At 41.5% G+C, this 144,179-nt stretch overlaps 3 protein-coding genes and 2 long non-coding RNA genes across 9 annotated transcripts; 3 read left to right on the top strand and 2 right to left on the bottom strand.

Moving 5' to 3' along the window:
- The first annotated feature begins 59,252 nt into the window (after nt 1–59,252).
- On the top strand, nt 59,253–64,068 carry LOC111768787 (uncharacterized). 2 transcript variants are annotated; one of them, XR_011428605.1, is made up of 3 exons: nt 59,253–59,384; nt 60,774–60,984; nt 63,953–64,068. It is a non-coding gene; the product is annotated as an uncharacterized lncRNA (long non-coding RNA). The 2 variants fall into 2 exon arrangements; XR_011428606.1 differs by lacking the exon at nt 63,953–64,068 and adding an exon at nt 62,317–63,350.
- Nucleotides 64,069–77,362: 13,294 nt separating this feature from the next.
- Nucleotides 77,363–89,185, bottom strand: MAIP1 (matrix AAA peptidase interacting protein 1). Of its 3 annotated transcripts, none has more exons than XR_011428603.1 (5): nt 88,712–89,140; nt 83,092–83,163; nt 82,568–82,694; nt 81,748–81,849; nt 77,363–79,797 (listed from the first exon to the last, which is right to left on the bottom strand). XR_011428603.1 is itself a non-coding variant. In XM_023622310.2 (5 exons), exons 1-5 carry the CDS (start codon nt 89,138–89,140, stop codon nt 79,719–79,721), a joined length of 855 nt encoding a protein of 284 aa, XP_023478078.2. In that variant the 5' UTR covers nt 89,141–89,185; the 3' UTR covers nt 77,363–79,718. The 3 variants fall into 3 exon arrangements, 1 of the variants encoding a protein (XP_023478078.2); XR_011428604.1 differs by lacking the exon at nt 81,748–81,849 and adding an exon at nt 81,568–81,710; XM_023622310.2 differs by having other exon boundaries at nt 81,748–81,895; nt 88,712–89,185.
- A 232-nt stretch (nt 89,186–89,417) lies between these two features.
- Nucleotides 89,418–111,410, top strand: TYW5 (tRNA-yW synthesizing protein 5). Of its 2 annotated transcripts, XM_001502779.6 has the most exons (8): nt 89,418–89,551; nt 94,825–94,979; nt 99,216–99,285; nt 101,626–101,670; nt 102,502–102,639; nt 104,407–104,494; nt 104,884–105,000; nt 109,415–111,410. In XM_001502779.6, exons 1-8 carry the CDS (start codon nt 89,474–89,476, stop codon nt 109,669–109,671), a joined length of 948 nt encoding a protein of 315 aa, XP_001502829.1. In that variant the 5' UTR covers nt 89,418–89,473; the 3' UTR covers nt 109,672–111,410. The 2 variants fall into 2 exon arrangements, with proteins under 2 accessions (XP_001502829.1, XP_014588087.1); XM_014732601.3 differs by lacking the exon at nt 102,502–102,639.
- Nucleotides 111,411–113,846: 2,436 nt separating this feature from the next.
- C18H2orf69 (chromosome 18 C2orf69 homolog) lies at nt 113,847–127,376 on the bottom strand. The gene is made up of 2 exons (XM_023622307.2): nt 126,872–127,376; nt 113,847–117,088 (listed from the first exon to the last, which is right to left on the bottom strand). The coding sequence occupies exons 1-2, from the start codon at nt 127,202–127,204 to the stop codon at nt 116,261–116,263; spliced, it is 1,161 nt and encodes a 386-aa protein (XP_023478075.1). The 5' UTR covers nt 127,205–127,376; the 3' UTR covers nt 113,847–116,260.
- Nucleotides 127,377–127,486: 110 nt separating this feature from the next.
- Nucleotides 127,487–139,914, top strand: LOC111768786 (uncharacterized). Its single transcript, XR_002801331.2, has 4 exons — nt 127,487–127,662; nt 128,961–129,028; nt 139,199–139,353; nt 139,706–139,914. It is a non-coding gene; the product is annotated as an uncharacterized lncRNA (long non-coding RNA).
- Nucleotides 139,915–144,179: the final 4,265 nt, after the last annotated feature.

Raw genomic sequence — 144,179 nt, 5'->3', positions numbered from 1 at the left:
AAATGTCCATTCTACCTAAAGCAATCTACAGATTCAACGCCATCCCAATCAGAATCCCAATGACATTCTTTACAGAATTAGAACAAAGAATCCTAAAATTCATATGGGGCAACAAAAGACCCTGAATCTCTAAAGCAATCCTGAGAAAAAAGAACAAAACAGGAGGCATCACAATCCCTGACTTCAAAACATATTACAAAGCTACAGTAATCAAAACAGCATGGTACTGGTACAAAAACAGGTGCACAGATCAATGGAACAGAATTGAAAGCCCAGAAATAAAACCACACATCTATGGACAGCTTATCTTTGACAAAGGAGCTGAGGGCATACAATGGAGAAAAGAAAGTCTTTTCAACAAATGGTGCTGGGAAAACTGGAAAGCCACATGTAAAAGAATGAAAATTGACCATTCTTTTTCACCATTCACCAAAATAAACTCAAAATGGATCAGAGACGTAAAGGTGAGACCTGAAACCATAAGGCTTCTGGAAGAAAACGTAGGCAGTACACTCTTTGACATCAGTATTAAAAGGATCTTTTCGGACACCATGCCTTCTCAGAGAAGGGAAACAATAGAAAGAATAAACAAATGGGACTTCATCAGATTAAAGAACTTCTTCAAGGCAAATGAAAACAGGGTTGAAACAAAAAAACAACCCACTAACTGGGAAAAAATATTTGCAAGTCATATATCTGACAAAGGCTTAATATCCATAATATATAAAGAACTCTTGCAGCTCAACAACAAAACATCAAACAACCTAATCAAAAAATGGGCTGGAGACATGAACAGACATTTCCCCAAAGAAGATATACTGATGGCCAATAGGCACATGAAAAGATGCTCATCATCGCTGATCATCAGGGAAATGCAAACCAAAACTACACTAAGATATCACTTTACACCCATTAGAATGACAAAAATATGTAAAACTAATAGTAACAAATGTTGGAGAGGTTGTGGAGAAAAAGGAACCCTCATACACTACTGGTGGGAATGCAAACTGGTGCAGCCACTATGGAAAACAGTATGGAGATTCCTCAAAAAATTAAAAATAGAACTACCATACGATCCAGCCATCCCACTACTGGGTATTTATCCAAAGAGCTTGAAGTCAGCAATCCCAAAAGTCCTATGCACCCCAATGTTCATTGCAGCATTATTTACAATAGCCAAGACATGGAAGCAACCTAAGTGCCCAGCAACAGACGAATGGATAAAGAAGATGTGGTACATATATACAATGGAATACTACTCAGCTGTAAAACAGAACAAAATCATTCCATTTGCAATAACATGGATGGACCTTGAGGGAATTATGTTAAGTGAAATAAGCCAGCGAGAGAAGGATAATCTGTGTATGACTCCACTCATATGAGGAATTTAAGAATATGGACTAAGAACAGTTTAGTGGATACCAGGGGAAAGGTGGGGTGGGGGGTGGGCACAAAGGGTGAAGTGGTGCACCTACAACACAAATGACAAACATTAATGTACAACTGAAATTTCACAAGATTGTAACCTATCATTAACTCAATAAAAAACAAACAAAAAAGTCTTTAAACTGGTATTCAGGAAGGGTAGTAATTTTTTAAGGTGTTTGAAGGTAGAAAAAAAGAAACGCCACTGGTTGAAGAGCTACTCAGAGCTAGTGAAGTTTTTTTTTTAATTATATTTTTCAAAAAGAAGAAAGAGGGGCCGGCCCTGTTGCTCAGTGGTTAGGTTCGCGTGCTCAGCTTCAGTGGCCCAGGGTTTTGCCAGTTCGAATCCTGGGCACTGACATGGCACCACTCATCAAGCCATGCTGAGGTGGCGTCCCACACGCTTCAACTAGAAGGACCCACAACTAAAAATACACAACTATGTACCGGGGGGCTTTGGGAGAAAAAGGAAAAATCTTTAAAAAAATAAAAATAAAAATAAAAAAAGAAGAAAGAGAGGGCTGGCCTGGTGGCATAGTGGTTAAATTCACCCACGCTACTTCAACAGCCCAGGGTTTGTAGGTTCTGATCCCAGGTGCAGACCTACAACTACTCATCAAGCCACACTGTGGTGGCATCCCAACTAAGAAAATAGAGGAGGATTGGCACAGATATTAGCTCAGTGACAATCTTCCTCAAGCAAAAAGAAGAAGATTGGCAACAGATTTTTATCTCAGGGCCAATCTCCCTCAAGATAAAAAAAAGAAAGAAAGAAACTGAGAAGAAAAAAGAACATCAAAGAAATAAAAGCTGAGAAGGAGATAAAGATGAAAACAAGTAAAAGATGACGAGGAGAATAAAAATGAGGGAAGGTCACAATAAAAAGTGGAAAGGATCCAGCTTGTCACCCTTCCTTCCCAGTTGCCTTTGAGGACATGAGTTCTTAGCCTGCTGTCCTTGTCTGAAGCCTGTGTTGTTGGGGAGACTGTTCGCCAGCACAGAATCAAATGCTGTTCAATTCTTCGTCATTTGATCTTGAAGTCATAGTGAGAAGAGGGCACGACATGGACATTCAGAGGCTCACCCGGAGCAGCAGACGTGGTAATGATCCCTGACTCAACTGTAGGAAACAGAGGATTCTCCGTGCCGCTCGCTTGAATTAATAAAGCGGCAGAGCAGTGGGACAACCCAACAATCCTTTGGTCAACTCAGAAGAACCGCTAAGAGAGATTCGTATGGGGATGATTGCCTTTACCGGGTAGCTCTGCTTTACCAGATCTGGGGATGAGGTTCCCACAGAGGTGGACCTGTTTGCTTATGATGGTGAAGTGTCGTTCTAATAATCCGACGGTTTGACAGACATTTATGTTGGCCTGTCCTGTTCATCCGTGATCATAATAAAGAAAATAAGCAATCGTCCTTAGCACATTACAGTTAATGTCTCAAGTTTAGCCAAATAACTGTCATTCAGTCATTCATTCTTTCAGCAAATATTTATTAAATGCCTGCCATGTGCCAGCTGCTGTTCTAGGAAGTAGGGATTTAGTCACCAACACGACAAAGTCCCTGACTATGAAGTATTTGCTACACAGAAAACCCATGGGAAGATCGCCTTTTCAGTGTGACACAGAACAAATTGATTTACTCTCATATTCGCTCACAAAGTCTTTTCACTTCTCACAGAGTGTTTAAAACTCCCAAATAGGGAAGAAAAGTGGGTGAAGAGAAATGATCCTGGGTAGTGCTCAAAAAAACAGCCCAAAAGCCAAAAACATGATCCTACTGGCCAACTGTAGCCAGGAGCACCGATTCCTTCCAGGCAAGACCTTACGGCTTTCAGCTTGGGTGGTTCCCTAACGGATCAAAATTTCAAAGGACACAGAAGACCATTTAATTGGATTATACCTAAAGCTGTTCCAGCTTTAATTCTCTGGCTCTTTGACATCCTAGTGACTAGCCCAGATTTGTATTTATAAAAAACAGAGATGAGAAAAATTCCTTCCTAATAGAAACAAAAGAACAGAATATCCTACCTCACCCATTGCCTTAAAAAAGGGGGAGCAAGTGCCAGGAAACAGAAACCACCTCCAATGTCCTGTTGGCCAAGTTCAAATGCAACAGGAAAGCTCAGGGAACCAGTCCCTCCATGCCCTCTGATGCCACCTCCCTGGCCGTGGTTTCAAACGGCCTGTGGCCAAGAGCTAACACTGCTCCCCCAACTGCAGGACAACACAAATGGTTAAGCACTGACAGAATTTGAAATAAAAGTACTAAAAACCCTGACTCTGGGTTGCAACCACTAATCTTACTGCACCTTCAGAGTTTGAGGACGCCTGCTACTGACACCAGCAACCCACCAGCAGGAAACTACAAACTCGTATGGATGGTACTAGAGGAGATGCAGACTGGATAAAATAAGAAGTAAGCAATACTCTTAAAACCTGATGGATAGGGGCTGGCCCGGTGGCCGAGTGGTTAAGTTCGCGCGCTCCGCTGCAGGCGGCCCAGTGCTTCGTTGGTTCGAATCCTGGGCGTGGACATGGCACTGCTCATCAGACCACGCTGAGGCGGCGTCCCACATGCCACAACTAGAAGGACCCACAACGAAGAATATACAACTATGTACCGGGGCGCTTTGGGGAGAAAAAGGAAAAAAAAATAAAATCTTTAAAAAAAAAAAAAAACCTGATGGATAATACCTTTACATAGACATGTGTTCACCCCCAAGCTAATTAACATTCAGACGAAGCTGTCACTGTAATATCAGTTCAAGAGACAGCGATGTTCATAAATAGAAAACTATGTAAGTAAGAGTTTAAGCAAACAGCTTTTCCTGACATCTAGGAAAAATCTTAAAACTTATTTCTGTATTGACTTTTACCATCTGGAAAGATATTCTGTAACTAATAAAGCAGTTTTCCAAATGATTTTCTAATAAGGTCAAGTCAGGGCTTAAAACAGACCGTCTGCTAGAAGGTTGGAGAGAAGTCCTAGGAGTTAATTCACTCTTAGCTGAGATTCCTGTTCATTCCAGATGGTTTGTATTCATACAGCTTCCGTAGCTAATTCTCATTTGCAGCATTTTTTTAACTTGACTTTATACTTATTATCAGGAGGCCCGAAGTTGATTTATTTCCTATTAAATTGATTCTGTGAGGTCGCACTATGTTAGATTTTAAAATACAGTAGAACTGCCATTGAAGTGTGACATGGCAGCTGGTGACTGTGTGCTCTATGATAGAGAGAGGGGCAAGCTATGCTCTGCCATGCTTACAGGGACAAGACGACTGACTCTGCCACATCAGAGGATGCTTTGTCACAGTTGTTCTGTTTGGCATATTTTCAGCTCTACAAACACATCTCCCATTGTACAACAAATCTTTATATTTGGCATGTCATGTTTACAATAGACATCCATGTTTATTATTTATAAACACGAATGCATGTTCACATTTCTTTAATTTGCTTTTACTATAGTTTTAATAGGATGAGCACTTAAATACATTACTGTGTACTCAAGAAAACTTTCCCCAAATCCAAAGCCCTGCAAAAATGTCTGTGTCCTAAGAAATCACAGTTTCTGCTTCCTTCACGCAGTGATTAATGGCACAGGCTCTGATTCACTCAGACGTTTTAATTCTGCTGCTAATTAACCCTTCTAAATCTCAGATTCATTAGCTGTAAAACAGGGATAATCATAGTCTGACTATCGAGTTGTTATAACAATTAAATAAGATAGTGCACAGAAACTGCCTTGGATGATGCCTTGGAAAAAGAAGGGCTCAGCATATGTTAGGTGTTATTATTACCATATTTCATCAAATCTAATATGTCAGTGCTTGTGAGATGCACCATGATGGGGTATACCACTATGAAAGAAAAAACCAACCACTGCCAGTTCAACTATACAACTATGATGTAATGCTTTTGCTTTTTCATTAGCTAGAAGTTTTATTTTACATTTATCAAGACAGTCTTTTCAGATGGAGATAAATGTTTTATTACACAGCACCCTTATGCATGTGTAAAAAGGAAGATACGAGCAAAAAAAATTGGTTAAGATATTTCTAAACTTCTTCACGTTCTGAGTCTGACTCCCTGAGTTGCTTTTTGACTCATAATTGCAGATGGCTGTGTTTTTTCCAACAGCATCCTCCGGGCATCAAAGTGCTGGAGATGCTGAATCATCTTTTAAGCCACTGACTCTCTTTCCACAAGTTTTCGTGCTGGCGCTTCCTGGATCTTACAAGTGACGAGAAGAGAGGTTTTCTTTCAACCATCAGCCAGGATGGATAGTCCTTTCTCAAATGACAGTTGAATCATTTGTTGACTGAAACAGCAAGGAATTGACTTTGTGTTGTCATACCATCAGGAATAATCTAGTTGACGGGTGCAGAGCAATGACACCAAATATTGGTAAATTAGAATTGGTTAAATACAGAACTTTCCCTATGACATTTTCCCTTCACTCATATGAGTAAAACGTGTCAATATCTACAGTCAAAATGAAAGTGAAAGTTAGGCACTTTCCTACAGAATGTAAGTATTGATTCTAATGGTATCCATGAAGACCCAATATTTGTGATTTACTCACGTACCGAACATTTATGGAGAGTCTATTCCGTGGACACACATTGGGTGAGGTATCAGGAATTCAAAGAGACTAAGTCTTAGTCACTAAGATAAGGGATGGCTGCAGCCTTTGGTCAGGGAGGAAAAAGAACCTGTGAGAGCTCTGAGTGCAGGCACTGGGGGTCCCAAGAGAGGCATGCACAGCCGTTCTGGGGGCACAGAGGAGACTTTGATGGGTTCTGCTTGGACCTGAGATGAGAAATACAAGTGAGTCTCCAGGCCAGCAAGGGAGGAAAGGACATTGCAGGCAAAGGTGGGTTCCTCAAAAGAAAGGCTGTACTTTCTGATTTTTTTCAATTTTATTTTATACATCATTTCTGTGTTCCTTGCACTGATAGGTTGAAATCAGCCACTTTTCTATTTTCTTCTGAGAATTGCCTATTTTCAACTTTTGTTTATTCTCTTCTTGTGTTATGTTCACTTATTGACTTGTAGAAACTGTTTATGTATTATGGGCATGAACCCATTATAAATTATTTATTTTGCAAACATATTCTTCCATTCTGTCACTTGTCTTTTAATTTTGTTAATAGCAATTTTTTATATTCCAACAGTTTTAAATATTTCCCCAGTCAAATGTGTCAGTATTTTTCTTTACGGTTTCTGGGTCTTAGATTTGCTTGTGAAGGCCTTCCCTACCCTAAAATATATTTTAGCATTTCTCGTATATTTTCTTATTAAGGTTTTTTTTTTAAAGATTGGCACCTGAGCTGACATCTGCTGCCAATCTTCTTTTTATTTCTTCTTCTCCTTCTCCCCAAAGGCCCTCAGTACATAGTTGTATATCCTACTTGTGGGTCCCTCTGGTTGTGCTACGTGGGACGCTGCCTCAGTATGGCCTGATGAGTGGTGCCACATCCGCGCCCAGGATTCGAACCGATGAAACCCCAGGCTGCCCAAGCAGAGCACGTGAGCTTAACCACTCGGCCACGGGGCTGGCCCCCCATTAAGGGGTTTTTAATATTACACTCTAAAGCTAAAATTTATTTTTGTGTATTGCATGAGGTTGCTATGACTTTTTCTCCCCAAATGCTTATTGAATTTAAACCTACCCTTGGGTTTTCTGTTAGCTCTCACCAGATTGTTATCAACTTAACAAAATTAAAAGCAGGCAACTTTCAATAATCCATGCCAATCACAAAGAAAAGGAGTGTCACAAATGAAATAAAACCACTCTTTTAGTTTCAAGCGTCAGAAATTTCCATCAAAATGACTTTGGTAAAACAAGACATCTTTTGGCCCTTCTAAAGAGAGACGTCCTCAGGAAGGGGTGCATCTGGGGATTTGAAAGTCGTAAAGACCACGTCTGCCACTTGTTTCTGCTTCGCTCTTTGTGTTGTTTTTTTCCTCCAACTACAGATAGATTTTTCCCATGTGGTAGGAAAAATGGGTGCAGAGCATTCCAGACACACATTCTCCCAGTTCAACAACTAGAGAGGGAAACGTGTTCCCCATCAGATCTAATAAAAAACAAATTTCAGTATAGGAGTCTAATCGTACTATCCTTTAGCCACTGGTTATTTCTTTCTCGGCTAATGACCCTTTCCCAGGCCCGGCCCTGTGGCCAGGAGGAATGAGTTCTATGACTGAGCAGGCCTGGGTCATGTTCCCAGCCCAGCTGCCAAAGCGGCAGGACCTGACAGCAGAAGAAAGAGGGTCATCATAGACATAACTGCCAGGAGCATCACTAACAGACAACCAGGCCCTCCAATTTGTGATCTGCTACCATCAAAAGCCATAAAAGCAATACAAGCATTTACATTTCCCTACTGACTACATTAGATTTTTAGACATCCAATCTGTCCTTCTCATTTTTTATCTTAGGCTCATATTAAAATTAATTTCCATAACCTCAATACACAATAAGTGGTTTTTGCCATTTGATCTAAGACAAGTTGTTTTTCACCTAGTTTAGGATTTTTCATCTGTAATATGAAGCCTTTGATTTTATGATGTAGAGAAGTGGTAAGAAGATAATCCAAAAGCAGAGAGAAAGGACTCCGGGATTCTATTTTGGCCACAGATGATTCCTAAGTCTACACGTGCATAAAAAGAGGTGAACTCTCTCGCGGCATCATACACTGCTCTCCTGTACACCCTTCTCTATTTTGCACGTGGTATTTAAGGAAAAGATAAAGCCTGGAACCAGAATCCTCTCTAGATGAGTCAAGAGCTCTTTCAGGAACAAGTAATAGAAATCAAATTCAAATTAGGTTAATGAGGTAAACAGGGATTTCCCAGTTCCTCTAACTGGAATGTGGAGCTCACAGCACTGGAGGAAAAGTACAGGAAGCAGGGTCTCAGAACCTGTAACTGGGGCCTCAAAGCTGCCAGTGTTCTGTGTTCCTTCTGTTGACTACTTCTCTCCACTTCTCCCTCTTTTTTTTTTTTTTTTGATCTTATTATTTTGAAACAGGAGGCATGGCTGCCAGAAACCCCAGGTTAGCAACCATTGCCAACGAGCATATTTCCCCCCTAAGAATGACTCTGGCTCTAGTTGGGTTCTGTGTACATGACTTGGGTCACCCTGTGTTGGAATGAGAGGTGGGCACATGTTTACTCCTGTGGCCAGGGAGATGGCATCTATCAACTGAAAAGTGGGGTGGACGTGGCGTAGGACATAAAAGAGCGCCCCGTGTCCATCTCAGCAGCCCCGGTGGGAGAGCTTCCCCAACAGGCAGAGTTAATCACCACAGCAGTTCACTCTGCTGTCTCCTCCAGAACCTGCCTGCACGTCTTTTGCAATTTTGCTCACGCCAGTAGGCAGACTCACGAGCAGACAGACAACAGCTGTCGTCACAGGAATTTGGCTCAGCATGAAGGGTAGAAGGCATTCTCTGTATTTTTTAATTCTCCTTGAGAAATTCTTTCCTAGCTTTTCTTAAAGCTCTGCCTCTTCATAAGCATCTTGGTGGTTGTGAGCTGTGTGTTGCATCCAAGTCACAGAATCACAGAGCTGGAGGGAGGCCTGGAGGTTCTGGCCGATCCTGTCATGTGATTTGTAGCTTTGGTGTAGGGGGGTGACCTGCCTACGAAGTTCCTGCATGGCCGTTTCTGGATGAGGACTCTTTCCCAACTATAAGTGTTTCTGGAGCATAAGGAGAGAGGCAGGGGAGAAAGGAGGTGAGGATGGGAAGCACAAAGGAGCTTGACCAGTGAGGGCCAGGCAAGGCCTTCTGTAGATAAGTGACACGGGCAGGCTGCGTTGTAGACAAACACAGTTTAGAAACGGTGAGGGGCAGGCCCGGGGGCAGTGGCCTGATGGGAAGCAGCTGTATTGGTCCGTCTGAAGGATGCTGAGGGGTTTGGTTGGCAGTGGAGGCAGAGCCAGAAGGAATGGAGGGTAAAGGAGACCCACTTACACGGTCCAGAGTGACAAAGCGGCAGGAATTGGTGGCTGACATTTTCCACGTTTAACTTCACTCCTGCTTTTCACTTTAACCAGTGACGTATCACCAATTCTCCCACTGTCAAGAACCTGTAACCGCACACACATGGATTTTTTTAAAGGCCATATTCAAATATTTTCTGAAGATATTGCACAATTAGTAAGTTCATCGTGTGCTTACCATTTTAACAATGTTTTTAGGGGCCAGCCCGGTAGCGCAGCAGTTAAGTGCGCATGTTCCGCTTTGGTGGCCCAGGGTTCGCTGGTTCAGATCCTGGTTTCGGACATGGCACCGCTTGTCAAGCCATGCTGTGGCAGGCATCCCACATATAAAGTAGAGGAAGATGGGCATGGATGTTAGCTCAGGGCCAGTCTTCCTCAGCAAAAAGAGGAGGATTGGCAGCAGTTAGCTCAGGGCTAAACTTCCTCAAAAACATAAATAAATAAAATAATGTTTTTAAGTGAAATTTTAAGTGAAAGTACTTCTCATACATCTATCCTCTTAACATTGATTTTTACTGTAGGAATTATGTGCACAAGGATGATGCTACCATGGTGTCGGTTCAACTGATTTTTGGAAAATATGCATGATCTAAATTCATTATCTTAGTTTACATGATTCCCATTTTGACCTTAGCTCCAACGTCGTGAGGTGGGGGAAGTGTCAGATCAAGCATGAGCTGACCTGTTCCAGACTTACCTCTCACTTCTGCAGGTCAGCTGGACAATCACGGACACGCACAGAACCTCCAATTCTCCATCTATGAAATGAGGGCGCTGGGGCCGAGTGATCTCTCAGGAGCCTCCCGAATCTAGTAACACCAGATTCGGTGGCCGGGGAAATGATAATGGAGACCAGGAAAGGATGGTGACGTTTTGTTGGCCATGACCTGTTGTTAGGTAAGCAGCAATCTTGGATGTGGGTGAAGAACACAAGCTTGGGAATCCAGCAGACCTGGGTTCGAATCCCGGTCCTGACACTTCACATCTTCCCCCCTAAATGTCAATCTTTGCATTCGTGAGACATAAATAGAAATGCCTGCTTTGTAGCATTATTGTGAAGGATGTATGAGAAGAAGTGTGGGGAGCACTCAACATTTATTTATTCAAAATGTATTGGGCTAAGCACCCAGTAAATCCCCAGTGCATGGGGCCAGCATTGCTCTTCATTACATGCTGCGTCATAAACTGGGGCAACACAGCGGGGAGAAGTTATTCCAATTATTCATTCGTTTGTACATTCATTCAATTATTCATTCAAAAAATACTACGTCTGCCCAAGAAATATTTGCATGGGCATGCAAATAGGCTTGGCCTCTGGCCACAGACTTCCATCCAGTAGTTTTTATATCCTCTCTTTCTAGCTTTCCCCAGCATGCTGCAATTGCAGACTGAGGAACATTTTGGAATGGTTATCATGATGAAATCTTTGAAAGTAACAGGCTCCTGATTTTAATTAATCTTGGCCCCTAACTTTTTCATGGAAAGAACAGTCAGTGAACTCACACTGCAGCATCTATTTCCAGAGCTGATGGTTTAGTCATTTGCGTGTGAAACAGCCAGAGGCAGGCTGGGTTACTGTCCTACAGAACATCTGCACAGTGTTTATCATTCTGGCACTGGAGAACTATGTAAATATGTGCAGACCCGTGACAACGTCAGGATTCTGTTTCCAAATGTGCCATCGATGAGTAACGGCCCGAAGAGCAGCAATCATCTAGACAACAATCTGGGTGGAGAGTGAGGATGGGAATTACAATGTTTTTCCAAGTGCTCTGGGGGTAAAAATCGGTTCCTACCATTGCAAAACAATGACGTCTTCAGAAGCACAATAATGTGTAGGATGGCTTTAGAATCAGACAACTCGCTTTTGTTTTGGATGCACAGATTCAAGTCTGGCTGAGGATAATCACTGGCAGAAGCAGCTTTCTTGATTGAGTCAGTCCCATGAAAGAACACGTGTCTCTGTTAGAGAGAACGCCTTCTCCTAATTCCCACCTTAGAAGCAGAGGCCAAGGTCCCCTCAGCTGAGCTCATGGTTCTCTCACCCAGGGCTCAGTGTCCCCACATCAACCACTGGTAATTTGACATAAATTCAACTTGTGCTGTCTCTGTCAGCACCCCACTGGTCCTGTCTCTTTTCAAATCACTCAATCTTTTGTCTTCAAATGGTATCTTAGAGACGTGCAAAGGCACTAAGGCGATTATTTTTGACTGTTTCCTGGAACTCAAGAAATGCCTTCACAGAAGGTTGAAACCATGCCTGGTCATTTAGTCTGACTTGACTTAAAAAGGCATCAAATACAAATAGATTCTGGGAAATAAATCAACTTTAGGCCTTTTACTGCTGAAGGCTTAAAATAATTCCCAAAAAGGCTAATTATGTCTTTCTTTGCTCAGTAGTTGGGCTTAATCATAAGCACCAAACATATGGCAGAGATTGGTCTGCATAACCCATCATAGCCTTCTGCTCAGCAGCAGGGGTACTGGTCTTAAAGGAAATCATACACATTAATAGTCGTAGTATCTATTATTGCTGGAAACTCTAAATGCTAACCTGGCTTCTAAAAATTTCTTTCAACTCACCGGTAATCAAAGAAGCATAATATAAAATAACATCAACAATCTAGTTTTCATATGTTAGATTAATAGAGATTTTCAAATGATGATAGTAATGAGGAGGATTTGATGAAATAAGCACTTTCATACCTTATGGTGAGAGTATAAATTGGACAGCAATTTGGCAAGAGGTACAAGGGCCATAAAAATATTCATGTATTTTTTTCCCATCATTTCATTCCCAGACATCTGTCTTAAGGAAATAGTATAAACCATGGACAAAGACTTAAATATAAGAACGTTCATTGCAACACTATTTATAATAGCCAAATGAACAATGAAAGAATTATGAAACAAATTATGTATATCTACCACATTCTATCAGATGTTATGCAGTCGTTAAAAATCATGTTGACAAAATGATGTTCAAGGGCAAAGGGGAGTGAAAAGAGGCTGCAGAACGATGGCTACACCACGATTCTACTATGTAAAATAATACATCCAACACATATTGGAGATGAAAAGATGTTATTTTTAAAACTTCAGCAGTTTCTGAATTTCAGGATAGAAGCTGAAATGTGTGTTAGTTTGGTTTTAGGTGGCAGAGGGAAGTGCCTAGGCCATTGTCCTCAGGGAATCTCTGAACCAGTGGAATAATCCAAATCCAATTGCAGAAAAATTCAGTTCCTCATTACCAAAGACCACCTCATTGTGGGCAGTGGGATCCTCTACAGAGCTCCTCCATGCCTTCAAATAACAAGCATTTATGGAGCCCCCACTGTGTGCCAAAGCACGGTGCTAGGTGAAGGGGAGATGCCTTAAGCAACAGAGACACAGTTTCTGCCTTCATGGAGCTTGCAGTCTGATTGGTCATCATCATTATGCTGTCTACTGATATCTTTTTCTTGGTAGCAGCAATAAGTCAGGGTTTTGAGAACGAGACATCCAGTGGGATATGTAGGCCAATGGACACTTGACACAGCATGGCAGATGCTCAGTTGTAAGTTTCCTTTCCTGCACTTGAATTCCCTTCTGTGGTCCTCAGGACATTTAAAATCTGTGAAATGACTGCCTTGTGGGAGCTGGGTTGGGGGAATAAGAAGAGCGCTGGTCCCCATACTTTGCAGCAAAGCAGCATAAGTGAGCAGCAGAAGCCTAGGGAAGCACAAACAAGAGATGCTGAGAGAGAAGCACAGAGTGGCTGCCAGTCCAGAGCCAGAGGCGAGAAGAGCAGCCAGGAGGGTTGGTGGAACATGCCATCTTTCCTGTGCAGGAATATTGGAGAAGTGCTGGCTCTCCTTTATTCACGTTGAGTGGAGCTCAAGTGATTATTCTTTTAATGTTAAAAGAAAGGCTGGAAAATATATGAAGCTTCTCTAGAACACATAAGTGAGAGATATACAATTCTGGAAAGAGATATACCAAATATGCCTAGGGTAAGTGGGTTTATGGGTTTATTCATTTTTTTCTTCAACCTGCCTATATTATTGTTACCTGCATGAAATGTCATCTTCAAGACCCGTCCCCTTATCACACTCGTATCATTAGTGCATATTCCTACTACTCTTTATCTTCCTTCTTCATCTTTCCCATCGTTTTTCTTTTTCCTCCTTCTCTCCTTTGCCTGCCCACTGATCACAAGCCTTGTCGGCCAGCCACATGTACAGGCAGCCTCTTTTTGCCATGACCTAGATTTGGTGTTGAAATAGCAATGCTCATCATGCACTGTTTTAAGCATTTCACACGTATTGATTCTTTTAATCTACACAGCAGCCCTGCTGGGTCGTAATACCACTATCCCTATTTCACAGACGAGGACTCTGACGTGCAGAGACATCAACCCATCTGCCCAGTCACACCAGTGAATCTCAGGGCTGAGATCTGAACCTGGGCGCTTGGGCTCAGAGCACACACACACGTAGCCACTTTGCTAGACACTTTAAGGGCAGCAGTTACAATTCTTACCGCAAGACTGCTTATCTTTTTTTTTTTTTTGAGGAAGATTAGCTCTGAGCTAACTTCTGCCAGTCCTCCTCTTTTTGCTGAGGAAGCCTGGCCCTGAGCTAACATCCATGCCCATCTTCCTCTACTTTATATGTGGGACACCTGCCACAGCATGGCATGCCAAGCGATGCCATGTCCACACCCGAGATCTGAACCGGCGAACCCCAGGCCACCAAGAAGGGGAATGTGCGAACTTAACCGCTGCGCCACTGGGCCAGCCCAAGACTGCTTAGCTTTTATATGAAACCGAGGGTGCAGTCCCTAGGGTCCTGAGCCCAAGGACCTCATAAGTGGTGTGACACAGATCCTAGCGTAGTGCTGGAGAGTACTCACTACACCGTCATGCCACACCCTCACCAATAGAAAGGCAGGCCGTGGACGCCACTACTTAGCCATGTCATCTTGGGTAAGTGACTTAAGTTCCCTGCCCTTAGTTTCTCAATCTATAAAATAGAGTAGTAATACCCACCTCACTAGACAACATTTATATACCCTTAGTATGATGCCTAGCACATACTTAGTTCTCAATAACAGTAGCTATTTTTCCCCATCCATCATCAGCAACCTTCGTATGTTAGAGGACTCATTTGTCCTTATGTAGCTTACATTCTAGGGGTCAGCAAACTACAGTTGATAGGTTAAATCCGGCCCACGACCTGTTTGTGTAAATAAAGTTTTATTGGAACACAGACATGCACATTTATTTACATATTGTCTATAGCTGCTTTTGTGTTACAATAACCGACTTGACTAGTTGCAACAGAAACTGTATAGCCTCAAAAGCCTGAAATATTTATTCTTTGGCCCTTTACTGAAAAAGCTTGCCAACTCCCACTTTAGACAGACTTACCAGATGGGGTAATAAAACAACTCTACACAATCAGTATATTTGTGTCAGATACCTCTGTTGTTTTCTTTATTATATGGAAAGCTAAAGTAAGGTTTATTGTCTAGGCAAATAACATAAAAAACACATAACATAGAAACAAGTAAATTGTAATCTTAAAAAATCCCAAATATGCAACGTCGTTTGGCAAGACTTGAAATAGTTGACAAATTCCCCACATCGTTTGTCCTTTCAAGTGTCATTTCAACTTGATGCTGAAGGCTTCTCTCCTGGGCACTGATAGCCTTATCAGGGAGGTGATGATATATGTTCCAGCCCCTTTGTTCATAGTTTGGGTATCATCTGCCTTGCCCTGAGATGAATCAAAATGAAACATTACAGGAGCGAGAATGGTGGAGGCTACAGCTTCCCGAATAAAACAGCAGCCTAGTGATCTATAGAATGTCTCCAAAGGATATTAAATTAATCAGCCGAGGATTATTGTGTGTTTGCCTGAACATCTGTGGGCTCTTTCTTCAGGGTGTTTGGATGCAGTTTCTATGACGAGGTCATAGCAGGGAAAGCAGCGTTCCTGTCATACAGATGGCATGTGGACAGAGACTCCAGATGGGCAACAGGGACTCGGCACTCAGAAGCCCAGTGGCTTCTCTGGGAATATGAATACACGTGGGCCAGAGGGAGGGACGCTGTGCTCTGTACCTTGTTTAGAGAAGGTTTAAGTTGGTAGGAACGGAAAATCTGTTTTTCCTATTGTGCTCTTTCAGAATCAAATGGCAGCCAAAAATCCCAGAAGAAAAAAAGAGAGAGAGACTTCTCTTTAGAAGGATAATTGAGGAGGAGAGGGGCAGATCAAAAACGTATGGCAATTGTACATCGTTACCAAGAAAGTGAAGGATTCCTCCCAAATTGAAAGTCACATTAAGTGAGAAAGATCACAGATCCTAGCTAACCAAGGACTCAGGAGCGCAGTTTGGAGGCAAAGAAATGACTGTAGAGAAGTGGAAACAATTTAGTTTAATGTAAAAAGCTGTCTTGTCTCCAGCATCCATCAAATTAATTGTGACGAAAATTACTTTTCAAGGAGGGCACTTAACTAGAAAGGCATAGTATCCGGGTTTGGTGAGACAATGTTGCACAAAGTCAAGACAGAGAACGCTGTTGCTGGAGGTGGAGGAAGAGCGGGGACTGTGGACCTAGACGGACCTCAGTTTGCAGCCCAGATCAGCCATTCACCCTCGTAGAAGCTCAGAGAACTACGTCACCCCTCAGAACCTCCCTCCGCCTCTCTCTCTGCCATCAGCCACGCCTTACAATCTTTACCATAGAGGAGATGGCGAGCCTCAATCGCGACCTCACACTATTTGTGTCTCCCTTCAGCTCGGGCTTATCTACACCTACCCCTTTTCTCACCTTCTTTCTTCCAGAGAGGAGTGCCCTCCTCCTGTTCCCTCTAAGGCCACCTGGGTCCCTGCCCTTCTTCCCTCCATCTCCTCTGGAACCCCAGGCTCTGTGTCTCCTGGCTGATCCTCTCTACCTAGCCCCTATTAACATGAGCAAATAGTACCTGCCTCTCCCCTAAGACTCCTTGACCTTCCACTTACCTCCTAATTCTGGAGAGGTTTGGGGGCCATTGGCTTCCCCTTTCCCCTTCTTTGGATATTGTTTTAATTTCAATAATCTATTCTTTTAAATATGTTCCCTGGGTTTCTCATTTTATTCTCATATTCGTAGTATAGAGTCTTAAAAATGAGGCAGGGATGTGTTCAAAGCCCAATTCCCCTGCTTACTGGCTGTGTGAATGTTAACACTTTACGTATCATTCATCTGTTAGTTTCCTTGTCTGTAAATTTGAGATAATTGTACTTATTTTGATTTTAGTACTAATGAGAAAACATAGGCAAAGGAATAGATATAACTCACTCAATATATTGAATCAGAAAAAAAGAGAAAAAAGAAAACTACTTCTGGCATATATATTTGTATAGGAAGATACTTTTTGGAGATTATGTTTATAAAATACATATAAATCTTCACCCTTTGTTGATATGATTTGACTTTTTCCTGGTGAATCTCTTCTCTCCCTTCTCTTTCTCTTGCAACTCCCTCTCCTTGAATAATGGCACATTACAAAGAAAATGGGTCCTCCGCCAGAGTAGGGAAGGGCGTGTGGGCTGGGCATATTAGAATTATCTGGGCTCCCATACTCATTCACAATCCCATTACCAGAAATCCTAATTTAGTAGATCCAGAATAGGGCCTGAGGAATTTGTATTTTGAAAAGATTCTCCAGGTGATTTGCATATTTACCCCTTCCCCCCTAACGTGCCTCCCAATGGAAATCACTGCTTTGAACTTAGGTGGGGGACCCAAGTCAGGCCTGGAGTCATTCACAGACACCTAGAGTCACAGCTGCACACTGTTTCAGCTGTGTTAGCCATGTGCCTTCCTGGGAACTAGATGCATCTATGACAACCTGTCTCTATCAGGCACCTTTTATTCTTTTTTTCTAAGGAGTCAAGACAACTGTTTTTGGCTGGGCCAAGTATGGAAATTGGAAGCCTTTGGGAGATTCTTTTCTGATTTCTATGCCAATTAAGTATTTTCATGAAGTATTTTCCTACTCTAAGGCAATTAGACACATGCAATGCACGATTGCATGTTCTGACTCTCAAATCCCAACCAAACCTCCACCAAGTATTTCTAGGAGTTCTTGGAGACGACCCACTAGCGACTTCTGCTGATTTCATTCTCTCTTCTGGCTCCATCCTGCCTCCCCAGGGAGCTGCCATGTTCGTCAGACTCTCCCGAACCTGTAGGATCTGCCAAGGCTTCCTCACGACTCTGCTGTTTCCTCCTCTCTTCTGGATGCCACTGCCGCGGCTGGACGCGACCACCCCTTTGGCCGGATCACCCATCCAACAGGCTCTCCTCCTCCCCCAGCAAATCACAGGCTTCCAGTGTCGATGCAAGTGGCCTTGACCCCAGGCTGCTGTCGCTAAGGAGGGGAAAAATATCTCTTTCTCCTTCCAGTGTGAGACTCTCTTCGAGGAATGTCAGCAATGTGACTTGATTAATCAGCACAAAAGATATTAGACACAATATTTCAGTGGTGAGATTAGTGGTATTCAAGATAAATGCTCAGCTATATTTTGATAAAGATACTTGAAATAGTTTCTTAGCTGTTTTTGTAGTGTGGATTGAAGATTAGGGAATTTCAAATGCTAACCAACACTTGGATGTAGGTTAAAATTAATTTACACACATACATCACATTGTTTATACTGAACTGTTTCGGAATAAAATCCCACACAGGCCATACTGCAGACTCAGACACATTTCTAGGGGAGCTCTGGGTCGGGAGACAAGACGAAGAGATAAACACTCTGCTATACTCGGAATTGCCCTTCTCATCCAGATTTAAGAATTAGTAACCTTCTAATTCAAAGCATTAAGCCTGATTCCTTTTTCTAGAATAAGTCCGTTTTGTCTCATAAATTTTCTCAGACTCATTTAAATAGACTCCGGGTGGCCCATCCAACGTTTCCCCAAATACGCCCAAGCTAGGCGTTCCACCCCGCGTTCCATGTAGCTCTGGAAATTTCGCCACCACGCTAGCATGTGTGTATTCTTTCCTTTTCTTTTCTTTTTTTTTTTTCCTGTCAGATTTATTTCCTCTCAAGAATTGGGCTGGCTCCTTCTTTCTCTCTCAGGGGTTGTTTATCACATTTGGGGTCAGTGACACCCCTGTTTTACTTTGCTGTTAGAAGTGGGGAGGGACCAGTCGCTCACTCCTCCTCATTTGTGAGTTCCAACCAATTTATAAATAGACTCAAGAAGTCAAATGAGGAACACAGTACAGTAGTGGCAAAGTTGGTCTGCGACTCTCGACCTCTTGCTCCGATTTCAACTTACCCACCAGTGAGACGAAAAAGCTGGAGAAATGCAGAGCGTCCCAGGAGCTGAAGGTCTAAGGCAGCGACAGAGGATCAGCTCTGTCTGGAGTCAGGCAAACCCAAGAGAGGAAGAAAAGCCAGCCAAGTATTACTGCGAGTCATCGGCACGTTAGAGCCATCCAGGAGAGACCCAGCGGACACGAGACTCTCCCCATTGTCCTGCTTCAGAGTGTAGCGATGCAGACAAGGGGATAGAAGGAGACAGCCACCTCCCTATGAGCTCCTGGTCAAATACTTCGACCTCCAGGACACATTCATGGCTTCCCTTTCCCCCAAACTCACTTTTCAAGAAGACATAAGGGGTCTTCTGTGATAAAGGAATAGAAACTTCCAAAGGAGGAGCAAAATAGAGTTAAACTCTCTCTGTTTTGGGTCTCTCCAGCTTTCTTTCCTCCTGGGCAACTGAAAAGTAAGATGAGGTGGGGGGCTCCTGCTTGGGAAATGCTTCTCCCATGTCAAGGCTGAGTGGACGACGAGGTGGGGCCAGGGAGAAATGGGGCCCAGAGCTAGCTGTCGGGCCTGTTTATCTAATCCTTAAGTGAATGGGGCAAACAGAGTCCATAAATAGCCCACATGTCTGCCTACTCCGCCAGCATTAGGAGTCAGAGAGGTTTGGACCTAAAGACCTACGGGGATATTAAGAAGTCAGCATCTGCCAGTAATAACTCTTAGGCATTTGTGCCTTCAGAGCTGAGTGGAGCACCCTCACTGCCATTCAGATAGCTGGGAGCCCTGTCATCTCTTTACGTTCCTTGGAGACCAGCATTTTACCACCTAAGCCTTTTCCAGAGGACCTGCTAGTGTTTCCAAATATAACCCGCATTAGCGTTAACCCCAAGCTCATTATCATGGGATGCTGATTTGTTCTTTAGCCAAGACCGTGTGCCATTTCCATCCCTGCACACTCACGTAACAGCACTGAGGTCTGGACATATGCTTGACTGCTTCTAATACAAATACTAGTCACTATTTTGGAAGCCTGACAGTTGCTCATCAAATTCTTTTCTAATGGCCTAAAGTTACAGCCTTAGAAAGAACTTATTAAAGAATGATTACCTCATTTGAATCTTTAATACTCTTCCACCTCTTTTTATAGATACCAACATGCAACTCCCTCATAGAATTGCCATCATATGATTATGTTCATTAAGGCCGGCAGCTGTCCTGTACCATCGAGGCCCAGAACATTCAAGTACAACCTTTCTGAATATCTCACTTGAATGATCTGATTTATTTTATATCTCCCCAAAAGATTATGCCCAAGTTATGAAGTGTTACCCTATTCCTTATATTGCATTCTACGTTTCCTCCACTTATCTCATACAAGTCTGCACGAATTTTCATCCGGATGTGTGAAATTCTGACTATCAGTCACTTCTTTTGATAAGTGGGAGTAGAAGGAAAAGGGAAGAACCAACTGCTGATTATAAATTGAGTCCCATTTAATAAGATCCATATTCTGGCTTGATAAACCTCCTGCTAAGTCTCAATTAACAGCAAAATGGTTTTGAGGTTTATTTTCAGGTGACAAGTTAACTTTCCAAAATCAGATTAGAAATTAGTTGAGTTCTTCAATTTTTGTCTTTCACTTTTGCTTATTTGAATTTTTAACTTTTCTCAAGAGAAAATGAATTACTTGTATAACTTAATAAAACTGTTGTAAAGAAGTTAGTAATATGGTAAACACTTCAGATTAGCTTGAAGATGTTAGCCCCATGGGAGGACTGTCCAGATGGAATTGCTGCCCAGCACTGCATCTGAATACGGCCTGTTTTTGATGGTTCTGTAGGTCATTAAGGTGAGGTCTGCTGGGTTAATGTGGCAGTGTGAACTCACTTTTGAAAACTCACTCTGTTCCAAACATGTAGCAATGATGGATAAAATACAGAAATACAGAAAGAGTGCGAAGAAATTCAATTGACCTAAAAGGTGGGATTAATATCTTACTGGGCCAGTCATGGAAGAAAGATTTTTTTTTTACTGTCTATATTTTAAAAAAATTAATGTTTTCTATTTTGAGACAGTTGTAGATTCCCACGAAGTTGTAAGAAATAATATAGAGAGATCCTATGTACGCTTTACCCAGTTTCCCCCAATGACAACACCTTGTCTAACTATAGTGCAATATCACAACCAGGTAATTGACATTGATACAATCCACCAGTCTTATTCATATTTCACAGGTTCCACACCCACTTATTTGCATGTGTATTTAAGTCTACGCAATTTTATATTGCACGTATAGCTTCATGTAATCACCTCCACTGTGCAGATACAGAAGAGATCCATCACCACAAGGATCCCTTGTCCTGCCGTATTATGACCACAGCCCCCATCCTCTTTCCCCATCTCTATTCCCTGGTAACCACTAATCTGTTCTTCATCTCTCAAATTTTATCATTTCAAGACTGTCATATCATGTCAAGAATCATGCAGTATGTGACCTTCTCGGATTGGCTTTTTAAACTCTGCATAATTCACTTGAGATCCATCCAAATCGAAACACATATCAATTCCTTTTCATTGCTGAGTGGTGTTACACGGCATGGATGTACCACAGTCTATTCATCCATTCATCCATTAAAGGATATTTGGGTTGTTTTTAGGGTGTGGCTATTACAAATAAAGCTACTATAAATATTTGTGTACATATCTGTGTGTGAATGTTAAATTTTCATTTCTCTGGGATAAATGCCTGGAATTTTTTTCCATCTCCACATACAAAACATAATGGAATGAAATTATGTCTCTCATACAGTTCTCACAACTAATGTGTGAGTCTGGCTTGAACGATTGTACTTGTGTTAGAGATGGAGAACCCGGAATTATCAAAATGATTCCCCAGAGTCACTCTGAATGTAACCCTGCAGCAGGAATTCTTTCTCAGTCAAGGCCTTGTTTATTCTTTAAGGCAGCCCTTTCAGTAGGGAAGTTTTCTCCATTCCTTGAAACATGATATCATCTGCTACCTCTGAGATTTTTCATCTTCGTGTAAGCGCTTATGTCTAAAATAGCCGAATTCTGCACACATTTAGATGTCTGTGATTTTGAAATTGATCCTTTATCCCTATTCTCTTAACGAAGAGAGCAGTCCAGCGACCGCAGACAAGCAGGAATGCATCAGCGCCAACTGGGAGGCTCAGGAAGTCTGCAAAGGGCTCAGCCAAAGCCAGGCAGCAGGCAGAAATGCTTCCTCCCAGTAAGCCGGAAAACAGCTGTCCCCGAACAGTGTTGCTCCAAAGGAGGAACGGCTTACACTTTTTTGTTTAACTCAGGAGATCAAGGGCCGGCCAAATGAAAGGCCAAGTCACTCACAAAGGGCGAGTTTAGCATCCCTGACCTCCCGCTGGCTGGCTATGGCTTGAAAAAGCAAACCTGGAAATCAAGAACCACCAAACCCTAAGCTTCATTATATCTTCCTTCGACTGTTTCGCTTTATTCAAATGGGCCACTCACTGAATATATTTTTGTCAATGTTTACCCGTGTCAGAGGAGATGAAAAGACTTAATGACTTAAACCTATGGTCAGCAAAACCTAAAAAACAAAAATTATTCTAAATCCATCAATGCCAAAATGTGCATTTCAGAAGATTGGGAGGCAGCTTAATTTAACAATATGCTAAACAGGTGAAATATTTTATCTTAGAATTAAGCTCATCAGCAGTGAAACATGCAGCTTCTTCACTCTGCTAGAAAAGACAAGAAATGCTCTGGCTCCGTTGTGAGAGCCATGAATTCAGCCTAGGTGGTCAGGGACCCAAATGACCTGCGTATGCCACTTTGCATAACTAATTCAGATTAAATGGATCCTCCACCTTTTCTGGATACTGGATTGGCCTTACACACGAATGGAATTGATTATTGCCAATGAGATGGGACTTCACATAAGCTGTAAAAACAATAAGGATGATAACAACTAACATATATTAAGTGCCAGCATGAGACTAAATGCTTCACAGGAATTGTTTCCCTGAATGTTCATGATAATTCTGTGAGGTAGGTATTATTATCCTTATTTTGTACGTAAGGAAATTGAGGCTTAGAGAAGATAAGTAACTTGCCTAAGACCCCATAGCTATTAAGTGATAGACCCAGGATTCGAATCTGGACATTTCTAACTGCAGAGTGCAACTTCTGAACAATATACCCGGCTCTTTACTCATAAATTTTACCACTAGAAAGCCATTTCTTTGGCATAAGACACAGTCCCTTATTAAATGCCAATCTCCTTTAAAGGGAATTACATGTTAAGGTGTTATGGGGTTATCAATCACCGACTCCAGTGTCAATGAATTCTTCAAATCCTTTATAACTGGATAGACAGGGCGGAAGTGTTTCAAGAAGACAAACAGGAATGGGTGTGGGAAGTCTAAAGGAGGGCAATGAGGTTGGAGAGACTCTGGGACTTTATAAGAAGGCCATAAGCAGTGTCCCTCTGACTTCTGATAGGCCTGCCTGAAGACACAGACGTATAGCAAACTCATGTTTATCTTTCTAGCTGTAAAAGGCTCACACCCACACAGGACTGGCCCTACTCACTGCCCGTTCTTTTACGCTGTAATTAACTTCATTGATACTTCTAGGAGACAGCAGTGCACATCCCCTAAAACCCCCTACAAAGCTTTCATCGACTTCTTTGTGTCTTACGCTCCATATAGATGCAGTCTTCTTGGCTCTGTTACATCCGGTAAACTTTGATGAGTAAGAAACCCATTTACAAACTAAAGGGATGGATAGGAGTGGAAATTAATGTGAGCGGAGGATCCGTTATGCACTAGGCACTGCGCCAGGGGTTGACATACATGACCTCATTAAATAGTCACAGCAACCCACCCAGGATGGGATGTTATCTCTGTTTTACACAAGAGGAAACCAACATCCAAAGCCTATCCGTGGTCTCGCAGCTTAATAAGAGACCAAACTAGGATGGAAGCTCAAATCTTCCAGACTCCAACCTCCATTTTTGAGCCACTACAAGATAAAGTAAATGAACTAAAGTAAATAGAAATGAACCCCTTATTAAAATCAAAATAATATTAAAAGGGGAGCAGAAAGGGAGATGATACCTTGTATGCATCTTGGTGGTCAGGACATAAAAGAAGATGGGATTGGCCTTGAGGGAGGGAAACTAGTAAAAGTGATGGGAAAGAACAATCCGTCAACCAAATGCCTTGATAGTCACTCATTTGGTGTGGTTGTAAACAGCACATGCCAAGTGTGATCAACAGAAAGATGACCTGGATTTTGAATCCTCAAATCTTTACCTGAGAGGTGGACATGCACAGTTAACATTCTAAATAAAGGTGCATTTCTTACTACAAGGCTGGTTTCAGGTCTGAAAGCCCAATGTGCTCTCCTGGTAGGTGGGATGGGCCATGGTGAGCCCTGGTTCCCATTTGGCCTTCTAAGAGCAGCCAGGCAGGAGACAGTCCTTGGCCTTCTCGTTGCCCCGTTACCAACCAGGCATTCCCAGCTCTCTACTAAGAGTGAGAGCTTTTAGCTTTTGTATCTCCCATTGCTCCAATCCTTAACACTATTTCCTAAACAAAGGAAAGGCTTCATAAGGAAGTGCCTTTGGCCATAGTGTGTCCTTGTCTCATTCTCACGTGCATTTCTCTTGGCCTGAGGGAGAAAGCTTTGAATTCTTCCACAGGTAGGTGTTTAATCACCCCCCATTCACCCCATTGGTGAAGAAAGGATTCCTGCCCTAGGGTTACGGAGATGACCGAACCCATGACACCCAACACTGCACAGATGAGACTGACAGCAGCTTATTAGTCATATATTCTCATAGCCTGGGAGAGGAGGCCACCACCCACCACACATGGCCACATGGGGGTTGCACTCGGACACAGAGTGAACAATCAGGGGGGCTGTGGGAGACAGGCATTGTAGCATCAAAAGGGTGAGGTCGCCCTTTATTTTCATGGGAGGATATGACTAGCTTATTTGAACAATTCCATGGACTGACAGGAAACTGAACCTGTCCCTCAGGAATAAGCAGGCACTGTGCCTGGTCCCCAGGATAACAGTGATTAGTAGGCTAAAAGACCTTATCCATGGGAGCAGAGTAGGGAGGAGAACCTGTGGTTAGGCCATTCAAGGCCCTCTCAACTCTCCTTAGATGTCAAGGCACACATCATATTGGGCCTTACTTTTAGTCCTTATACCACAGTAGGACGTCATTAATGGAACAAACAAAAATAGAGAAGGAACAATACAGTTTGTATTTGTGTATGTCCTCCTTCAGTCTGCGTGCTCCAGAAATAGAGAAACATGCCCCCTTCCCTTTCATTCCCCTTCCTGAAGCCTGGGAAAACAGGCTGTCCTTTTTGACAGACCACCAAATAACTGGACACTTAGTGTTATTGACTAAGGAAGACAATTTTTATTTGAGTAGATGTTGCCCTCCAAATTTTTTATTAATTTATCAAATATTTATAGAAACTCTAACTACGGACCATTTGTATAGCAACTGTGTCAAGCAGAGCTAGAGTTCTTTGGTTGCAGGCAATAGACACTGACTCTGGTTGACTTCAGCCAAAAAGGGATTTATTGGGCTGGATTTGAGTAGCTTAGGAAACTAAAAAAAAGAACTTAAAGAACCCGGACTCAGATAGGACAATAATCAGGGCAGCTCTGGGGATCGTGGTAGCAGAAACGAATGAATGCTCTATTAAGGGAAGCACAGCGGAAGGAATTAGCTCTAATCCTTCACTCACTGGCTTAACCTTCAAATCCCAGGATGAGTCTGACTGGCTCAACCTGAGTCTTGGCCAGGGGAAGGGAGGCACATTGATTGAAAATCCCACAACAGAGGAGGTATGTTTTCTCAAAAGAAAATCAAATGACTGTTTACCCAAAGAAAGGGAAAGGGATTCTGGGCAGGTAAAAACAAAAACAAAACAAAAACAGGTATTCATTTCTAGAGATATTTCATTACCTTGTATGAATTAGAAAATCAATGATTATTAAACAAAATAGGTATGGAGGATCAGAATTGGCCACCCCAAAATGTGTCTCTTTAGAGTTATGCACCCCTATGTTCATTGCAGCATTATTCACTATAGCCAAGAAGTGGAAGCAACCCAAGTGCCCATCAACTGGTGATTGGATAAAGACGATGTGGTATATATATACAATGGAATACTACTCAGCCATAAAAAAGGACAAACTCATCCCATTCACAACAACATGGATGGACCTTAAGGGTATGATGTTAAGTGAAATAAGCTGGACAGAGAAAGGCAAACATTGTATGATTTCACTCATATGTGGAAGATAAACTAACACACGGACAAAGAGAACAGTTTAGCAGTTACCAGAGGGGAAGGGGGTTGAGGGATGGGCACCAGGGGTGAAGGGGCACATTCATATGGTGACTGACAAATAATAATGTACAACTTAGATTTCACAATGTTATAAACTATTATGACCTCAATAAAATTTTTTAAAAATGTATCTCTCTAGCTTATTTTTAAGAAAAAAAGACTGAAAAAAATTGAACTTCCCGCTAACTGCCTAAAAGAATTTGAGATAAAAGGCCTGTGCCAGGAAGGAGCTCTCACCATAGATACTTCTAGGTGTGGTAGACGAAGGCATCTAGCAAGGGCCACTTTATCAAAAGATCTCTTTCAGGTCCCATTTCATGGTCCCCACAGATGGCCCAGCAAACACTTGTTTATCAAACATTTACTTTTTCATCCATGTAAATTTCCTCCCTCCTCTTTGAAATCCCAAAACACTGCCTCCAATATCCTCCCTTGTCTTTGGCTGAAGATAGTATTTAAGGTGGTGGCTTTGGCCATTTTGGCAAGTTACTCAGTTTTCCTGGGTTTCTCCAACGTATACATGTTATTAAACTTTGTTTGATTTTCTCCTGTTATTCTGCTTCATGTCAATTTAATTCTGAGACCAGCCAGAAGGATCTAGAGGGTAGAGGAATTGTCTTCCTCCCCTACACAGGTAAATCCTATTTTAACCCACTCATTTGGTTGTGCTTTCTACTATGTCTTTATCTATTTGTGTACCTATTTTCTTACTTCACTAAAATGAATCATTTTCAAATCCTCAATATGTGGTTGTAGGGTAGTTTTGTTATGGATTTAATCCTCAAACAGGACAATCTGCCTTTAATCCTTACCTCTTTCCCCACCACAGAATGGGTGTCTTTTCCTTTCTTCACAAAGAAGTAGGGGTATGAGTGCATCAGTGGAAACTCAATATGTTGAGTGATTCAAAAGCTATTTAATGAAAGCATATTATGTGCATGCTGCAGTGTAGGCAGTAAAAAGATAGATGCACCCAACAAAAGCTATAAGTGCCTACACCTGAAGAGTTCATAATGAACATGTGCACACACTGTTAAGTGAAAGTTCAAATGACAAATATGTAAGCCAGGTGTCAGCGGAAACTCCACATTCCTTTCCCTCCCAAACTTTCCTGAAGAATCTCAGAGGCTTCCACACTAAATGTCACTTTTGAATCTTAGTATCTGCTACCCCTGGAATGTTATTTTCACTTTTATTTCTGTACCACAATTGCTGCCTTTGCTCTGTGCCAAACCAGCAATACTCCCACTTAACAAACAAACAAACAAAAGGCATATTTGAGTATAGCAATCTTAACCTTTGGAGAAAAGAAGGGGGCTCACGTCACGGAAGAGCTAACAGTTAAAAAAGTACTCGATTTCTACATTTCTAAAAGTCCTTTGGCTACTTCCAACCATTCTGGCCCCGGCATCCCACTGTGTTTCAGCTCTCTCCTTCTCTCCTTCCTTGCCAGTAATTTGTCAAGCAAAGCAATTCAGCTCTCCTTAATTCAGCCCCAGACCTCCCTTGGCACATCCGAAGACTGTCTAGCTGTTAGACCATGGGTCTTCTACTTCCTCACTGGTCTCTACAAGGGAACCAGATCACTATAAATATTTTCTCCCAGGGATCTTAATCTTGCCACTCAACCTGGAGAGTTGAGAGTAGGGGAGGAAATGGCTATAGTTAACTTGAACTTTAAATAACATTTTCCTCTCTGCTACAACTGCTCTGTGCAGGCCTATGATGGAGGGAAGACTGTTGGCCCTAAGTGGTAAGGAAGAGTATTTTGGGAAGGACTATGGTGACTATGACTTAAAAATGTAGGGATGAAGTTTAAACTGAAAACTTCAGATTGAACTTTTCTAACTGAATGCATATATTCATCTTTCTTTCTTTTCCAAATCTCATCAAAATGCTGTAAGTAATATGAAAAGAAGAACAAACCCATTACAGTACTGAAAAACCAAGAGGGTGCCTTTATGCAAGTAAAGAATTTCTGGAAGGTATAAAGCAAACGGAAAATCTCCCCAAGGCTGAAGAATCTGCAACTCCACATAGCTGAAAAGAGGAGCTCTATCCCTCAGAAAAAAAGGAAAAAGGGAAAAAGGAATTTTCAAAAGGAAAGAAGGAAAGAAGAAAGCTGTCTAGAAGAATCTTGGAATCCTAAGATCAAGGACAGTAGAAATTAAAAGAAGGAGCTGGCTGTGGGGTAGTAGGCTGGGTGAAAAATTAAAGGCCTGCAGAATAGCTGCACCAATCCCCTGTTCTCAGTTTGGCTGACTCTGTTGTTTGCTCACAGGAAACAGTCTTCCGTTGGCCAAATAAATGGAAAATCTGATAAAGAGTATTGCAGTTGGTTGTTGGGAGCAGAAAAGCAGGGAGCTCCTTTGGTAATATATGATCACTATGAGATCCCCAATGAAAAAAAACAAGACATTTGTGCATCTTTCCCTTTCTTTCTCTTATCAATTGCCAAATGAAAGGTTGTTATACTCAGAACCTGTCACTGCCAGAGAAGCAGAGATTTTCACTTGAACTGAGGAAATGCACTCCAGCTACCAATCCAAGGTAACATAGACCATTAATAAGTAGGAACATACAACCAAAAATCACCAATCATTTGAAGAAAATGAATAGCATGAAAGAGAGGGAGCAAACTCAAAAGGCGAAAGAACTAATTCCCGAAGAAAGAGAGTTAATAGAAGAAACAAAAGAAAGTCAGGAACACGTCACATCCAAAAGAAAGAAGAACCTATCAGAATCCTTAGAAATTAAAACTATGATCTCCAAAATAAATAAAAATGGCCCAAATAGAATTTACATAGCAGAAGATAAACTTAGTACATTAAAATATCTGGCCAAGGAAATCTCCCAGGGTGCAGTAAAAATAATGAGATGAAGACACGTAAAATTAAGAGACAGAAAAGACAGATATAGGAGATCCAACATTCTTCTAATTGCAGTTCTAGAAAGCTTTGAAAACCAAGAAAAAAATCAAATAAGTAATTATGAAAGCATATGAAAAAATGCTCAACATCACTAATGATTAAAAAAATGTAAATCAAAACCACGAGATACCACTTCATATCCATTAGGATGGCCATTATCAAAAAAAGAAAAAGAAAGAAAGAAAATAACGAGTGTTGGCAAGGATGTGAAGAAATTGGAGCCCTTGTGCATTGCTAATGTGAATGTAAAATGGTGCAGCTGCTGCGAAAAACAGTGCGGCAGTTCCTCAAAAAATTAAACATAAAATTATCATACGATCCAGGAATTCCACTTCTAGGCATATACGCAAAGGAATTAAATGCAGGGACTCAAACAGACATTTGTACACTGATATTCATAGCATTATTCACAATAGCCAAAAGGTGGAAACAACCCAAATGTACTTTGACTGATGAATGGATAAGCAAAATGTGATATATCCATACAATGGAATGTGACTCAGCCTTAAAAAGGAATAAAATTCTGATATATGCTACAACTTGGATAAACCTTGACAACATTATGCTTAAGTGAAATAAGCCAGACACACAAGGACAAATATTATATGATTCCACTTATATGACGTACTTAGAGTAGTCAAATTTATAGAGACAAGAAGTAGACTAGCGGTTACCAGGGACTGGGGGTCGGGTGGAATGAGGAGTTACTGTTTAATGGTTACAGGATTTCATTTTGGGATAATGAAAACGTTCTAGAGATGGATGGTAGTGATGCTCACACCACAATGTGAATGTACTTAATGCCACTGGATTGTACAAGTAAAAATGGTTAAAATTATAAATTTTATGCTATGAATATTTTACCACAGTAAAAAAATTTTAAAACAAAAGACAACATTGTGTATTGCTTTTGTATTTGAAAAAATAAATTAGACTTTTTTAAAAAGAAAAAATTGCGCAAAATTTCACTGAGCTGAAGAGTCTTCAGATTGAAAGAACTCACTGAGTGCGGAGCAGGAACAATTTTTAAAGAAAGAAACCTAGACACATCATGATGAATTTCTGAACTCAAAGTTTAAAGAGAGAATCCCAAAAACCACAAGAGAGAAAAAAGCAGATTCCTACCAGAGAGTAGGAATCCTATTAACATCTTATCTACAGTACAAGATGCTAGAAAACGATGGAATGATGCCTTCAAAGTTCTGAAGGGAATTATTTTGAGCCTGGAATTCTTTCTTCAGCTAAACTGTCATTCCCACGCGTGTGGAGGGAGGCCACGTTTGGACATGCAGGCTCTCGGTTTACCAGTTATGAATCCTTCCCAGAACAATTATTGGAAGACTTCATAGGGCAAACTGAAAAACTGACTGAAAAAATGAAATTCAAGGAACAAATAAATACTAAGAGAAGTTTTAATTAAAGTTAAATAATCTTTGATAGTATGGCTACAAAACAAACTATAATGTTTAGGAAAAGATAAGCATAATATAAAATAATCCATAATAATTAGAATTTAAAATTCACAGTAATTTCAACAAAACCTGGGAAAGAGAGAGGAATAGAGAGGTTAAGTGAAAAGATTTGCCTTGTTTTGAGGACAGTGAGAGTTTAGATACAGATTAAATATCAATTTTGAGAGAAAATACAAGTTTAAATATGGTTATTAAAAACCTAAGAATACTGAGACAACAAACAATAAGATTTAGAACTTTCAAATACTATAGGGAACCGAAGAAAATCTTATCAGCAAAATTGAAAAATAGGACCCAAAACAACACAAACAAAAAACAAGCAAAAACAAACAAAGTCTCACAAATAAAAAATACAACACGAGAAGGCGGGAGTAGGATTGATTGATTGATGGATGGATTGATTGACGGAGCAAACGCAGGCAGTGCTTGCCTCACCCTGGGGACTGTGCTCAGCGCTTTCCAAGTGTTAAGTGGTTTAATACACATGCCGTTATCTCAATAACGGTGAATGGGTTAAATTCCTCCTTCAGAAGAGATTCTTATGTCTTAAGTTGTGTTAAAGTAAGGGGAGAGAGAGAGACAAAGTGAAAACAAGAGGAGAAAGAACACCTTAAAACAAAATCATTTAAATTTTTGAAAACAAAGATCTAGGAAAATTGAACTGAAACAAAACAAAACAAGCAAAAAAAGCAGTGATAGCAATATTATTGTTGAACAAACTCAAATCCAAGTTGAAAAGTATTAAATGGAAAGAAAGAATGATAAGAGCTATAAACTACAAAAAGCTTTAAGAGTACTAACTTATGAGCCTCATAATGATGTCGAAACATAATAATCCAAAACGATTAGGAATATCAGATGTGAATTGATGTGAAAAGGGCCGGGGAGGAATTTGGGATAAAAAGGAATTACCCAAACAGTGGGCACAACTGGGCAATAGTGAGGCCTCCTTGACTAAACCCAGGGGTCTGTGGAGAAGGAGGCTAAGGAAGAAATAAGATTAGGAAGATGTAGCAGGTTGAACACCAGGTAAAGAAGTCTAAATTTTACCTGCCAGGAAAGGCGATGAGGAGCAGAAGAGAGCAGTGAGGAGACGTGGTCTTCAGGAAGGTTACCCAGGCAGCCGTGTGCAGGACTGGCTGGAGGAGAAAGGCAGCATTGGCAAGAGAGGCCAAAGGGCATGCTTGCTATTAGGAAATCGCCATACATTTTCACATTAGCCTCACGTTCTTAGACTGTCACAAAGAAGTGCTTGGAAATTGAACTCAATAATGTACATGAAAGCACTCTGAAAATTGAGGTGCTATAAATATATAATATTAATATTAATTATTCTCATTTATTCTATAGTATTATATTTAAATACTTAGAATCTCTAAATTATGATCAATGTAAATTTATATCCATAATTCTTCTCCTGTAGGTAATTGGAAGCTTTGAAGAACTTGATCAAAGTGAATTATTTCACCAAGAATCCAAGAAAAAGCCAGAGGATGAGCAATTACAGAGCCTGTCCAACTATACCTGCTCTCCTCTCCTGCCTTCCTTTGCATGATACCCTACTGTACAGGAGGCAGAGAGCTAAGATAAGGCAACTTTGGAAAGGGCCTACTAACTGGGAGGACATTTTCTCCTGTGGGAGCAGATTTCTTTTTAGGATATTAAATCAGCTTTATAAATTTAAGAAAATTTTTGATACCCTTATTTTTAAGGAAATATAGTTCTTGACTCCGAAGTAGGATGTGCACAGAAGCAGGCAGGGAAGGGTTTTGCTGGTTTCAGGAACTCTTGTCAGAGGTGCAGTCCCGGCAACCCGTTGCATCAGAGGAGAGGAGCCCAGACGGAGCTAAGCCCAACAGTAGACCATTCAAAAACACACCACCCTTTAGTTTGAGAACACAATCAATTACTTCCTTTTCCTGGAGCTAGGTCTTCCTAATTACATATTCCCTAGGTTAACGTTCAAAGTCATTTGCTATCCCTGATCACACGCTAATTTGTAAAGGCAGGAATGGCCCAGCTACGCTGGTTGGCAGTGGGACAGCAGCCTGGGATCAGCCATTTGCCACAGATAATTACAAATGGCTAAGTCACAGCCAGATAACTGAAAATTCTTAAACATTTCTTGTTAGGAAACAACTGTAAAATTTCCATGATATCTGTGATTCACTGTATGCGTGCATGTGTGTGTGTGTGTGTGTGTGTGTGTATGTAAGGGAGAGAGAGCAAGACATTAAGAAGAATTTTATGATAATTTTGTGGTAATCCTTTAGCATTAAAAGGGAATTACTAACAGCTTGCTTTTAGGAATTAAAGTAACGCTCTTTAGCCACTTTCTAACTTTGAAAATGTGAAGCTTTTTATTTTTAAAGGAAAAAGTTCAGTGATAATCTTTAAGTAAATTATTTCTATGTCACATACCCCAAAAAGAACATATATGTTAAATATGAGGCATCATTTCTCAACTGGTTTCATCAAGAATTATCACTTTCAGAGTTTTTATCAAAGCCTCACACATTAGCACTGGCAATGAAAATAAACAAAATTAATTATCTTTCTGGCTTCAAGCACCATGTGAAGTACTGAGGGCACTTATTAAGATAGATATAATTACTATTGAAGAATATGAGCTAGTAGTTATATATTTTTCCAAAACATCTATAAAATATAATAATTTAGGAGGAATTATAATCAAGGTGTATATACAACAACATTTTCTTGACAAGTGGAAATAGGCGGGTAGTCTATTCTTTGGTGACTCTGTTCCAAGTTACAAGGCTAAAGATAAAATAGTTACTGATATTTGGTAATAGTAAGTGAGAAATTAAATAAATACCAGCTTGTCAGAAGCTTATATTGGAGACGATCATCACTCTACCCACTTCGCATTTTCTTGCTGCCCACTCCCCCTTCTTAGAGAGCATGTCTGGCCAGGACTGGAAGAGGCCCTAAAACAATGTGTCCTTGCCTATCGGACAGTGTGAGCTGATTGGACCAAGGCTGAAATCTCACCAAAGCTGAAACCATCACATCCCCTCTCCTGGTTTTGGATGTGCAGACTAGAACGCTGTTTGTAATCAGAAATGGGAGCTGCTGTTTTTGGGACACTCATAATGGGATATTTTCCAAAGACAAAAGCATGAAGCAGGTGCAGCAGAGACAGGGGCATGGGCCCAGAGGGACAGGGAGAGAAAGAAAGAATTTTACTGATCACTTTCTGGTTCTGTAAAATTTGGCTATACTTGCTAATTTTGGGCACCTTGAGATGCTTCTGTATCCTTACAATATTTAATCTTTAATTAGCTCAACTTAAGTGGCTTTCCCCTTGCAATCGTGCATAAGAAACTGTTCAACCACGATGTTAATTTCCAAGATTTCTAAAGATGGCTATAACGTTTTCCTGCCAGAATTTCAGAGACAAGCAGGTAAAGCTGACATCAGAAATGTGGGGGCCTCACTTTGGGTTTGGATCTCCGGTCAGTTTAGGGCAGCAGTGGGTGAGCATTATTTTCACATGACCCATAGCCACCTTACCCTACTTAAAAGTATGACCACAACACTAAGGAGACAGAAGTGGTCAAGAGTTTTTACATTATTTTCCTTAAGTGGTGGTAATACCAAGTGTGGGGATAACGTGGAGCAGCCGGATCTTTCATGCACAGGTGACGGAATTGTTAAATGATACAATCACTTTGGAAAACTATTTGACAGTTTTCTATAAAGTTCACAATACACCTAACTCCTGATCCAGGAATTCCACGCCTAGATATTTACCCCAAAGAAATGAAAACATATGTCTGCAAAAAGATTAAACAAGAATATTCATTACAGTATCATTTATTATAGCATAAAATTAGAAACAACCAAATTGTCCATCAACAAAAAGAGGGATAAGCCAGTTACAGCAGATTCACACAATGGAATGCTACTTCACAATAAAAAGGAAGAAACTACTGACACATGCAACAACATGAATGAATCTCTAACAGACTTGGTCAAGAGCAAGAAGCGAGATGCCTAAACTACAGACTGTGTGTTCAGTAACAGGCAAAATGAATGTATGGAGCCATGAATCAGAGCGGTGGTTATCTGAGGGCAGAGGGAGTAGACTTTGAAGTGAAGGTTCTAGGGTAGAATTTTCTAAGGAGATGGTAATGTTCTATAACTTGATTGGGACATTGATTAACAGGTGGATACATTTGTCGAAATTCATCAAACTGTACACTTGGGATCTGCACACTTTACCGTGAGGGGAAAGGAAAGATATCATTTGACAAAAAAAAATGTAAGAGGGTAAAACCTGTTAGTAAGATAGAGTGAGTAAAACAGGAGAACAGAGGTGGGGTACATCGGGAGGAAAGGCGCTTGTTGAGCTCCAAGGTTCCTGACAGGCACGCTTCCTTCCAAGGTCCTGATAATAGATACTTACCGTGAAACTCAAGCACATGTGAAAATTCAGAACATTGTCATGTGTATTGACAGTAACAGTTTTGAGGGCAAAACAGGCAGTAAAGCGTTGTGCTACACTTGGGAGTACAGTTCCCGAAATGCAGGTTCCGTCTCCAGCTCGGCCACTATTGATGAGACCCCAGATGAGTTAGTTCACCTCCCAGCTGTGAGTGGCGATGGTGAGAGGAGCACTCACTCAGTGGGACCTCTATGAAGATGGAAGGACTCACACACAAAGCTCTTGAAAAGGGCTCTGTATACGGGAAGTGCTTGATAAATGATGGAATCTTATGGTTCTTTCTCAGAAAAGCAAAAAGAGCTCGCAAGTGGATCCTCATGCATGGACTCCCTCTTGTGAAAGTTTTAACTTTCAAGTAGAAAAAGATGTACAGACCTTTGAAAAATTGAATCTGCCTGTATTTCTCTGAAAGTGCCATTGACACTTTTGTGGGGATCTAGCAGCGATGGTTTCTATTCAGAGCAGAGGCAGTTCTGAACTCGGTACTGTGAACTCCAGGAAAGGGTGCACGGTGTTGGTACCCAAGTTGGGTGGTAAAGGAGCTATTCTTGCCACGCCAGTGGTTGGACAGTGAACATCCCGTTAACTGAGTCTGTTGCTGTGTCTGCTTCCTCTCTCCAAATTACGTAAACCATAACTAGCCAGAATACTAGTGCAATATTGAACCGTGCATTTGCTCTTATTGGTTCATCCTTCATTTGATCAAAGGCTGTGAACAGCTTCATTGAGCTTCAGATTTCACAACAGTATTCATGAATTAGACCTCAAAATGACTACATTACTACAAACTAGATTAACTTCGCCAGCTTGTATTACTGGCAATTGTCTGTCTTTGTTCTGAGATGAATATACTATCCTAAAAATCTGATAAAGCCCTCTTGAAAAAAATTTGATGAATTCCCTGGTAGAGTACAGGAATCCAGCGCCATTACTTACAGAAATGGATGCAGCCGTATAATGTATCTTATTGAATCAGAAATATTTCCCAGTTGATTATTGGATGCATAAATCCAATCAGAGTTATCACCTATCGAACCGAAAACATTAAACTTACAAAGCCAAATGGATCACCTGGCAAATCATAAATACTGCCACGGCATCTCCGCAGCGCTGCTCTGTTGTGAGGCCTTGGGAGAAACGTTAACTCTTTCAGGGACCAGCAGCAGGGCGGCCCGTGTTCTCCTAGAGATGACTCCATAGAATCAGGTTTAAGAAGTCAAAGCGCCCCTCGAATCTGAAAAGGCACGCTTCTAAGCAACACATGACAAAGAGTCTCCTTCAGTCTCCGCATCCTTTCTCCCCTGGAGCCAGTGACCTCAGAGCTATAGACAAAGCAGCTTTTCTGCGGCATTTAAAACAAACAACAGTGCAGGAAGGTGACCCAATGCGATCTCGGCTGTTCTCACTGTTCGTAAGAATGTGAAGTTGAACTCTCATTAATATGCTGTTCCTTTTCCCTCCCGAGACAAAGTTGAATTTGGGGTTACCAGGAGAAAGCAGGGCCATCGCAGGGTGAGGTAAAGCGGGTTTTTAAATTTTAATTTTAGAGTGGCTTGTCGAATTTAGAGCGGCTCTGGTATTCCCCTCCTCTCTATGCCCCATTGTTGTTCTCTGTCCTGTATGTACATTTAGACATCAAGTAACCAAACATATTATGTATTTCTAGACACTTCTGCCTTCAAATATGTTATGCTATTTTCCCTGTGAACATACTCATACCAGGCAGACCATGTTTCCCACTTTATAATTCGGAAACCAAGGTCACCAGTACGCTCGTGATGAAAACACTGCCCAGAGTTGCACAGACTGTCTGTCTTCCATCCTCTGTCATTACACGTGGCAGACATTTTGCCACATTGGTATTCTCTGCCAGAGTCTATATGTTAGTTAACATTCTTTTGGTTGCAAGTGAAAGAAACAGTTCCTGGCTCAGTAAAAAAGGTAATTTATTGAAAGGATGCTGAGGCAGCTCCCGAAATCTGAGATTGAAGAAAACAGCCAAGCCTGATGGCTGAAACCGTGGCAGCAGGAACCTGTGGACCTTCTCTCCAGAGCACTGCCATTGACATGAGTCAGCTCCGAGTGACTTCATCTCTGTAAGTCTCTGTTCAAAATCCTGAAATGGAGATTCTCAAGAGAATCCGATTTGCTTAGCTTAGGTCAAGCGTCCACTGCTGTATCAGTCGGCTATGGCCATGGGGGAAGGCTACTTGATGAGACATGGCTGCTCTGGGTCCCTCCATCTCTGTCTGGGCTAGTTTCCCTACAGGAAAGGGAAAATGGCCATGAACTGGAAGGTGTTGCTAAGAGGTAGTTGAAGCACGGGTACCCCTCCTTGTCCATTGCTTTGAATAGAACTGTGCCTGCTAAGCAAGTCTTCAACACTTTGCCATGATACTTCCAACAATGGCTGGGAGGATTGTCTCTTCCTCCAAAAAGAATGGCACATTCTTCAGCCCAAATATTTCCATGGCTTTAAAGGCATCCCTTGGCACATCTGACATGGTGTAGAGAGTGCAAAGCTGGCAACAGATTATAAGACACCTACCAAGTGTGACAGACCAAGGGTTGAAAAAGAAAACTTTTATAGCCAAGTAAGATACATCCACCTCCCAAAAGACATAATTTAGGATAGAAGAAAGAAGGGCTCTTTTAAAATGCCAGCCAGTTAGTTTATGGACTCTATCAGTGCTGCCGGGATGGAAAAGGAAGGTGTCAAAAAAAGTAAAATTTACTGATTTACTATCTACAAAAGATTAACGGCTTTGCCAGGCCTCGGCAAGTCTAGAAGCAGAGCAGAGTGAAGTGTTCCTGTTGGGCTCACACTGATGAAAAGGGGTTGGGCGAGCAGATTGATCAACTTCTTTCTTTTGTGGGGAAAAAATTGCCATCCATCACAATCAAATCTGGTCAGTCTAGGGAAGTGTTTGGGAATCCACATTGTTTAAATTTCGTTTACACAAACCGAAACAAATAAATGATTCTGAGACTAAAAAATAACCAAATTTCCACTTCTTGTCTGAATTAGGGATATCACAGACCATCAGTCTCCCCTGAGGATTTATTCAAGTTCCCCTTTTTGGAGTAGGGCACACCAAAAAGCCCAGACAGAGGCTGTGACATGCTAACCTTAGCATCAGTACAGTTGATGTGGCCAAAATGTGGATGAAACCCAGGAACCAGGACATCAGCCAGGACTGGAGGCAGCCAGTGTCAGAGCCAGAGTTACCTTGTGCAGCCATCAGGTTGGCTCACCCTGTCTCTGAACACTGTCGAAGCAAGTGCCTGGCTGGAGTCTCAGTTCTTCCTGGCCCCTCTGGAGGCAAGAGCTGCACCAGCCCTCACAGCCGAGCCTGAGTCGGAGGAGGAGGATGAGGAACTGAGTGCAGGACAGCTGCTTCCAGACATCTGGAGCCCAAGGCCACTGACTGAAATAACCCAAGGACGTCAGAAAGACATGGCTAAATCCTGGGACACGCTGAAATAAAAATTAATACGGAAATATCTTTCTAAATGGATAAAAAAGAAAATCACATTCTTGACCAGTCTGCTAAGAAAACCTGTCAGAGTCTCTCTTAGCTCCTAAGCATTTCCAGTGTTAAACCTTGAAGCATTTCTCTTTACCCATGACCCCGGGTATGAGTTGACAGAATGAGCAGCCGCTCTCATCGTGGAACTGTGCCCCGTAGGCCTCGGAGAGAAAGTCTATCCTGATGAGTTTGTGGTAGGTGGTTCTTCGAAACCCCAGCAGACCCAAGGTCTCCTTTTAGAGCGAGTATTTTCCAACACCTTCTTGCCTATGTGAGATTAAAATCACAGATAATGTATCTCACCTTCACACATAATTTTTTAAAAATCAATATGCCATAGCTGTAATTTTACGAAGAAATAAAAGGAAAGCAATTTATATTAAAATAATATGTATTTCCATATATAGAAGCTCAGACATGACTGCATTAGAAGATGGAATGAGAAAGTCAGATGTCTGCACCTATATGCAGAATTACTATAACTGTGACGGCCAAAGATGCCAACTGATATGGATGCCATCTTGGCAACTCAAGTGCTCTAGCGGGGCTGCTGTCAGCAGCACCGTTTTCTGAAGTGACTGTCGACTCTTGTTAAGTTCCCAACAAAGCAAAGAATAATCTCCCCTCCATTTGCATGGTAGTTACACTCATGGAAAATTCAGTATATATTTAAACTGTACTCGAAATAGTCCGTGTTTATATAAAAACAGAGTTAGGCTCTAGGCTTAGATAATTACAAACAGATTTTTCACCTACACTGATGTCTTCTGGAACATTTAAAAGTCCTGTAGATCATGCCTCGATTCCTCGTGATACGAGACTGTCTTGGATATTGCAGAATGTACAGGATCCTTGACACCTAGCTAATGAGCGAATTACACCCCTCAAACATTGTGACAATTGAAAATTCTCCATATTTCCAAATGGCTGTAAGGGAAGGCATCCTGAGAGACATGATGTTAGGGCATCTGAGTACGAAATAGCATTTAAATATAAAGGATCAATTAATGAGTCCTTTTGCGGTATCTCATACTTTTAGCGAGTACAAGTTTCAAGCAAACAAGACTGGAATCTGGGGGCAGGGAGAGAAGAGACAACTTGCAAGTCCCTCGAATAGTTTAAGTTGAGAGCAAATAAGAATGTCATGAAAATTAGAACTTGGTCTAGAGAACTAATCACTATATTATTGAAAACCAAAATCAGGTACCAGCCCATACAGGCCAAACCTGCCAGGTTTTAATCAAAAGGGTTCACCCATTTTAGGTGCCTCATCCACCTGAGAAATCACTAACATGGCATCGGATCCTAATCTGTCTTGTGCTTCCAATCTTCTGGAAAGCTGTGTGTCTGCAGGTTAAACGTTTTGTATGAACCATCTGTGACTTTTGTATAATCTAAGTGTTAAGCCCTTTGAGGGCAGGATCTTTTCCACTGTGTCTTGAGTTTCTTCGCAGGAACTGGTACAAGACTATGGATTGGTGAATACTTCCAGAGAGCAAAGGAGGACAAGGGACAGAAAGGACTGCTCCCAGGGAACAAAACTGGGCCCTAAGCAAGAACATTTGCTGCCTCCAGAGAAGGGGGACCTGGCAGCACATGCGCAGCTGGATTTCAGAATTGCTATGGGCCAGCGACTGCCCTCTGCCTCCCATTCTTCCCCTTTATAAATGAGTGTTTGACGTATCCTTTCCCTGTGTCACTCTTGACGTAGGATCTGTGTGCAGGAGGGAGGGGATGGAGACAACTCGTGTTTTTAGTTCACGAGCTTCCAGATCAAGAGGAGCTATGCTGGAGGAGTAAAATCTGAAGCACCTCATCTGTGGTTAGACCTGATTTCGAGAACAAAATCCTGCACTTCAAGTCTGATGCTATAATGACATGAGACTTTTAGGGGCCTGTGAAGACTGTAGTAGATTTGCAAAATAGGGTCACTATTTCTTCAAATTTCCTCCCACTAACACTTGGTCTTGTGACCTGCTTTTGCCAATGGGACGTTAGCAAATGTGATGCAAAGAGAAGCTTGAAATGTGCTTGCATCCTGGGGTTTGGAATCGTTGTTTGGAAACAATGAAACAAGCTTGAACTAGCTTCCTAAAGGATGAGAGGATGTGGAAACGGGCTGTGGCCTTCCAGCCCATCCACAAGCCTGCTGCAACCACGTGAGTGAGCCTGGGTAAGACCAGCAGGACAGCCCCGTGAGTCCAGCCCACATGGCCAACTTACAGAATCATGAGCTATCAGTGATTGCTGTTTTAATCCACTGAGTTTTGGGGGTGGTTTGTTACACAGCGCAGATTAACCAGTACAGTAACTCTACAGCACCTGGTAGTGGGAACCTTAATGCCGCGAACAGCCAGTGTGAAGCTCCCTGGTCAGTACTGCATAAGTCTTCATTACCTGGCTCACCAGAGACATCACAGATACCACATTATCAAAAGGAACACTGGCCGCTCTGATTACTGACTTGTATATAACCAACTTTCACACATAAAGTTTTCAATCTTACTAAGTTATCAGATCCTGAAACCATCTGAGAAAAAGAAACTTTTAGGTAGTTTCTCTAACTTTAGTTTTACCTTTGGCTTATGAAACCTTGTGCAGTAGATCAGCTGTGCTCCCTGAAAGCTCTGGGATTTTATCAAATTACATGTTGTTGGTTGACCCCTATGCATTTCTCCCATTATCCCAGCCTTTCTGTTTCTGAATTAAATTGGGACTCTGCGGAGTGGAAAGGGTACTAAACTGGGGGTTAAAAGGCCTGGCCCCCGTCCAGACTCTTCCTTCCATTTCCTGCGAGATCCTGACTGTTTCAACCTCACCAAGCCTGGGTTTTCCCACCTGTGGATGGGAACGATGAAACCGGCCCTGCGCACCCGGCAGGTGTGAATGAGGCGTGAACAGGTGCCGCTTTTGAAGGGGCTTGAAAACTACAAGATAGTCCACACGTGTCAGCATTGTTAGGGGTTGTCTGGCCCACAGAGGCCTCACTTTTAAGTGTTTTCTCTTTTCTCTCATGATGATATTTCACCTGCACATAGCAGATGTTAGTGCAGGAGTCACCGCAGCGCTCACCAGAGAGAAGGGGAAGTGACCTGAAACGCCTCCAATGCCGCCGATGCCTTGGTGCTAGGAAGACGGGCCGGGGCCCTCCCAGGGGCTGGTCTCCACGTCTGCTCGGAACTTCCCTCTCGCCGCTGCGGAAGCTTTCTCCAGCCTGTGTTGCGTTTATTCTTTACCTGAGATCCTTAGACCATTGCTATGCCTGCAGGATGCACTTCTACCAAAAGGGTTTCCACACTCCTTTTGTCAGCACCTCCTAACATTTGTGAGCCAGCCCTGGTGGGCGCTCTTACCGCCTCGGCCCAGGGTCGTGTCCTGGTCAGGAAACCACACCACCCATCTGTCGGGTGTCATACTGTGGTGGCTGCATGTTTGCTGTGATGCTGAAAGCTCTGCCACCAGGATTTCGGATACCAGCAGGGTCCCCCATGGTGGACAGGTTTCAGCAGAGCTTCCAGACTAGACAGACCAGGAAGAAGGACTTGGCCACCCACTTCTGAAAAAAATGGCCCTGAAAACCCAGTGACTAGCAGGGAGCACTTCAGATAGAGCACTGGGAGGGGAGAGGATGGCGCAGAAAGCCCAGGCAGGTTCCGCTCTGCTGGGCACGGGGCGCTGGGATTGGAATCCACTCAGGGCGCTAACAACCAGAACAACATGTGTGGGACCTGGGGCAAGAGGACAAATGGAAATGCACATGCCCTATGTGTGAATATTTTTTTAAAGTATCAAGGAAGCTAATAAAGTAGTTAAGTAAAATATATGACATCCTCGGACTTGACAAACACGCCTTCACACTGACCTTGATGGCTAGTTTCACACTTTAGAAATCCTCAGACTTCTCAGAGTTCCTTCCCAGGATACGTGGCCCCTGGTCCAGCCTTTCTCTTCCATCCTGGACTATCAGGGGCCTCAGATCACATGCGTGGACACCTCAGTCCCCATGCCTGAGCTCCATCCACACTCGCATGAATGTCAGTCCTTTTGGCTGCTGGTGGGATGGCTGAGCCCCCCAGGTGAGCGCGATCCACGCAGAAGGGCAGACCAGGGGAGAGAAATGGGCTTGGGGCCATTAGGGCAGGAACTTCCAGGGGCCCAGACACCAGGAGTGTGGTCTGGAAGGGGAGGCATGGCCTCCGTTGGCCATTCTCTCAAGCCTGCGGACTCCTCAACCCTTACTCCTGGAATCACTGAGGCCTTGACCTCTCAGCTGCACCACCTCCCTCCCTCCAATGGCAACAGCAAGCCATGGCTGAGCAGAGGTTGCGCTGGCAACCAGGGGTGACTTTAAAAGGTGTTTTAAGATGAGCATGGCGTGAGTACCAAGCCATCACCCGACCATTCTCCTGGGAAAACAGACGTAGACTGTGAGTGACTGCCCCGGCCCCAGCTCTGCCTGGAAGTGGCCGTGCTCTCTCTCTGTTCTTCCTTGGCATTCCCTTCTCCCTGCTACACTGGCAAAGTCCATGCAACTGATGTTCTGCCTCAGTCAACCTACTGGCAATGGAACGCTTCCCTGACCCCCGTGTCCTTGACCAAGGCCCCACCACCCTTCCAAGTTCTTCCCAGCTCCTTTTCCCCGGGGCTGGAGGCCTCAGGAATAAAGTGACCTGGATGCATAGGGCCACTTCTGTCTGGCTGTGGTGAAACCTGTGGCCTGTATCCCCCATTCCCCTCCCCACCCACCAGCCAGGGTCATCTGGGGTCATTCTTCCCCTTCACATCCCGGGTACCAGACAGCTGTCGAGCCAGCTACCGTGAGACAGACAAGATGCAAACACAACAGAGCAACAGAAGCCGTGGAAGCAAGGCTTCGGGTTAAGGTAGGTCCTGTCCGTCTGGCCTCTACCCTCCCTGTCTCCAGCCTTGACGGTCCCTGGGGCCAGCCTTTGTGACAGGAGCTCCTTCCCATCCCACCGCCCAGCCCAGAAGTTCTGGACGCAGCATCTCCGGCTCCACATTCCTTCCGCCCTGGGCGTCTCAACCGGCTGCTCTCCGGTTCCCTGCTTCCAGCAGAAGCTGTCCTGCCCCCGTTTGACCTGTGCACTAGCAGGGCTTGCTCTTGGTCACCGGTCGGAGCATCTGACTGGTCAGGCCCCACCCCCAGCTCAGCTGGTATCCCTGACTCCCTCCCTGGGGCAGCAGGCCCTTGTGTCCCAGGCAGTGTCACAGGGCGCACCTGGGCCCCCAGGTGGAAGTACGAATGAGGTCCGTGTCTAAATGTTTTAAAGTCATACATTAAGCCAACCAACTGTTAAATAAAACATGTTCTATTGTCCTACCTTGACAAATACACCTTTATTGTGTCCTTGAAGCCCAGGTTGAAAATTTAATGTATTGGACTCCTCAGAGTTTTATGCCAGAACACGGAAGCAAGCCCCAAATCTTGCCCCAAACCGCCACACAACCTGCTTTTCTCTCTGACCTGGCTTTGCTCCAGAAGGGCAAGGGTCTTGCAAGGACATGTGTGGACATCCCAGCTCTCATGCCCAAATTCCGTCCACACTCCCTCAGCCAGCTTCCCTTTGCCCACCCCATCCTCGGCACGACCAACTCAGGCAGGATGCCTGCACAGGCCCTGGAGGCAGGCCCGGGGCTGCCTGGACAGGGAGTTCTGGGGTTCTGGATACCTCGGTGGACGTTGTCTAAAAAGGGGGATGTGGGCTTTCAGTGGGGACGTCGCCCTGACCCATGGACGTCTTGCCCCGTGGGGCCTGGCACAGCTGGGGAAGGGGGGAACGAGGCCCCCCAGAGCTGCTCTCTCCCAGGTCTAAGGGTCATTCAGAGAGAGAGAATCAAGCAGTTTGGTTTTAGATGTGTCACGTTTGGGGAGCTGGTGAGAAACCCACGTGGAGATATCCTGCAGGCTTTTAAAAATGTGGATGCAAAGTTTGATCAAAAAGCCACAAAGAGTAGGAACTTGAACATCACTGAGCTAAAGAAATAAAATGAAATGGGATTTCCCACACTAGACGACAGGTGGCGGAAAGTCATTAAAGGTAGCAGAGCTTCGCAGGGCCGCTGACATCACTGCTGCTAACAGTGCCAAGGCGGTTGCTGCTCCCACTTTGGTAAGGCTGTTTTAGTGAGATATGTGGCTTTCCAGGGGCAATAGGGGCATCTGAAGGTACCCTAAGAGATTAGGTCTGACTACAAGTGCCAGAAAATATCAATGGCTCATATAGTGGCAGTCCAGGCTGCCATCTTACTGCCACAAACTTTAGGGACTCAAGCTCCTTCTATCTGTCATTCTGAAAAATAGTTTCCACCTCATGGCTCAAGATAGTTGCTCAAGCTCCAGTCATCACATCCACATTCCAGACAGCAGGAAAGAAGAAGAAGAAAGTATATACTTCTCCCTTTAAGGATAGTTCTCAGAAGTTATACAGGGTAGTTCTACTTTCATCTCATTGTCCAAAACTTAGACACATGGCCACATCCAAATGCAAGCGGCTGGGAAATGTAGAATTTATTTCTGTCAATCAGGTTCCACTCCCCACCAACTAAAAATTATGGATTCCATTACTAAAGAAGAAGTAGATAATGGAAACTTAGGAACAATTAGCCGACTCTGCCACAGGTTGGAAGAGAAGAGATAACAGAACATGTTGCCTTAGCAACAGCTTCTCTTTGCTTCTGATACACTGGAAAGCGGCACCTGTACATCCTGTGCTTCGCTGTTTAGGAGGGTGTGCAGAAGGCTCCCCAGCTCCCCAGCCCCATTTCTTTTCAAGTAAAGCCTGTAGCAGCGGGATGCTACCTAGACACGGGGTGAGAGTCACGTCTTAATTTGTCCTTGCACTGCTCATCAAAGGCTATTTCTCTCTTTGAATGAGCTGTGGCGGTAGCCGTTATTATGCCCAGAAAGGCTGTGAAGTTTCCACGGATCAGCAGTTTTGGTAGTTGACTCTGCCTGATCAGATGTAGAGCAAATCATAAACTATTCACCATGTAAACACGGAGGATGTGCTCTGCATGGGAACTCGCCGAGGTTCCGTTTGGCTGAATGGGGCCTGGGAGGGCTTTAATGCAGACCTCGGGGGGCGAGGGAGGGGGGTCCAAATCCTATCAACCCAGCCTGGCAGAGTTGGGAGGGGGAGGGTGTTGAGGAGAGGGAAAGGGGGACAAAGAAAGAGCACGGGATCTGTTTTCCGTAAATGAGTCTCTCCATGAGAGTCTGACCTCCTCCCTCCTGATCAGCCCGGAGAAGTCAAAGACGTCCTGCGGGCCCCTTGAGGAAAGTCTTCTGAACGTGGTCACACAGCAGTTAGGAAAGGAAAGACCACGTCGCAAACCCCTAGGAGTGTGAGCAAAGCTGCTGCCCAGGCTGAATGCGAGCCCAAATCGCCTGGCTGGTCACTCTTCTACCAGAACAACTCTCACTGATCCGTCCTCTCCACCACTTCCCGCTCCCAGAAGGCCCAGGATGGCGTGGGGCGTGGAGCCAGGTAGATCCAGATTAAAATTCCAGAGCTGTTATTTATTAGTTACATGATCTTAAGCACAGTAACTCTCTGAGCCTCAGCTTTCCTACCTGTGATGTGAAAGGGAGGGAGAAATAGCTCACAGGATTGCTGTGGGACTTGGATAAGATAATACGAATAAAATCCTAGACCAGGTCTGGCCCAGTCAGGTACACAAGCTGCAGTTTCCTTCCATCTCCCCTGCTCCCCTGCTGGAGACACGGAAGCATACGCGGGACCTGCCCAGGAAAACGTGCCGTATCTAATAATCCTCGCCCATCCGCACTGCCCCAAGCAACACTTCCGCTCTCTTGCTATTCCCAGCTCTCTGGTTGAGCCCCACGCTTACCCAGTTCTTTGCTCACCAGTCACAGAATGTCTTTTCTCAACAGTGCCCGGCCCTTGTCAGGTTCTCCCGGCCCCAGAGAGACCGAGGGAGGAAGGCTTTCATTTCTCCTCCCCCAAAACTGCTCATCAGCTAAGCAATATCTTAGCCCAGAAGACCTGGGCCTGGCCAGTCCAGGGTGCGAGTCAGTCCGCAGCTGTGAAACATGCCGTCCTGTGGTGGAATGTCCCCTGATTCCGAGGGCCCTCCGGAACACCCCCCCAGTGAGCAAAATCTTCTCTTGGATCAGAGCAGAATGCAGGACTAAATGGAGAGACCGGAACCCCAGAAACTTCCTCCTTGACTGTTGCATCTGTTTGCAGTTCAAACCCCTATTCCCTTTTCCTCTGCCTCTTGGTGGGCGATATTAACAGTGGCCAGAGGAGCCTGGCCACACTGAGTGCAGGTAACGCACGAGGCTTAGAGTGGTGGAAATGAAAGAGCTTGCTCCTGGTCCTGACTTGCTCCCTCAGTAAGACAAACTTGGCAAGACCTGCATCCGCCTGACCTCCTGCCTCCTCCTGCCCCATGCCGGGAGCCCTACAGCCAGCCCACCGCTTGGGCTCAGGTCCCAGTCCTTCACGTTATCCCCTCTCCTTCAGTTATCCCCTCTCTCCTCTTCATTCTCAATGCTTCCCTCTGGACCGGATCGTTCCCAATGCCACACAAACCTACTTTATCGTTTCCCAACTAATAAACAAGCAAAACAAAACAGAGACCCTCTCCTCACCCGACATCATCCCCCAACCACCATCCCATTTCTGTCTCCTCTTCCTCGCCCTCTTTCCCTCCACAACACGATCTGATCTGGCTTCCATTCCCTTCTCCCTGCTGACACTATTGTTATCAAGACCTCCAACCATCTCCATGCTGACAGATCCAGGGGAATGTTTTCTGTCTTCATCCTGCCCGACCTAACACCGGCCGCCAGAGAAGTGGACACCATCCTTTTTTAAGCTTTTCCTCTCTCTCTTCCATAACACCGCTGTCCGCTGGTTTTCTTCTCTGCTCACTGATCGCACTCTCTTCATCCCCTTTGCTAGCACGTCCTCTTCTAGCCAACCCCTGCATACTGGAGCGGCTCACTGCTCAGCCCAGAACCTCATTTTCTTCCTTTTTATACCGTATCTTCAGGGACCTCATATGTCTCGTCCATTCTTGTGGGCTTAGATCTCTTTAAATACCATTTGTATACTGGTTACTCCTCAATTCATTACTATTCCTCAGACTTCTCTTCTCCAGACTCAGCTCACTACTAGAATTCTCCCTTGGATATCTTCATAGGTGTTTTCAAATGGCCAAAATGGAGCTGTGGATTCCCTGGATCCCCTCCTTCTCCCTCAGCTTTCCTCAACCACGACAAAGGCATAGCAGTTCTACTCAGCTAGTTGCTCAAGCCTGTGATCCCCGCGGAGTGTAAGCTCACAAGGGAAGAGATCTTGGCCTGTTTCTACCGTGGATGCGTCCCAGGCAAGTAGAATAGGGGCACCGCAGGCACTCAGCACTTAGTTGTTGAAGGAATGATTTCCCTAATTCCTCTCAGGCCCCACATCCAATCCATTGGCAAGTCTGTTTAACTATGCATCCAAACCATCTTCCCCACCGGCCACACTTTTCCACTGCACAGCGGCCGTTCTGACCATCTCTCCCTGGAGGTCTGAAATAGCCTTTCTTTTTCCTTGCCGCTTCCACTTTAGCTCCCGGCCAATCTGTTCTCTTTACAGCACCAGATGGTATTTCTGCTTTGCTTAAATTCCTTCAGAGACCTCCCCCTGGGCTTAAAAGGAAATATGAACTCCACTCTTTGGCCTACAAAACCTAGAATGGCCATTGTCTGAGTCTTTAACCTCATTTCATACCCTTTCAAGTCTTCTCATTAAGTTTTAGTCACTGGTTTACTCTGAATTCCTGGAAATGTCCAGTCTCTTTCTACCACAGGGCCTTTGCACTCACTGTTGTTTTTGCCTAGGGTGTTCTCCCTAGGGTTTCCTCAGGTGCTCTCTACATGGAAAGTTCTTTCTCAGCCTTTGGTTTCAGATTAAATGTCACTTTCTCAAGAGACCTCATTGGCTATCCTACCTGAAATAGCCCACCTTGGTATTTTCTATTACAGTCCTCCCAGAGTTAACATTGAATAGGATCTATAATTATTTTGACCATTTATTTTGTTTAAATGTTTATCATTTCTCCCCACCTTTTCCTCCACTCCTCCCACACTAATTTCACCTCCGTAAAGTCAAGGACCGTGTCTGTCCTGTTCACTATCATGTGGCCACTGGGTCTGGTACATAGCATTTGCTCTATATTTATTGAACAATGAATAAATGACTCAGATGTGCTTCACCTGTCAAGTTACATGTGCATTCTTGAGGTATCTGGTCCTACCTGCACAGTCCTTTGAATGTTAAGGGACTCAGATAGCAGCCGAGCTATCCATTCTTTCAGATTTACATCGAGCTGAGAGGAACTCCCTTTCCTGCAAAAGTCCGACACCTTCCTCAGGATGTTTGTGAACTCCTGGTGTCGTGTTCTCAAGCGCGCTTCTGGCTTTAACACGCTGCTCCTGCAAATTTTCAGTCTCATTCACATCTCTTCTCACACAGCTGTTCTTGATTTTCTGCTCCAACATGACCCAGATGAGAGACCCAGCTTTCTCCTTCTCATTGGCCCCAAACACCACCCGACTAGGCATTTGAGGACAGAGCAGAACTTCTTGACATGTTGACAGCATCGGTTGGGATGGAGCAGAGGCAGCCAGGGAAGAACAGTGTGTTTACACTACAGCTCTAGGAAACAAACAGCTTGAAACTTCAATATTAAACATTCCTGTCCTGAAAAGTCCGTTAGTGACCTCCACCGCCACCCTGCCATCGCTGATTTTCCACTGGTGACATTTGTCAACCCCTCTCCTTTCCCTTTGTTCTTCCTCTCATTTGTTTTGGAGAGCAGCTTAATGCTCTCTTCCTGCCCCTTCAAACCAGACAGGGCAGCAGTGGGAGGGGGCTGAACGGGAGGAGAACAGGGACACTTACCTTTCAATAAACAGAGGGCAAGCTACTCCCAGAGAAATAGTGCAGTCCCTTAGGAACAGAGTGGATTCAGGTCATTGTGGTTTAAAAAGCACTTGTTTTGCTCCATTTTACCTACACACTCTGTGCACCAATTAAGGGACGTATATTTATTGCCATATGTGCCTACATTAATAGTGATAGAGAGAGAGAGAGAGAGAGATAGAGATAGAGACAGATAGAGTTGATACAGATAGAGATAGACAGAGTTAGAGACAGAAATAGAGAGATTGGGGGCAATTGTTTTGGTTGTTTTCCAAAGAACTCCTGTGGATAGGCCAGAGTCTAGTGGACGCGCTTCTCAATGAGTCCTGACTTTGGAATCCAGGGAGAAGAGGCCCCTTGACAGAACCTGCAGCTACCCCTCCCCCCACCCCTTCATGCTGATACCTGTTACACCTTGGCTCAGGTGGACCAAGAAACCGAGCCTGGTAGAGTGGGCTCAGGAAAGGGTTTAAAGATGTTTACACAGGTTCCAGGTAAGATTGGAGCCAAGGAAGAACAAGAATCCTCGTCTGGATGTGAAGTGTGTAACACCGACGGGAATGGTCTGACTTGATTTCCAAAGGACGACTCTGAGCACATAGGAAGCCTCACACATCTCCGAAACAATAAAGAAAACAATGAAAGAGCTCTGTTCCTCTGGTGAAAGAGATTGCAACCATTGTCTCGGGATGAAAACGTTTGGAAAGGTCATGTTTAAATTACCCGAGGTAGGCAAGAGCTGACTCCCCAGAGCTCAGAGCAAAGTGCACTCCCAGACTTCAGTCTGGGATTGAGGTAGGTTCTCTTTTGTTCTAAGTACAAGTAGATATATTTTAGGCCTTTCAGGCCAAAAACACTTGGTCTCTGAGTACAGAAGAATTTATCCTTTAGAGAGAGCTCTGACCCCTTGCTGGCTTACTTAAATTATGGGGAATATAAATGGAATGATCTGCATGAATTTTTCTGTGGGTTACTGAGTGAGATACGTGCCGAGCATTCTAGAAAGGAGAGAGGTAGGATGTCCCACCATCCAGAGCAAGGTGGAGAACCCAGAGGTCGTTGCTGGGCCCGTGGCTCTCGTCTTCCCGACAGATGGCAGGCAGGGCCAGTGCTTCCCCCAGCTCGCTGTCTCTCCCAACGCATCTCCTCTGTAAGCTAAGTCTGAGAAATGAGGAGAAACAGAGACAGAGTCTTTGTCTTTGAAGGAAGCTGGGGACTGTCCCCTGGGGCTGGCCGCAGTCCCCGGGATATAGAGAGCTACAGTCAGGGTCTTTGCGCTGCTCTGACCTCCAGCTCCTCTTTCCCAGCCCTCTGTACCTCTTCCTCCTTGAGTCCCACCTCCCTGGCCCAGGTCCATGGAGGTCACTTGGTCGGAATTAATGACCAAGTGAATTCCTGCCTCTTCTCTTCTCCTCCACCTTCAGGCATAACTCGCCGGAGAGATCCAGAAGCGGGGACTTAGGGGGCCTCTGGACGGATGTTTGCCGTCAGTAGGTGACCCGGAGTCCTTTCATGCCCTCATGAGTGGTTTTGTGGGACAGGCCTTGAGATGATTCCACATTTTCCTCAACTTCCTCCAAATTCAATCTATAGGCAAGACATTCAGATCGATTTCTCAAAGCCACCTTCTTCCTCCAACGCCACATCACCAGCCTGGCCCGAGCCCAGATGCTGCCCCAGCGGGTTCGAGCCGCTTCCCCACCGTCTCCCATCTCCCGCTGTGTGTTCCACACGCCAGCCTGGAAGATCTGTTAAGCCGACCGTGTCGCTGCCTGCCAAGGCCCCCAAAGCGAGGCAGCTTCAGAATCTCTCTGTAGGTTGGAAGAGGCACTGGCGTGTCTCATTTACCTACGATCAAGGAAACTGCAGTTAAAGAATGAGGGGAGGAAGGGCTGGCGGGGGTTGTGTGGGTGGGGGAGGACCCAGGTCCCTTTGAATAAAATCCACTGTTTTCCATGGCTCTAAAGGACCTGCATGGGGTGGCCCTCCCCTTTCTCTCTGCCCTTGCATAGTCCCATTTGCTCATTGCTCCCTGTGGGGTGGCCACACTGGTCCCTCCCACACACTGAGCCTGTCTGGCCTAGCGTCCTTTGCATGCATCCTCCCCTCCACCTCTGCTTCTGCGTGACTGGAAACTCCTTGGCCAGAAGGTCACCTCCTCCGAGAGGTCTCCTCCGACCTCCCCATCTAAACTAAGAACCGGTTCCCGTGCTCTCCTCTCCCTCCCTCCCATTATTCTGTATCACCGCTCTCTGTTTTCTTCATAATGCTTTTCTCAGTTTTGTCAGTCTTCTTCGCTAGACTGCAAGTTCCGAGGACGCAAGAAGCACACCAGTGTTATTCATGGTTATTCCCCAGCACCTAGCACTGTGCCTGTCGGAACAGGCACTCAAAAAATATTTGTGAGTGAAATGTACACTGGCTGGTTGTGTTATTTCTTTTCCGGTCAGATTAAGAAGCTAGCAAGGATTAAGAGCAAATGTGGGCTCCTCACACACAACTTCAACCTATGCGTAATCCTAAAAACCGAACTTGAAAACCAATACGTTATCAAAGGATTGTCTGATGGTGCCTGAACCCAGAGAACAGGTACCAAGGATCTAGGAAGGTGCATGTAGAGATATGTCATTACCATATTTAAGTCCATCTAGAATCATATGGTCTGGTGCAGGCTTTCTCAGTCTCAATACAATTGAAATTTGGGACTGAATAACTCTTGCTGTAAGGAGCTGTCATGTGCATTGTAGGATGTTTGGCAGCATTTCTGGCCTTTATGCACTAGACGCCAATAGTACACCACCTCCAGTTGTAAAGAACCAAAACTGTCTCCAGAAATTGCCAAATGTGCCTGGGAGACAAAACAATCCTGGTTGAGAACCACTGGTCTAGAGTAACACTTACCGTCTTCAGGTGAATTGCAGGGATCTGAAAACCCCTGGGTACCACAGGAGAAATAAAGGAGGAAACTAGATTGGTAACAGGTTGCTTTTCATTCCTGGCATGATGGCTAGCACAAAGTATTCAAAGGCCAGAATGTGTAACCGATGTAGCTCGAGCTTCAGAATAGACAAAAGATCTACAGATTTCCAAAAGAAGAAAGAGGTGAATTAAATATGACTAGATAAAATAATTCATGCAACAGCGACAGGATTTAATTATGGGTGACTGCAGTCTATGAATGTGAATCAAAAAAGTGCCAGAGGCACATCGTGCAATGATGACTGAAATGATGCTCATCATAAATGACTGGCTGATAAACCAGGGCTTGCTGGATGGAACATGTGGAGCGAGCTGCAGCTGGTAGTGGCCTTAATCAATAGGCAAGCCCAGGTGAGCAATGCAGAAGGTGCTAAATGGGTGGCATCAATGGCCCACGATGCTGGAATAAGTGCTTTATAAATCATCATGACATTGGTCCAAGCACTAGAACAGCAAAACTGAGGTTTTAGGTCTTTGGTCTGGAAGGATGGGAGTGGGGGGCATGTGCCTAGATAAATTAAGTGGAGAGAAATGATAAGGATGAGACAGAAGTGAAATGTGCTCTACTCATATGAAATAAATGCCAAAACTGTATTGCAGAAATGTGAATTTAGACACAGAGAAGGCGTCAGAACAGTTAAGTGAATTAGCCTCGAAGGAACTTGAAATGAAAAAATGATTACGGTATTGAACGCTCCCCGGGAAAGCACCAAACCTTTCTCAGGCGATCCAACATGCAAGCGGGAGCTTGAAAGGAGATACGGAGCCCCAAACTCCAACACAAACAGCCAGCACCCACCGAACAGCTGCCTGATGCAGAGCAGAGCCTGTGCATATGTCTTTGAAATTATCAGTGGCAACAGCTGAATAGGACAGAAGCTGTGAAGGCTTCTTCTCTGTGAAAAGAGGCTTTTAAAAAAGATCTGGGAGACCATGGACTTCAAGATTTCAACAGCAGGGGAAAGTGTTGTGAAGCTCTAAGCCGCAGCTTGAATACAAGAAGCGCTAAGAAAGTTATGTTTAATTACAAAGAAATCTGCACAAATTTTCAGTGGGGAAAGTGTCCTGCAAACCTGTGAGGTTAAACTGCAAAGGAAAATGTTGATGGAAGATGCAGCCTATCCAAATAATTTAAACACCTTTCTGGAAAGCATTTGACACCAGTCTTTGTAAAAACCCTAATCTGCAAAAAATATATTCTGGCATTTACAAGGCAAGCCATTTTAACCACAATGAGAAAAAGAGTCGCTCAAACCAAGTCCAAGATAGGCTATCGGATTACAGTCAATATTCCAGCATGGCAGGGGGAACGGTGAGGCTCATCTGAAATACTGTGTGTAGCTCTGATAAGGACATAAATATGGAGAAGGTGGAGCAGAGAGCAACCAGCTGATAAAGAGACTCAAAGGAGACATACTTTACATTAACGCGTATCTTGCAAAATCAGCAACTGCACAGCACTTGGTCAGCAAGGAAGGGGATTTATGAGAGAATTTCATTGAGATGTTAAGGAAAAATCTAAAGGGATTACAAATGATAATGCAACAGGGCTGCTTGACTTTCAATGTAAGCCCAGGGTCTGCAGATTCAGGTGAATAAAAATATAAATTAAAAATTTTTTCCTGCCTCTTTGTTTGTTGGCGGAGAGTTTGGGGTTTTTGGGTTGGGGAGAGGGTCCTTGAGCAGTGTTGAACGGGAAAGAGGGACAGGGAAGTAACTGTCAGAACTGTGGCAAGGTGGAAGAAAGAAGAAAATGAATTTTACAGCATCTCGGACATGGCAGTATGGAATCATGCCACCCTAGGCTGGAGAAATTGACGTTTCCTTCTCGGCTCCACCTCATGGTGGACTCTGTGTAATCCTGCTCTGTGGTGCAGAAAGGAGCTTGTTTCCCTGTGACGGAGGATCCAGATCACATTGGTCAGACCTCTTATTACTCTCTCTGGCTTTTCTCTTCTGTTATTTCAAGTCCAAGCCATCCTTCCAGACTCAGCCCAAATTCCGTTTCCTCTGTGAAGTCCTTGCTGGCTTCTCCACTTGAAAGTGATTTCTTCCCCTTCTGAACTCTTCCTCGTCTGACATTGTTTAAACACCAGGCAGAGGTACCCAGCTAGATCATAAGAAATGTAAAGGCAAGAATAGCATCTTGCAGGTTTTGTGTTTTTCCTTAATACCTCTCACTGCACTGTTTGGTAATGGTTTAAAAACGAGTTAGGGTTCTCACCTTATAATCAGTATACACAAGCGTCTTATAATGAGCTCTCACACCTTATTATCCTGGGGCTTGGTTTTCAAGGAGAACCAGGCAGTGAGGTTCTGTCGTGGTAATAATAATAGCCACCATTTATTGTGCACTTACTGCGTTCCTAGCATCAGTTATGTCAACAGCAAAGAAAAAAATGAAAGAGTTGAGGGGAGAGTGTGGCATTTTGACTGGTGAAAAGAAGCAGGAACAAATTAAAAGGAGAGAACCGGGATCTAATTCTAACTAAGGTTTGAAAATGAAAGAAATCTCTTTTCCTAGAAGAGAGAAAAAGGACTTTAAAATGCTAAGTATAATTATATCTATACCACATTATTTCCTTTTGTTTTCCATAAGTGATCATCCTCTACAATATAAGACTGCATACATATATGTATATCAACGTATTTTTTAAAGTTCTGGAGGGACAGACTCCTGCTGATAACTGTGATTTCCTCTAGGGAATGGAGTAACTAACAGACAGCAAGGGAATGAAGGAACGAAGTAACTTGGACACTCACAGGAGACCTAATTTGCATGCCCACATCCAGTGTGGCCTGAGGAGGGCAGGAGGCGATAGAGGACTTTCCATTTGTGTATTATTTTTATCTTTGTAAATGCATATTCACTTGTGTATCAGCCAGAGTCTCCGTTAGGAGAAATAAACCACCCCAATTATTTTAACAGTGAGAATTTAACCCAAAGAATTTTTAACTAGGTATTAAAGAAGAAATGGCAGAAAGAGGGCACTGAAGTGTCAGAGAGGCAGGAACTGTGCACAGCAGCATCCACCCGGGCTGGGCACGAAGGGAGCAGGTTGGGGTCACTAAGTTCTAGGAGCTTGGAAGGGAGCTTGGCGGGTGCTGGTGCTCAGACTTTCAGGGGACAGATTCCGATCTCTGACAGGGTGTGCCTGTGGAGGCTGGGAAAACTGCAGACTGGAATTCACTGCCTCTGGAGAAGAGTCAGGGTGAAGGGCCATCGCTGGGCAACCCAGACAGGAACAGGAAGCCGCTAGTTCATCCACTTCCTTCCACCTTTCGGCCTCCCTTTGGCTCTCTCTAAGGGAGTCAAGTGGCCAAGCTTCTTCCTCAGTCCCAGGGGCATGCAAACAGCTTATCGATGAACCTTATTTACAGCTTATTGATTAAGCTGTGCTGCATTCTACCATCCCGGTGGATGAAATAAACAACGCAGCTTTATCGTAATCATAGGAGTCAGAAGTGGCCTCAAAGAAGTTAGAAATGGACCCTGTGCTCCTGTGTAACTAGCTCCCTGGGAGAGGAGCGTTGGTTTGGTGGAGGGTACACGCACAATTGGGAGCCAACTTTTTTACTCTATTTCCGCCTCTGCCACTAAGTAGGCAATAGTATATAAACCACATAATCTCTTTTAAAATAACAATAGTAAGAATTAATTTCTGTATGGCACTCATGTGTCAGGCACTAAGGGTTTTACATATATTAACTAATTTAATTCTTGCAACAGTTCTATGAAGGAATAGGGACTTCAGCTAATTCACCCAAGGTCACAAAACAGGAAGGGGAAGACCAGAGTAAGAACCCAGAAATCTGACTGTCTCTTCATTACCAAGCCATGCTGCTTCTCAGACATTTACATGAGGCTCATCACATGCCAGGTACCTTTTCACGGCCTTAAAACACAAAAACCCTCTGGGGTAAGGACTGTCACTCCCATTCTGCACATGAGGAAAATGAAGCCTAAAGAGGCTATGACTCTCTGGCCTCCGTTTCCTGTCAGGTGAGGAGGTGGGACCAGCTGACATTGAAGGCCGTTTCTGCAAGACACTAGGATCCCACTGCAAAAGAGCCCCAGGTCCTGGCTAAAACGCGACTAGAGAAAGACTCCTCTTCCGTGTGTACAGACCCCTCATCTCATGAGGTCCAGAACAGCAAATCTGGCACACAAGTACAAAAATGGCCCACTCAACCCAAGTCATTACTCCCCCTTTCTACCCGCCTGCTAGAATTAGATGCGAAATACAAGGAAGAGGATCGACAGCTTTAAAAAAAAATTCATTTAAGATAATCTATTTCTTGCCTTTGGTAAGTAGATCTGTGGCCACATCCACATCTGACCATAACCCTCAATATTAAATTATGAAGGGGATAACACACATTTTTTATTACTTTGCTCTTTCCCATTTTTATATCCTGTTTGATTTTTAAATTTTCAGTCTCCCACAAGCCTTTGAGATGGGTTAGTATTTTCACAGCGGAAAGATCCAGAGTCCGGGGAAGCTCGAGGACTAGCCTGAGGACACCCACCTGGTAAGAGCTAAGCTGGATTTGAACTTGTGATGAGTTTTACCCAAAGTGACAGTATCAGGGCTGCTAAGACTAAAACTGATCTTGTCTCAGAAATCCTCTTTTTTAAATAAAAACTCTCCTGTCAGTGTATAACCTTGTAACTCTAGACAAGCCAGGGATAGGGACATTGATAAACTGCCAGCCCCTCAGTCAAGTGACCCGACACCGTTGAATCCTGGTAGCATCACCGTAACAAGTCCCAGGCCAGCACGCACCATGCTACCACCTTCTGGGGTCCACAGGCGTCTAACGTCCCAGGGAACTTCACACCACACTCCGGGGCCTGGTACGAGGAATACAGCAAAACCTCCAAGAGCCTCAGAAATGGAGTGACTTCATAGGGACAGATACCCATTTTCTTAGAAATGTCCCCATGAAAAAATTGCACAGCTGGGCGACAGCACCCCTCTCTGTTCAACAGTCTGGCCAACAGATGACTTCAGCCTGCACTTTTATAGTGCCACTGTGGGCTCATAAAAAAGTTCCTTCTAGCATTTTGGACCCTAATCTGCAGGGAAATAGAGGGTTTGCTGTACTCACAAGGGGCTTGCCTCAGAGAGAGGTCTTTGGTCCTCATCTGAACATCTGTAGAGCCCCCTACAATAGTTTGGATAGGAACAACAGTGAAAGGAGGAGAGCAAAGCTTCCCAGGGGAGGGTCCAGGGTCCACCTAAGTTACTCCAAGAATAGCTCAGCAGAAAGAGGGTGGAGAGCTGCTCCTGTTTCTCCCCTTCCCTCCCGAGACAGCCTAGGAGAAGACAGGCTTCTATGCTCCTCTTTACAATGCACCTACCAGATCTTCTGCCCAGTGTCCACCTCAAACTTGAAAATGAATTGCTTTCATCAATTATCAGTGTTGATAACTCATCGAATCCCGTATTACTGAAAGGACAGTGGAAGGCCTTAGGGGTTTCTTAGAGAGGGGTTCAGATCCCAGGTTCTCCACCAGCTGTGCAAATCTATGCAGGTACTAAGCCTCTTTGAGCCCGAATTTCTTCATGTAACAAATGGGGGTAATAATACCCATCTCGCAGGCTGGGGTTAGTTTCCTGTGGCTGTTGAAACAAAGTCCTGCAAACGAGGTGGCTTAAAATGACAGAAACTCTTTCTCTCCTAGTTCTGGAGGCTGGAAGTCTGAAATCAAAGTATCAGCAGGGCTGGCTTCCCTCTGAGGTTTCTTGGGAAGAATCCGTCCTTGCCTCTTCCAGCTTCTGGTGGCCCCGGGCATTCCCTGGCTCACAGCAGCATCACTTCAATTTCTGCCTCATCATCACATGGCCTTCTCTCTGCGTCTCTGCGTCCTCTCCTTTTTTATAAGGACATCAATCATTAGATTTAGGGCCAATCTTAATTCAGATGATCTCATCTCAACCCTTAACTAATAAATCTGCAAAGACCCTATTTCCAAATAAGGTCAAATTCTGAGGTTCTAGGTGGACATGAATGGGGGGGGGGGGCACTATCAACCCATGATCGCTGGTTAGGGGGTGGTAAATGAGAAGCGCCTCGTACAATACTTGCACATTACGTGTAGCTCTTTAATAAATAAAGGGGGTGGTTATTGGTTTTGGTTATTATTACTGCTTTGAGGGTCATCGTTGTGTTTCTAGAGAGCGAAGAGAAAGGTTTGATTTGGGAGTGAAAGGGTAGCCCTGAGGAGTAGTAGGGGAACGGGCAGCAGAGAGAAATAGGAGCCTCAGAAAGTAGAGAGAAAGCGCTAAGGTGACAGTCATCGACTGTGCCCCTGGAGGCCAAGCCTGGGATAAGCCATCAGCATTGGCCATGAGCACTCGACTCCTCAGCCTGGCCCAGTCCAGCCATCTCCCCGGAGTGGAGAAAAAAACAGAAGAATCTGGGGAAGGAAACACTCCAAGTGCCTACTTCCTCCTCCCCTTCTCAATAGTTATTTCAGAATGTTTCTTATGTGAGTAGGGAGGGAACTGATCCCGGAAGCTACACTGCCAGGGTGCTGAGGGCTTTTCACTGAAAGCAGCGGAATCTCACTGCTGAGTGTGGAGAAAGACTCCTCTGATTTCAGAAGATTCCTGAGCCCTGGAAGTGAACCAGGCATAACAAAAATGTGAAGTCGAAGGCAGCTGGGAAAGCTAGGCCCCTTCCTGCCCACGGCCAGGAGGACAGGCATCCTGGATGTTCTAGAATTCAGTGAACACAGTCCTGGCATCCTGGATGTTCTAGAATTCAGTGAACACAGTCCTGGATACAGCAAAATTTCATTCTGGTGTTGTAAACTGTGCACTGCCGAGCATCGTAGCTAAGAGTTTTGATATGTGTGGCACCTGTATATATCACTGGAAAAGTTCGGAGGGCAAGAGGTGAGTCATGACTCAAAATGACTATGTATAAAGACCCCCCTCAAGGACCAGCCTCTCCGCCAGGTGTTCTTACCCTTTTCTTGTACCATGAACCCTTTGGACACTTTGGTGAAGCCCATGGGCCTCTTCTCAGAATAGGGTTTTCGGGGCCGGCCCCATGGCTGAATGGTTAAGTTCACGTGCTCCGCTTCGGTGACCCAGGGTTTCACGGTTCAAATCCTGGACGCGGACATGGCACCGCTCATCAGGCCACGCTGAGGCGGTGTCCCACGTGCCACAACTAGAAGGACTCACAACTAAAAATACACAGCTATGTACTGGGGGGGGAATTTGGGAGAAAAAGGAAAAATAAAATCTTGTTTTCTAAAAAAAAAGAATAAGTTTTTAAATTAAGCAAAATACGTAAGATTGCAAACCAAACTAATGGTATCCAAAGACAGTTATTAAAATACCGACAACAAAAACAACAAATTTGTGATAAGGTCTCTATGTGCTTCTTATTAATGTATCAAATAACAAGATCTACAGCAGGTCCTCCAGCTGCTGCAACTTTGATGTCCTGAGGGACATAAATGGTATTTCAAGATCTCTGCAGCCGCTGTAGCGGGATCTACAAATACCCGTGATTGGTTGTACACATTCATAATTAAAGAAAATCCTAAAGTTCAGCTGAGGTGAGTGAAAAGAAACACGTAGTTTTTTTCCCTGTCCAAGTTCACAGAATTCTATCTGTAGAGATCGGTGGCCTCCAAATTTAGAACCCCTGTTCTCAGGGAACTTTTCAAAGGTACCCAGTTTCTGGTGGGGCTCTCCCCGCCAGCCTGACATCACAACTCAATTATGTTAGCAAAGGAGGCCCCCTGCTGGCAGAGAGGCTCATGTTAGTCACCCAAAAACTCATTTAATTGGCCATGTTAGAAAACAATAGCTCAGGCAATTAATTCACTGACTCACATCGAGAAATGGAGCGGGAGGCTGCTTGTCAGCCAGGCCCCCAGGCATCTAATCAGCACAGATTTAAAAGCCCCATTTGACTTAATGGGAAAGTGCTGATGGTTTGTGCTGCTGGTCATTAGCCGAGGAGGAGGAGAAGCCAGCATGGCAGGCTGTTTCTGGGGGACTGCTTTCCCCTCCTGGTCAGCACCAACAGACCCTGCAGATTGCCTAAAGATTAGGTTTCCCAACAGGTTTGTCTGACCCGGGTCTTTATGACCTGCTTTCAATGCTTGGAGCTTGGAGCCAAGGGAAATGAAGGAGAGACGAATTCAGGACTCACCATGCGCCAGAAACCAGGCTGAGTATTTTCACATAAGCTATTGCAATCAATTCCTAAAGCAACCCTGCGTGGAAATTTATTATGATTATTAATATTGTTGTTATTATTCACAGAGGTAACTGAGGCTTGGAGAGGAAAGCTGTCACTTGCCCATGTTCACTCCGAATGCATGACTGCGTGGGCTGGGGGATGAGACCTTCTGATGTCCAGTCTCGGCCACCAGAGGCAGGACCGTGAGAGGCCACAGCTTTGTCCACTCCTGTTAGCACAGACTTCTGGAGCCTGTTGTCCAGTTTGAATTCTCGGCTTCACCACTTACTAACGGTAAGAACTTAGACAAGTTTATCAATCACTCTGTGCCTCAGTTTCCCTATCTGTAAAATGTGGATAACTAGTGCCTGTTGTAAGGGTTGTTGTAACGATTAAATGTAAAACCCGCAGAAAAGTGCCCAGTACCCGTAGGCGTTCAGCAGCTCACAGCTGTTGTGACTGTCTGAGTTGCCTTGCGAACGTCCAAGCGGCAACAAGACAGCCAGCAGCCGAATCCAGTGCTCCTCCACTGCAGGCCAGCTTCTTCCCCAGGGACATTTGGCAACGTCTGAAGACATTTTTGGTCGCCACAAGTAGAAGGCATCGAATGGGTAGAGGCCAGAGATGTTGTTAAACATCCTCAGTGCACAGGACAGCTCCCCACACGCGGAGTTACGTGGCCCCGCATGTCGAGAGTGCCGAGGTTGAGAGACTCTGCCCTACGCTGAACACCAGTGAGGCAGACTCTTTTGCCAGATATGATGAGGCGCTAGGCTGACCCTGGAAGCCGCCACCCTGATGGAGGCAGGCCAGACAATAAGAAGTAAATAAACAAGAAACTATTAGACGACAGTCTATGCTGTGATAAAAACGAAACAGGGTGGCAGATAGAGAGGGGTGGGGTCAGGCTGCTTTAGACTGGATGAGCAGAAAGTCTTCTTAGAGGAGATGGCATTAAACTGGAACCGAATAATGAGAAGTGACCAGCCATTGAAGAGCTGAGCAAAGAGCAGAGTTGATGAAGGGGCAGTTCCTGCAAATGCCCAGAGGGGGACGACCTTGCTGTGACTGAGGCACAGAGAGCAGGGCAGGTAGAGAGTGGTGGTAAGGATGGAGACAGGGAGTCAAATAAAGCTCGAGGCCCGCCCCACAGAAGGGCTCCCTCTGGACGCTGCTGCTTCGTAGTGCCCTCCAAGGAAAAAAACACTGCCTCAGAGGACTTGACGGGAACTAAAACATGTGATTTCATGGGTGGTAGAAATTTTAAGTTGGTTTTAAAGTTGTTGTTTCTTTTTTCCTTTAGGAAGCAATGATAAGTCTCTTTCCTAGCAATGGTTTAGTTAACAGCTCAATTATTGGATTTGGTTACTTTCCGTTCGGGATAAACCACATCGTGTCTTCCTGTTCTCTGGGGCATGGGGGCTTATTCAAATGCAGTACAGACCCAAGGAAGCTAGAAAGGAGGGAGACCAGAACACAGGTCCATTTTGCTCCCTTGCAGCTTCTCAGCTGCCCTGAGTAGGATGCAGTGTTGCAAGGTACATGCTGAGAATCTTCAAACCCGGGCTAGGGATGGGGAGAAGGCAGGCCCGGTGTCCTGCTGACCCTGTACAGCTTTGCCCATAGGTAACCTGTACTCGAAACGCCGGAGGCTAAGCAAAGGATCATAAAAGGAACCTATCATCTGATTCTTCCGCTGTTCCTGGTGATTTCTTTACATGAAGGCAAAAAGTAACACAGGATGGTTTGCTACTTCTCACATCAAACTGAGCCGGAGCTGTAATTTACTAAGCAAACCAATGCAGGAAATTTTGCTAGAGTGTCCAATAGACTGACTGGTTTATAAAATGGGAGGAGGGGGCAGGCAGAGGAGGCTTCTATTTCTGAAGATGAGGATGAACTGTATCCAGACTGCAACAGGCAGGAATGTGTGCATGTGTTGTAAACAACAGGAAATGGGCCCTGCGCGTCTGGACATCTGACTTGGAGCATCCTTAAACAGCTCTGGAATCAAAGTCTTCTCTGGGGGCTCATTACATTTCGGTTTTAAAAGTTAGCTGGCAATGTTTAGGACTATTTCCAGACCCCAGTTAGAAAGTGACTGGACTCTCTAAAATCTCGCTCTGAGGTAGTGAAGCTGGCAAAGCAAGCCTGCCAGCTGTTTCCCAGAGTCTGTGCTCATTCGTGACTCAAGCAGCCAAATTAGGGCAAAGTGCTAGTGGCCTTCTCGTTTTCCTTAGTCTTAGGACCACCAGGATTTTAGGGGGATGATAAAATTTACCCAGCTAAAAGGCTATATTTATATTTCCCAGACCCACCAAAATTGTGTGTGGCCATATGACAAATTCCTAGCCAGTGAAATTAAGTGGAAGTGTTTTGTGTGACCCTGAGAAAGTATCTTAATAGACAGCTGATGTAAACACTTTGCTCACTCTTTCCTTTCCCACATTCTGCTGCCTAGAATATGGATAGGGTGGCTGGAGCTCTACCAGCCATTTTGTACTATGAGGGCCAGAGTCGCACTCTAAGGAAGGCAGTGGTGACTAGAAGGAGCCTGGACCCCCAGGTTCTTTGTGGAGCCGGCATATCAATCCAAAGTATCCTATCTCTGCACTTCTGTTATGTGTAAGAGAAATAAACTACTTCTATATTATCTAAGTCATGATTTTTAAAGTTTTTGTTTTATGCAGTCGGAACTAATCCTAAATGATACACCAATGTTTGCATAATCTTCCCACATTGTGAGATTGAATGACCAAGAGTAAGTACTCCCATAAAGTCTTATTTGATCTAAGTTTCTTAAAATTATTTTGAAACAACAAACAATTTATAATAAGATTGACACTGTATTAGGTCTTAGCTGACCAATTTTGATTTCATACGGTGCCTCCATTCATCGAAGGGGTTTTTTAATGCACATTGGCAGATCTCATCAAACGAAGAGAACGAAATTCAGGTGCTCTATGTGCTTTTTCATTTAAAACTTAAAAGACATCTGCAATCATTGGTGCACATAAATAGAGACCCTGATCTTCAGGCTCCTTTAGCAGAATAGTCAATAATTCTCAGCTAATAGAACATTGCAAAAAGTTCCGGGAAGTCCCTCTCTCTTCCTAGGCTTCTGATTTCTCTGATACGATAGTATGCGCTGACTGGCTCTCCAGCAGCCATTCCTAGCGTTCAAACTAGAGAAACAGTTACTTGCTGCATGTGGTAATCATTGCTGCTGCTCACCAAGTGCTTCTCACTCTCCGTCTTCCAGACACCTGATGGAATTGTACTTCCTGGATCTTTTTGGTTCAGTAGCGCTCTGTTCTGGCCAATGGATTGTGTCACTTCCAAGTTCAGCGTCTAACATTCATGTGAGACCCAGCAGAGTTGTATTTTTTCATTTGCCATAGTATTGAGCAGTGTATCAAGTAGTGTATCATAGCAGTGGCTGCCCATCAGCTGTGTCTGGGAGGGAGGGAGATGCCACCACAGAGCAGAGTCCCCAGGTGTCTCCCACTGGACATGCGGTGTGAACAAGAAATATCCCTATTTTGCTTCAATCCCCTGAGATTTGGAGACTGCTTGTTACTGCAGCATAATCTCTGTCATCCTGACTGACACACACCATTCGGAAAAGCCTCCTGAGGATGGGGTAATCACGCAGGGCCTCAATGAGACAGTCTCTGGTTCCAGTAACCAGGAAGAGCTGTGGGTGAAAGTTCCCTCTGATTTGACACATACACTTAACCCCTTCAACGTCAATAAATTCTGCTCATAAACTTTTTTGTTGAGCAGTTTCCCATAACATATCTATCTACAAAAATCTGTCAGTAAGCGAAGCAATCCTCATTCCTCAGTGACTTCAGACTCATCAAACTTACGGCGGATCCCGGCATTTAGATTCCATGTACAACGAGCTCCACCGTGTGGTGTTTAGAATGAATGACTATAAAAGCAAGGTCACATACCCAATACCACCGCACACCCCTTGAGAGAGGGACTGTGCCTGATAAAAGAAGTCACATCCCGCTCGCTTGGGCATCAAATCAAAAACAAGACAGAAAATGTTCCTGTCCTGTGAGCCAGGAAGCAGTAGAGAGGCTGGCTTGTTTATTTCTTCATTCAACTAATAATTATCAGGCCCTACTACGTACCAGATACCATTCCAGGCTCTGGGGATTTCACAGTGAACAGGACAGACAAAGTTCCTGCCTGAGCTGGAAAGACAGACGACAGAACAAGACAAAGTCATATATGCTATAGTGTCAGATGTGAGAAGTTACATAACCCAAAATAAATCTGGGATAGGGCATAGAGGGCGACGGAGGAGGGATTATTTTAAATAAAGTTGACAAAAGTAAAGGCAAACAGTCCACGTTTAGCCCTCCCAACGTCCCTTTAGATAAATGATCCAAATCTCAACTATATGTAAATATGAACATTCTCTTGCAGACTTAAAATGTTAAAATGCTTCAAGATGCCCAAATCTTGGTTTCTAAACATCGCTCTGTCTCAGTCCGTTCAGGCTGCTATGACCAAAATACCAGAGACTGGGTGGTTTAAACAACAAACGTTGATTCCTCACAGTTCTGGAGGCTAGGAAGTCCAAGATCAAGTGCCAGCAGATTCGGTGTCTGGTGAGGGCCCCTTCCTGGTTCTTAGATGGCCATCTTCTCACTGTGTCCTCACATGGCAGAAAGAGCAAGGGTGCTCTCTGGGGTCTCTTTCATGAGGCCACTAATCCTCCTCATGAAGGCTCCACCCTCGTGACTTAATCCCTCCCAAAGGCCTCACCTCCTAATGCCATTACATTGGGTGTTAGGATTTTAACATGAATTTGGGAGGGACACAAATATTCAGCCTATAGCCGCTGCCTGAAAACAAACCACGACTCTTTAGAGAAACCACTGATTTTTCAGGTCTGAGTCAGGAAAGGGACAAGAAGATCCTGGGACATACTGTTATGCCAGAAAATGCAGACGCATTCAAAGACTAATAACAGGGTTGTGCTAGTCTTTAACCTGCCACAGAAAACAGGTTATAGGGCTTCCAACTGCCAAATGGGGGGCTGCTTAAGTATCATGAAGAGTAATAACTCTAACCGATATTACATTGATGATTAAAATTCATGAGTTTGTGGTGATATGTTTTTAAAAAAGGGAAAGAGGCTCTGTTTTATAGAATGCCAATAGAAGATATTATAGAATCAGAGAATCATGGAATACCGATTCATGCAAGGATCATCTTGAATGTTAATTTCCTGTTGCTGATGTAACAAATTACTACAAACTTAGTGTCTTAAAACAAGACATTTATTATTTTATACTTCTGGAGATCAGAAGTCTAAAATGGGCCAGCACAGCCGCTTTCCTTCTGCAGACTCTGGGGAGAATTTGATTCTTCCTTTTTCTAGTTTCTGATGTTCTCTATACTCCTTGGGTCTCATGGCCCCACATCACTCCAACCTCTGCTTCCATGATTGCATCTCCTTCTGTCTCACTCTGACCCTGTTGTGTCCTTTTTATATGGACCCTGTGACAGCATTGGGCTCACCTGGATAATCCAGGATACTCTCCCCATCATAAGATCCTTAATCATATCTGCAAAGCCCCATGTGTTATATAATGTGAAGTACACAAACCACTTATAAGATATTCTTGCCAAAAAGGTTTAACTTGAATCTAATCAAGCCTTTAGCCCTAACTTCCATCTTACAGAAATGACGCCATAGTTAAATAATCAGACATTTGGGATGTGGGACTTGCTGTATGTCCACTACCCTAGATGCCTCAAAATTGCAATGTCATAAAAAAGGATGGGGATATTCTAAAATTTTTAAAAAGACAAAAGACATAGTAACCAAATGCAATATGTGACACTTGATTGGATCTTGGTTCAAAAAGACATTTTAAAGACAATTGGTGGAATTTTAAGTTTGGCTTGATGATATGGAATATTGCTAATGTTCTTATGTTTATATCGGATAATGTCCTTATTTTTTGGAAATGCATCTTGAAATATTTAGAAGTAAAGTTTATGATGTATGAACCTTACTTTCAAATGGTTTAGATAAAAGCAGTGTGTGTGCATGTGTGATAATTGCAATTTATAATAAGAAATACGAGGGCCGGCCCCGTGGCCGAGTGGTTAAGTTCACGTGCTCTGCTTCGGCGGCCCAGGGTTCGGATCCTGGGCACAGACATGGCACCACCCATCAGGCCACATTGAGGCGGCATCCCACATGCCACAACTAGAAGAACCCACAACTAAAATATACAACTATGTATTGGGGGGATTTGGGGAGGAAAAAAAAAGCAGGGAAAAAGAAAAAAAATTACATTTAAGAAATACGTATTTGGTCTTCATCTTGGTTCTTGTCACAGGGCTCCTAAAACCCTGGGAATTTCCCAAGTGATAAGAGTGATAGAGGGGTCTTGATCCTCATTACAAACCCCTTCTGACCACACCTGAGTTTATATTGATGCGTTCACTTTGGGAGAACCTAAGGACGGGGGCTGGTTTCCAGGAGAATCAACCTGTGATTAGAGGTCTGGAACTTTCAGCCCCACCCCTCTGACTTCCACGGACGGGAGAGGGGCTGGAGGCTAGATTGATTGCTGATGGCTAATGATTTAATCAATCACGCCTATGTAATGAAAGCCTCCATGAAAACCCAAGAGGAGCAGGTTCAGAGAGCTGCCAGGTTGGTGAACACCCGCAGATGTGGAGAGTGCGGCAGCTCAGAGAGGATGAAGCTCCACGCCCCTCCCCACGTACCTTGCCCTAAACATCTCTTCCACCTGCTTTTCCCGAGTTATACCCTTTTATATCAAATGGGTGAGATAGAAAGTAAAATGTTTCTCTGAGTTCTTTGAGCCACTCTAGCAAATTAATGGAACCCAAGATGAGGGTCATTGCGACCTCCAATCTACAGCGAAGTTTTGAAGTCATCACAAGCCCAGGTGATAACCTGGACTTGCGATTGGTGTGGGGGTGTGGAGGTGGGCGGGTGGAATCTTGCAGGATTGACCCCTTAACCTGTGGAACCTGCTATCTCCAGGCAGATAGTGTCAGAATTGAGTGGAATTGTAGGACACCCAGCTGGTGTCCCACAATTGCTTAGTGGTGTGGGGAACCCCCACACAAGACACACACTGGAATCCGGTACCAGATTTGTGCGTGTGTGTGTGTGTGTGTGTGTGTTTGTGAAAAGAGAGAGAAAGAGAAAAAGAGAGACAGAGATGAAACAATACGGCAAAATATTAACATTTGTTGACTCTAAGAGGAGAGTATATAGTTGTGCATCATACTTGTAGTATTTAATTTTATCTGTCAACTTGGCTAGGTCATGGTATGCAGATAGTTGGTCAAACATTATTCTAGATGTTTATGTGAAGGTGTTTTTTAGATGAGATTAAGATTTAAATCAGCAGACTGAGTAAAGCAGGTTATCCTCCATCATGTGGGTGGGCCTCATCCAATCAGTTGAAGGTCTTAATAGAAAAAGACCGATTCCCCAGAAGAAGAAGGAATTCCCCCAGCTGACCTGCTTCAGACTTGAACTGCAGCATCAACTCTTCCCTGGGGCTCCAGCCGGCTGGCCTGTTGTGCAAATTTTGGACACACCAGCCTCTACAATTTCATGAGCCAATTCCCTAAAGTATCTCAATCTCTCTCTCTCCACATTATACACATATGTGTAATCTGTATATATAATATATATGTAATATATATAGCGCATATCTAATAGGATATATATGTAGATATCCCATTGGTTCTGTTTCTCTGGGGAACCCTAATGAAATATCCTTCTTTCAACTTCCCAGTATGTTTGACAATATTTCTAATAAAAAGTTAGAAAAAAATTTAAATTTTGGTAAATATAAGAGCCCTCAGGAGTTTTAGGTGCAGTGTCTTGGTGCTCATAGCTATGCTTGTAGCAGAGAAAATTAGCCCTTATGGAGAGGAGTCTGAGTCTAGCCAGATTGAAATTATGCACCACCTGTCAGTTTGCAAATAGTTTTGAGGCTTTGCTCTGCTGGGGGCTGTGCTCGGTGCGGGGCGAGGGAGTGGCCACTGAAAGCGGTCCTTGCCAACCTCTTCCTGTGGCATCGCAGCACCACACCTGCAGGCCAAGTTCATGGGGACAAAGTACAGGACATCCGACCAGCGCTTGGTCTCGGGAGAGTGCTCTTGGACACAGGATCTCGGACCCAGGCTGCAGGTATGGATGACAAAGCCACTTCAGGGAACCTGGCTCTGAAAGCCAGTCAGTGACAGCCTCACACAGGAAAAGTCAGACGACGGGTGGCAAATTCACTCCAGTGAACATGATATAAACTCTTTTCTTCCTCTGTAACCAACAGAAAATATGCTTATGAAAAAATATATTGAGTTCTGCTTTTGGCCAGGAGACAGTAAATAGACTTATCTTTACCCAGACACCTTAAACACTAGAAAACTGACCAGATTACATGAGCCACGGCCTCAAACATTGGACAACAGGAAGCCCAGTTCTGTGACCCATAGAGAATGCAAACAGGGCACTGCCTGTGATCCCCATTTTGCTGGACTCAGGGAGAGTCCCCCCACTTCCTGGGGGAAGGAGGTCATATTGTCTGGCTCAGGGAGTTGTGGAGGATGGGCAAGTCACTTAACTGTTCTGTGCCTCAATTTCGCCCCCTGAGAGCTGGAGAGTAACAGTACCCATCTTCGAGGGTTGTGAAGAAGACATCCATCAACGTGGATAAGTTACTTAGGACAGCGCCTGGCGAAGAGCAAGTCATTAACGAAAAGGTCCAGGGAGCCACACCTGCGTTCATTTAGCACATTTATTTGTCATTTGTCTAAGACCGACTCTGTGCCAGCAGCATGGTGGGGAACTGGGTGGGGGGTACATCAGGGACGAAGATGACACAGCCCTGCCCACACAGAGGCCGTGTCCTGCAGGCTGGGCAATCACGTCCCTTAGTGACCACCGGGCCTCATGTCTCCGGGCCCAGATGGTCAGATTCTGGAGTTTGTAGCCAGACAGCAGAACCCTGTGCTGACAGGAGGTCCCACTTTGTCTGTGGAGGTAAGGCCCCCAGCCACGGTACGGGAGCTGGGTCTGTGAAGGTGGCCCTGCCAGCCATCCTGCCATGCCCCTGCTAGAGTAGACACCTCACCAGGCAAGGCCTGTGCAGAATGTCACAAACACAGCAGACAGGCTTGGGGAGGCACTGAGGACACGCTGGGAAGCTGCGTTCTTTTTAAAATAAAAACCTTGTTTGCCCATAGCTGGATTTCCTAGCAGATGGGCCAACCTTTCACAAGGCAGTGCCCAAAGCTGTTTTGCTCCTTGTCCAGCTGTGGCTGGCAGCAGAGGCAACGCAAAAATAAAGCAAGCGCCCACCTCCCCAAACTCTTCTCCCAGACCCCGCAGTCTACAGTCAGCTTGATGTGTGTTTTCTCCACCCTGTGCAAAACTGAAGCGCTTAGTGCTGGGATGTGTGCTTGGGGGCCTGGGAGCTGACACTCCAGCAAGGGGGTGAGGATAGACGTGGTGGCCTTTCTCTGACCAGCAGGGGGCTCGTCTGACTCTGGCCTCACTGTGGCAGGAGCCACAGACCCTCAGAAGTGGGGAGGGAGTGTTCAGAAGGGGGACGAAGACCCACCCACCCACCTCCTCCAGGGACAGCCTGCGGGAAGGAGGGCAGGACCTATGGGGGACAAGGTAGAGACCCTCATTGGGCAGAGGCCCAGGGGATGGAGAAGGTTGTGGCTCCCATCCTGGGTGGGAACTGATGTGGACAGAGATGGTGGAGAAAGCTGCTCCTTGTGAGGCCCAGGGGGCTTCCCAGGGGATCATTGTAGAGACACCTCAGGAGCCACCAGCCCCTGCAAGGCCAGCACAGCAGTGCAGGGGACCAGCACTTGAGGCCTAACAAGCTGGGTGTGTCCCAAACCCAGGGAAAGGCAGGGGCAGCGCCCAGTTCTCAGGTAGGGGTTGTCCATGCTCACTGTCTTCCTTTGATCAAGAAAGCGGAGCTGACACCCTCAAGGAAACCCTAACTGAGCAATGGGTGTGCTGAAGCCCAGTCAAAGACGTATTTTCTGCCCCCATATTTCTGCTTGGGGCGCTTTCTGGACCACGAAGCAGGGACAGGAGTCCCAAGCTGAACATGGTAAACTTGCTGATTGAGGAGACAGAGACAGAAGTTTAGAGAGTTTGAAGAGACAGAAGATATAAGGCAAAGTTCCAGAGAAGAAAGAGCTATGCAGTAAAGACTTATAGAAATTGGTGCAGGGGCTCCTCGAGTCTTCGGGGAACACTAAGTCATGAGCCCTTGGGGTGAAACTATGAAGGCAAGCAAAGAGTGGCCAGGAGCTAGGAGCTGGCTAACTCCCAGAGAGCTCAAAGGCCGGAATTTACTTCAACTCCCACCAGCTCCCAAGGAGATTCCTGTCCTGTTTTATCCCTCAGAGCATCCAGTGGAGACCTCATAAAGCCTCTTTTTAAATAATGGGGCTAAACTCTCCATCAAGTAAAGACAATTCTAGGGAGACCCTAACAAAGCTTAAAGACAAGCCTGGGAGGGATCAAATTAAAACACATGTGATTGAACTACCCCCCTACCAGAACAAAGTTCAACATTCTTTTCAAGGAAGACAAAACCAGATACTCAACCATCTAGAATTCAGGAAGTTCAGCATCCAACCAAAAATTACTAGACTAGCCAAGAAGTGTAAAATGTGATCCATAACCAAAATAAAAATCAGTTACTAAAAAGATATGTAAGAATGATAGAAATAGTACAACTAGCAGAAGAGAACATTAAAACAACTGTATCATAACTATGTTCAAGAAATTAAAGGAAAACATAAACATAAGAGAAAAACAGAAGATAGGAAAAAGAAACAAATGGAATGTCCAAAGGTGAAAACTACATCTGAAATAAAGCTGACACAATCCCATTCCTGCCTCTTTAATCAATACAACCAACTCTTCCCCCAAAATCCTCTGTAAGATCAGCAGTTTGCTTTGCTTGAACGAAAACCGTCATTACTTTAGTTAGCAATGAACTCAGTATTGGAGTTGTGTATTGATTTTAAGTAGTGGTCTCATGTTTTGACAATTCTGAGATTCCACTGATTCTGGTTGTTTTAAAGACCCTAACTTAGCAGTATTCAGGTGTGCTCACCAGGCTGGTGGTATCCACATTTCATTTACCTTTTAGATTTGTTTCAAGTTGTTTTTGTCTCAAAATTGATCTGTGCTCTGACTCTTTCGCTGAGCACTAATTGTTAAATTTATTTTGTTAAATGAGGACTCCTATCTAGATAACTCTTTGTGTAGGGTACTTAGAACTTTGGTTGAGATATGCACTCTTCGGTAAATATTTTGGCCATTGATTTCTTTATTCTTCAACTGCATGCTTATCTTGCTTTTAGTTCATCTATTTGCACAAAGTTTCAGCTCAAGTGTTTTCTTCTGTTGCTTTGTGTTTGATAGCTCTGTACCTGTTGGATGTGTAAGTGAGCTCGCCACAGGGAACGGATGGAGGAATAGGTCCCTTAAGTCTCCAGCCCAATCCGAGCTGAGCCCCAGGACTACGAGTCCATAAAATGTCGGCAAATTCATAGTCAAACTTTGCCTTCTGGCTCCTAAAAAACCTTCATGGAGACACTTCCTTTCTTAGCAACTCATGAAAGAAGGTCATTTTGTTTAGTCCATATACCAGGACAAAAATCATCATGTCGTTCATCTTACAGCCCCTTCCTGGCCTCTGGCTGCTCAGGTGACTTGAGACACCATTCATTAGCATATGTCTTTAGCTGACTCTAATGGCTTCTTTTTTGTCATGAATTTTTCTAAATCAAAGTCATACCTCCTTCCTGACAGAACTGCTTCTTACGTGAATTCTCACTATGATATGAGCTTGCGTACTCATCTTAGCATGACAAAAATATTTTTTAACTTAAAGTACCAATGGCCACTCTGGAGGAACTTCTGATATTCAAAATTAGTACCTTAAAGCAGAGCTCTGGAAAAATTGGGAAAAATAATATTCACAATTCAGTAGTCAACTTCTTTGGTATATCAAAGCCTTAAAACACTGATTTCAAGACAGTCTCTCTCAAAGTCTCTAGTTTACTGTGACTCATTATTTTCTGAACACCTATATGTATCTAGAGAGAGAGATGAGAGATATGGATATAGAAATACATTTCTTTCCCTGATCTTCAGGGTAACTCCTTCACTTAACCCCTTTCTATCTTTCTGCTCTTGATCTCCTAAATATGATACTCTTCTTTCCTTAGGGTTTTTCTCAGGAAAGGCTATCATACAATATCCTCTTAATTGCTAGACCAGAAAGCAGATTGATAGAAGGTGAATTTAAACCTTAGTCTAGAGCTGGTTTAAGGGCCATAACTAAAGAATTTTTTAGAAAATCAGTAAGGCCAACACAGACTTGCTGCAGAATTTGAGATTTTGTTAGATACGTGTTTTCCTGTGCTGCGTAATTTACACGGTTATCTTGCCTAATCTCCAGCTTCTCAAAAAGCAAGAAATGGTTAAAAGCAGCAGGGTGGGAAACATCGGGAGGAGCTTTAAACACCCCAGCTATGTACACGTAAAGAAAACGGCTTTGAAGGGCGGGGGGCGGGGAGGTAGAAATACACTATATAGGGACACGAGGTTTTTCTTTTATGGATAATTGAACAAAGATTCAAAATTGTAAAGGAAGTAATAATAAATTAATAAAAGACTTTAAAAATAAATTTCAGGAAATGTTTAAACAGCCAGAGTAGACAGTGGGAATAGACGTAATGCCTGGAATGATGGGAGTCTTGTTCTCTCATTGTAGATGGGCTCAGATCTGAAAGGGGTCTTAATCAGAAAAAGTACCATGGAATGGAAAACTGCCAATTTGAAGAGTTCCAACATGAACCTGAACTTTTTCGAAGAGCTTTAAAAAGTAGACTAGCTAGAAACAAACCAAACTTATGACGCTTTGGGTAAAATAACTAGCCCCAAATTTAAATAAGACCAAAGGTCCTCTGTTCTTCAAGAATAAAGTGCTTTGTCTAGGGACACTTGTAGATGTTGCAAGCAGAAGAGCCAGTGAAAGAAATAAAAAGAATCAGGGGCTGGCCTGGTGGCGCAGTGGTTAAGTTCGCATGTTCTGCTTCTCAGGGGCCCTGGGTTCGCCGGTTTGGATCCTGGGTGCAGACATGGCACTGCTTGGCACGCCATGCTGTGATAGGCATCCCACATTAAAAAAAAAAAGGTAGAGGAAGATGGGCACGGATGTTAGCTCAGGTCCAGTCTTCCTCTGCAAAAAGAGGAGGATTGGCAGTAGTTAGCTCAAGGCTAATCTTCCTCAAAAAAAGAGAAATAAAAAGAATCAGCTGTGTTTCTATACACTAACAATGAACTACTGGAAAGAGAAATTAAGAAAACAGTTCCATTTACAATAGCATCAAAAAGAATAAAATACTTATGAATAAATTTAACCAAGGAAGTAAAAGATCATACAATGAAAACTAAAACACATTGATGACAGAAACTTAAGATACAACATGGAAAGATACTCTGTGATTATGGATTGGAAGAATTAATGTTGTTTAAATGTCTATACTACCCAAAGCAGTCTACAGATTCAATGCAACTCCTATCAAAATTCCAATGGCATTTTTCACAGAAATAGTATAAAAAAATTATAAAATTTTCATGGAACCACAAAAGACTCTTGAACAGCCAAAGATGTCTTAAGAAAGAACAGAGCAGGAGACATCACACTTCCTGATTTCAAACTATATTATAAAACTAGAGTAATCAAAATAATATGGTACTGGCATAAAAACAGACACATATGTCAATGGAATACAACAGAGAGCCCAGAAATAAATCCACTTATATATGGTCAATTAACTTTTGACAAAGACTACACAATGGAGAAAGGATGGTCTTTTCAATGAATGGTATGGGGAAAATTGGATCTCCACATGCAAAAGAATGAAAATGGGCCTCTATCTTACACTGTACACAAAAATCAACTCAAAATGGATTAAAGGCTTGAACGTAAGACCTGAAACCATAAAACTCCTAGAGAAAGCATAGGAGGTAAACTCCTTGACATTGGTCTCGGCAGTGATTTTTTGGATTTGACACCAAAGCAAAGGCAACCAAAGCAGAAATAAATAAGTGGGACTGAATCAAACTAAAAAGTTTCTGTTTAGCAAAGGACCGTCAACAAAATGAAAAGGCAACCTATGGAATGAGAAAAAATATTTGCAAACCACATATTTGATAAGGGGTTAATATCCAAATATAAACAAGGAACTCATGCAATTCAATAGCAAAAAACCCAAATAACCCAATTAAAAAATGGACAAAGGACCTGAACGGACATTTTTCAAAAAAAGACATACATATGGCCATCAGGTATATGATCAATCATCAGGGAAATGCAAATAAAAATCTCACATCTGTTAGGATATCTATTACCAAAAAGTCAAGAGATAAACACTGGAGAAGGTGTGGAGAAAACAAAACCTTGTGGACTGTTGGTGGAAAAATAAATTGGTGCAGCCACTATAGAAAGCAGTATACAGGTTCCTTAAGAAATTAAAAATACGGGGGCCGGCCCTGTGGCCGAGTGGTTAAGTTCGCGTGCTCCGCTTTGGCGGCCCAGGGTTTCCCTGGTTCGGATCCTGGGCGTGGACACGGCACGGCTCATCAGGCTGAGTTGAGGCGGCATCCCACATGCCACAACTAGAAGGACCCACAACTAAAAATACACAACTATGTACTTGGGAGATTTGGGGAGAAAAAGCACACACACAAAAAAGATTGGCAACAGTTGTTAGCTCAGGTGCCAATCTTTAAAAAAAAAAAATTAAAATTAAAAATAGAACTACCATATAACCCAGCGATCCTATCTGTGTGTGTATATATACATATATATATTTTTGATATATATACATCAAAGGAAATGAGATCATTATCTCAAAATGACATCTGTACTCCCATGCTCATTGCCAAGGTGTGGAAACAAACCAAGTGTCCACTGACAAATGAATGGATAAACAAGTTGTGGTAGAATGGTAGTGGAAGGGTCTGACTTTCAGTCATGAGATGAATAAGGTCTGAGGATCTCATGTATAGCCTGGTGACTACAGTTGATAATATTGTATTGTGTAATTGAAATTTGCTGAGAGTAGATCTTAAGTGTTCTCACCGCCACAGATAGAAAAGGAAAAGTAAATATGTGAGATGATGGATGTTAATTAACTCGATTGTGGGAATCTTCTCACGATGTATACTTAAATCACCATGTTGTACACTTTCAATTTATAATTCTATTTGACAGTTAAACTTCAATAAAGCTGAAAAAAGGAAAAAAACCACAGGAAGCAATTGGGCTGTAAGATCCATCAGGATAAGAGCTGGCGAGGCCAAGACAAACACTGAGGGCACCTCCCACACAACCTTAAAGGGCCCAAACTTTTGATGAAACCATCCCCATCACAATAGGAACAAACTGGCCGCATTAAATAACAGATGGGAGACTTTGTCTGGGATAATGGAAGATACGTCAATTTCTATTTTATCTGTAACCTACATAATTTTGGGAAAAAAATTTAAAGACAGGTCAGAGACCAAAAGTGACCCAGTTGCATGCAGCTTTTTGACCATCTCCAATAAGGAGGGAGACATGCGAATAAAACCACGTTGAATCCTCCATACCAGCCTGCCCTTCAGCTGAACATCCCCAAATGACTCCAGTTAATGCATCACGGAGTAGAAAAATTGCCAAGTCAAACCCTGCCCAAATTCACAAGTAATGTTAAGTGATTGTTGTTTTAAGCAACTACATTTTGGGTTGGTTAAACAGCAATAAAGAACTAGAACAATTTTGTACAAGAAAAGCCGATAAATGCTTGACTTTTAATTCTTACCAATTTTTAGAATAATGAAATGAGTTAGTGCCCCAAAGACTGCCAAAGCTATCCAGTAATGTTTTTGTGTGTTCAGAGTTTCATTAGGAACTAACAGCTTTTAAAAATATTTGGTGTTTCACTGCATGCAGCCATGACTCTTACTGACGCTCACATTGTCCCACCTTACCCAGAGGAAGCCCTTTCAAGTTGCCCCTGTGTCCTTTCAACATTACTCCAGTCATTTTTGATAGCGTCCTTGCTTTCTGGCCCAAGAATATCTCTCAGGCTAATTTTGCTTATTTTCCATACAGATCTGGAATTGCTCCCAAAGCCTGGCTCCTTTTGCTGGGAAACCACATACAAAGACCACAGTTTGGGCATTGGATACTTTTTTCGAAGAAACAAAACATTAGTTACATTCCACTCCCTCTCTCCCCAGATGGTTGCCACTATAATGAATTTAGTGCCTTATTAATCTCTTGCATTTTTAAAAAGTTTTGCAATACACACATATATTCACAAATGATAAATCATACTGTTTCATTGATTCTAAATCACACATTCTCCTTCTATTTTAAATCATTGAATTGGAGATGCATCTTATAGTTGATAACAAGTGATAGTTTAATTGGTTGCATTTTTTCTTTTTAGTAATATGCACCTTATTGATCTATTAGCCTATCTATTTCATCTAAGATTAGCTAAAACAGATTAGCTTTTTTATACTTTACAAAAATTGAACCATTTGAGCTTATTTTTCTTGCTAAACGTCTTAGCAAACTTTATTTAGGTAAATTTGCAGAAAATACCTACAATAATTTACATATAATAAAACGAACGTATTTTAAGTCCACTGTTTTAATGTCATGATAATTGTATAAAGCCTGTAATCCCCACCATAATCAAGATATATACAATTTTCATCACCCCCAAAACCTTTTTACACCTTTGCAGTCACACCCCCTCCTCCACCACTACTCCCACCGCAGCCCCAGGAAACCACTGATTTACTCTCACTATAGATTAAGCTTTTCTAGAATTGCACAGAAATGGAACTATGCAGTAAGTAGTCCTTTGTGTCTGGCTTCTTTCACTCGTCTATCCGGTTATCTACTGACGAACATTTGGCTCATTCCAGTTTGGAGTCATTAAGAAAAAGCTGCCAAGAACATTCACATACAACCCTGTGTGGATGCAGGTTTTTACTTCTCTTGGATAAATACCTACGAACAGAATGGCTGGGTCCTAGGGAAAGCAGATGTTTGAATTTATGAGAAACTGCCAAAATATCTTCCAAATGGCCGTACCATTTTACATTATTACTAGCAGTGTCTGAGGGTCCCAGTTACTCCCTGTCTTCACTAACACTTGGTCCTGGCAGTTCCTATCATTATTTAAGTCACTCTAGTTGGTTTGTAGTGGTTATCTCCACGTGATTTTGTTTTCTGATTGACTACAGGTGCTGAGCATCTTTTCATGTGTTTATTAACAATTTTAACATGTTTTATGAATAATCTATTCAAGTTCTTCAATTTCATTGGGCTGTTTGACTTTTTGAGCTATAAGCATTACTTGTAAGTTCTGGATACAGGTCCTTTGTGAAATATACGTACTGCAAGTGTATTCTCCCAATCTGTGACCTGGCTTTTCATTTTCTTCCTGTCGTCTTTGAAAGAGTTTTAATTTTAATAAATTCCAATTTACTGATTTTTTTCATGATTCATGCTGTGTTCTAAGAAACCTTTGCCTAGCCCAAGACAGCAATTTCTATATTTCCTTCTAGAATTTCTAAGGTTTTAGCTTTTGTTTAGCTATGATCCATTTTTCAATCTAAATTTTGCACTAAAATTATGTATAGTATGAGGCAAGAGTTGAGATTCTTTATTTCCCATATGAATATATAGCTATTCCATTTGTTAAAAAGACTATCTTTTCCTTGAACTACTTTGGCACCTTTGTTAAAAATCAACTGTCCAATTGAATTGGACAATTCAGAAACTGGAATTCAGAAATGGTTTCCAAATGGATTCCATTTGGAAATGGACTCCAAAATGGAGGGTCCATTTCTCAACTCTGTTCTGTCCATTGGCCCTTAACATTTCTTATAAAATAGGTCTACTGGGAAAAATTCACTTATCTTTTCCCTGTCTGAAAAAGTCTTTTGTCACCTCTTCTGAAGAATATTTTTGCTGAACATAGAATTCTAGGTCAACAGGTCTTTCTTCTATCTGCACTTTAAAGATGTCAAGCCAAGGTCTCCAACTTGCAGTTTGAGAAAAGAACTACACAGTCATTCTCTGTATGGAACGTGTCTTGTTCTCCAGCTGCTTTAGTTTTCTCTGGTTTTCAATAATTTGATTATGATGTACCTTAGTGAGGTTTTCTTCGCTACTCTGCTTGTTGGATTTCTTGGATCTGTGGGTTTATAGTTTCCATCAATTGGGAAAATTTTCAAACACTATTTTTCACATTGTTTTTGTCTCCCTCCCTGATTTCTGGGTCTCCAGACAAACAGAAGACTGGATATTACCCCACAGGGGCTGAGGCACAGCCGTGGTTTTTCGCTTTGTGCTTTAGTGAGCTTCACATTCGCTGAGCCTTAGTTCCGCAGCGACCAGTGTGCTGTAATTCCATCCATTCCTCCTCATCCGGCTAGTGGCCAGAGGTACTCAAACAGCGGCAGCGACATTCAACAACACATCTTACACATACTTGAATTCTTGGTATAAATGTATTAACCACAAATAAAACATTTAAGGATTATTAATTTAGAAATGTGTAAATATTTTTTTCAATACTTTATTATGTCTATAAAATTAGTTTTTGTATATATACATATAAATCTAAGATTAGAAATTATACTGAATATGACACCAACAATTGTGGTGGTGTAGCTTTTTGACTTTGAGCTCTTTTGGAGAAGGTGATGACAATCTTTGGAAATGCTTTATTATATCATGCCAATATACTACAAGGAGTATTTCAAGACAGTACCACAGTAATCCACAGACTGCATTAAATGAAGATCACCTGATCCAAAAGTTTTTCTTCCTTAGCTTTTCATGGCAATTGCTAACAGTCCAATAAGCTGATTTTTCTGAGAAAGATTATTCTAATAACTTTCGGTGTTCAATCCGTGCAATGGTCCAGTCAGGCTTTACTCCTTGTGTAAACTCCCTCTGAAATCTGAGAAAAAAATTACAAATAATGTGAATCTTACATCAGTCCAAATACCTCTTGAATAACTATATAATTTGCAAGTGTACATTAGAGGCAGTTTTTAGCAACATGCTAATAGTTAATGGTAAATAAAAATCAAAACCAAAAAGGAGTTTAATCTACCAATTCAATCACAAAATATATCCTCATAAAATGAGAAGTACATGCTCAGCTAAAATGAGTATTTTTAATGGACTATCTAACTCCAACATCTGCCAGTCCTTGATAGAAACTTAGATATTATTCTGTTGTTAAATACTAGCTATAATATGCCTAATATGAAGAGAAATACACTGGACTATGGGGATGCAAACAGCACTTCAGTGGAATTTGGTTTATATACATTAGATTGATCTTGAAAATAACAGTATTTATGAGCTGCCCATGATCTAAGTAGGGAATATCAGAAGAACTGAAAGTTGGTGTTGATTATAGTGCTCTTCAATTACATATGCTGTCTTAAAAAAGAGACAACTCGGTAGATTTAAATGAGTACTTAAATATATAGACTATTTTTGATAATTACAAATAAAGCAAGATTCAAAAAAGACAAAAAGCACATTTCTTTCAAGAAAAATGAAAAAAAATGAGGCTATAATTCCCTTTTACCTTAGTGAAACAATATACTTTGTTTCTCTGGTCATTTTTGGGATTTGTTATTTTAAAGGAAATTTGTACAACTTTGGTCACATAATAACATTCTCTTTTAAATAAATGTTAAATTATGTCTCCACTAACTTGCTTGATATGTTCACTGTTCCAAATTTTATTAGCAAAAAAATACACTGTAGTGTCTTTTTAAATTAATTTGCTAACCTCCTACTAGACAGTACCTCCTTAAGGGCAGGAGCCTTTCAATTTCGTATCTGAACCCACACCAGAGCACTTGGTAATCAGATGTCAATAAATGTCTAATGAATGGATGGTCCACGTGCCTATTATGGCAGATTTTATTTTCCAGAGATGGCCATAGGCCTATGTCCCATCCCATGTGCTCTTCTGCAATGTGACCGTGCTGTTACCCCATCAAGAGGTGGAGTCGCTCCATGCCCTTTCAGCTCTGCAGGTCCTGGGACTGTGCTGACCAGCAAACCATGGCAGAAATGGTGTTGTTGGGGGCTGGCCCTGTGGCTGAGTGGTTAAGTTCGTGCGCTCCGCTGCAGGCAGCCCAGTGTTTCGTTGGTTCGAATCCTGGGCATGGACATGGCACTGCTCATCAGACCACGCTGAGGCGCGTCCCACATGCCACAACTAGAAGGACCCACAACGAAGAATATACAACTATGTACCGGGGGGCTTTGGGGAGAAAAAGGAAAAAAATAAAATCTTTAAAAAAAAAAAAAAGAAATGGTGTTGCTCCAGTCCTGGGCATAGCCCTTTACTCGTCTAGCATCTTCTGTCTTCTGCCTCTTGGAAGCCAACCACCATGTGAAATCTGTGACTAGCCTGAGACTACCACAAGCCCAAGCAACGAAGAGAGGCCTTGGAGAATGAGACGTTACATGAAGAAGCCAAGTAGCACCAAGGTGCCTTCGTGGAAAGGAATCCTCCAGCCTCTGCAGCCCCAGGCGATGCCAGGTGAAGCAGCAAAAACCCCATGGCTGAGCCTCTCCAAATTCCTCAGCAGTAAAACAGCAGGCAGAATAAACAGCTGTCTGGAACTACTGAGTTTTGGAGTGGTTTGTAACGCAGCAATAGACCGCTGAAACATCGTTTCATTAAACTCAGCAATATTACCTCTTTCTAATTTCTGAACACTCCTGTTTCATGGCCAGTATGTCTTTATGACTTCCTCTCTTCATAAATAAGTTGTCAAATTTCAATCCTTTTCTTCCTAAAGCTCCCTTTAGTTTTCATACCTTCATACTACTTTCCATTTTCTGGAGAAAGGAAACAATGAACTGTGGTTAGACTTACTCGTAGCTTGCACTAAGAAGTTGTTTAGTTTCCACGTTCTGATCCCCCAACTTAACCTGGAACACACTGGCTCCACTTATCGTTTCACTGGGGATGCTGGCACTGGTTAGATACCAAAAGCACATCAGGATGTTAACAAACTTCCTTCCTTAGAGAAAAAACACACACACACATACAAATACAAATCACAATAATCTATCATCCACATATCCAAAATGGAATCAGAAGTTGGCAGTAGTTACACAGTGTTACAGATCAAATTGTGTGCTGATTCTAGCCTAACCTAAGATACCTGTACCGATACCTTTCTATTTTCAGAAAATTCTCTTAAGAGTTTATGACCTATTTGCCTCTTCTCTGCATCGCAGTAATCATAGCTACTATTTACTGAGCATGTACTATTTACGGAGTGTACTACGTGGATTACTTTCAATTTGTGGCATTTTCTAAAATTATAATAACAGATATCTGTGGTCAATCCAAATATGAGGGGGAAAAACACATTTCTTGTTGCTAAATAATTAACTTTACCCCAACTGCCAGAAAGAAGACAGCCTTCCATTCCCTCCTAATTCACTTTGCTATGACCGGTGATTATGACAAAGTCCTGTGTAAAAATCAGGGGGTGACCATGGTGCTGACACGCAATTTGAAATATTAGGGGAGAAGAAAATATTTATCACTAAGAACGTTTTTTACACTAAAGTTCTATAAATATCCACTTGTACCAAAAAAACCCCACCATTCCATGATTATCCCCTAGTTTAGCTTCTCTGGACAATACTGGCTCATTTACAGTTGACTCTGCTGCTCCAGTTACCTTTCTCATCGTAGTAGATGGAGATGTCTCCTGTGGACGTGTACACGATTTCATCGATGTCAGCAGCAAGGGCATTCTTATGGTTGTCAGGTAGGGACGTCACCTTTTCTTTCAACACATGTAGCACCTGAGTTTGCAAAAAGCAAACCATAATTCACCTATTGAGTTTATGAAAGCTTTCAAAATTGGAATGAATTTTTCTGAACCTATTTTTAAATTTACTACCATATTTATTCATCTTCAAAAGCAATGATGAAAGGCATCTAATTATTCAACTAGATAATTCCTAACAGAACATCCAATATAAGAACAACTGAAAGACATATTTCCTTACTTATGCCTTAAGTACCAAGTCATTCTATGCTTTTATATGACCCAAAGCACCCAAACAGAAAGACACAGGGACTCTACTTTGGCTGATGGTGCACACACTATTTTTAAGCATAAATGAGAACAATGTACATAATTTTATTGCAAGAGAATAATACATTTATTTTTAAAGGAAAATTAAAAGTATACTTTACCTCTTTGGCCACAAATTCTTCCAATAGATCGAATTTACATTGTGACAGCAACTTGGACACATGAGCAAAAGCCTTAAAAAAATAGTGAGGGGGTAGATGTTGATTACTGTTTCAAAATACCATACAATGTATAATGCTCACACTTCAACGGCTAAGTCTAACAGAGACTCTTTTAGGAGAAAGGCCATAAACAACAGCAAACACTAATACATCAACGTTAGGCACGACTCCTTCAAAGTTGGTTGGCTTTTCTTTTCTCATACGGCCTTCCCCAATATATAGTAGTAAGTGAGCAGACTGCTAATTATGTATCCACCCTCAGGACGTGGGAAAAGAGGTTGTGGTATACACACTAGATCCTCGATAAAAATCCTCCTCTATATCTCCTCTTAAAATAGTGAAGTAATCAACCACCCTCACTGTTCGTGACCCCCTCTTGATCACGCAGACAGCAGGGGGAAGCAGCACAGTCCAGACCACATGGGGCGTCTGAAGATCTGGGGTGCAGTCTGAATCTCATTAAGACAGGTAAGGCAGGGGCCAGCCTGGTGGTGTAGTGGTTAGGTTCATGGGCTCTGCTTCAGTGGCCCAGGGTTCCTGGGTTCAGATCCTGGGCATGAACCTATACACCACTCATCAAGCCACACTGTGGCAGCACCCCACATACAAAATAGAGGAAGACTGGCATGGATGTTAGCTCAGGGCTAATTTTCCTCACCAAAATAAATAAATAAATAAATAAAGATAGGTAAGACAGGTTGGGAAGGTGGGAGAAGAGACAGTGAGTTTACAGTCTAATACAGTGGATCCAAACTTGAAGTATGAGGTCCCACTTTAAGTGAGGGGGAACCAACTGCAATCCCCCACATTCCCAGGAGTGAGAAATGAAACTGTGCATAGACTCTACCTGTTGTCAGTCTACCTGAGGAGGGAGGCAAGTAAACCGGGAAGTGCGAGGATTATGACGGGGGTAATGTATCCGCAGGCCCTCCAGGCCCAGTTCAACTCACCCCATCTCTTATCAACAGAGTGATTACGAATTATCTTTCAGAAAAACTGCAAAGTCACATAGCTAGAGTATGTGTAAAGGAAGAATTCATGACCTGAAATGACCCGGGAACTAAAGATTCTCCTCCCCATGGAACCCAAGGACGAGGATGTGACTGGAACTTGAAAGTCAGACTCTTATTAGAAGCGAGGGGTCCTTCATTCAGGAAGATCCGGTGTTAAAATTCCTTCCCCACCCTGTCATAAATGTGTAAACCTTACCGTAAATGCTTGAAGCCCAAAACCTGTCCCACGAGCATTTCCGCAGGCCAGCCTGTCCTCCCTAACCTCTTAAATTTCACCCCAAATCCTGAATCAGAGAGAGAGCTCTGAGGGCACACGCCCCCTGTCTCCCTGCAGATCCATCTTGCAGAATAAAAGCTGATTTCCCCCCTAAAGGCTGATGCCACAATTAATTGGCTTGTTTATGTGCATTGGGCAGACAACCTCAGTTCCATGTGGTAAGAGTAAGAAGAGGATGATTTGAGAGCTTACAGAAGAGCCACTTAAGCCAATCTGGGAAGATCAGAGGGGGCTTCCTAAAGAAAGTAACTTCTAAGATGAAATCTGAAGGACCGGCAGGAGAAAGGATGCACAGGCATGCCTGACGGACAATACCACATAATTGTTACGGGCTGGATTTTATCCCCCCTAAATTCCCATGTTGAAGCCCTAACTCCCAGTACTTCAGAAGTGACTGTATTTGGAGACAGGGCCTTTAAAGAGGTGAATAAGTTAGAATGAGGCCATGAAGGTAGGCCCTACTCCAATCTGGCTGGCATCTTTAGAATAGGCAATCTGGATACACAAAGACACACCGGGAGCACATGCACACAGAGAGAAAAAAAAAAAACGAGTGAGGACGCAGCAAGAAGGCAGCCAACTGCAAGCTAAGGAGAGGCCTCCGAAGAAACCAAACCTGCCAAAAGCTTGATCTCGACTTCTAGCTTCCAGAACTATGAAAAAATTAAGTTCTGTGGTTTAAGCCACCCAGACTGTGGTATTTTGTTAAGGCAGCCCTAGCAAACTAGGACAATAACGGAGTAGAATTTTGAGAAAATGCATACATCCAAATGGATTCAAGAACCTCCCGCACTTAGGAGGCCCTCGGGTTCAGGGACACTGTATTCTTTAGTAAGCCTTCACTCGTGGAAGATGGGTGCTATTTGGACAAAAGAAACAACGACCATAACCATCATGTTGAAACCCAACCATTAGACTCTAGTTTGTGTGGCCAAGGAGAACCACACATGAGCAAATGATTCCATAAGGTAATAATGAACCATTAAGAGGCTGCCCGGATAAGGCTTTGATGACACAGGAGTGACTAACCTAAAGAGGCTTCTAAGAAATAGCCCTCTTTTTCATAGCATAGGCTAAAATGTGCAAGCAAGATACAGGAAAAACAGCATATGACTGATGTGGTTTCATGGCAGTTAAGAGGGAAATATATGCACAAATCAGTGGTGTGATACTGTGATATAATAAGAAATACATATTTAGTCTTCATTCTGGTTCCTGGCACAGAGCTCCTAAAACTTCTAAAACTTCCCAAGTGAAATGGGTGAGACGCATGTCTATTGTTATTCAAAATAAGACCCTTTCTGAGTTTAGGCTAATGAAGTGACTCTTGAAAGACGGGTCGGTTGTCAGAGGAACTAACCATGCGATTAGAGCACTGAAACTCGCAGCCCTAGCTCCAGACTCCCAGGGAGGGGAGATGAGCTGGGGATTAGGTTAGTTACCAGTGACCAGTGATTTAACCAATCATGCCTACAGAATGGAACTTCCATAAAAACCCTAAACAAAGGGCTTCGGAGAGCTTCTGGTTGGTGAACACATGGAGGTGTGGGCGAGTGGTGTGCCCGGAGAGGGCATGGAAGCTCCACACTCGTTCCTGCATGTCTTGCCCTACCCATCTCTTCCATCTGGCTGTTCCTGAGGGGTATCCTTTACCAGAAACCGAAACAGCAGGTAAAGTTCTTTCCTGAGTTCTACAAGCCATTCTAGCAAATCATGGAACCCGAGGAAAGGGGATGTGGGAACCCCTAATTTATAGCTGGATGGTCAAAAGCATGGGAGGCCTGGACTTGAGACTGGTGTCTGAAGTTGGGGCAATCTTCTGGGAGTGAGCCCTTAACCCGTGTGGTCTGCATTAACAGAGTCAGAGCTGCTGTGAGCTGCCCTGATAATGCCTTGATGCCACAGGAGTGTCTAACCTAAACAGGCTTCTAGGAAATAACCCTCTTTTTTCAAAAAGGTTAAAATGTGCAAGCATGATATACAGAAACACACAGTATATGATTCACATGGTCTGTTGACAGTAACAGGGAAGACGTCATGTTCTATGTGTGGATCAGTGGAAAACAGGGTCAGTGGAGCTAACACAGCTGGTTATGGCTTGTACGGCACTGAATCACCTACTCCCCTGGCTCACGTGATGAATAAAAACTTGCCTTGATTGTACTTAACCATCCTGATTTCCGGTGACTCTGGAGGACTAAGACTGCTTGCAGAGTGGGTCACAGGACAGTGCCTCTCAGCACTCGCTAGCTATGCATCCCTAAGCCAATCGTTTCACCTTTCTGGAACTTGGTTTTATGATCTGTAAAGGAGGATTAGACTAGAATGATGAGGTCCAAGGTGCCTTTTTGTTTTCATGTTCTATGATTAAAGAAAGACAAATCTTAATGAACATGATCCAGTTGATAAGTTGATAGTCACAGCCCAAGATATCTTGCTGGGGGTTAGCCTAAGGAGAAAGGGCAAGTGAGCCCATGACAGCAGACAAACTAGCTAATGTTTCTGCACCAGATTACTCCCAAGCCCTAGAATTATACGCATGCATGGGAACGGTGCAGGTGCATCATGAGATCTAGTAGGGAGGTTTTCTGACCGTGTCCTTATAAATCTTAGGTGTTGAAAAACTGATTTGCTTGATCTGAATGGCATGTTAAGCAACCAATGTTTTAAGGGAATCACTAAATATTTGCCATGGATGACTCAACATTCTTTTTGGAAATCAGAATGGTTAAATGTGCAAAAATGGACTTAGATGAGGTGAAACTGTATAAAGACGGGCTGATGAAGGGGTGGAGATATTACTTAACAGCAAGGAGAGGGGCTTAAAATAAGTAACAGCTGGAGGACCTCTAGGATCAGAGAGTGACTAAAAAGTGTCCCAAGCTCCTCTATGTGTTCAGAGGAAATATAGGGACCAAGGCCTGATTCCTGCTCAGGTGGGGAGAGGATTTCCATTCCTTACTGACATATAAATGAGCTGGTACAGTCACATATGTCTGTCACCAATGAGCTCACATGTCACCAGTGGACATTGTGGAGAACAGGAGGATAATGCCAATTTACCTACACAGGGACAAAAAATTTTGAGAACTGACATGAGCAGAGGCTTACCCCTCAGGATGCTATTAATCCAGGTTGCCCTTTGCTTTTTAACTTTTTTATAAAGCAGTGAAGAACTGACTCAGGGAAGCAGGAAGCAGGAGTTAACATGGACACTGATTATATAAAGTTGAAAACTAATTTACAACTCACAGGTCATATAAGTAAATATAGATGGCTTTGGTTACAGAAATCATCTGAAATAAATTAGGAGTAAAAATACCAATACTAGTCTACAATCAATATTGTACAATGATTACACTGATGTCATAATTTTAAAGTATATGGCGGTATGAACTGGGAAATAAACTAGATCTCTACTATTTATCAGCAGTTCCGAAATGTTTGGAAATAACAAACTCTAAGAGATTCAAAAGAAAGTTATAGATGGACTTTCATCCTAGAAAAATGCATGTACACACAAACTCTTCGAATAATTTGGGGACCCAAAGCTACTGTTATGAGGCAAGAGCTTAAAGGCAGGGTATCATTAGCCGCTCAAAGAGGGACATAAGCGTCGGGGTCCGGGCTCTGAATCACCAAAGGCTATTTCTCAGTGTGCAGAGTGCTGTGCACTTCTCAGTGACCAGGTTGTCTCAATAAATTCTTAGAAAGGGGAAAACTGTTCATTCTAGGTTATTCTTTAAAGACTACGATGGGCAGGGTCGCGTGGTGTTGGAGAAAAGGGCAACAGAGCTCTGTCAAATAGATGACAAGAAGTTCTGTCTTTCTACTCAAACTGACATCATAGCACTTTGGAAGAGTTATCTCATTCACTCTTCAACACCATCTTAACCCCTCACTCATTCATTCAACCAACATTTACGGAGTGCCTACTACGTGCCGGGCATTGTCTTCTTCATTTTACAGAAAATCACATCCAGAAAAGATAAAGCCATGTAGCTTTTAAGTAGCAGAAACGGGCTTTGAATCCATTTTTTCCTGATTCAAAACCTGTAGGGAGTGGAAAAGGTAACGGGGGGATTCCCGGGGGTCGTAATCGAACCCCTCCTCCTCGGCGACGGTGCAGACACACCCCGAAGCGTAATGTAAGTCAAAAGGCGGCCGGCTCACCCCGCACGGTCCGGGGTAGGCCTCCCCAGTGAGCACTCGGGCGTGTAAGAGCGGAACGCAGGAGCGGCGAGAGGGCACCCCAGGGAAAGGAACACACCTGCTTCGCTCCCTCCGAGAACTCTGCGATGCTGAACTCCCGGTCGAAATAGGCCCAGATAAGGAAGGCGTAAATTCGAGTCCGCACCCAATTGATGGGGTTGGAGAAGCCCAGGATGATCATCTTGGTCTTCTGGCGCGGCTGCGGCCGCTCCTCGGTGCTGTAGCTGCGCCCGGGGCACGCGGGGAGCGCGGAGAGCGCCGCGGCGCGTCCCTGAGCCCAGAGCGGGGGAGGCCGGGGTCGCCGGGCAGACAGCGCCCAGGCCGCCGGGGCCCCAGGGCCGCGAGGAGACGGGGCCGCGCCCGAGCCCAGGAGGCGACGGCAGCAGCAGCAAAGTCCAGCCGCACCCGGAGGCCGGGGTCGGGTCGCCCCGCCGGGCACAGGCTGAGAGAGCAGCAACCGGGGCAGCAGCCGAACGGCGAGCGCCATCTTTATGACCTTTTACCCCTGTGCCGGCCTGTGCTGCCCCGAAAGATAGTCGGTGGGAAACCGCCTCAGCGGGGTTCGGAGAGAGAGCCTGGAGATTAAAGCTGGCCCCTTGCTGCCACCTCCGATGAGTCATCCCCATTCCCGTTTTCCAGCACACAGCCCGCGCAGAGGCCCTGGGGCCCCCGGCCCAGCGCTCGGAACCCGCCGCTCTCGCGAGTCCGCCGGCTTTGCGGACCTTTTCTCTCTGGGCCGTGTTTCCAGGCGGATCGCGCGCTAAGGGACACATTAGGGCCGAGGTTCGCGGGACTTTAAAGAGGACGGGCGGGAGCCGCCATGGCCGGGCCGCGCCTCCCGGTGCCTCGGCTCGCCGGCGTTTCGCAGGAGCAGTTCATGCAGCAGCTCTACCCGCAGGTGAGGCCCTCGCGCGGGGGGCACCGCGGGAAGCCAAGGAGTGCCCGTCCCTACCACGTGGGCGGCTCCGAGGTGGTTTCCTGCGGCCCAGGGCGTGGGGAGGAGGGGCGCGCGGCCCGAGAGGGCCGGGTGGCCCTGCAGCCGAGGGCGGGGTGCTGGGGCGTGAGGATCGGCACGTCCGTCACGCTTTCCCGAGAGAACAGCTCCACGTTCCCGGGGGCAGGATGGCCGCGGGGCTGAGGGCGAGAGACGTTGTGCCTGTAAGCACGGCTCGCTGCGGAGAGCGGCTTTGTGGGAGCCCTCCATCAAGGCTTCTGCCGTTTCCGTGGCAACGAAGGAAGCTTTTTCCACCGGCGTCCCCCGCCCCCCCGCCCGGCCTCCCAGTCTTGCCTCGGGTTTCCTAAGGTTTAGAGGAGGTTTCGCGGCCCCCCTGGTAGCGCAAAGGGCGCCTGCGAGTCTCCTCGAGTTACTGGATTTGGAGGAACAGTTTTTCACTGCGCCGAACCAGGAGGGGAACAGTGGGAATCCCCCAGAAATCTTCCACGAGTCTTGGATTCTGAGTAACCTGAGTTCTAGTTCACACGTGGGAATCTCTTATATGTGTAATTGGAACTTCAGCTCTTTAGAAGAAAACTCAGAGAAAAATATTACGGGGAAAAAGAAGTATTTTTGCTTGCAGTACTTTGGAAGGGAGTCCAGGCTTCAGAAAAACTGAGAATAAAGAGCCCAGTAGATATTTCTTTCTCTCTCTTTTTTTTTTTTGGTGTGGAAGATTAGCCCTGAGCTAACATGTATGCCCATCTTCCTTTATTTTAATGTGTGAGACCCCACCACAGCGTGACTTGATGAGCGGTGTGTAGGTCCTCACCCTGGATCCACAGCCGTGAACCCAGGGCAGCCGAAGTGGAGTGGGGGAACTCAACCGATAGCCACCTGGCTGGCCCTCCCAGCAGATGTTTTAAAAGAAAAAGGCCACAAGGTTACGTTAGTCTGCTTATGGTAGAACCGACCCCAGCAATTTCACTTGATATTTACATCTGTAAGAGTGGTCATGGAGCTACCTTTCTGAGTATTACGAAAGTCTGGGATGAAGTTTTTTCTTTTAGGAGTTAGAAACCTGCAGAGGATTGGAGCCTTCATTTATGTGGGGGACTAGTGCTGGATGGGTTGTTGCCCCTTCCAGCCCCGACTCAGGACACCTTAGTATAAGATGTTTGCAGGGCAGTGTTGTGAAGATCCACTGAAGGGTGTGAAAGTGCTTTGTAAGAGGCATAACAAGAAATATTTTGTAATTTAATCTTCCCAGACAAGACATAATATGTCAAAAAGAAATTGTCACTAACTTTCATAAAGTGAAAAGTTACCAACAACACTGGTCACAATGTAATAAAACTAGGACTTAATAACAAAATTGCAAAACAAGACCTTTCTGCTGGGAAACACTAAAGAGAAGCTATGAGAGGGCATAGTCTTAGCAGAATTTTTTTTTGGCAGCTGAGCTAACAACTGTTGCCAATCTTTTTTTTTTTCCCCTGCTTTTTTCTCCCCAAATCCCCCCAGTATATAGTTGTATATTTTAGTTGTGGGTCCTTCTAGTTGTGGCATGTGGGACGTTGCCTCAGCATGGCCTGATGAGCGCTGCCATGTCCCCGCCCAGGATCTGAACCTGTGAAACCCTGGCCGCCGAAGCGGAGCACACGAACTTAACCACTCGGCCACTGGGCCGGCCCCGGTATCAGATTTTGAAACGTGTTAATAATCAACAGTGTGGTATAGGTGCATGAATAGACCAGAAGATTAGAAGAGAAAGTCTGGAGATTATGTATATATATACACGCACACGATATATATATATAGAAGTAAACTATATATGTGTATATATATAGAAATAAATTACCGTTCATAGGGAAATTTAGTATGTGATAAACATGACATTTTAAAAGTCACTGTGGGAAAGATGAACTTTTAAGTAAATGGTGCTGGGACAATTGTATAGTCATTTAGAAAATGATAAAATGAGATTTATGTCTGACACCATACGCAAGAGTAATCTCCAAATGGATCAGAGATCTAAATATGGAAAAATGAAACTACACAAGTACTAGAAGAAAACATGGGTAAATTCCCCTACAATCTAGGTCTATGGAAGAGCTTTCTAACTATGACTCCAAATTCAGGTGTAAGAAAAGATTAAAATTTGAGTACATAAAATACAAACTGGGAGAAAAATATTTGCAACATGTATTTCATAAAAGGGCACTAGCCCACATTTGTAAAGAACTTTTAAAAATTAAGGGGGAGGGAAGGCCAAAAATCTGATAAAAAGTGAGCAGTTGACAAAAAGGATAGAAATGACTTCTAAACATACGGAAAGATGTTCAGCTTTATTCATAAGAGAAGTTAAAGCTGCACCAAGAGACCATTTCTTATCTATCAGCTTGCAGAAATCAAAGGCTTTCATGATCCCCTCCTGGTGAGGCTGTGAAGAAACTGGCACTCTCACGCTTAATGCCAAGTGGTCCAGCCCTTAGGGAGGGGAATTTGGCATATCTAACAAAACTGTACGTGTTTACTTCATGATGTAGCAGTCCCTCTTATTAAGGAATTTACTCTGGGGATGCACCTCCAACCATATAAAAATGTCTACATAGTGTTTATTATACTTATAAATTATTGCAAATAGCCTAAAAACCAATGCATAGGAGAATGATTGATTAAATAGTCCATTTACACTCTGATGTACTGAGCTGTAAAAAAAAGAATGAGGGAGATAACCTGAACTAATAGCAGTGATTTCCAGGATGTATTTTTAAACTAAAATAAAAGCAAATTAGAAAAGAAAATACATAATATGCCACTTTTTGTGTAAAAAAGAAGGGGAAATAAAGTATATATGTCTTTGATCAGCTTGCAAAAAAAAAAAAAAAAAATACAGGAACAATAAGCCAGAAATTGAGACTGGTTAATATCTCTAGGAGGTGAGTGAATACGAAGTAGAAGAATGTGGATGAGGTGATCTTTCTGTATAGTTTTGACTTTGGAGATCACATTAATGTTTTACATTCTAAAGTAATAGTAATAATAAAATTAACAGGATGTGGAATGATTTTAAAAAGCAAAACTCTAATATAGAATGTAAAAAAACAAGTGAATCTAAGTACCCAAGTCACTTTTGAACATAGTACTTTAATTATATGTCCTCAGTCTCTCAGTCTAGAGACAAAAAGAACTGTAAATACCGAATTGTAGTTATTAGTAGCCTTGTTTTTTTTATAGTGGTTTGACTTAGCAACTGTGAAAGTACTTATTGTGGATTCTGGGATTGTGTAATTGATGAAGCATTGAGAATGATAGGAACCAGGTTTCTCACTATTAGAGAGGGGAGTTACAGATAGATAACAGTAAAGATTAGAATGAATCTTGTGGTATAAGATTGGAATTGGAGGTGTCGATATTGGAGGTATCATGGTTCCTACATACATCCCTTAACTGTGTGTGTGTGTGGGTTTGGGGAGAAGGGGAGTGAGTGTACACACCCCTTCACATATTTCCTAGCTCTGTCCACTGAGAAGGCCTAGAAGTATTGACACTCCAATAACAATGAACACACTTAGCACCCAGATCATTGTTTCTAAATAGCATTTGTCACTAAAAGAAACCAGAGCTGCTTGAAGAAAGGACTGTAGGGCTGGGGCAGAGAAAGTATGAAAGGATGCTGGATTGTGTTATTTTTCCATAAACTAAGGAAGTGCTCAGGTAGAAAATCACAAAAGCCAGTTTGAAGGGGCTCCTACTGGCCAAATCTGGGATAATTTGAGCATCAAAGTTATATCAATAGATTATAACCCAGGGAATAAAATAAGTAAATGGAGATGTTAGAGCTCATTTTGATTTTAGAATGCCATCTAATGAATGTAGATGAAAATGGAGTTTTTAAAAAAATCATTATTTTTGCACTTACCATAGTAATACTTGATTCCAACAAGAATTACCAGTTGATCAAAATTAATATCACAAGTAATAGGGCAAAATATCCTGTGCCACCTGATGTGTTGCACTGAGAAGGACACAACATTGCTTCTGTGGTACCTTCCTTTTAAAAATGCCAAACCTGAATCTGATCATGAAGAAACATCAGATAAACCCAGATTCAAGGGCTTTCTGCAAAATAACTGGCCTGTACTCATCAAAAATGTCAAGGTCACAGGAAAAAAAAAGCTGAAGATTGTTCCAGATTAGAAGAGACATAGCAACTAAATGCACTGTGGCATCTCAGAAATAGGTTAAAAAAAAAAAAAAAAACTATAAAAGATATTATTAGGACAATTAGCAAAATTTGCATGTGGACTTTGGATTAGATAATAGTATTTATATCAGTGTTAAATATAATTTTGATAATTATCCTGTGGTTATATAAGAGAATGTCTTTGTTCTCAGGACATATACTCAAGTTTTTAGTTATAAAAGAGTATGATGGGGGCTGGCCCCGTGGCCGAGTGGTTAAGTTCGCGCTCTCCGCTGCAGGCGGCCCAGTGTTTCGTTGGTTCGAATCCTGGGCGCAGACATGGCACTGCTCATCAAACCACGCTGAGGCAGCGTCCCACATGCCACAACTAGAAGGACCCACAACGAAGAATATACAACTATGTACCGGGGGGCTTTGGGGAGAAAAAGGAAAAAATAAAATCTTTAAAAAAAAAAAAAAAAGAGTATGATGTCAGCAACTTACCCTGAAATAGTTCAAAAAAATTTAAATTATCTTCAATAATATGTCCCTCTTTATACACACATAGTGAGAGTGAGAACAAATAGTAAGTAAGTGGGGCAGATGTTAAATTAACAGTTGGCAAATCAGAAGGGTTGATGGGAGTTCTTTGTAATGTTCTTGAAACTCTTCCATAAGTTCAAAATGGTATCAAAATAAAGTCACAAACTGTTTGACTATAAAGTACAAATTTTAATCATTTATATTTTTGTCATAACACTCATGAAAATTCTTTAAATAATATTCAGATTTCTCCTGTTTCTAGGCTATTGATGGTACTGCTGTTTTGTTTGATTTTGTTTTCCTAATGTTAAACTTTTGTTCTAAGTGTATTACATGGGTCCTCTTCCTGTTTTAGTTACAGCATGAATTGTCCAAAGATTGGAGTTTGAGCATTTTGGGATCAAGAATCTTTTCTTGGTTGTTTCTGTCCTTTTATTGCCAAATACAGCTCTTGGTATATTGTTGGTTTTCCCTAATTTTTTGTTATATTTTTCCCCACTTACAGAGAAAACCTCTAGTGTTGGAAGGAATTGATTTGGGGGAATGTACAAGCAAATGGACAGTGGATTACCTAAGTCAAGTTGGAGGGAGGAAAGAAGTGAAGATTCATGTTGCTGCAGTTGCCCAGATGGACTTCATTAGTAAGAACTTTGTATATAGGTATTTTCTTCTGAGGTTTACTCTGGGGATACAAATAACTTTTTTTAAGCCTTTAAAATATGTTTCCATTATTATACAAGGACCATATGGCATTTCATCTTTTGGCTAGTTTTTTATAATCCTGGAATAGCTTTCTAATTTTTAAAGAATGACTTTTAAAAGACAAGAATTCTGAGTTTACATAATTATACAGAGACATTTCCAAAGACCATTTTTAAATAGGGTGTACAAACAATACCTTCCAGTTTCACACAAGGAATAGAAAACTCGAGTTAGATTACACCTGAAGTTGGATGTGCTGTATTCATTCAATGCTTCATTAATTAATTCATCCTAGAAAGTTCGTAATTGTTATCTAGAGTAAAAAATTCTAAAGTTTTCCTCTATAACCTATTTTGATTTTTAATGCCCTTATTTTTGCAAGATTATCTAATTCCAGATTGGTTTTAGATAGGTATAAACCCATATTTTCTTTTTCTGCCCTCTCCAGAAATATAGGACAAGTAGTTGCTAAGTTTGGTATAATCTTTCATCAACTTGGATAACTTTAAAAAATCATACTTGATTTTCTCTTTTGACAAAATAATTTTAAATACTTTTAATTTCCCTCATGGCTGTCATTTTATGCTTTGAAATCTCTTAAAAGGAAATAAGAGATAGTTAAAAGCTGCTGAATGTCTGAACTTGAAAGCTTTAAATGCTGTGATCTTATAGTTTTAATATGCTATTTATTCCCATGAGTTTCATTAAAGATGTTAAATTAAAAAACAAACGTCTTCCAAATTCTGAGCACATGCAGTTCCCAGCAAGTTTAATCTGCTGCAAAACCAGGGCGTTCACAAAAGAGTGATTTTTAAAGAAAGGTAACTCCCGCTCTGCCTGGCAGAGTTTAGAGATGAGTTCAGCAGAGTGCCTAATGTCCAGGTCCTTCCTTTCTCATTAGGGTTTTCCAAGCTCGTATAGGAGCTTGCCAAAGCATTTCTCAGGTTTTGATCCTTTGAATAGTCACCATTATAGTTGTGGTTTTTAATAGGCCATGAATTGAATTTAATTGCCAGAAGTTTTTCAAAGTATAAGGACATTTCATTTTGTATTAAATCAAGAAAGTGGAAGAAAGTGCTGGAATGATGAGTGTTTTTCAGCCAGCAATTAATGGTGTTTATTTTCCAGATAGTCCAAATGCCATCACAAGTGGGTATTGAAACTTCATCTTGAATTGCCTTGATGTTTTGTCATGTCCTATAAACTTTTCGAACTTGTTTTTGAAGCACATACATTATGTAATAGTTCCTGTCGCAGCTTCCTCCAAAGCTTTCACTAGAGCTACTAAAGAATTGCAAGATTATTTTCTTAGTACAAGGAAAAAAATAGATGTAGTCATTGTTGGCAGTTACCAGGGAGTAGGAAAGCAGGGAGGCATGTAGGCCACAGAGAGACTGGAGAGTGAGAAGTCCTGCACACGCCTGTCACTGCCGTCACTTCAGTTCACGGCTGCACTTCTGCTTGGTAAACACTTGGAGAGCAATACATCTCCAAGTCATAGCTTTCATTGCTTTCTTCTTGGTAGCTCTCACTGTTCTTCCAGAGTCGGGATGCTATGAACAAGAAGAGCCTTGTGTGCTGAAAGGATATTGTTGGTATCCTTCTGGTCATAGATTTAAAGAAAAAAAAAAGTCTGACTCTTCTATAAGCTTTGCTTTGCTGCCTCTCCCTGTCACATCTTCTAATTCCTGTTGTCATCCTGCTCTTACTGTTTATTATACTTTTCATCGGTCCTGATGTTGATTTTGCAAAGCAGCTTTTCTGAATGGGGAATAGGACAGTGAAGTTTTTTTTTTTAAATGTTGGTAACTACTTGTGTGCTGCTAAGGGGTACATTATCATTGTCGTTAACCCCTCCATCCGTCCTTTACTGAGCACTTACTGTATATCAGGTACTGTGCTAAACATCCTAGATTGTATTACTCACTTAAACGTCAGAACAATCTGTGAAGTAGATTATTTTATAATAATTATACAAAGGAGAAAACAGAAGCTTAAAAACTCACCTAGGATCATAAACCTGGAAATGATGGAACCAGGAATTATACCCAGGTCTGCCTGACTCCACGGAACCTGTGATCCTGACCCCTCTTTGATACTACTTCCCTTACTGGTTTGTATGCCAGTTCAGACAAATGCATCTCAATAGCACGTGCCCTTCTTTTTGAAACTTGCACAGGGTAGCTAAGACCTCAAGGCCAAGGGACTTCCCAATTCTTATACCTCATTTCCCCCATCTCAGCTTGGCTTCTGCAGAAGGTCTGGCAGGTACCACTGCCTAAGGGAGAAGGTTGCTGCCGGCACCCAAGTTCTGCTTCTCTGGATTGAGCTCTATCTTCCCTGTTCTTGTAAAGGTCTGGAACACTTCTGGATTCTAGGAAGAAAAGCTGAGCCTGGGCAACTGCACCACTTACAGAGGTGGCTCTGAGCAAGAGGCTCTTCCACATTGTTCGCAAACTCTTCAAAGATGCTTTGGTAGGAAGGAAGGGTACATGGTGAGGTCAGAGATGGAAAACATTGACTAGGAGGATGCCAAGTAAATGTGTTGATATAATTAGCCAGAGACTATAGTAGGAGATTAGTCTGAGTAGATAGCAGGCTCCTTTCTTCTCTCTTATAGTGCTTACTTTATGTAATTACCAGCAGTGGCCTCAAGTTTGGATTGACTTTCACACCCTAGGGACCCACTTGTCCATAATCTGGCATCAGACTCACATAGCTTTGCAAAAGGATACAAGGCAGGAAACAGCATTCTAGCAGGATAGTATCAGGGGGAGTCTTTATACCAATCCAGGAGCCCCTTTTTGGCTCACCAAATGAGAGCTTAGTGGTAAGGGAACAAAGACCACCGAAGTGAGTAAAGAAACACCCTAGCTTAGTTAAGCCCATAGTCCACAGACACCAGTAGCATGAAACAGCCCATGAACTTAGCTTCTAGGTCCCTCCAAGGGACATAGTCAGTTGCAAGAGTTACACTGCACATAGGGAAGCCAAATCCCTGCTTCCTGACAAGTGTTTATAGTCCACTTACCAGTCTTCTTGTCCAGACATAGTTCGCCAATCAGTGGTCATTTTTACAATAAACAGTGTTACCTGCTATCACAGCTGCCATTCCACATTTATCTTAACCCAGTATGTTTCTAGGAAAACACTGCTAGAAGGTAAGCCCAAGGTCATCTTATAGAGGAGGAGAAAGGGTTTTGCTCACCCTTTCTCCCCACCTCCCCAATACAGATTTCAAGTGGAAAGATATTTGGTAGTAAGAGTGAAAAGGTTACAACTCTCATCAGAGGTTTGGAGGCTGGAGGGCAGTGTGAGGGGAGAGGGGAGGGGAGGCTTTTGACCCAGATGCTTTTGAGGACTTCGTTGTCTTGTTGTTACTGATAAGGTATCATCTTCATGTAGGGGGCAGTACTTTTGATTCTAGAAGGTTGAAGGGATAGGATGGGACCCGGGGAAAAGATAGCCCTCTGGGCTCAAGAGTGTGAGGTAAAGGAGACAAAACTGCTTCTACCGTGTTCAGCCCTGTTCCCAGGATGGAAGGAAACAGACATTGGGTGGAAACATTGAAGAACAGTAAAACTTGGTCACTTCACTGAAATTCTTGAGATAGTCCTCAGAAGCCTTAAAATCACAGAGGGTGGTACAGGAGGATGAGAGCAGTTTCCTTTATTGGAAGGCGTCTGTGTTTTGTGGTAGTGCCAGGAGGCGGATCACTGAGAGGGAAGGGACTTGATCCTCACTGGACCATTTGCCTGCTGTCTCTTCTGAAGTAAACTGGTAGTTTGCCCCATTCATCGCAAGGCTTGTTTTGCCGTGACGCTTGAAAATAGGTAGCAATAAGATCTTGAAAGTTTGTGAATTTCCAAAGGTAACCAGATACCATGGAAACATTATTCTAATAGTAACTTGGAATAGGAGGATATTGATAGATGAGAAGGATCCATCTGTACCATAGATTTAAAAATCTTTAATTTTTGAAATCAAAATTCCAGACAACCTATGTCAAATAAGCGCACTGCTAAATGAATTTTGAAAATTTAGAATTCCGCACAATAAGTTATAAGAAAAACTATGGATATTGTAAAACAGAAGATCGTATCCAACTCCAGCAAGCTTATATATATAGTGATTAGAGTATTAACAGTTGATTGATTGTTATTAAGTCTAAGGATTCTTTTGTGTTTATTTCAGAACTTTACCTTTTGACAAGTTGATTCAGAGGGCAGCTGAAGAAAAGCATAAAGAATTCTTCATTTCAGAGGTAGTTGGTTTTAACATATTTTCTTTAGAAAGCATTAATATCTATATACCAAATGGATTTTCTTATAAAAGAACAATGGATGTACAAGAGCTGTAACCTTCTCCAATAGCCATTCTTAAGGTTTGGTTGCATATGATCCTAGCTCTGCTCTTTATTAGATCTCAAACCTTGGCCAAATTATTTTTCTGTGCCTCAGTATACTCATCTATAAAATAGGAATAATAGCAGTACCTAATGAAATAAAATCTGTAGAGTACTTAGCACAGTGCCTGACATAGTAGAAACTACTCACCAAATGTTAGTTATTAATATCACTTCCTTTGAAAATGTATTGATCTGATACTACAAGTTCGAATACTAATGGAGAACTTTATTTTCATATCTTACTGACTAATAGATGATTTGTATATTTTATTGTTATTTTTATTAAAGGATTAAATGTGATTTCTGTTGTATTTGCTATGACATTTGTTCAGGATTAAATGCAGAAGAATTCTACTTATTTACATTATTTAAATAATTTAAGTATTTTGAGATAAGGCATTGAGGCTTATACATAAATATATTTTTAAAAAATCCACTGTGTCATCTCAAAAGCACATTTTAAAAATAAACTGCTTGTTAAGCTTTGAATAAAGCTGTTGTCTGCATTTGACCCACCCAGCCTGGTGGTCAGTTTGATAGTCAAAGGGGTGCGTTTTCACAGTTCTTTCCTCAGGTGATGGGTGCACTAGGTTACCACCAGGATCCCTGCAAACTCTGCACATCTGTAATTCTGTAGTATGACTGGAATGTCTACCAAAACTACTTTCATTAGCTGTTCCTGAAAAATGTTTTTTAATTTTATAGCCATGCCTTACCATGTATATTCAGTTGCCCTTTGGTACTTTCCTGTCCAAGGGTAGTGAGCAGCACAGATTTAAACAGCTGTGAAATGTTAAGTGAAGTAAAGGAAATATAGAGACGGGATAAAGGATTCAAGTCTAAGAATTATGGAAAGTATGTGAATAAGATAAATATGGATTGTCAGTTAGGTCCTCCTTGAAGCAGATCCTGAGATGGAGTTAGGAGTGCCAAAGGTCAATTGGGGTAGTAATACATGTGAAAGGAATGGGTACGGGAAGCTGTCAGATGGCCCTGCACATCTGAGAGTCTGTGCAGGCTCAGACTGCCTGTTAGAGGAGTCCTGTGTTGGGTAGCAGCGTCTGGGTGTTTTACCATCTTGCTGAGATGTTGGTTGAGGCTGCTCCAAGAAGAGCATGACCCTGGTTCAAAGGCCGGGGTGGACCTGAAGGAGTGAACAGCTGGCAGCCGTAAGCAGTGAATCCTTTCTTGAAGGGCATCTGAACAGGGCATCTCTGTGTCTGCCACATGAATTTATTTTTTAAATCCTGAAACATTAGAACTGGTAGAAAACTCTTAGAATTTTGAGGAACATACTTTGAAACTTTTTTAGCCAGTAATAAATTTGTAGAACTTATCTGATATAGTACTAGCTAAAAAGATAAAAATAGGGAATCTAAGAGTTTAGTTAAATTTATGATCATAGATTTATAATATGTTGTTAAGGTAAATAAGATGTATTTTGAAGTTTGTGTTACAATGGTGAGTGTAAGTATAAAAGAGGCAGAATTCTTGAGTTGGATTGCTCTTGTACTTGACCTGGTATATCTCAGTTCTCTAATTCTTATAGGAAATGCAGGCAACAGTAATGTTTTATATTCAAACAGTTCCCTATTATAGCTACTGAATAAAGTATAATTGACAAGTTTTTAAAATACGAACTCAAATTTGCTGTTATGAATGACACATGAGTTGACTCTTAAGGATTTGGCTTGAGAATTTATATGATTGGGGATAGGCTTTGCTTAATAAAATGCAGTGTTCTAGATTTTCTAAAAATTTATTATTAAAAAGTGTATTTTATCTCCTATTCTGTGTTTATCTTATATTAAAGAAGATTATTGTTAGCCCTCAACAATACCTTGAGATCATGTGTGCAATTACAAATGGGAATTCTTTTAAGTCTTAAGACACTGTTGAGAGTCTAAATAATTTTGAGTATAAAGCCTAAATTAAGCATGTGGATTTAGATGTGGTGTGTGTGCTGCCTTTAGAACTTATTTTCCTTAATGTTTGCTGGACCCAGTCATTATTACAAGCAGCATATAAGGACATTCCTTCAGGTGGCCACCAGAGAGCATTAGCAGGAAGGGTAAGAAAATGGAACTTTTCAAAAACGGCTTAGCTGGGTTAGATTTGAAGACTTATTTCCTAACATCTTTGCTTTCTGATAGTTTTAAGTGAATACTGATGCTGTTTTTCTTTGGGATGTTTAAGGATGAGAAGTACTACTTACGGTCGCTTGGGGAAGACCCTAGAAAGGTAAGAATTCTCAACATAAAATAGTTGCTTAAAACCTGAATGGATGTCTATATTTTCACTGGAACTGTAATTTTTATACTTACTGCCTGACATATAACCTGTTTTATACCTTTCCGTTCTTTTCTCAATGATTTATGCCCTTGAATGAGTAAGATTATTCAAAGTTGATGAGTTTTCAAGTAGGACAATAGAATCTTAGTGTTTAGTCATCTACTCTAATTTCTACACAATTAAGACATCCTTTCTACTGTATATTTTACAGTTGTCTTTCCTCTAATAAAATAGAATCTAAAATAATTATAAACATTCTGAATAATTCATTATATAAGCTTTGACATGTATTTAGAGTCAAATTAATATGGCTACAGTATTAAGGAGTGGTCCCTAAAATGATCAAGATTATATTTTTTCCCTTCATGGCACTATTTAGCTCTTTACCTTCTCTTATTTTCCTCCCTCAGTAGAACTCACAGGTTTCACATTGTTGATTATGTTCAGGTTGTTGACTCCGAAACTTAAAACTTAATGTTAGAGTAGATGACAGTTGTATGATTCTTGCTTAAAGTAGGTAGAACCTTTCTATTAATGAAGCATATTAAGCTTAACAGCAGTGATGCTGTTGAATCTGCAGTCTCGTTACAGTCTGTTATTCCTTCGTTTGAAAGACCATATGTTGGCTGTGGTCACATCCTAGTGTTTTAAAGCAGTGAACAGAGTTTTGCTTCATTCCTCCTTAATATCGTGGGCTCCGATGGCAGCCTTAGCTAAAATAAGCATTATGCCAGTATTGTGTTTATTATTAAAATTCTTACTATGTTTCTCTCAATGCAGGATGTTGCAGATATCAGAAAGCAGTTTCCTTTATTGGAAGGAGATATTAAGTTTCCAAAATTCTTCAAAGATGAGCAGTTCTTTTCCAGTGTTTTTCGACTTAGCTCAGCAGGATTACAGCTTTGGACCCACTATGATGTATGCTACATAAATGAGAAATCTAAAGCGATAGTAGATCTTAGCATCTATAGATTTAACATTCATAATTTCAGCTTTCTTTAGGCTACCCTAAAGATCTCTGACATGTAATGTGCTGAAACATAAGGTTTGAAAACAGGTACTCTGCAAGGCAGAGACAAGAGAGTGATTAGTTAGCTAATGCCAAAGCCTAGTGAGTTTCTCATAGTTACATTTCTCTGTAGTCCTCATCATCATATATATATATATCTACATAGACTAAGTTGTATGAAGTGATTTTTTTTTTTACGTGAGAAAAATGGCCACCAGATGAGAGGGGAAATTGCGAAAGTGGAAAAAGTGATAAAGTGGTGGTATGAAGATGCGAAATGATACATGTGATTAGATGGAACTTATTCAGGAGAAAGGCAGAAGCTTGTGGAGAGCCATTTCCAATTTTAAGAATCTGATGGTCTTAGGATATATGTCCCTTGAGAGTGTCAAATGTCTGCTATATTTGTTGAGCAGCAAGTTGTGTAGAATATTGATCTCAATCATTTATTCTATGGTGTTATAATTTTGTTCACTTAAATATATGCATATAAATATTTTAAAAGCATTAAAAGTCTACTATTGTGTATGAGTTGGTGTTGTGTGTATGATTTGGTGTTAGCTGGAGAAATTTAGGAAGTTAAAGCAATACGTAATAGGTTTCTAAAGCTAAAAGAATTTTTTAGAAAGTTCTAAATCAAACTATGTGAAATTTTATAAGTGTGTTTTATAATTCAGGTGAGGACCTCTTGGGAGGATTTTAACATAGTAACTATAATTAAATGAGATAGACATAAAATCTTAGCATGTTATTTTTTAAAGGTTTTACATGAATGATATGGTGAGAAAATGATGTGATAACTCAAATACATTGTTTTAACTGTATTCTATGACTATTTTAAATTTTAAGTAGTATCCCTTTTATCTTGAGTTATAATGGAATATTGTAAAGTTTTTCTTAAAAATAGGTCAAAGGGATGCTAGTTATATAGTTAAGGTTTACCTAAGTGAAAGGGTTAGTGGCAAAAGGAGAAATGTTTAGGTAGAATTGATATGTAAATAATCTTGAATATATCTTGCTCAATAAATATTTTAACTGCTTAGCTGAGCGTTATGTAGCTCTGCCTTTAACATTTTTCAGTCTGTACCAACAAAGTATACCCTTACACAGGAACAGTCAAGATTGCTCCATTAATAAGTACATCAGGAAAATTTGCCAAGTTATAGACCTTTAGAAATAATCTGGAAATCAAGATACCAGGAACCCAAGTGTGGTTAGCCTTGTATTTAGAGTTGGGCAGGGGCTGCAGCAGTGCCCAGCACTTTCCCAGCGCCTGGCCTTCCTCAGTGCTTTCACTCTGTTGTCTAATGTGGCCTCATAGCACTCCTTGACAGGTGAGTAAAAGATCAGTACTAACCAGGAGAGCCTCAGATAGGTGTAGCCACCCTCCCTGACATCATGGTGGGGCAAGGGCAGATAGTTTCCTGATGTCAGATTTCCTGATGGCTTGCCAGTCCTACCAATTTTAAGGCAGCGCTGCAGAAATATCTTCAATAAAGGCACAGTTGTGTTTGGAATACAGATGTTTTCATTGTTAGAATATTATAAGAGTTTTAGATAATGAGAGTCAAGTCTTATTAAAGGATAAGATTTACTGTTAACTGTTCAGAATACCATTGGTTCTGTTTATTTGAATTTTAGATACTGCTTATCCATAAGTTCTTATTGGTCTTCAGGTAATGGATAATGTCTTAATACAAGTGACAGGAAAAAAGCGTGTTGTACTCTTCAGTCCTCGAGATGCCCAGTATTTATATTTATCAGGTACTTTTTTTTAAGTTTATATTTCTGAAATCTAGTTTATTCAGTTACTCTTTTGGAGAAATCTCTTTATGCTCACAGAAGAACATTTTGGGGCTTCTTTCTAATTATGATGTATTGTGTTCTCCATTGTGTTTATGTATACATGTAATGATAGGTATGTGAAGAATGAGATTTTCATAATTATATTACATAGATGTCAGTGGTGATAAATAAAGGGTAGGTCATTGAAAATTGACTTAGGTTTCAGGAGAATAGTAATTGTTCTCACAGTGTGGGTATAGTAAGTAATTGTACACAAAAGAATAAATTTTCAAATTTATAATTGTGGTTACTTTTTAAAAAATGGTAACTTGGCTTAAACTGTGTTATCCTTTTTTGGAACTTTTCAGGTACTAAATCAGAAGTACTGAATATAGATAACCCAGACTTAGATAAATATCCACTGTTTTCCAAGGCTAGAAGGTATGAATGTTCCCTTAAAGCTGGAGATGTATTATTCATTCCTGGTAAGATTTATAGACCTCAGTAATTTGCTGTTTATAAATTCTGTACTCTGTAACCCCTCCACTATATGATTTTTTAGTACAAAAGTATATTTGTTACATGTATCCTGTCCTATACACGATGATTTTTATATACAACTGTGTTTGTGTGTTTAAAGTATGCTTAGGCAGTCTTATAAAACTAACAGTCTTGTGTTTCAAAGGCAACCTAAAAATATACTATTATACTCTAAGTTATTTTATTAAATGACATCAAGCAAGTCACTTTATATCTGGGAAAAGGTTATACTTGGTTGTTCTTTAGTCATTTTATTTCTTAAATATTTACATAGTTTAGAAGTATGTCACTTAAGTCTTTACTAAGAAATGGTCAATATATTTCAAAGCCAAAACAGATTAGAGATTTTATTAAATATCAAAGTGTTATAATCTCAACACCTGTGATGTCTTTTGTGTGCGTTACTTTTCTAGTCTGAATTAGTATCACTTAATTTCTTTGTACAATAAATAGGCATTAGTTGTAGTTAGTAACTAGTGATATAATTAACATTGGTAGTGATTATTCAGAAGGAATATCTGAAGATTATAAAATTCATAATTAAGATTAAAGGGCTGCATTAACAAATTCTATTTATATAAAAGCATCCCTTGAAGGTATTGTGTGTTTGGTTCCAGACCACTACAAATAAAGTGAATATTGCAATGAAGCAAGTCACACAAATTTTTTGGTTTCCTAGTGCATATAAAAGTTATGTTTACATTATACTATAGTCTATTAAGTGTGCAATAGCATTATGTTTAAAAAATAATATGTCTAAAAAAATAATGTACATACCTTAATTTAAGAATGTTTTATTGCTAAAAAATGCTAACCATCATCTGAGCCTTCAGCAAGTCATAATCATTTCGCTGGTGGAGGGTCTTGCCTCGATCTTGGTGGATGCTGACTGATCAGGGTAGTGGTTGCTGAAAGTTTTGGAGTCTGTGGCAATTTCTTAAAATAAGACAACAATGGAGTTTGTCACGTCAGCTGACTCTTCCTTTCCTGGAGGGTTTCTCTGTAGCCTGCGATGCTGTCTGACAGCTTTTCACCCACAGTGGAGCTTCTTTCAAAATTGCAGCCAGTCCTCTCAGACCCTGCCGCTGCTTTATCAACTAAGTTTATGTAACTTTCTAAATCCTTCATTGTCATTCAACAGTCTTCACAGCATCTTCACCAGGAGTAGATTCCATCTCAAGAAACCACTTTCTTTGCTCACCCATAAGAAGCAACTCCTTATCCGTTAAAAGTTTTATCATGAGATTACAGCAATTCAGTCACATCTTCAGCCTCCACTTCTAGTTCTTTCCACCACATCTGCACTTACTTCCTCCACTGAAGTCTTGAACCCCTCAAAGTCAGCCATGAGGGTTGGAATCAACTTCCAAACTCCTGTTAATGTTGATATTTTGACCTCTTCCCATGAATCATGCATGTTCTTAATGGCACCTAGAATGGTGAATCCTTCCAATTTACTTTTCCCAGATCCATCAGAGGAATCACTATCTATGGCAGCTATAGCCTTACAAAGTGTCTTTCTTAGGTAATAAGACTTGAAAGTCAAAATGACTCCTTGATTCATGGGCTGCAGGATGGATGTTGTATTAGCAGGCATGAAACAACACTAACCCCATGGTACATCTCTGTCAGAGCTCTTGGGTGACGACCAAGTGCATTGTCAGTAAGCAGTAATATTTTGAAAGGAATCTATTTTTTCTGAGCAGTAGGTCTCAACAGTGGAGTTAAAATATTCAGTAAACCATGTTGTAGACAGATGAGCTGTCATCCAGACTTTGTTGTTCCATTTATAGAGCACATGCAGAGTAGATTTAGCATAATTCTTTAGAGCCCCAGGATTTTCAGAATGGTGAATGAGCATTGGCTTCAACTTAAAGTCATCAGTTGCATTAGCCCCTAACAAGAGAGTCAGCCTGTCCTTTGAAGCTAGCCATGGACTTCTCCTTTCTAGCTGTGAAAGTCCTAGATGGCATCTTCCAGTCTAAAGCTGTTTCATCTACATTGAAAATCTGCTGTTTGGTGTGGCCCCTTCATTACTGATCTCAGCTAGATCTCCTGGATAATGTGCTGCAGCGTCCACGTCAGCACCTGCTGCGTCCCCTGCGCTTTTATGTTATGGACACAGCTTCTTTCCTTAAACCTCATGAACCAGCCTCTGCTGGCTTCAGACTCTTCTGCGGCTTCCTCCGCTCTCTCAGCCTTCAGAGAATGGAGGAGAGTTAGGGCCTTGCTCTGGATTAGGCTTTGGCTTAAGGGATTGTTGTGGCTGGTTTGATCTTCTGTCCAGACGACTAAAACTTTCTCCGTATCAGCAATAAGGCTGTTTCACTTTCTTATCATTTGTTTGTTCACTGGAGTAGCACTTTTAATTTCCTTCAAGAACGTTTCTTTTGCATCCACAGCTTGGCTAACTGGCGCAAGAGGCCTAGTTCAGCCTGTCTTGACTTTCGACTTGCCTTCCTTAATAAGCTGAATTAATTCTAGCTTTTGATTCAAATTGAGGGATGTAGGACTCTTTTCACTTGAACACTTAGAGGCCATTGTAGGATTATTAACTGGCCTAATTTCAATATTGTTGTATCTAGGAATAGGGAGCCCCGACGGGAGGGAGCGAGATGGGGGAACGGCCAGCTAGTAGAGCAGTCAGAGCACACACATTTATTAAGTTCCCTGTCTTGTGGGTGTGGTTTATGGTGCCCCAAAACAATTATAATAGTAACATGAAAGATTACAGATTACCATAACAAATATAATAATAATGAAAAAGTTTGAAATATTGAGAGAATTACCAAAATGTGACACAGAGACATGAAGTGAGCAAATGCTCTTGGAAAAATGGTGCTGATAGACTAGCTCAACACGTGGTTGCCACAGACCTTCAATTTGTAGAAAACGCAATAGCTGCGAAGTACAATAAAGTGAGGTATGCCTGTAGTTGTATTTGCCATATCCAAGTTAATGTACTTAATAATCATTAATACTTTTTCTATGATAGAATTAAGTAAAAAAATATTAATAATATATAATAGCCCTCATTTGGGGCTAGATTATAAATTCCTTGAAGACAAGAACCATGTTTTGTTAATCTTTGTATTCCCCAAGGGGCCTGATACAGTGTCCTTTGTATAACTGATTGTCTACAAAAATTTGATACATTGACTTCTTATTCTTATATTCGCTTATATTGAAAACAACCAGCAGACTAGTCTTTAAATCCATTGCCATTATTTAAATTTTTGGTTTTGTATCCTCAGAGCATGGCTAAGGGCTATGCAGTTTTCCCTTATTCTGTAGACAACTTAAAGGGGAAAAAAAAAGCCAGAAATGCTGAAGATTTGTACATATTTGAAAAGCAAAAGCCCCATCTTTGGATTTAAATTTAACATAGAATGCTTAGTTTTTTTCCCTGTTATATTGAATAAGGAAAAAAAAGATTCTGAAAGAAAGAGTAGTTAAGATTAAAACCATGTTTGAAAACTAGTTTTGCAAATCAAAATATTGTAAGCTTTTGTTTTTCCTAGAGCACTGTTAGAATGAGTTTGTTTCTGAAATTTAGCATCTTGTAAATCTTCCTTCCTCCCTTTCACAGGAGTAAACATTTTTTTGGTGTAATTAGTGTTTCATCTTTGTTACATTGTGGTGTTGCTTTAGTATTCCTGTAGCACCTATATTTTGAAAATGTTTAGACTCAATTGAAAACAAAGAAGTAGACTTTCTACTGGAAGGGAAAAATTAATTGTCTTTATAATATGATAAAGTCTACTCATCCTCTCCACCACCAAAATATTTGCTTTAGTTTTATATACTTATTGTAAAGGAGCTGAAAGAAATATGAGACAATTATAATTGCATTAGAAATATAAAACTGAGGCTACAATGAATCCAAATTTAAGCAAGTTAGAAAACTAAATGCAGCCTGAATGGGAAGTCTTTGAGAACAAAAGTACTGTACTGAGTCAGAAAAGGTCAAAGATACTCTTCAAATAATTGAAATGTTCTGTGTACACAAAATAAACACTTTTGATGTGGTTATGTGACTCAGGAAGTGTAAACAAGTAACACAGACACAGCCCCAAATTACAGAACTACAACTTTATGATGCCTTTCAAGTTAAAAGGAAAAATTGCTATTTCCAAAGGTTTCGAACGTAGGGTTGTGCTATTGACACTTTAAATTGGTTGGCAATTCATAAAAGTTAAAATGATTCTGTTAAAAGCTGGGAGTGTGCTAACGAAGGGATCTAGATACAAGAATTATTTCTTACATTGGCTATATGCAATTCGTGATATTTCACTGACATTTTGGTTTTTTTTAAACTGTAGATTTTATTTTTAACTTGTTTTTTTAAACTTTTTCCAGCTTTATGGTTCCATAATGTAATTTCTGAAGAGTTTGGAGTGGGAGTGAATGTCTTTTGGAGGCACCTTCCGTCTGAATGCTATGATAAAACAGATACCTATGGAAACAAAGATCCTACGGCAGCATCAAGAGCTGCACAAATTTTGGATAGAGCCTTAAAAACACTGGCTGAATTACCAGAGGAATACAGGGACTTCTATGCACGGCGAATGGTCTTACACATTCAAGACAAAGCCTATAGCAAGAACTTTGAGTAAATCATGAAGTGAATGCAATGAATATAAACTTTTAAATACCATTCAGCTCAAATATTGGAAAAGTATAAAGAGATGTAAATTATTTTTTTCAAGATTCATTCATTAGAATAGGCAAGATAAATCAGTCTCAGATTTATAGATTAAGTATGAAGAGATGTTTGTGTGGTTTCTAATAATACAGATCGTTATGGTTAAAGAATGCTGTACTGGAACCACTCTTTAGGTTTTAGATGCAAATAACTAAAAATCCAACTTAAAACGACTTAAACAATAAAAAAATGGATTGAATCATTACACATAATCTACTGATAGAATGGGCTTCAGTATTTCTGATCCAGTGATTCAATAGTGTCACCAAGAACCTCTGGGTTTTTTTCTCCCATTTTCAACCACGGTGTTGGCATCGTCCTGTGGCTGGCTACCCTCGTGGTCTCGGGATGATTGCCAATAGCAGTTGGTGCCGTGTGCATCTTCATTTACATGCAGTGGAGAAGTCAGGCTGGATTCCAGGGGCCCTCTCTTAATATGCAAAAGCTTTCCCAGAATTTGCCACCAAATCCTTCCTTCTCCTTGATCTAAAAGTGGCGTAGACCTGTCCGTCCCAAGCCAGTTACTGGCAGTATGGACTAACTCTTAGGCCAGTTGGGTCTACTGGAGCTGCAAGTAGAATCGTCTTCCTCTCACGTGCCGTGAGGTATATATGGGGGCAGGATAGATAATTTTTGAAATTAGGATTCTTGATGATAAAGGAGAAAAGGTGGGCGACCAACAGTGTCTACTACAGTAATCGTTTGAGCTTTTTAAAACAGATGTCTAGGCCCCAACTTTGTAGACGTTTTGATTTAGTATGTTTAGGGTTTGGTATAGGTATCTAGTTGATAGACCTCATAGGTTATTTTGACATATAGTCAGGATTCAGAATATATGGATAAGATGATAGTAATTCGGATTATCAGTTTTGTGATTCATCCAAAACAAATGTTTAATCTGATCCTGGTTTTTCTTGGCACCCAGTATGTCAGGCCTGCCTCCTTTTTCAGATTTTGAATGTCAGAATATTCAAATCAGTTTTAATTTATACCTACAGCTAAATTTTAACCTGAAGTTTTCCCCACTAAATGCTTTTCCACTATCCCTTTTTTTAGAGAAAAAAGTTTTTCAATAATGAATACATGAGAGATCCCAATAATGTTGTCAGTGAACACAGTGAGCCATTGTACATAGGTGGATCTGTGCCATTCTTTGTTTTGCACCTAGTAATTATATTGCAATGTCATTGAAGAAAGACCAGATATATTTACTGAACACAAATGTGCCCATCTAAAGCAATCTGAGTACATCAATTTGGTGCATTTTAATTACAAAGAAAACAGTTCTCTATTAAAAATAATTCATCCACTTACATCCTGTGATTGGAGTTGGAGTGATTTCAGGTATAAAAAGAAAATTACAATAAATAAGAAAGGAAAAGTATATAAAAAATTATTCTGAACTTCCTAGATGTCTTTGGGAAGAGATATTGAAGTTACTCAGGTCAACAAAAGTGTGAAAAGAGAGTGTCAGAAAAGGAATTGTTACATTAGCCAGATCTAATTATTAGATTTTGATCTTTGGTTGCTTCTTAGATTAAGCAAAGAACTTCTTTAATGATTCCTTTTCCTTTGGGAAGAAAAAGACAAAACCCTGTTAGTCTGAATAGTATTTAGAGTCAGCTTTTTAATAAACTCTCCTTGGTTTGACTTGGTTTGTTTTTTTCACCAGTAAGAGAATCAGTGCAAAGTACTTATCCAGAGTCATGTAGAAAACTTGAAAGTAAAACTGAGATTACAATTTGTCCAGTGAATATTCACTTTAGTTTATTTGAGAAGCAAACTGGATGACCTTAGGCGAGTTAATAATCTGTATGAAGCTTATTTTCCTCATCTTTCAAGTAGAACTAACTTGTACTTTATAGGGTCGCTGTAAGAGTACAAGGAGATGGTTCAAGGGCAAGCACATAGTTGATGGCTGGTGCTAGCTTCCATTTAATTGTATTCCTTTGCTGAGAGATTTAAGGTAGCTCCTGTTGCACTATTAAATTACTATCTAGAAAGCTGGAGATGAATCCTTTAGGAAGTTTTAAAATTATTTCCCTGGTCATCATTTTTAATGTTAGGGTCTGTTTATTTCAAATGCAAAGTATTCCAATCGTTTTTGCCTATCTGGTTGAGACCTAATGAGATGTTTTTTATGTATAAAATATTACATAGTATCTGTTAGCTGCAACTTCTCAGAAATTCCAAAGGGCCGGCCCCATGGCTGAGTGGTTAAGTTCGCATGCTCGGCTTCGGCAGCCCAGGGTTTCACTGGTTCGGATCCTGGGTGTGAACATGGCACCACTAGGCCACGTTGAGGTGGCATCCCACATGCCACAACTAGAATGACCCACAACTAAAATATACAACTATATAGTGGGGGGATTCAGGGTGAAAAAAGCAGGGGGAAAAAAAAAAGATTGGCAACAGTTGTTAGCTTAGGTGCCAATCTTTAAAAAAAAGAAAAATCATCATCAGTCCAGAGCGCTTCAACGATTGTTCAGGCTTACACAGCTGGCTGATGGAGACTGGGCTTAGAGCTGTGGAGATGAGATTACTAGTTCTCCATGCTTTCTCCCTTAGGGGCAGCTCATCTCAAATACTTCTGAATAGATTATATAGTTATTCTTTGGCAACTTTTGGGGGGCTTGACCTGAGAAGGAAAGGAATTTTTTCCTCTGCCAGCAAAACATCTCACTGTACTGCGTACTACATAGACAAGGGATACAAAATAAGACTAATGATGAACAAGTAGACAGCAGAGCATAATATAAAAATGGAATACTAGGAAGTCAAAGAATGAGGCAGACATCTATGTACGTACTGGCAAGGAATTTTTCCAAGGTAATTAAATGAGAAGAAGGTTTGAAACTATTAGTGTGCTGCCATTTGTGTAAAACAAAGGTATGCTGGAACTAAACGTTTATTTGTACACACACAGAATTATCTCCACAAGGATACACAGAAACCAGTGATAGTGACTGCTTCTGAGAAGAGGTTAGACAAGTAGGTGGGTAGACTGGAATCTGTGGTTGTGTATTTGATTTTTTTTTTTGCCCGTGTATCTATTATTCAAAATAAATTTTAAAAATACATGTGTAGATTGTAATTATTAGCTTTTCTTGAACATTAATAGTATTCATCTTGGTACATAATTACATTGGGATTCTATTTATTCACTAATTAATTTCAAACTTGTCACTTTCATGAAATCTTAAAACAAGGGAAACAAAGTCAACAAGACTTACTTTGTATCTTTCCATCCTTTTGAACAGCAGCTATGTGAACATTTGGAAAGAACCTTAGTAGTGAGGCTTTTCTCTCACTTATCTAAAGTTGCCAATAGACACGGAAGCTGAATGTAAGAAGTTGATAAAAAAAAAAGCAAGAAGCTGGAGTGCAGGTCTGAATGGAGCTGGAACTCTGCTGTGACTTCCCAGTGCTAAAACCAGATGTAGTCAGGAGGAACTAATGTAGATTGGCAATCACCCACGTATCTCTGGTGTTACCTTAAAGTCTTGTTTCAAGCATACAGGCCATGAGTGGTTAGGTGTCTTAAATACACCTAAATTGTATTTTTTAAAGTTCCTTTAAATGGGTTATCAAAATGATCATCCTAAGTGACTCTGCCTGTGTCTACTGCTAAGAGGTGCTAAGCTTCTCTGCCTTTGTAAAGAGCAACCTGAACTGACAGGTGAGGTCTATCAAGATGTATATTGTCCTCTACAGCAGGTTTCTCTTAAGGCCCTTAAATGAAGTATAACAGAACAGTTCTTTTAAGAATACTACCTTTTGTTTCATATTTTACCTCGTAAACTTTAATCTGTTATACATTTCCATTCTCATATGCTGGAACTGTTTTGTCTGTACTGTATCCTCAGTGCCTAGCACTTCCTTGCCCTTGGTGGGTACTTAGAAATGGTGGGTGCTTAGATACATGAATGAAATGAAAAATAGATCACACTATATTCTAACCAAGTCTCTTAAGGACAGCTAAAGGAATACAGATATCTGAGATGCTTAGCACAGAAAAGGATGAACTTACTTTTGAGATAGTTTGTTCTCTAGGAAGTCCAACAGAAGAAATGGAAATAATGCAAATTTTTGTGGAGCAATTTAAAGGAGAGATGTATTTTTACAGGAAAGGTACAAAGTTGCTCATTTGAAAAAACATGGAGGTTAATGAAAACATATACAAACCCAAACTGGCAAAGTGGAGAGAAATAGCTTCCTTCCAAATGATGATCTGAAGTTTTAACAAATCTAATAACATAAAGTACATCCAAACAGGCTTCCGTGGATTAAATTTAATACAATTGTACATTCATGCTGTGGTGGTAACAACTTTCACATTATTTGTATGACTACTTTTCTCAGTTGGCTCTTTCAGGACACAAACACAAAGGCACAATCCAAAAGGATACATTAACATTTACAATAGTTTAAACAAAAATGGAGAACAAATTTGAAGTATTAAACAATATCTGAATATGGGTCAACTTGAATATATTTTCATTCTAAGAAAATATTTCTACTTTTTAGAACTGTCTCATTTTGATGCAATGGCACTCCCAGGTGTCCAGTGAGTTATTCTTAATATCCATTCAACATATAATAATTATGATAAAGCATTCACACGACTGGATAGCTAAAGAACCCAGATTTTTAAGTAGCTCAGATGTTTTAATGAATCCTTCTGCTAAAAGTCCTACATTTTCCATTTTAGTCGATCCTGTAAAAATGAATACCTTTCCTTCCCCCCCTCATTAGAGCATTCAGTAACTTAGCAATTTTACATTAGATACACATGAGTTTTAGCAAGGATTATTAAACATATTGAAAGAAGCCATCCAATCAATCATAGTGCTTTAAGACAAGGGAATAAATAAAATGCTAGATCAAGCTGACTACTTCTCTCGTTAGGAATTTTTGGTCTCAAAAGAAACAGCAGGTATTTAAAGAAACAAGCAATATAAAACTACTTTGTCCTAAAAAAAAAAAAAAGAAATACCATTGAGAGAGTGTAGTAGTTTACAGAATTAAGGGAGGTTATTTTTAAGCATTTGGTAATTAATCTTTTCTCCTAGGTCTCTGAATATTTGGAATGTATTTATAGAGTCATTAAGATATAATTCTGGGAAGAATCCAAGAAATTAACATTTTAATTCTATATTGTTTTATAAATTTAGGTCCTCTGGGTTATTAAGATATTAAGCTTCAGTGTCAATTTTTTTCAGTCTGAAAGCAGCATGTTACTTCCCTCCCTCATTATTTCACGACCTGGAAAAGCTAGTTATTAATAAACAATAAAAAATGACCGCTCATCTATTACTGTAATCACACAGCCATGATTCAATGTAGGCTGACATTCAATAGATCTTGGTTTCTCAAAATGTATTTAATCTAGGTCAAGAAAAACGGGCAGAAGGAGACCTCATCCAAATTATGTAGCAGTGTTAAGCAAATTCAGTTTTGAAGCCAAAATTAAATCATTTGTGTCTTCAAACTTTCCCTTGTAACTTTTCTTATAGCAATATAATTTTGCATTTTGGCCAAAGAGAGCTGCTTTCTTTTGGCAGACAAAATCATGCTTCTGGAGAAACACTGACTTAGATCTATAGAATCTGTCTCCCTTTCAATAGAGCACTAACAAATAGAGTATTATCTATTTATTTCACCTAAGTTGATCTCTTTCAAAAGACTGAAATGATGAAAAGATTTTAAATCTGCAGTATATTTTTATCCAGCATACATGTATATTTTCATCCAATATACATAATTATGTTCAATTTAAAACAATTTTCCAAAAGAACTGGTTTTTGGACAAGATTCAAGAAACTCCAAAATGTCTTATCCAAAAGTTGTCAATTAAAAAGTAAGCCACAGTGCTTAAGCGTAATGTTTTTAAAACTCAACTTTATGCTACTACACGTTCTTGGATATTTGGAAACAAATATATTTTGACTCTCAAGAAAAAACACTTGGTGGCATATTAAAGAATGACTCCATGAATTTACAAAACAGAAAAAGCAGGGTACAGTTATTCCAAAACAATGGAAAACATCAGTGTGACTTTGTTTGAAGAGACATGGAGTGTTTCCACTCAAAAGTTTAGAGTGCCAAAATTAGCTAATTACTGTTATAGTGTCACCAAAATTAGTTTCAAACATTACTCAAGAAAATAAACTATTTCCAACAATAACAATTTTAATTACCTTTTGTAAGGATTGTATTCTAACTTTCATTCTTAAAGGTCTTAAATCTCCTCATAGGATTATCACAAACCACCTTTTAGATTTCAAATGAACTAATTCTAACTCATTCCAAATAAAAACTGTTCACATTCACAAGCAAGAAATACTACTGCACATTACACTCATATTTTAGGAATGTGTGTTCCCCCCCAAAAAAACCACTGACAATGCATCTATGAATTACGTCTCATTATCTGAATTTATAGCATTCAAAGTGCTTATGTTCTTCCACTGAACAAGTACATTAATATTCTTGTAGTTTCAAAATACTTCATGAACCCTGAAGTGATTCTCTATGGAAGGAGCTTCCTTTGCAAAATGAATTTTGCTAGTTACCTGCATACCAAAATCTCCAAGTATCTGAACAAATTTCTTGTGCTCCTTTCCAATCCAAGATCTCATTGGATCACGTACTTGGTAAGGTGTTACATGGGTGTGAACAATAATCCCTGTTTGCGCAAATTCTTTCAAGACTTCTGGATAAGTAACCCAAGTATTGCTTCCTCCAGAATGACCACCATCCAGCCAGTACATTGTTCTTATGCTTTTGATAAAAGCATCTATGTTCTTGTCTTTCTTGGCTTCTTTCAATTCAAAAAGCAACTGATTCAAAACAACACAACCTTTACTGAATCCAATCAAAGTAAAAGATGCACCATTTAGTGATGGTGGATAAAAACTCACGGCAGACTCATCAAATTTTTCACAGGTCCTCTCTTTTTCTCCCTGGCAACCATTAGTAGTATGAGAAGAACTGGATCTACAATTAGATGCTTTGGAGTCCTTATTCAAATCTTTCACATTCTTCTTTGACAACAAACTGTTCTGACTCAAGTTAAAAGCATTAACTAATAATGCATAAAGGTGCTTAAAAGCTCCAAAGTCAGTATTGTGTTCTGGAGCACCAAACATATTGCTTTTCACAAAATTGTCATAGCAGCTGAATTTGTGCAAATGCATCCGAGAACACTTTATCACCCAAATATAGCTACTGGGGAATCGGTGGGCTAAGATGGTGGCAACATTTTCTAGACTCCAGTTTTCCCACTGATAATTCTCAGGATGACGAGTCATAATTTCATGGTAATTCTGAAAGGTAAGAAAGATGAAACAAGTATTAAATATACATTTATCTAAAATTATTTCCACAAAATAGTTTCCCATTTTTATTTTGGAGGAAGCTCAGATGTTATAATGACCTCTGGATAATGTACTAGAAATGAAAACTATAAATCTGTCATTATTTTCCGGTTATAAGATTTTGAACAAATCACTTCTTCAGTTTAAGCCTCAAATCCATCAAAGCAGAGGTTATAAGATATAGCTAAATAGCATAGCAGGAATTTTAAAAATGAAACACATTAGAAGGATTACAGAGATTTTTAATAAATTTTACTTAGTCTACATAACAGTTCCTAACACATTATCTGAAAATACAAATTTGGTTTATTAGACAGACTTTTTTCTTGCAGGGAAGACTCGCCCTGAGCTAACATCTGTTGCCAATCTTCGACTTTTTTCCCTTCCCAAAGCCCCGGTGCATGGCTGTATATCCTAGTTGTAAGTCCTTCTAGTTCTTCTATGTGAGCCGCCACCACAGCATGGCTGCTGACAGACGGGTGGTGTGGTTCCTAGACCAGGACTGAACCCAGGCCGCCGCAGCAGTGAGAGTGCGAGCTTTACCCACCAGGCCGTCAGGGTTGGCTCTAGACAGACTTTCTGACCGAAACATAATTTTAAAGTATTTTTCTATTAAAGCTGCTATCCTGAACCCCTCCCTCTTTGGATTACTCTAACCTGAATGCTATGTTTAATTTCAATTTAGGTATTGCAAACAAAGCTGCAGTGAATGTTACAGAAAAATCTTATACATCTGTGATTACATCCTTAAATATGGAAAACTGGGTGGAAGGAGCTTCGTGATTTAAGGTTATTAGACTACAATACAGTGTTCCAGAGAAGTAGGTATCATTTTCCTTTCATCTTTGTTAAACTTCATAAGCACAGAATAACTAATTCTAAACTGAATTTACTGAAAACTTGGATGTTCGTATCTTTTGCCCTTTTTTATTTGAATCTTATTTATTCATAAGCATTCTATATATATTAATAGCTTTTTGTTTAGGTTCTAAGACATGCATGTAAATTTTGTTTTCCTTTTAATTTTTATTCATAATGGCTCTTTTAAAAAAAGAGAAATTCATTCAAATTTACTCATTTATTCTAATAAAAAGTATTGGGTATCTACTGACTGGGCATGGATCATAAGAGACTAAACCTCTGCCCTCATGGAGCTCACACTCTCCTACAGAGATATACAATGAGTAACTCCGTAAGTCAACAGAGCAACACTACCCAACAGAAATATAACAGGAGCCACACACAAAACTTTGTAGTAGCTACATAAAAGTAAAAAGTTAACAGGTGAAATTATTTTTAATATATTTTATTGAGCCCAGTATATGCAAAATACCATCATTTAAGCATGTAACCAATATTAAAAACTACTGAGAGATTATTACATTTCTTTTTCTTTCTAAGTCTTGGAATCCAGTGCATATTTTACACATACAGCACATCTCAATTTGGATGTAAATTTTCATTGGAAATACTTGATCTGAGTTGAGTTTTCATAAAACGTACGGTTGAAAAAGAAGATTCACATACCTAAGTTGTTCAAATAAAAGTTTTCCAGGGCCTGAATTGAGTATCAGTTTTCAGATTTAAATTTAAAGTTAAATACAGTTGAAGGTTTAGTTCCTTGATTAGACCAACAACATTACAAATGGCCAGCGGCTGGACAACACAAAACATTAGATGGTATTAAGGGCAACGGAGTAGAATAAATAAAGCAGGGGAAAAGGAGCGCCAGATTCTGTAGAGGGTGGAAGATGATTATTTAAAACACAGGGTGGCCTCCAATAAGGCGAGAGTTGAGAGGGACCTGAGGGATGGAGTGATGATATTTCAGGCATAAGGAACTGCAATAGCAAAAGGCCCTGAAGTGGAAGCATGCTTGGTGGAACTAAAACCAGCAAGGAGGCCAGCAAGCTCCAGTGCAGTGAACAAGGGGCAAAAGTGATCGCCAAGGAGGTCAGAGGGATTTTGGTGGGGAGGAGGCAAGGTGCTGATCATGCCTCATAAGACACGGTGAGCACCGATGGTGGCTTCTGCTCTGACAGGTGTGGAGCAGAGGGCTAATATAATCTACATTTTGAAAGGATTGCTCTGGTTCCTATGTGGGAAGGAGCAAGATTGGACACAGGGAAACCAATAGGAGGCCACTGAAGTATAATCTTGATGAGAGAAAGTGGCCTGACACAGAGTGGCAGTAGAAGCAAAGGTGGTAAGAAGGGGGCAGATTCTGAAGAAAGTTTGACAGTAGAGTCAACAGTATTTGCTGATGGATTGGATAGAAGGGGTGAGAGAAAGAGAAGTAGAGTTGTGATTTTCCCTTATTTCTAACAGTCATCTACAATATACATTGAACAGTTTTAAATGTACCTCTTTTGAACTAGTAATGTCACTTCTAGGAATTTATCTCAGTGATATACTTGCATATATGCATGAATAAATATGTATAAGGATATTTATTTCTGCTTGAAAAGAATGAGGCAGCTCTATGAGTACTCACATGGCTTATAAAGTAAGAGCCAAAAACTCCTGTAGACTATGCTATCATTCATGTTGAAAGAAAAAAGTTTGCATCCGCATATAATGTCTCTGGAAGGATATATAAACAGTGGTAGCCTTGCAGAAGAAAAATGGGAGATTAGAGAGAATGGGATGAAAAGGAGACTTATTTTTCAATGAGTAACCTTAAATAAATGGAATTTTTAGCAATATGCACATTTTTTCTATTTAAAAAATTAAAACTAATAAAAGTAATACTCACTATAAAAATTTAGTCTATATACAAAGGTATAAGGAAGAGAGAAAAATCATCCATAAAAGCACCAATTTGAAATAATCACTATTAAAATGTTATTGTCTAGCATTCTAGTTTTCTTAGTATACATACATATATACAAGTGTGTACATAAGAGGGCATATTTACTTCTCCCTCAATGAGCTTACACATACCATTTTCACTTACAAATATAGTATAGGCATGATTCCATATAAATTGATAAATAAATGAAAAGCAACAGGATATACTGGAGTATATGAGGAAGCCATTTGGTTTAAAACTAATTCCGCCTGACCTTGTTTCTCCAGAAGGGCGTGACGTGGCCTGTTGAACATACACTGTACTTCTGCTTTAAATATTTAGTGTGTATCCCAAAGATAAGAATGATGCATTTACAGATAGAGATGTAACTTCCCCCATATTGGCATTTCTTTAAGGGTAAGCATCTCTCCCTAACTAAGGATTAATTACTGACCTGCTGTGCTCACCTTGTGATCACTCAACTGCTGACCACTGATCTGTTGTGCTAACTCAGCATCTCATGACAACTGTAAAAGGGACGTTCCTATCATATGTGATGTGTACTCTTTGTTCCAAGATGGTATATAACCACTCTGTACACCTCACTTCTTCAATGCCCTTCCTTCCTTGGAGAAGGAAGGCCCCAGGCTAGTCCTCAGATTTGGCTCATAATAAAGTCACCCCAATTTTGATTTATTGTTTGACTATGGATTATTTGTGTCAACAAAATAAATGCAGATTTGCATCATAATTTTTATACTTCCCATCAGAAAGATTAATACCAATTTACACTACCACTGGAAGTATGCAAGAGTGCTTATTTTCCCACATCCTACCCACACTGGCTACTAGCACTAACTTTTTAAAAATCTTTGCTACTATGATAAAATGATGTCTTACTTTTGATTTAATTTGCATTTGTTTTGATTCTAGTCATGTTGAATAGTTTTGTATGTTTATTGGCAATTTTCATTTTTTTCTTTTGTCAATTCTCTATTCATTTCCTTAGATATTTTCCCAAAAGGATGCTCAAGTCCTTCTTAACAGTGTGTATCTCATTAATATTAATAGTTTGTCATATATGTTAAAAAATATTTTTATTCTCAGAAGGCTATCATTTAACTTTTTATGGATTCTGCTACTGCCTTCTGCACATCCAGACTTGTGAGAGATAAAGTTATCAGAGGAGCTTGGATGTGAAAGGGCTTGTCTAAATCTCTTTTATAGCTAAGGAAACTGAGGTCCTAGAAGCTATACAGTTATTTATATGATACAGCTATTTAATGAGCCAAAATGAACTCAAGATTTTATGATTTTCAGTTTAGTCTCTACCACATAGGAGGTGCTAAATCTAAAAACTTGGCATTTTCTTTGGTTAGCCTCAGGTTACATGATCAGAAGGGGAAAATGCTCATACTAAGAACTGCGTATAGTGAAGAGTAAAAGCGGGGTTGCTACTCTTGTGTCAAAGTCCAGATCTGAGAACAATGGATAAGCACTCCCATATTCTAAAAAGAGACACCAGACATCCCCATAGGACTTGCTGACAGGCAGTCAAAACCAGTTCTGCAACCCAAGCTATTAGCCATGGCCAGAATACATAAAAGGACAAAGACTCCGGGAAGATAGGGTTTTCTTTTGAGAGTTTTCATCCCAGTTGGAATGCAATGCACTTATTCTCCTTGAGGAGGCAGGGGTTGGGGCACACTTCCCCTCATCCCCAGGGAGGCAGATGGCAAGAGGAGCTCTTGGAGAGATTAAGGGGTGCTTACTCCATAGGCAGATGCTTGCTGAACTGCAAAAACTTATGGGCCCATCCCATACTGTTACTGCAGTAAAGGTACAAAGGATTGTTAGGAAAGCTTGACATGCGTCTCCAACACTTTGGAGACATTCATGATAAAGATTTAAGCTAGGTGGACTAGTCTTACAGCAGAATGAGGAAAGCGATACTGGGTACAAGCTGAACTTCCATCAAAAATGGGGCAAGGCAGCATATTTGCTCAGCATAAAGTAGATATCCCACATAAGTAAGCTAGAAGGACCGTAACGGGAACCAGCCTAAGCAGGCTGCCTAACAACACAGGAAGCCCCAGGGAACACGGCCAGGTGCAAAATAATAGAATATATATATATACATACGTACATATGCACACACACACATGTACAGGCCTCTGCCTCCAGTTCCTGGCACAGAGCTCCTAAAAGCCTTGGAATTTGCCTAGGTGATAGGACTGTCTTTGTTCTAATGAGGTGACTCTTGGTGGGCTCCTGGATGGGGGCTAGTCACCAGAAAGCCCAAGAGACGATTACAAGTTTGGAACTTTCAGCCCCACTCCCCATTCTTCAGGGAGGGGCTAGAAACTGAGTTAAGGGGTGATCATGCCTCTGCAATGAAGCCTCCATAAAAACTCCAAAGCACAAGTTTGGGCAGCTTCCAGGTTGGTGAACACGTAGAGGTGCTGGGAGAGTGGTGCACTCGGAGAGGGCACGGAAACTTGACGCTCCTTCCCACATATCTTGCCCTATGGATCTCTTCCATCTGGATGTTCAGTTGTATCCTTTATCCTATCCTTTCATAATAAATGGGTAAACAGTAAAGAGCTTCCCTAAATTCTGTGAGCCGTCCTAACAGATTAACCGACCCTGAGGAGGGAGTTGTAGGAACTCTAACTTACAGCTGTACAGGTGACAACCTGGGACTTGTGACTGGCATCTGAAGTGGGGGAAGGACAGTCCTATGGGACTGAGCCCTTAACTTGTGGGATCTGACAGTGACTCCAGGTAACCAGTGTCAGAATTAAATTGAATTACAGGAGACCCAGCTGGTGTTGCAGAGAATTGCTTGGTGTGAGGAGAACCCCCCCAACATCTAGTGTCAGAAGTGTTGTGAGTGTGGCAGCAGTGGGGCAGTAAAGGAGAGACACAGAGAAGTGAGTCTTTTCCTACTCACCAGGACATACACTCAGGACAGGGGCATCTATATATCCTAGCATTTAGGAAAGCAAAATTTTTTAAATGCTAAAAGTGGAAATGACCCAAATATTCATGAACTACTGAATTGGTAGACAAACTGTATATCACATACACAGAAAACTACTTGGCAGTAAAAAGGAATAAACTACTGATACAAGAAACAGTAAGAATGAATTTTAAAAGCATCATGCTGCATGAAAGAAGCCAGACACAAGACTACATACTATATGATTCCTAATGAAAATCTAGAAAAGGCAAAACTATACTGAAAGAAAGGAGATCAGTGGTGGCCCTGGGCTGAGAAAAGAGACTGACCAAAGTGGGGCACAAGGGTGATGGAGACGTTGTATAACGTGATTGTGGTGGTTACATAATTGTAATATTTGTCAAAATTTATCATCAAATTGTAAGCTCACACTTAAGAAAAAGAGAGAGGTGAGTATAATTCTATATCTTGAGGCTTTAAAAAGCAAGATAACTCAAGAAAACTGAAACGCACCTACTTATAAAAATCCTGATCCCCCTCCAAAATCATTACTGATAAGAAAAACATCAAGAGGTACCTAACGAAGTATGAATTACTATAGCCTCAGCTTTCCTGAGATTCAAATGATGACAGGGCAAGTATAGAATAAAGGACATACAACAAAAGATGACTGCGAAAGGAACATCAAGAAAGCAATGGCAGAGCTAGCCCTGATGGCCTAGCGGTTAAAGTTCGGCGCACTCACCTTTAGCAGCCTGGGTTCTGTTCCCATGCACAGAACCACTCCACTCATCTGTCAGTAGCCATGCTGTGGTGGCGGCTCCTATACAAGAGCTAGAAGGACTTACAACTAGAATATACAACTATGTACTGGGGCTCTGGGCGGGGGGCGTGGAGGAAGATTGGCAACTGATGTTAGCTCAGAGTGAATTTTACTGAGCAAAAAAAAAAAAAAGGTAATTAGGATTTAAAATTACATGAACAACCAGATCCAATTAATACCAAATAATGAATCTGTGTTAAGGTAAGGTGAAACTTCTAATGGTACCCTACCAAAGTTCTGTTTGGCCTTATTCTGTTCCATATTTATCCAAATTAAGAATAAAGATATAGAAAGAAAACTTATTTAATCTACATATGATACAAACCAAAATAAGGGTTCTAAAAGGATCAATGCACTAAAAAGATGAACTGTATCTAACAGGGTAAATGTCATAAGGATAAACAATAGGCTCAAAAGAATCAAGTGCAAAAATATGGATCAGGAAATCTGAGCCTAAAAGTATTTCATATAATAATAGCCAAGACTTACCAAGCACTTGAGGCACTGTTCAAAGCAACTTACATATATTCATTTATTCAACAAGTTATCTACTGAAAAACAACTACGTGCCAGTCACTCAGCATCACAGATATACCAGTGAAGAAAACAGACATGAAGCTTACGTTGCAGTGGTGGAAAACAGACAAAAACCAAAATGAATGCCTAATACAGTAAACGAAATGGATAAAGTAAAGCAGAAAAGTTGACATGCATCCTGTGCATATGTATGATTATTAAATAGGATGCCTTCACTGTGAAGACAACTTTTGAGCAGAGACTTGAAACTGGAGAGGTCAGGAATCCTACAGACACCTGCAGGAAGATTGCTCCAGGCAGTGCATGTGAAGCTTTGAGGTGAAGTGTGCCTACCACAAGCAATATGAAGGCTAGTGCAGCTGGAGCAGAGCAAAACAGAAAAAGGAGACAGTCAGGAAAGTAACAGGGTGCAAAAAGAAAAAGACAGTGAAGGGCCTTGCCGGCCATCAAGAGGTTTCCTGCTTTTACCCAGTGACATGGGAAGCTGTGGGGGAGTTCTGAGCAGAGGTGTGGTAGGATGTGACTTACATGGTAAAATGATTATTCTGATCACTTCTAGATACATTTAGAAAGTCAGGCCACTTTATTTGTTGATGGATTAAGATATGAAGTGTGAAAGAGGCCTAAAGGATTAACTTCAAGATTTCTAACTTGAGCAAGTAAAAAGGAAGAGCTTCTCTTAGCTGAGATGAGGAAAACTGTGGGAATAATAGATTTAGGGGCAAAGATGCAGAGATTTTAGGTTTCAGATATTTATTTAATATCCAAAAGGAAACATGGTGTGTGCAAGTGGTAAGTTTAAAGTTCCAGAATATGTCTAGGCTAGATAGACAAATGATGAAAGCTGTCAGAGTACAAGTAGTATGAAAGCCACAAGACCGACAGAGATCACTAAGGGAGTGAAGGCAGACAGAGGGTAAGTCTAATCATTAAAAAGGTCACCAGAAAGATGAGAAGAGACTGTAACTCACTGGGTATTCACACATTTAATCCTCATTGATATCCTATACATTATTATTCCTATTTTATAGTTGAGGTAGCTGCAATTGGTTAGAGATGTTAGACCTAAAAAACGTAAAATCAGGGTTCAAACCTAAGAAATCTGGCCTCAAAGCCTTTTGATGCATTATCCTCCATTTCTGCTCAAAAAGACCTGGGTTTTTAGAGCACATCATACTGTGCATAAATCAACAGTATATCACTGTCCAAAAGGCTAATGGAATCTCAGCCTACATAAAGAAATGGATGATGTCAAAATGAAAGGAGATATTACTCTAACTGCATTTAGCCCCTTACACCTCATCTGCAGAACTGTTCCACCTTCCGGCTGGCACACTTTAAATACATGCAGTAGGCAGGTGCTCAGCAAAGGTTAGTTGTTATTACTGTCATCATCGCCGTTATTACAGATGTACACACAGTAGCTGGTCCACAAATCTCTGCAAGTCGCTGTCAGCAATGTCAGGCTCTTTTCCCAAACTGAGCAAAAGGGCATCAACTGAGTAAATTAAGTTTCTTCTCTTAAATATAAATATTAGATTTTCCATAGTTTTTATCGGCAGTCAACTAGCTCAGTCAATTATTTTGAGGGTAAGAGAAAACACTACATATATCTTAACCATCATTTGGCACAAAGTTACTAAGTATATCGTTTTGAAGCATCAATTTTAAAACAATAAACTAATAATGTTTCATGGTATAAGAAATACATCTAGGCAGATTCTAGCTGTCCCTGTCTACACCAGCACTATCCAACAGAACTTCCTGTAATGATGCAAAGGTTCGGTGGGAACGCTCTGTATTCACGCTGTCCATGACAGCACACACAAACCTTGTGTGTTACCGAGCACTTGAAATGCAGGTAGCGCGACTGGGGACCTGGATTTTTAATTCTGTTTAAGTTAATTTAAATAGCCACATATAGCTAATGGCTACCGTATTAGACAACACAGTTCTTGATTAAGATCTAGATTAAGACCCAGCTTTCCAGGACAAGTATCCACGGATATTTGCCTGCAGCTATAAAATTAATAATAAAGATAAAATCACACACAAAAACAAAAGCGCAGAATTTAGGCGAACATCAAAATACTGGCATGCTTAGTAATTACTGTCCCTTTTCTTCCACCCACCCTCCCTTTCTTAGGGTTATGGAGTGTCATACCCTTGCAATAGTCTTTTGTTTACTTGTTTGCTTTTCAATTACTACCAGCGTTTTCGGGAACACTACGTGCTAAGTTAATTTAAAAGCCATCTCCCTATCTCCTGCGCGTGCACAGACACTCCTCTGAGAAACCAACTTATAGAATGAATATACATTATGCGTCTCGTTCCTTCCATGTCTCAAATTCCACTCCCTCGAAGCCTGGACTGACAGCTGGCTCTTTCGAGGTCCTAACCTCCAAGGACACCCTCCCTCTGGGGCTCCATGAGGAGGGGCCGGGGTGTGGAAGGTGCGGTTGAGGGGTCCGTGGAGTAACAGCAGAGCCACCCCCCGGAGTCCATGTGTGGGTGTGTCCGGGCGAGGCAAGGACCTGGGCACAACCACGAGGGCGGGATCTAGGGAATGCGCATATGCCCGAGAGGAGGGAACAGGTGCCCAGGCAGGCCCCAAGTTACCTGCACATCCCCGGGGAAATAGAGAACGTGGTGCTGGGGCGGCGGCTGCGGCTCCTCCTTCGCCCGGTCGGCAGGGAGGTCCCGCCGCTCCGGTCCCTCCGCCGCCGCCGCCAGCAGGAGCAGCTCGTTGCTGCGCTGCGGGTCGGCTCCCGGCACCGCGGGCAGCTGCAGGCAGGACGGCCGGCGCCCCTCGGCCGGGGGCGCGCATCGCGCACCGCTGCTGCCGCCCGGGTTCATGGCTGCGGCCTGAGAGCCGGACGCGGCGATTCCGATTCCGAGCTGCGGCAGCAGGAGCAGCAGCGGCGGCGACCGCAGCAGCCTGAACCCCCACATGGGTCGCCGCCGCCGGAGCGGTTGCGGGGGGTGGGGGAGGTCCCGAGGGAGGGACTTGGGCCTCGCGCCCAACGGCAGGCGGCAGGGGCCCGCGCGGGACTCGGCGCGGGGGCGACGACGGCGTCAGAGGCCGACGTCCGCGCGCAGCGTGCGTAAGGGAGGGCGGGTGTGCGCGAAACCCGACCCGAGTTCCCGAGAGGGCGGTGGGGGCGTGGCCCGAGGGAGGACGTTTGTGATTGGTGGGTTCTGCCGCGGCGGGAAGTTCGAACGGAGGTCTGGGGAAGAGCCGGAGGAGAACAAAAGAAAAGGGTGTAAATGAACCACCGACTCCGAGCCCGCAGGGCTGCAGTTGTGACGCATGCACAGCAGCAAGGGCGGCCCGAGGGTCGCTGTCCAATAATCGAGAGTAGAGAGTTTTGAGTTTACCGTGCACCCGCGTCAGTAGGCTCGCCTTTCAGGTGAGGTTTGTCTCGTCCTTCGAGCCTTGAAAGGGACACAGCCCCAAAGGTATAATTGTGTCCTGTAGAGAAATCTGTAGGGAGTCTTCCAATTGCCCTGGCTGAAGGGAATCTCCCCTTTATACCCTCGAGTTTTCTTCGTAGATATACGAAGATTTCTAGGGTCATGGGGAATTTGTGGTTAGAGCTGAAGTCTATTGCATCTGTGATTGGTACCGGGGAGCAGGGCACATGGACAGGGACAGGAACAGGACAAATGGAAGTGAAGGGTTACTTGTTACGCATTTGCTGTCGGTGGTGTTTGCAGCCAACAGGATTTGCTCTTTTAGGGTTTTCAAAAATCATCTTAAACAGTAGGAAAGTCATCTGTCCCCAACAACCATCTGTGGCCAGTTGTGTAGGAATAAGATAGGCCAAATGTACGCTAAAGACAGGGAAGGGAGAGGGGAGGGCCGGTATTCTAAACTCAAGTTGCTTGAGTGGCTTGCTTGTGAGGCAAGGCTCTGTCAAAAATCTTGGGGGAGAGAATATTAGAATTAAAAAATTATGGCCAACGTTTATTGAGGCCTTACTCTAGGCCAAGAATCCAACTAAGCACTTCATATATTAACTGTTCTGAGTCCGTATATGTGTGGGTTTAAGCGCACATACTGTTTTCTTTCCTTACATATCAAATATTAACAAAGAGCCTTAAATTAAGACACAAATGAGCAAATAATGAAATATAATTTTCTTATGTATACTTATATATGCTTAGTGACTTCACAGAGGTATGCTAACCTACTCTGGTCTAAATTGTTGGGTTCCATCGACATCATAATAGTGTAACCAATCAAAAATTATTTCATTATTATTAATAGATAGATCTGCTGCTTTCTAAAAATAACTAGCTAAAAAGAAGCAGAAGCTAATTATAGATATTGAATCTATAACCATATTTAGGCAACCTTAGCCTTTAGTCTATTTTACAAATCACATACATGTTATTACTTTCTCTTGTTAGGTAGAGGATTACTGAAATGTAATCCAAAAGCCCAAATATATACATGTACTCCAAAGGTAGCTTTTGATTTTTGTGGCCTTGTTTTTAGGTGGACCTTCTAATTGAATCTGTCAGTATTGAAGGGGATGAGGAGTTCTTGTGTTTTAGAAAGAAAATTAATTATAGTAAACACTAAATACTACCAGGTTGTCTCAGTATATGTAAGATAATTGAGGTCTTTGAGAAATACAAATAAATATTTAAAGGGCAAAAGTAAAGAAACAGAGCAAAGTAAGCACAAGTTTTTTTCCCACAGTCAAGGATTTACACAACCTTACAGGAGCCACTTCGGACAAAGTAACAGCTCTCAATTCATCAGTTGAGGTATGTATCTTGTTGCTGGTAAGTCATTGACATTGTAATTCCTTCTCACAGGTCTCATTAATATTACCATAATATCTGTTTTCTCTCTCCATCCCCTAGGAAGACCAATTTTGTAAATGACTACTTTTCTAACAAGCATAGGCACAGACAACCCCACCCTTTCACCCTTTATTCCCTCCTAGAGCTGGGCTTTCCTTCCCTGTAAGAGGTCTTACGTATACAAAGTTACTGCAACCAGTTATTTGAGTTTACCCCTCCTTTCTAACAGATAGAGATCTCCACAGGGATTTTATTATGCTTATAGTGCCCAAAAGGCCACAGCTCATCTCTGGACTCTTGACAGTTCTCAAGGGATCCTGTGGGGCTCTCAGAACTTTCGTTAAACTACTAAATATAGTAAACAGAAAGAGTTGAAAAATTGGAAGGAATCTGAGAAAGGCTTAATTACATTGGAAAGGACAGCATTAGAAGGTCACAAACTCCAATATCTGCAGAGACTAGGCTATATCATAAATAGTAAAATTGGCCATATGTAGTACAATAGGGAGTGGTAGACTGTAGCAAACTACAGGGAAAGGTCATATTCGAAGAAGGCTGTCGCTATTCAATACCAGCCAGCTGTAAAATGAAGGCAACATTTTGACAAACTTTCAAATTTCTCAAAGGGAATGAGGTACAAAAATTTTTATGTGTCATTTCTCAATTTATAAAAGTTGAAAACTAATTAAAATTTTTAAAAACATTGTATCAAATTAAATGCATGCATAGGCCAGATTTGGCCTATGGACCATAAATGTGCAATTTCTCAACTAAAAGGTAAAATAAATGGATACTGTAAGGCAGAGAATGCGGGGTGGGGGGAGGGGCAGGGGGAGACAGAAGACCTTAAATGTGGACTCCTGTGGGAGATTGAGTAGGAAAGGAATAGAGAAAAACAGATTTTAAAAAGCTTTTTCATGAGATTTGAATTAGATCCCATTTGATATTCTTTGAGAGATTCCAACAAATGTTTTTATTATTTTCAATTTTTCTTTGTTTTGGATAGGCATTTTTTTGTATTTTAATACTCCTCTGTACCAAAACTGGACGTTGAGAGGAGTGGGCTTCGTATGAGGTATGCAACAACTGTAGAACATAATTTTGCCTCCAAAATGCCTGATATAATGAGATTAAAGAACAAATTCATCTGGGATTTGAAAGCTTGTTTTTTGGCTTGTCTCACTAGCTAAGTGACACCCTTTACACTACTCTCATACATATGATTTAAGCACATGCTTCAGCAAAATAAAATCACTACATGTCAAGACCTTATGAATTATCTTTAACACTCAAATCCTCAAATGCAATGATTTAGCTGACCATCCTTGCATACGTTGAACTTTACCCACTATTAAAAGGGTAGGAAAATTGATTAAAAACTAATAAGTGCTCAATAAAATACTAGGAAGCCAAATCCAGCAACATAAAAAAAGTATTATACACCATGACAAAGTAGTATTTATTTATCCTAGTAATGCATGGTTGGTTTCACATCAGAAGATCAATTAACATTATATACCATATCAATAGAATAAAAAATAAAAATGATATGATCATTTTAATAGTCACAGACAAGGCATTTGACAAAATCTAACACCCTTTCATGATAAAAACAAAACAAAACACTCAACAAACTAGGAGTAGAAGGGACTTCCTCAACATAATAAAGGGCATCTATGAAAAACCCATAGCTAACACCATACTTAATGGTGAAAGACTGAACGTTTGCTCCCTAAGAACAGGAACAAGATAAAGATGTCTACTCTTGCCACTTCCAATCAACATTTTACTGGAGATTCTAGCCAGGGCAATTAGGCAAGGAAAAAAAAAAAGATAAAAGACATTCGGATTGGAATGAAGAAGTAAAATCATGCAGATGACATGATCTTGTATATAAAAAATCTTAAGAAATCCACTAAAAACTATTAGAAATAAATGAGTTCAGCAAGGTTGCTGGATATAAGATCAGTATACAACAGTCAATTGTATTTCTATATACTAGCAATGAACAATCTAAAAATGAAATTAAGAAAACAATTCCATTTACAATAACATCAAAAAGAATAAAATACTTAGGAATAAGTTTAATGAAAGAAGTGAAGAACTTGTATACTGAAAGCTAAAAACTCTTGTTGAAAGAAATTTAAAAAGACCTAAATAAATGGGAAGACACTCCATGTTTGTAAATCAGAAGACTGAATGTTGTTAAGATGGCAATTCTCTCCAAATTGATCTACAGATTCAACACAATCCCTATCAAAATCCCAGTTGCGTTTTTTGCATAAATGTACAAGTTTATCCTAAAATTAAAAGTGACCCAAAATAGCCAAAACAGTCTTGAAAATAGATGATCAAAGTTGGAGGATTCATAATTCCCTCACCTCAAAGCTTACTACACAGCTATGGTAATCAAGACAATGTTGTACTGGCATAAGGATAGACATATAGAACAATAGAATCAAATTGAAAGTCCAGAAATAAACCTTAAGTTTATGGTCAGTTGATTTTCAACAGGGTGCCAAGATAATTCAGTGGAGAGAGAAGTCTTTTCAACAGTGGTGCTCGGGCAACTGGGTAGCTACATGAAAAGAATGAAGTTAGACCCCTTCCTAACACGATACATAAAAACTAACTCAAAATGGATCATAGACCTAAACATATCAGCCAAAACTATAAAACTCTTAGAAAAAAAATAGGAGTAAATCTTCATGACCTTGCCTTAGCCAAATCCGTTTTTATTATGGTCAAAAGCACAACAGTCAAAAGAAAAAAATAGGCAAATTGGACTTCATCTAAATAAAAACTTTTGGTGGTTCAAAGGACACTAATAGAAAGTGAAAAAAAAACCCACAGAATGGGAGAAAATATTTGGAAATCGCATATCTGATCCAATATATATTAAGTATTCTTACCATTCAACAATAAAAAGGCAAATAACCCAATTTAAAAAATAAGCAAAGGATCTGAATAGATATTTTGCAGAAGATATACAAATGGACAATAAGGACATGACAGATACTCAACATCATTAGCCACTAGGGAAACGCAGATCAAAACCACAAGAGATACAACTTCATATACACTGGGATGGCTATAACAAAAAAATACAGCTAATAACTAGTGTTGGTGATGATGTGGACAAGTTGGAACCCTCATGCTTTGCTGGTAGAAACCGTGCAACTACTTTAGAAAACAGTTTAACAGTTTTTCAAAATGTTAAACATAGCTTTGCCATATAACCAAAAATTCCACTCCTGGGTATATACTCAAGAGAAATGAAAACATATATCCATACAGCAACTTGTTTACAAATGTTCATAGTAGCATTATTTGTAACAGCCAAAAAAGTGGAAAAACTCAAATGTCCATTAACTGATGAATGAATAAATAAAATATGGTGTGTTCATACAATGAAATATTATTCAGTAATAAAAAGGAGTGAAGTACTGATATATACTGTAACATGGATTAACCTTGAAAAAATTATGCTGAGTGGAAAATGCTAGTCACAAAAGACCAAATATTGTATGAGTCCATTTATATGAGGTGTCTGGAAATAGCACATCTATAGAGAAAGAAATTGGATTAGTGGTTACATAGAGCTGGGGAGGAGGACTAATTAAAACCTAGGCTCTAAGTCCAGCCCACACTTGAGGGGAGGAGAAATAGGCTCTACGTTTTTAAGGAAGAGTGTCAAAACTCTCATGGACATATTTTAAAACAATCACACCCAGGTTTCACTCTAGATGCATTAGAATTTAGAGATCTTTGAACTGAAGTACAAGGAGAATAAAATAAGTCTACTTATTAGACTTGGCTAAGATATTAGCCAATAAGTAGACTTGGCTAAGATATTATTTACAAAACAAACATAAAATGACTCTGAAAGGTGGAAAAAAATAAAGGAGACAGGCCAGGGACCTTGGGAATCAAGGAACAATAAAGAGGGGATTATCTTGGCTTTTCTTTTTCGCCTCATAAATTGCAGAATTGAAGCTAAAGAACCCAGCAACTCAGAAACTCCAATGGCAAAGACAATAGAAGTCTCAGGAAAAGCCTGCTCTCTCTAAACAAAACACCAGGAAAAGGGGAAGCCTTGCAAGATAGAAAAGTTTTAGAAAATAACCATTCTACTCCAGCCAAATATCACAGAAAAAACTGGTCCCAACCAACAAGCAAAGACTAAAAGGGGAGCCTAGACTTCTGCCCTCATGTTATAACGAGGTGGCTCAACATCCATGCCAGGGTGGCATCAGAGAAGGCCAAGGAGAGAGCCTAGACTTTCATCTCCATCACCAGTAACATGCCTTCTCCTCCCCACACGGTGTCAGTGGATATCACATGCAGAGTCAGGACTTTGACCACTGACCAGCAATTTATGAGCCACTCCTACCACAGTGTCATTATAGAACAGATGGGGAGCCAGAATATCTATCTCCATCCAGCAGTAAGAAGGAGCCCTTCCCTCTTATTTATTGTTGAAATAGGCCAAGTGGGGAATCTGGACTTCTACCTCTACCTGGAAGTAACAAGATAGCAACCCTTCTCCCCTGCTGGAGTAGTATCAAAGAAAGCAAGTTAAAACCAAAGGTTTGTATAAGATATAGAGTCATATAACATAATATGAAAAATTCCAGGTTTCCTTTGAAAACCACTTGTCATACCAAGAATGAGGTAAATCTCAAACTGAATGAAAAGACAACCAATTTCACAGCAGTGTGACTTCAGAGATATTAGAATTAACTGTCAAATATTTTAAAGCAGCAATGATAAAAACGCTTCAACAAGCAATTACAAACACACTTGAAACAAAAATTGGAAAGTCTCAACAAAGAAAAAGTCTCAACGATGAGATAGAAGATATAAAGAAGAACCTAAATAAAAGATACAGTGGTTGGGCTCAAAAGCAGAATGCAGTGAATAGAGGAAAGAATCAGTGAACCTAAAGATAGAGTAATAGAAATTACCAAATCTGAGCAACAGAGAGAAAATAAATTGCAAAAAAAATAAACAAACAGAGCCTTAGAGGCTTGTGAGAGTATCACAAAATATCTGACATTTGGGCCATTAGAGTGGGAAGAGAGGATAAAAAGAGTAGGGTTGAAAATGTACTTAAAGAAATAGTGGCTAAAAGAGGTTCCCAAATTTATCAAGAGACTTAACCTACAGATTCAAGAATCTGAATGACTCCCAAAAAGGATAAATCCAAACAAATCTATGCCATGACACATCATAGTTAAACTTGTGGAAACTAAAGACAAATGAAAAACCTTGAAAGCATCCAGAGAAAACTGAGACTTTACCCACAGGGGAAAAACAATTCAAATGACAGCAAATTTCTCATCAGAAACCATGGAAGCCAGAGGGAAGTAACACAATGCTTTTCAAGTGCTGAAAGAAAAGAACTGTCAAGAATCCTATACCCAGTGAAAATATCTCTAAGGAATGAAGGGAAAATGAAGCCATTTTCAGAAGAAAGAAAGCTAAGAGTATTTGTCACCAGGAGACTTATCCTAAAAGAATGGCTGAAGGAAATTCTCTAAACAGAAAAGAAACAATAAAAGAAGGAATGTTGGCATATCAGGAAGGAAGAAAGAACATAGTAAGCAAAAATATGGGTAAATACAATAGGCCTTCCTTTTCCTCTTGAATTTTCTAAGTTATGTTTGACAATTGAACCCAAAATTATAACAATCTGATGCTATAATTTTTCTTCTATATACATATATAAATGTATAGAGGAAATATTTAAGACAATTATATTATAAGTGGGGAGGGGCAAAGGGACGTAAAGTTTCTATAGTTCACTCGAACTGGTAAAATGATGATACCAGTAAACTGTGACAAGTAATGGATATATAATGGAGTACCTGGAGCAGCCACTTAAAAGTATACACTTTTAAGAGATACACTAAAAACACCATAGATGAATCAAAATGGGATTCTGAAAATGCTCAAGCAACCTGTAGGAAAGTAGGAAAAAGAAGACAGGTGTGGGCAGACCAGGAGGAAGAGAACAAACAAAACTTTAAATGGCAGACTGAAACCCTAAACATATCAATAATATATTAAATGTAAATGGTCTAAGTACACTAATTAAAAGACAGAGATTGGCAGAGGTGATTAAAAAACACATCCTAACTATATCCTATCCACAAGCAACTCACTTCAAATATAATGATAAAGGCAGATAAAAAGTAAAAGGATGGAAAAAGATATATCTTGCAAACATTAAACAATGTAAAGCAGTAGTGGTGATATTAATATCAGATAAAGTAGACTTCAGAGCAAAGAGAATTACTATAGTTCTGCAATATGTTACCATAAAGGGAACCTGAGCAAAAGATAGACTGGAATTCTCTGTATTATTTCTACAACTACACATGAATCTACAGTCATTTGAAAATAAGTTTAATTTTAAAAATTTCATCAGGCTCATTTTTGATCTTCTTACTGCAGGCAACAGTTTTGTTATCACATAACATTGGTCACCATTTTTCAAGGTTGCAATATAATTTCGTGGTTGTGTAGTACTCCAGATTCCCCACACTGCCACCAGCCTCAAATATCAATGTAGGCCTTTTGTGGGGGTGGGGGAGGCAGGGGAGAATGTCATTATTCCTGATATGTGAAGAAAACCTGACCATTTACCAGAGAATGAAAACAAAGGAAAACTAGAGAATGATCAAATCCCTAGTTTTAGTCCCTGAAGGCCTAGGCTGCTTTTGTTTCGGAATTACCTCAGTAGCCTTTTCTTTTTTAAAGCACAACTTTTTCATTTTTTATTAATGTGCATGAATTGGATATATACTGCTTAGTGAATTTTTAAATTAATAACTTTATGTTTAGAGCAGTTTTCGGTTTATAGAAAAATTGAGTGGAAAATACAGAGATATTCCCATATTTTCTCTAGCCCCTCACCCCAGTTGTGCTATTGTATACATCTTCCATTAGTGTGGTTTGTTACGTTTGATGAGCCAACGTTGTTACATTATTATTAACTAAATCCATCGTTCATTTTATGATTTTGTGAAATGTATAATGCTGTGTTTCCACCATTACAGTATCACACTGAATAGCTGCACTACCTAAATATCTCCTGTGCTCCACTTATTTACCCTTCCCTCCCTCCGCTTGAACCCCTGGCGATCTCTGATCTTTTTACTGTCTCCATAGTTTTGCCCTTTCCAGAATGTTATATAGCTGAAATTATATAGTGTGTAGGCTTTTCAGAATAACTTCTTTCACTTAGCACTATGCATTTGTTTCCTCCATGTCTTTTTGTGACATAATAGCTCATTTTTCAAAATTGCTGAATAATATTTCATCATACTGATGCACCACATTTTGTTTATCCATTGACCTGTTGAAAGACATCTTGGTTGCTTCCAAGTTTTGGAAATTGTGAGTAAAGCTACTATAAACACTCGCGTGCAGGCTGTAGTGTGGACATAAGTTTTCGAGTCATTTGGGTAAATACCAAGGACTGGAACTGCTGCATCGTATGGTAAGGGTATGTTTAGTTTTGTGAGAAACTGCCAAACTGTCTTCCAAAGTGGCTGTGCCATTTTCATCCCCACCAACAACGAGAGTTCCTGTTGCTTCACATCCTCACCAGTATTTGGTTTTGTCAGTGTTTTGGATTTTAGCCATTCTAATAGATGTGTAGTGTTATCTCAATGTTTTATTTTGTAATTCTCTGATGACATATGATGTTGAGTATCTTTTCATATGCTTATTTGCCACCTGTATATCTTTTTTGGTGAAGTGTCTGCGCAGATCTTTGGCCCATTTTTAAATTGAGTTGTTAGTTTTCTTTTTGCTGGGTTTTAAGTATTCTACATACATTTTGGATACCAATCCTTTATGAGATATGTGTTTTGCAAAGATTTTCTCCCAACCTGTGACTTCTCTTTTCATTCTCCTAACAGTCTTTCACAAAGCAGAAGGTTTTTTTTCTGTTTGCTGAGGAAGATTAGCCTTGAGCTAACATCTGTTACCAATCCTCCTCTTTTGTTTTTTTGGTTGGGGAAGATTAGCCCTGAGCTAACATCTGTGCCAGTCTTCCTCCACTTTATATGTGGGTCACCACCACAGCATGGCTGATGAGTGGTGTAGGTCTGTGCCCAGGATCTGAACTTGCAAACCCAGGCCACCAAAGTAGACTGTGCTGAACTTAACCACTATGCCACGGGGCTGGCCCCACAAAGCAGAAGTTTTTAATGAATCAACTTATCAACTTTTTCTTTCATGGATTGTGCTTTGGGTGTTGTGTCTAAAAGCCATTGCCAAACCCAAAGTCATTTAGATTTTCTCATATGTTATCTTCCAGGAGTTTTATGGTTTTGCATTTTACATTTACATTTTGAGTTAATTTTTTGTGGAGGGTGTGAGATCTGTGTCTAGATTTATTTTTTTGCATATGTATGTACAGTTGTTCCAGCACCATTTGTTGAAAAGACTGTCTTTGCTCCACTGTATTACCTTTGCTCTTTTGTCAAAGATCATTTGGCTATATTTATGTGATTCTATTTCTGGGCTCTCTGTTCTGTTCCAATCATCTTGTCAGTCGCCGTCTAATAATTTCTATTTGCTTATGTTGATTTGAATTGAATTTTTATCAATTGCTGCTGAAATATCACTGATTAATTCAAGCACTTGGTACATGCCAAGCACTGTGCTAATCTCTTTACATAAATTTAATCACAACAGTCTTTTGAAATAAATGAGGAAACTTGGGGTTTGGGAGTTTAAGTAATATGTTCAAGATCATGTCACTAGTGAGTGACCCAGGTCTGTCTGCCTGTCTCTACAGTACTGCCTGTCAAAGATGACTTTGATAGTCCTTACTCAGACTATTACAGTTGCTCTAATAGTCTTCCTTCTGCTAATTACTGCCTTGAGTTACACTACAGTTGCCTTCTAGATTAAGCATTTAAAGCCTAACCTACCTCTGCCGCTTTTTTCTAGTACTCTCTTCGATGCTCAGTGGGGCTATTCTATGATCTTCTATTACACTCTCTGCTTTACTCTATCAGTATGTGACCTAACCTATTCCCTACGCTTGCTGCATCTCCAAGTATTAAGATTCCTTTTGTCAGAGGCCATCTCAAATGCCACCTTCTATATTGACCCTTCTCAATTTTGCATCCCCACCTCACCCTAAAACTGGAACTGAGTGCTCCCTCCTTGAAATAACTGAAGCATTTCATTTAAACCTCAGCTGTGGCACGTCTTATGCCTTGTGTTTTAGTTATATGAGTTTGACTCATCCTTACTACTAGACAGTTGTCTTCTTGACATCTTGTATACTGTGTAGACCCTGACATTCATTTAAAAAATTTCATTGAGTTCATAATATCTATACCAAAAACTGCACTAAATCGTGGGGTGGCAAAGACAAAAGACATCACCACTGACTTAAAAAAGTTTATAGTCTAGGAGGAGAGGCCAGACCGGAGTGCAGTTACTTTTCTGTAATTTGAGTTCTAATACGAAAGTAAACCTCCAGTACTGCGGGGCAGAGCACAGAGTACAGAGTACCTAATACAGTGTAAGTATGGGAAGGAGAGAAGACATATTAGAGGACAGCCATAGGAGTCAGGCTGCTGAATTAACAACATAGGCAGTAGCAGGAAGGCCTAAGAGAGCATCGCGGGTTTGGAGTGAAGCAGGGTTCACTATACTACAGTGTTTGAGCTCAAGAGCGGCAGAGGATAAAAAGGTAGGATACTCAAAGAAATTTCTGAGCCTTGCAAAGGAGTTTACATTGTTATCCTGAAGGACACGAAAATGATTGTAAGGTTTTAAGCAAGGAAATATCATGATCTCACTCCCGCATGGGTGGATCACTCTGACAGTTATATGGATCAGAGATTGGGTTAGCTGGGCCTAAGGACAGGGAGGGAGACCAGCTGGCAGGGTGTTGCAGTAGTCTAGGTTAAACAATGTTAGGATCTGAAGAGAGGACAGCTTTGAGAGGTTTAGGAGATAGAATTTATAAAACTTGATAAGGAGGTAAAGTAATTCTTTAAGCTCTCATATTCTCTACACGGGGGATCATCTGAACAGTAACTTTCTCATGCTGACTTAAGGAGATACTTTTTCCTATTCCACTGTATGTGTTGCTAGGATCCATCTCCTTCCTCCTGACCACCAGCAACGATCTCACCAAGAGAGCCTGTACTACCAAAGGCCTCTCCCGGGAGGGTCTGCCTTGTTGTCAGAGCCTCTGACGCTGCTAGAGACAGAGGAGCCGCTGCTCGCACTGCCGCCCCGGGAGAGAGGTACTACTAAAATGAAAATTACAGCTCGTCGTTTCTTAGAAGTAGTGTTAAAAGATAGGTACTTAGGTACTCATATGTTAAATGGCCACTTTATGGTCTATTCCAGGAACATAAAACTGTTTATGGCACTCCGATTACAAGTTCTAAACAAGCTTCTCTTAAAAAAAAGTGAAAGCTAAGTTGAGGGCTTCTTATCTATACTGCTGTACTGAGGAGTGGGGAGCAGTTCACCTCAGCAAGAAGGAATATTTTATTGCTGACATCGTTTAGAATTGCTGTCACATGATGATGATGATGATAAAGTAGACCTATTTTTAGCCTGTTGTAGCATTGTCTTTAAATTTTCTTGCAGCTAATGCTCCCTTGCTGTCTGCACCTGGAGCTGATGCTTCCATTCTCCCTTCCACCCCACCACTTGGTACACCTCTGCTTATTTATGAATTAGAACTTGGGAAATGGAAATCAGAGTTACCTTGTGAGACAAGGAAGAATTCTGAGGGAAGAAAGCCTGGACATGAATCTAGGTTCTCTATTTTACCAATAAAATGATCTTGGACTGGTAACAATTTCTGAGACTCAGTTTTCCCATAATTAAAATAGGGTTAAAATATTTATTTTGTTTGAATTAAATAATATAGTAATGTAATGTATCTAAACTACCTGGCACTTAGCATATATTCTCAACAAATATTAATTCTCTCCTGTAATTAATATTGTCTTATTTTCTGGCCTCTCAGGATGTTTTGAACATATTTGCTATGTTTAGGGAATTTCCAATCTTAACATAAGTGCTGCTTCCCCAAGCTAGACTCTGAAAATGAAATCTCCAGGCTCTCACAGCTGGGGGCACACGTGTGACCTAGGCATCCCCATTCAGCACACCTGCATGAGATTTGGAAGTTAGAAGCTTGGGGAAGAAAAGATTCTTCTTGGAAGCCAAGTTGCCAATAAAAGCATCTGACATTTGGGGGTGGCAGTGCTTGTGAGGTTGAATTCCTAGTGCAGAAGCAGCTTTGGTGGGCAGTGGGAGTGGCAGCAGGTGCCTATAGGTTTGTTGGTGCAGTGGTAAGTAGTGGCGTTGACTTTCTCAGTGGACCAGTTCTATGGGGTAGTTGCAAGCATCGTTCCTGGAAGCTTAGTTCCATAGCTCTTCCTCCAGCTTCCCAACAATTTTCTGAGTTCTCCCATCTCCTTTTAGTAAACTTATTTTCTGCTCACTCGGCCAGAATGAGCTTCTGTTACTTGCACCTAGGAGCCCTGACTGATACACATTTCTGCATTTGAAGCATTGTTACCTGGGAGTAACAGGCCAAGAAGAATGTCAAGGTAGAGGCAGTAACAGTATAATTATAATCACTTTAAACAAAGGTACATAATTCTGGAAAGCAAATCCTAGAAAAGCTTAGTGAGCTATAATTCAGTGGAGATTGAGAAATGCAGCTTTTGAGGAGAGTATATGTAATATTAGGATACTTTTGCCAAATTTCTCCTTCTCTATTACTAAGGGAAATAGTTAAGAGAACTTGGGCTTTCATGTTGCCCAGAAGAAATAATTTCAGAACCAGTTTATGAAAAAAAAATTTAATCCCTGGATATTGACTCTGCAGAGCCGTCCCAAATGAGTTTATCAATTCAAGTCAAAGCCAGAATCAAAATAAATCAGGCATTATATGGCGTATTAAATTTCTGGAGCTCAATTCCGTTCCCTTAATCTCTTAGCAGCAGTAACAGAGTGGGGGCTCTCACTCATTGCAGTGGGGAAATAACAAAGCCAGAGTAAAATTGCTGTTGCAAAATGAAGCACCTCACCACATTTCCATCGAATGCTTTAGAGTTCATGAATCTCCCAGGAGCCAGAAAAACACAGCGAAGTCTTTAAAAGTGAATCCAGATGTCACCCATCACCATAGCAGTGCTTTAATTATCAAAAAACAAAGAAATAACTCCTTAGGTACATTCTAAGCAGGTGTTTCTTCCCAGAAAACAGAATAACTGAAGAAACAGCTGGGGCATTATATCTGCTTCAAGACTAGGGAGGAAAACTACAGCCGAAATCACAGAGACTACCAGAGGGAGCACAGACAAGTCACAGTGATTGGAATTTTGCAAGAATTAGTCTACACAACATAATGACTGATTAATATTAATTACTCCATTTTACAGATGGGAAAACTGAGTGCCTTACACGGCAGCCATTTCTCATTCAAATTCTGTCAGTCTTCAGCAAGTTCACTACATAATGAACATATTTTGCAAGATCTTTTAATTTTACCATATAGCATGGAGTGGTTTTTTTAGAAAACATTTGTATATTTTAACACAAATAATCCATTCCATTTCGGGAAAGTTAGAAAATAAAGATAAGCAAAAAGAAACCTTAAAACCATCTCTACTAACTGATTTTTTAACTGGGATTTTATAACCAGGCCCATGGTTGGGGTCAGGGGATCTGTGAACCTCTGAAACTCAGCAAGAAATGACAGTGTGCATTTCTCTAGAGTGAGGGTCCATACCCCTTTTATCAGCTTCTCAAAGTGTCTATCATTCAAAAATTGAGAACTACCTCTATCCTCCTGGACTTTATATAATGTGACTGGAGGAACAAAGACACCACCAACAAAAGCAGTCACAGCCTGAGAAGGAAGATGACCTTTGTCTAAAATGTTACATGGGCCAAACCAAGTAGTAGTTTCTAATATTTGGCTTGGCCTTGGTGCAGTGGTCTTGCAAAATTATGGAACATTAGGAAAATATTTTCTTTCTTCCTTAAGGATTTTCTTTTTTGTTTTTGTGCATGTCTGTGTCCATGCAATCTAACAGTTACCTGCTGGACAAGTAGAAAAATAAAGAGATAAAGAGATGCTTTTGCAGCTCACATTGGTGGGAAGATCTGGCAGAAATAATAAAGTATCTGCAAGCAGCAGCAGAGTCAAGGTGGTGATATTGTGGCTGAATAATTAAGACCTGAAAATACTTGATGGCAGAGGAAAAAAGCCAGATGAAAAGGGAAGAGTGAGGAGATAAATAAGAAAGTGAAAGAACTGCTGAAGTGTGCATAAAAGAGCTGGGAGTAAGGGCTTCGTGACTGAAAATGAGAGGGAATTGGCGGACCATCTCCTTTGATGTTAATGAGACAGTAAAAAGGAAAAACACTGAGAGATACCCTTTGGTGAAAAACACTTAGATGGATAGGTTAATTGATGCATTACATCATCCGTTAACAAACTCTTAGAGAGAAGTTACTATGTGTGAAGCACTATGGATAGAAACATGCATAAGAAATAACTCTTGGCCCAAGGAATTTACAGCATAACTGGGGAGACAAATATAAATCAGTTCCGCAAAGCAGCGGAGTCACAAACGATGAATAGTAATGTTGGTGAGATCAAAGTGGGAGTGGTGAGGAAAGGCATTAAGGAATGGTGCTCGAAATGGGTCTTGAAATATGAGTAAGGTGTGTTGTTACCTGGCGGACAAGAAGAGAAAGGACAACCCAGGAGGAGAGGGCAAGCACCAAGGCCTGTGGGGGTGAGAAAGCATAGCTCATGGAAAGTGTCATGTAAACTGATGCGGTGGGAGAACAAAGGACTCAGTGGGCGTGGGCTCCCTAGTGATGCTGCTGGTTTCTGCAAAAGCCCAGGGCAAAAAAGGGAGATCCTCAACTACCGCAGTGACACTGGGGAGAGGGAAGAGAGGATAAGGAGAGAAATACTTAGAAAGTAAGAGTCTCAGGATTTAGAACCTCTTGGGAAAGCCGTTGTGAACCCTTGCCCCCAAACTGCACTGTCAACAAACAACATATTGATACCTTAAAGTCAGAATCAAAGTCCCACCCGCCTTTAGCAGACTATAAGAAATGGTTCTATGATGTCTCACATCTCTGTTTACCTCTGCTTATCTCATTTGGGCCAAGCTTCCCCCAAATTTGTTGTTAGTGCCATCCAGTCAATTCTGACTCCTGCCACCCTGTGGACAGCAGAGCAGAAGCCTGCCCACTCTTTCTGTGCCACCCTCTCACCTTCCAGCGCTCTACCAGACAGTGCTCTCTGCTATTCACAGGGTTTTCACGGCCAATTTTTCTCAAGTGGGTGGTCCTTCTCCCTAGTCTCATTCTGGAAGCTCCACTGAAACTTGTCCACTATATGTGACCCTGCTGGTATTTGAAATGCCAGTGGCATAGCTTTCAGCACCACAGCAACGTGCAGCTGCCACAGGATAACAACCTACAGACAGCGCCCACCTCCTTCACTGTGGTCTCCAAAATGCCCCCAGAATGGCTTACTCTGTGATGGGCAAACTGCCCTACAGCCTCAACCTCCTGTCTGAGTGGCTCCTTGCATTAACTGAGAGCTTCCTCAGCTCTGATGTCCTTGCCGCTCTTGCAGCTCTCCATGTGGAAACTTTTTGTCTCACGTCTAAAGTGCTCAGGGCTAAGAGGTGGACTAGACGGCTTTGCATCCCATAGCTTCCTTCAAACCACTTCACTCCTTCTCCTCTTTCTTCAAGACTCATCCCCCTGACCCCCATCACCAATATTTAATGTCCTCCCTCCCATCTCATCCATTGAAGACTTCAGCTTTCACAGTCTTTCTCCTCACCTCCTCCTCCTATGTCATCCTTAGAACTTTGTCATTCTTGCAGAGAACACGTTTTCATCCACACTCCCATGGCCATTTCCTGAATTTATCAGACCCAGAGTTTGCACTACCTCTGAAGTCTTGGCTGCAAATATCTGGCTTTTTCACCGTTGTCCTTTTATCTTTTCAGCTCTTTCTCTGTAGACCTCCCACAGCCACGATTTGTTGATTTAACTGAGACTCCCAGTA

The sequence above is a fragment of the Equus caballus genome, chromosome 18, assembly GCF_041296265.1.
Source record: "Equus caballus isolate H_3958 breed thoroughbred chromosome 18, TB-T2T, whole genome shotgun sequence".
NCBI lineage: Eukaryota > Metazoa > Chordata > Mammalia > Perissodactyla > Equidae > Equus > Equus caballus.
Note: the sequence above shows the minus strand (reverse complement) of the source record. Positions and strands in the feature narration are given on the sequence as shown.

Bases quoted from the DNA above. Each gene is read 5' to 3' on its own strand.
- C18H2orf69 (XM_023622307.2), bottom strand. From the start codon at position 127,204: ATGTGGGGGTTCAGGCTGCTGCGGTCGCCGCCGCTGCTGCTCCTGCTG. The intron at 117,089-126,871 runs GTAACTTGGGGC...CTTACCTTTCAG, and splicing joins ATTTCCCCGGGGATGTGCAG to AATTACCATGAAATTATGAC.
- TYW5 (XM_001502779.6), top strand. From the start codon at position 89,474: ATGGCCGGGCCGCGCCTCCCGGTGCCTCGGCTCGCCGGCGTTTCGCAG. The intron at 94,980-99,215 runs GTATTTTCTTCT...TGTTTATTTCAG, and splicing joins AGTAAGAACTTTGTATATAG to AACTTTACCTTTTGACAAGT. The intron at 99,286-101,625 runs GTAGTTGGTTTT...GGGATGTTTAAG, and splicing joins AAGAATTCTTCATTTCAGAG to GATGAGAAGTACTACTTACG.
- MAIP1 (XM_023622310.2), bottom strand. From the start codon at position 89,140: ATGGCGCTCGCCGTTCGGCTGCTGCCCCGGTTGCTGCTCTCTCAGCCT. The intron at 82,695-83,091 runs GTAAAGTATACT...TTGCAAACTCAG, and splicing joins AAGAATTTGTGGCCAAAGAG to GTGCTACATGTGTTGAAAGA. The intron at 79,798-81,747 runs GTAAGTCTAACC...TTTTTTTCTCAG, and splicing joins CTTCTTAGTGCAAGCTACGA to ATTTCAGAGGGAGTTTACAC.